Source organism: Callospermophilus lateralis, chromosome 3 (genome assembly GCF_048772815.1).
Source record: "Callospermophilus lateralis isolate mCalLat2 chromosome 3, mCalLat2.hap1, whole genome shotgun sequence".
NCBI lineage: Eukaryota > Metazoa > Chordata > Mammalia > Rodentia > Sciuridae > Callospermophilus > Callospermophilus lateralis.
The window spans coordinates 169,142,576-169,286,754 of record NC_135307.1 but is presented as its reverse complement, the minus strand read 5'-3'; the positions used below and the strand labels follow the sequence as shown (position 1 = coordinate 169,286,754).

The window sequence follows — 144,179 nt, the reverse complement described above, 5'->3', positions numbered from 1 at the left end:
GATTTGGGGAAGTGACTGGATCATGAAGGCTCTGACTTCATCAATGGATTAATCCATTGAGGGATTCATGGATGAATGGATTATTGGGAGATGGTGAACACAGTAGGTGGTGGAACCTGATTGGAAGTATTGGATACTTGGGGATTGTATCTTACTCCTGGGGGCTTCTTCTCCTTTTCCTCCTCCTCCTCTGCTTCTGCTTCTTATTCTCCTTCTCCTTCATTTTATTCTTCTCTCTTTCCATTTCTTGGCTGCCATGAACTTCCTCCTCCATGCTCTTCCACCATGATGTTGTTCTGCCTCACCTCAGATCCAAACCAATGCAGCTAGCCCACCATGGACTGAAACCTCTGAAATTATGAGCTGAAATAAATCTTTCTTCTTTTTTATTTTAACTTTTTGCTACTGGGGATTGAACCCAGGGAAATTTTACCATTGAGCTACTGTGAGGATGGCCTAAGGCCTGAGCCTAAGCAACTCCATTTTTAAAACTCCAGTTTGAAACCTGCAGCCTCACCAGGCATGCCTAACAGAGCCCTCCAGTGTGGCCCTCAGGCACAGACAAGTCACTTCTCCCCGCCCTGACAAACTCAGAGTGAAGTCTCTAAGGGAAAGGCTCCAGATAAGAGGAAAAGGTGAAAAGATCAGGTTGGAGACCAACAAGACCAGATGTTTTAACCCCAGGGTAAATGATGTAACTGAGAGACCCAGTGACAGCTGATAAGGATTGAAGGGGGGGGTCAAAAGCCCCAAACTTTGGTATAAATAATACAGCAAATGAACATTCAGCCAGCCAACAATGATGCCCTCACGCTGAGAGCCTGATGAGGACCTGGACTGATATCCCTACACTTTTCATCATTTACTGATCCTCTGCATTTTCCCACTGTTCTCAAACTCCATAACCATATCTTGACCCTGGTGAGAGCTATGACTTCTCCCTATGACCCTCTCCTCCACCGGCCATCAGCTCTACCCCAGGAGAAGCCTGCCTTGGTTCCTGATCTGATCACCACAGTCTGAGTGAGTGTGCATCTGCTGGACTAAAAGCCTAAGGCTTGAGACTTTTGATCTGACACTTGAACTTAGCCTGCAGAGGGAATGTCTGTCATGAGCCCGTCATGATTAAGTGTTTACAGAACTTAGAATTAATCTAGAATTGATTGCTGTGAATTGATTATGTCTATTGCAGTGCCAAGTATTAAGGAATGTCGTTTTCTTGATTAAGAACCTATAGAGTGAAATGGTATGGAGTGATTTGAGTGAATAAAGCATTGACAAAAGCAGAAGCATGTGACTCTTTCTCTCCCTTGACTGCATAAGTCGCACCTTTTGCCCATCACAACAACTACATCCCCATTTTTTTTTTTTTTTCATTTTGAGACAGAGTCTTCCTAAGTCGTTGAGGCTGGCCTCAAAATTGATCCTACCTCAATCTCATAAACATCTGGGACTACAGGCATGTGCCACCATGCTCAACAAATCGTCCCTTCTTTAAGTTGTTTTTGTCAGATATTTTGTCACAGTGATAAAAAGCTGACTAACACACAGCATCAGTAAATCAGACTTTTCTTGAGAGAAATCAGGGAAGAAAGTGCAAGGGGAGACATGTCTCCAATCTAAATGCTTCTTTATTTTTATTGCCCCCAGTAAGACTGATACAGGTGAAGTTTCCAGTTGCAGGAGAATGGATTCTGGGCATCTTGAACAAAGAATTGAGCAAGACACACAGAAGGAACATTTATTGATGGTGAAAGTTAAAGTGGAGCCTAGTGGGTCAAGCCAGAGAGTGGTTTGCGTCCTATGTCTGGGCAAGTCTTGTCTGAGCTGCGCCTTGGTCCCCTCTCTGCATGGACCCGATTGAATGAAGACCTTGCCCCATTTGTTCCCATTGGTTACTTTATTTTTACCTAATTAGAATACAGAACCTGTGGCAGGCGTTGCCATGGTGATAAGCCCTCAGGGGGTGCAGTTGTCATGGTAATGGGACCTATTGTAAACAGGGACATAATGACTCATCTGTCTTGTGCTCCAGCTGGCAGTTTTCCTTGTACCCTGTCTCTGCCATCTTGATGCCCCAAATGCCTACCTCAAGACAAGTAAAGATCTGGGAATAGAGTGTTAGAGTACTAGCGACAGATTTGGATAACACCTGGGTCCCCTGCCTCAGGATACCCAGGGCCTTCCCACCCGACAGATGTACTGTGCCAAGCAGAAGTGAAAACACTCTCTCTTCCTCCTTCCCTGTTCTGCTACAATCCCAGTGGCTTCTAAGGTTCCTGTGGTAAAAAACCTTTCCATGTTAAAACCACAGCATCCTGTGCATAGGACTCAGAACTTTGTCCACAGGGACTGGCACAAGACAGGCAAAGACAAGGAACAAATTTCTTTGCTACTAGGCCAAGTTTTGCTGGTAAATTTTTTCACCCTTTAGATGATCTATCTTCCTGGGGCTTATGGCAGCAAGACCCACCAAGGCTCCAGGCCCCTGACTCCTCTGCCACCCAGAGCTAGACATAACTCTAGCTAAAGCTGAGGCTCCCTCCTGGGCCCTCCCTTCCCACATGTGGCTACTCCCCAGTGCAATAGCCATGCAGAAAGAAACCCTATGAAAAGCCATGAGGATCCATAAAACCCCCAAAAGAGTAAGCTAGAGTCAGGGGCCTACCTTCTTAGGCTGCACCTGAGAAGATATGACCGCCTTCCGAGAAGAACAACATCAACATGGAAGAAATATTTTTTAAAAGCAAAGCAAGGATGTTTTGACAAAGGATGCCAGAAAAAGATGTGAAATACAGAAAATATCACATTCCCTGCGCTGCACCATACCCCAGAACAGCCCTGGGAAAGCAGAAGACTGTTCAAATCCTTTTATCCTTATAATAGGTTCACCAGCCATATGCTGATTTTAAAGTATTCTATTTCCCACTAGGAATGACTTACCAGCTAGCAACAGAAGCATTCCTGAAGCCCAAAGGGCCTCTCAGTGGTCATGCTATCCAGCTCTAATCTTGTACTGCCTAGGTGATCTAGCTGCATTTCTACCCCTCATCTCTGCAGAGCTGGATCTAGGATGGTTGTCAGAAGGACCTCCAGACAACCTCTAACTTCATTATAATCTCATCTGCATGCTAAATGGCACCCCCACACACCACCACCACCCTCCACCCCACCCCCACACACAGCACCCAGACTGTTGACAACTGCCATGACCACAACTGGAAAGAACCATAAGAGAAGTGAAAAGAGGTAGCATCTGAATTACCAGAAAATGAATATTATTCCCCTTTATTAACCTGTTATTCCCCACACCGCTCCCCCACCCCAATCCCCACCCCTTCTTTTTTTCCTTATGTAGTTCTAGGAATTGAATTCAGTGCTTTATACATGCTAGGCAAGTGCTGTTCCACTGAACTATATCCCTAGCCCTCCCCCTCATTTCTTTTACCCTATATATAAAACCTCTTGACCCCCCAAGAGTCAAGAAGTTGATTTGTGAGTCTATCTCCACGTCTAATTTTGGCCAAGAATAAAAATCTCCTGGGAATTGAATCCAGGGGTGTTCTACTATGAACCAAATCTCCTAGATCTTACTATTTTTTATTTTGAGGCAGTCTCTCAAAATTGTCAAGGTTGGAATCGAATTTGTAATCCTTCCTCCTCAGCCTCCAGAGAGCTGAGATTACAAGTGTGCACCTCTTCACCTGGAATTTGGCAGATTTTTTTTTTTATACTGGGGATTGAATCCAGGGGTGCTTTACTACTGAGCTCCATCCCCAGTCCTATTCATTTTTTATTTGGAGTCAGGGTCTCACTAAGTCACTGAGGCTATCCTCAAACTTGTAATTTCAGCCTCCCCAATCACTGGGATTGCAGGTATACATTACTGAATCTGGCACAAGGCAGATTTTTTTAAGTAGCCACAGATTCTTTGATACTCCTCCCATCGAGAGATGGGGGTCCATGTGTCCTCCCCTTGAATTTGGGTTGGTTTGTGACAATTTTGGTCAATAGCATACAGTTGAAATGATGCTCTGTGACTTTCAAGTCTGGGTGGGAAGTGGCAATGTTGCTTCCATCTTATTTACTGAAACACTCAGTAAATGTAAGAACTACATCTAAGCCAAGAATGCTATGCTATAAGGACACCAGAGCACACGGAGCACACAGAGCACACCCAAGCACCCCAGTGCCACTCCCACAGTGAATGAGCTTTCTGATGATTCCAACCCTTAGCTATCCAGGAATTACCAAACTTGGAGTCTTCACAACTGAGACCCCAGCTATCATGAGGCAGAAGCAAGTCCCTACTGTTCTACTCCTTGTCTGCACAATCCATGGGCACAATAAAATGGTGGTTCTTTTAAACCACTAAGTTCTGGGGTAGCTGCTAAGAATGGTATACAAGGCAGTCGACCCCTTTGGTTACCTAATTCATCATACAGAGAGAGAAAATTTTTTTGCATTTTGAGCCATTTCCAGGTGAGAAAATAACAGTCAGCCAGTAGATTCATGATTCTTTTGGGAAAAAGCTGGGTTTTGATGTCCTCCTAATAACCAAGCTTTATAGAGCCCCTTTTGCCAGGGGAAGCCATCCACTTGCCCAGTCTGATCTGTTCATCCAGAAGGTAAGTCCCTAAAAGTATTGTCAATCACCCAAGAAGACAATTTGGATGTCAAACAACCACCTGCACTGCTGCCAAATGCTCATTTCTTTTTTCTGCTATTATTATTATTTTTCTTTACTGGTGATTGAAGCCAGGGCCTTACATATGCTACACAGGCACTTTACCACTAAACTATATGCCCAGCACTTTATTTTTGTATTTTGCCCAAAGTGGCCTCGAACTTGCATCCTCCTGTCTTAGCTCCCCAATAGCTGGGATTACAGGCAGGAGCCACTGCTCCTTCTCCTAAGGCTCACTTCTAACTGGCCACAATCTTGTTTTCCCTGTTACTGAATTATCTCTATCCCAAGGCCATATTTCCAGCCCTCTCATTTCCCCTTCCCAGCAGACCTGTCCAGTGCCCACCTACCTTCACCTAAATATCAAGCAGACACACACACCCTTTCACATCAAAGCTACAATTCTCCTGGCGCCTTCCTTCCCTCACCACTCATTTCTTCCCACTTGAGTGATGGCTCCTGAGATAACAAATATTAATCCAAATCCTGTTTTAAGTGGGTGCCTTAATGTTCTTAAACCTCTTTTTTTCCCCTGTTGTTCTTAAACCTCTTAAACTTTTTGTAAGCCTCTTGCCCATAATGTGAGCCTAGATGTCCTGTTTTTCCCAGAACAGTCCTAGTTTATGCCCCTTTCCTGTTCAAAAGTGCCTTAATGTAAGCAAGTTTATATGGCCTGCCCAACTAACCCTGTCCTTTCACTTTAAGCCTGGCCCTCCTTCAAATGAGACAACCTACATCTCCTTTCCTCTTTTTTGTTTCTAATTTAAATTTAAATTTTCCTGTACTGGGTATTGAACCCAGGGTTCCTCTACCACAGAGCTTCATCCCCAGGACTTTTTATATTATATTGTAAGACAGGGTCTGGCTAAGCTGCCCAGGCTACCATTGGAACTTGCAAACCTACCTCAGTCTCCTGAGTAGCTGGGATTACAAACCTGCAGCTCAGCAATGGCATCTAATTTTTAGCAGGAATCTTGAGCAAGAACATATCTTTTACATCATATAAACTGCCTCAGGTCATGTGCAGACTTGTTAAATGTATTACATGTTTTTCCTCTCTGTCAATGTCATAATTCATATCATCCCCTTTGTATGTGAGGAGCAGAAAGTGAAATGGGGGGTGGGGGAAAGTAATGGCCAATGTCCTTTCCAGGTCTCAAATTTTAAGGATTTAAGTAAAACATATAAATTTGGGGCTCAATCCAGGCTAGCCAATTATCCTCTTTAGAAATTTCTGGTTACCCAAAATTCCAGAGATTGCTTTCTCATTCTGTATGTAAACCTTTCATATTCTCGAGTTTCCATTATATAACGGAGAGCTGGCCGAATCATTAAAGATATTTTTTTTTATAGTCAATGAGCAACGTCAGGAAGCGATGACACCGGGAGGCGTACCACCTGATGCAAGTGTTTAAGCGAATCTCAACACGTTTTATGTGGTGACTCATTCCCCGCCCTGCTCTGCAGTCCGGCACCCTTTAAGGTAAAGCCGGACGCCTGCCCAGAGCCAGGGAGCGTGCGCTGGGCGGCGAGGTAATTGGTCCCCGCACGGACCTCCGCCTGCGAGCGCCGCCGCCTCCCTTTCCCGCCCCCCCGCCCCGCCTGCGCCCTGCGCGTCGCCCGCTCCCTGCGCCAGTTGCTGACAGCCGCGGCGCTGCGAGCTTCTCTCCGAGCTTCCGAGGCAGGTAAACACCCAGCGCGGCCGGGGGCGGGATCCTAGAAACTCCGGCGGGGAAGCCGCGAAGGCCGAGAGTGAGGCCCTGGGCCTGGGAGTCCAGGCGCACAGCTGGGGGAGGTCCCCGGCGGACCCTGGCGGTGGGAAGGGGCTGGGGCGCCCGGAGCGCGCGTGGCGCGTCTGAGGCCTGCCCTGTGTTTGTCTCTTCGGATGAAGCTGCTTGGCTTGGCTTTTAGGTTTAGGAAAGCTCCCCCCTCCTTTTTTTCGGGATGGGAGAGGGGGCTGGCGGAGCCCCTGTGGAGGGACGTTGGTGCTACAGAGGTGTCTGCCTGATCGCTTCTCCTACCCCACCCGGCTGCGGGATGGGCGAGACGCGCGACCCTCGGGCCGCTGGGGAAGTAGGGGAGGGATAGAGATAATTCAGTAACAGGGAAAATGGGGAGGGCCGCAAACGTTGGGAGAGGCCAGGCCCCTGGGGGACGCGGAGCTCTTGACTCCTTGCCAGTTAGTCTCCTTCGGAGCCGGAGGGCAGACGCCAGGATGCCCCTTGGCCAGGACGGACTGCTCCCCGATGCCCAGAGGGTAGTGAGGAGACTGGGTACGCGGGCGCCTGCTCCCGGCCTCCCCCCGAGCCGTTGAGCGCCCCCCGGGAGTCCGCGGCACCCCCCATTTCTGGCCACAGAGACTGTACCGGGGGAGGCCGCAGCCCCGCCCCTTTGGCATCCTCCTGGGGACCCAGCCACGCGCACGGGGGCGGGGCTTCATATAGGCTCCGCCCTTCATTTGCAAAGCCGGCGTCGCCCGGGTTCCTGGGGTTGGGGGTCTGCAACCCGGCTTTGGGCTTTGGGGGCTGGGCTCTCCGTCCTACCCCCACAGCGGACCTTCAGCATCGTTTTTTACATTCTCTCCTGCTCTTCAGAAGGGACAGAACTGGGCCATCCGTGGGGCTGCAAGGGAGGAGCCCGTGGCCCGCGGATAACCAGCCTCTGCCACCTGAGAAGCAGACTCCTTCACGTTTCCTTTCGTTATGAAACAGTGTGGGGGGCGGGGGATTCATTTCTACTGTCTTTGATTTTTTTCCTCCATCTCTGTAGTAGATCAGCAAACATAATTTTTACCGCGTAATTCCATGGCCATCACATCCCATCCTCCTCATCGGAAAGTCAACTGCTTTCTATTTTTCGGTGTCATGCACAGTGAAATGCAATTTCATGGCTGCTTAATTTTCTTGTAGTTATAGTATCATGGCTTAATAAACAGTTCCCCAGGTGCTGAACGTTTGAGGTGTTCCTCTTTTCCTTATACAAAATTCCAGATAGACAGAATTACAAAACTCCAGAGAGATAGAATTAAAGATTTGTATAAATTTTAGTCATCTGAAAAATAGGAACAGAAAATTGAATAAATGTCAGACATTTAGAAAAATCAACTATTCTCCCAGATTTGAAAAAAAAAAAAAATGTCATCAAGGAAAAGGAATGATTTTATCTACACAAATACTGAGAAGCTCTCAAAAACCAGAATCAGAAAGGAAGCAGGGTAGCTAGAATGGAATTTGTATGTTATTTGTACCTGACACAAGCTTTCTATACTTGTGAAAAGAAAATATCAGGGTTATAATAGATAAATAGTGAAATGATGAGTCATTTACATAATAAAATGCAAATTGAAGCAAATTTAGGTTACCATTTTACATCTGTTAAAGAAAACAGTGACGGCAAGCCCTGTTGCTGGAAGGCTGCCTGAAACTTTTGACTATTCAGACATCCGGGCAAGTGGCAGGGCTTTCTGGTTAGAAATATGGCTTTGCAACCCACTTTGTGACTTTGGGCAGGTTACCTGATTTCCTGACCCTCCTTTGCCCATTCATAAAAAGGAGAAAATGATGTTCTTCCAGGCATAGTTACAAAGATTAACCATCTGCTGAAAACTGACCTTTGGTACCCATACTTTGTTCTATATCCTAGTCACACCCACTGGAGACAGTGTGAATCAATACAGACCTTTTATAAAACAATGTGAAGATGCATTAGTTGGAAGCTGTGACCCAGAAATTCCTGGGAATTTACCTGCAATGGAAGAAACAAACAAGGAAAAAAAAAAAACAAAACATGCAGGCACCTATTCCAAGCAGAATGATCTAAAATTAGAACCGGGAAGCAACTAAAATGTGTAACAGCAGGACAGCTAAGAAAAATGACACATTAACTGAAAGGAACATTATGTAACCATCAAAAATCTTGATTTGAAGCCAGTGATAGATGGGGCCAGGAGCTCATGCATGAATACATGGGTAAAAATATGAAAGGGAAAGCATAGAAAATGAAAGTGCCAAAAGAAATTATACATGATTCTAATTTTTTGTTGTTGTTGATATATTGCTTTCACTAGCTAATGTTATTGAACCCTGGGACAGGTTTTTGGTTTGTTTGTGTGGTCTTGGAGATTGAATCTAGGAGTAGCCTACCTCTGAGCTACATTCCCAGCACCTCCCTCCTTTTTTCAAATAATTTTATTTTGAAATAGGCTCTCAATGAGTTGCCCAGGTGGCCTTGACTTTGCAATCCTCCTGCCTCAGCCTCACAAATAACTGGGATTGCAAGTAAGAGCCACCGTAAGAGCCACCGCACCTGACTCAGTTTCAGATTCTAAAATGAAATGGACCCACAGTTTTCTGTGTGTTGGAAAAAGAGGGAGAGATCATTATCATGTTTGCTTCTTAGAATAAAACATTTTTAGCTGACCCTGTTTCCTTTCTCAAATGCTATTCATTTTTTTCTCACGATGATGTATTACTGGTTTAGTAATCTGTGTATTAGGTTTTTCTTTAAGAATCACTTCTTGGATTCATTTATCAATTCTAGTTTTTCATTGTTGTTTTTAAAGACTCCTGAATATACCTCAAACTGAACAATTTCAGCCAGGCCGAAGCATTCTGTCTTCATAGAGGCACCAGTCCAGTTTAGGTAAGTCACAACAGATTGTACCCTGTAAAATCTCTTTCGTCTTGTAATGGTTGAAAGTCACCAACTGTCACGGCAAATCCCAGTCTATAATCACAAGCCCTTGCTCTAGAGGCCATTTGGTAATGTTTATCTTACACCTCATTGCATTATTGTTTCACGTAAAGTCAGCTTGATTTGGTTGAGCAAGAACCACCATAGCTTTCTTTGGAATTATGCTGAATTGTGTAAGGGAACAAGTATTTTTAAAATAACATAATAAAAAGCACAACAATAAAATAAACATCTCTGCATCAAATTGGCACTAATAGGACTCTCAACCAACTGAGAAAGCCAAAGCCCAGGTTTTTCTCAACTATAGTTTTAACTTACGTAGTCCATTCTCCCTTTTCAGATCTTATTTCTAATTCCAAGGCAACTATATCAGCTGTGAACTGCTGCATATTAAACATTCAACACATGTCTGTATCTAACCTGGGGATGGCTACAGCATTACAAAATAACCCTAAGTGAAGAGTGTATGCAGCAATTCTTACAGTTGGAAGAGTTTTTGCCTCAGTTTGTTAATCCTGTTGTCCTACTATATTCTTCTTCCTGCAGCCATAGTACTGTATGATCACTTCAAGGGAGACATGCCCCTTTTAGGAAGAAAAGTATCATAACGTTAAGTGTTGCATGCCTGAGGACCTAACTGCAAGCCTGGCTAGGAATGCCAGTTTGCTAGGAAGCTTCCGGAATTCTGTTGCTGGAACTCTTGGGGTTGTGGCAATCTTGTTCCTTAAGTGATTTTAGTAATTTTTTTGGGGGGAGGGGTAATTCTTATTGAACCTGAGGTGCTTAACCATTGAGCCACATCCCTAGGCCCCCCCACCTCTTTCTGAGATGGGATCTAAAAAAAAAAAAAAAAATCTCTGCATCAAATTGGCACTAAGTTGCTTAGGGCCTCACTAATTTGCTGAGGCTGGCCTTGAACTTGGGATCCTCCTGCCTCAACCTCCCAAGTTGTTGAGATTATAGGCATGCACCACTGAATCTGGCTGTTCTTCAAGTAATTCTGATGATGGACGAGGTTGGGGGCCCTTTGTCCTACTTAATACAGAGCTGGATCTCAAGGTGCCAGTAAAAAAAAATAAAAATCCCTATCCTAATTATTTTTCCAAAATTTTGTATGGCTTGCGTCAAATTTAAGGATCAGTGACTTCAAAACCTTAAAAAATGTGACCTGTTATTTCTATTTAACTCAAGAAAGAACAGGAAATTTCCTCAAGAACAATGAGGGATGGGAATGCTGTTTATTCTCCCCACTTCCGGAGCCAATTAAACTTCAGGTTATTACGTGTTATTCTGATTTATCAGAAGTTTGACCGATGACACACTTCCTTAATGGTATTGAAGGCCATTAAGACCACTAAATTTTGATCTCAGCCCTATTATCTTGGGTTATTATGACCTTGAGACAAGTTCTTTCCAGCTCTGGCCAGTCCCCATCAATAAATGAGAATAAGCTGGGTGCAGTGGTGTATACATCTAATCCCAATGACTAGGAAGGCTGAGGTAGGAGGATCACAAGTTTGAGGCTAGCCTCAGCAATTTAGCAAGACCCTCAACAACTTAATGAGACTCTTGTCTCAAAGTAAAAAGTTAAAAAAGGCTGGGGGTATAGCTCAGTGGTAGAATGTCCCAGGGTTAAATCCCCAGTACCAAAACAAATTAATTAATTTTTAAAAATTAAAATAAGAATAGAATCAGTGAATAATTTATGAATCTTTTCATATCTTCTCTCTGGTTCCATAACCCTGCCATTCTGCTCTTATAACCAGTGCCACATGATCTCACTGTAGCTTTGCATTCCATTACCTGGCAAACCAAATGCATTCTGCATTTTCTTCTCATTCCAAATTTTATTTGGTCCTTTTTGTTTTATTCAGTGCTGGGGAACCCAGGGCTGCGCAGCTTTTCTTATATAAATCCTACTACTTATTTTGAAGTCAAATCATAGGTATTTTGAAATATTTATTGCCGTTATGAATGGAATGTTTTCCCCACTAAATCTTCCAAATAACTACAGGAGATTTAGGGACTCGCTGGTCTTTTCTATGTTGATTTCAAAAACTGCTATCTAATGAACTCACTCATTTATTCTAAGACCATTTAGATGATTTTCATGGATTTTCAAATAGAAAATCAAACCTATATGAACTTCCAAAACAATCTAAAATATTAACAGCGATAGGTTGCATTATTGTCTTGTTTGCCACATTAATGCAAATGCCTTCCCCCCGCCTATTTTTTAAGGAAAAAAAACAATTAGAACAGGAAATGAGCTTTGTGTTTGTGCTAGCCTGTCTTGATGGAAAGGTCCTAGCCTTCTGGTTCTATACGATTATGTGTGCGCATGCACTTGAGATGGAACCCAAAGCCTGCATGTGCTAGGGACATACTCTACCCCTGAGCTACATCTCCACCCCCCATACAAACTTTCTTTTTTTCTTTTTACAGTAGTGGGAACTGAACCTAGGGGTGTTTTACCACTGAGCCACATTTTTATTTATTTTGAGACAGGGTCTCATGAAGTTTCTGAGGTCCTCACTTATTTGCTGAGACTGACCTCAAACTTATGATCCTCCTGTCTCAGCCTCCGGAGTTGCTGGGATGACCGACATGTACCACCACATGGGGCTTCTATGCAAACTTTTAAAAAAATAGCTTGAACTTTTTTTAAAGTCAGGAATAGATATTGATTTAATTGAAAACTTTTTTTGACATCTGCAAAAAATTTGGGTTTCTTTTGTTTTTTCCTTCTTGAGCTGTTAAGATCTATTAAGATTTCCTGATTTTGAGACATTCTTTTATTCCTAAAATAATCCTTACTGTTCACAGTGTATTCTTCTTTTACTAAACTATTAAAATTAGTTTTATGGTCTTTTCCATGGATGTGAAAATATCCCTATTACTGGAGGGGAGGCTGTGTAGCTGAATGCCAGCCTTCATACTAAGGATTGAATCTTTTCTCTCTCTCTCTCCCTCTCTCCCTCTCTCTGCGCGCAGTAGTGGAGATTGAACCCAGGGCCTCAACATGGTACACAAGTGCTCTACTATTGAGCTACAGGTCTTTTCAAATTTTATTTAGAGACAGGGTCTCACTAAATTGTCCAGGTTGACCTCAAACATGTGACCCTCCTTTCTCAGCCTCCTGAAGGTTGTTGGGATTACAGTTTGGGCCACTTTGCCCAGCAAGAATTTTAATCTTGTCCCTTTATCCTATTGGTTATAAACCCTGTGTCTCAGGTAAATATGTCCAAATGTTTATCTCTCCTCCTTTCCAGATTCTTTAAACAATTGCCTAACTCTCTCTCACTTGATCCTCCCACTTGAATATCTTACAGATATGGCAAAGTTTATGTGTCTAAACTAATACTCACAGTTAGGTTTGCCCAGCTCTGGTGTTCCTCTGGTTTCTCCTATTTCAGAGATGGTATCACTACCATATCACAGGTTATGAAAGCCACAAGCCTGGGCAACTCTCATTCCTCTGTCTGCTCTATCAGCAGGTCTTATGGGTTCTTTCTGCAAAATGCATCTCATTTATTAATAGCTCATCAACTACATCCCAGGCATGCCACCATCTTCCTTCAGTAATTTTCTAACTGGTCTCTCCATTTCCTTTTTTGTCCTGCTAAACCTTCTTCTTTATACTACAGTAGGATGAGCTTTTTTGAAAACACAATTCTATGGTGTTATTCTCCTTCTAAGACCTTTACCCACTTTTCCAATTTCAGCAGTCTACTTTTCCTCTTATTTCATAAGACTAGATGCTCAATATCTTTTTTGGTCTTCGAACCCACTAAGCTCAATATCTCACTCATCATTGTGTCCTTGGCCCCTCGCATAATTCTACAATCTTAGAAGAAATTCAAAATATGTATAAAACTCATTGTATGTCTCCATTTTGTTACTATAATGAAATACCCTAGGCTAGGTGACTTATAAAGAAAATAGGTTTGTTAGTTTACAAATCTAGAGGTGGAAGGGTGTGCTCCCAGCATCAGTTTAGCTCTGGTGAAAGCCTCATAGTGGATGGCCCCCCCAATGGAAGGAACGTGTGTGAGAAGCAACTCACTCTCCAGAGAACTAATCCATACCCATAGGAGTTCCCCTAATCCTTTCTGGGGGCAGCATCTCCAGTGGCCTAAGGACCTCTCACTAGTCCCCACCTCTTAAAGGTTCTGTTACCTCCCAACATTGCCACAATGAGGATCAAGCCTCCAACACATGAACCCTTGGGGGACAAACCACATCCAGACCATGGCAGGAGTCAGTAAGTTTCCATACTATAAACATTATATTACTAGATAGATGGATAGTTCTGTTGATGTTTTGGGGTTTGTTGTTTTATTTTGTTTTGCCGTACTGGAGACTGAACCCAGATGCTCTTATCACTGAGCTACGTTCCCTGCCCTTTTTCTTTTATTATTTGAGACAAGTACTCACTAAGTTGCTGAGGTTGGCCTCACATTTACTATTCCCTGCCTCAGCATCCTGAGTCACTGGGATTATAGATGTGTACCACAGTGCCCAGTATAATATATGATTTTTGACCACTTTTTTCTCCATTTTTCTTTGCTTATTGGTCAATTCTAGTTTTATTTCCCCCCACCCCTTTTCCTTTTCCTTTTTGCAGTACTAGCCATTGGATCCAGGGCCTTGTACATGCTAGGCCAGTGCTTTTCTGTTAAGCTACATTCCCCAGCCCTTTTTATTTTATTTTTGAGACAGCCTCATTAAGTTGCTCAGGGAGGCCTCAAACTTGGGATCCTTCCACTTCAGCTTCTTAAATAACTGGGATTACAGGCATGTACCACTTCACCCATCTTCTATTTCTTAAAACAAATAGCATATACTAGTTATTACATAAATATATGTCAAATGGGTTAGTTCCGAAGTTGACTTTTGTAATTTATATTTTAATGGGAAGGCCATCCATCTCACACAGATTTTTACTTCGTAAAACAAACAGTATACAGTAATTTGTTGTCCTTTCAGAACCTCCTTTTTGTTTCCCCTTCTCATTTTCAATATAGAGCTGGCCATAGATTTAGCATCTGAACTGTGACACTTTGAACAATGGAAGAGGCAATATGTTTGTTTGGTTGGTTGGTTGTAGTACTGGGGATTAAACCCAGGGACACTCAACTGCTGAGCTCTCTTTGTTTTAAGACAGAGTCTCTCTAAGTTGCTGTGGGTCTTGCTAAGTTGCTGAGCCTGCCTCAGACCTTCCAGGGCCCTCTCTCACCACCTTTCTCCATTCTGAAAACCTCTGTGCCTGGTTTTTCTCCTCTGTGCCTTTGTCACTGTGGGTATCATTGCCTGGTCCTGTGTCTTCATGAGCTTACAGAGCCCTAACTCTTTCTGTGTACGTGTGTGCTACTGGGGATTTAACCCAGGGCCTCAGCATGCTAGTAAAGCACTCTACCACTGAGCTGCATCCCCACTGAGCTACATTTAACTCTTACAGCCTTAATAGGAAGCAAGGCCCAGCTCAGTGTGATTCCCCTGCAGCCTCCTCTTCCTGCCGCCTCCCATTTCCAGTCATACTATATCTCTAGCCAGCCAGTCTGCCACTGTGTCCAGCACATAAAACAAATGTTTGATTTATTGAATTGATGCTGTCAGCTGGCCATTGGAGAGAAGAATAGTTCGTGAATTTATAAATATGATCCTCTTTAGATAGCCATTGCCAATACTTTATAGTTTGCTGAGTCCTTACACTCCAATATAGAGCAGTTTTCATGGTCTTTCATTCGTTCAGCATCTATTATGAATCAGGCGCCAAGTCCAGGGACATTCTGTGAACAGAACCAAGCCGCTGCCCCGGAAGAGCCTCTGCTCCAGTGGAGAAGATGAACAATAGCGACAGTAAATAGTGTGCCCGGTAGCCTTGACAGCTCTGGAAGGAATCGAAACAGAGAAAGGAGATAGGATGGGGTGCTATTTCAGGCAGTTGATGTGAAGAGCAACACTAAGATATTTGAGCAGACTTGAGCACCTGAGTAGCAGTAGCAAGTGCAGAGGCACAGAGAAAGTGGTTTGCTGGTTGGTTTGAGGAGCAGCAGGAGGCTGTGGAGAGGAGGTCAGTGGAGCCAGGCCCTGTGACCCAACCGGCATGGTCAGGACTTTGCATTTTATCCTGAGTACAAAGGAGTGTCACTTGAGGGCAAGGGAATGGCACCATGTAACTGCAGTAGGGGCCAAGGGAGAAGCAAGGAGGTTAGATGGGAGGCTGGGAAGGACTCAGGCGAGAAGTGATGGAGGCTTCAGCCAAGACTGTCATGTTGGAACATGTGAGAAGCCAAGGTGCTTAGGATTCTTGTCAAGGTGGAGCTAATTAGATTTGCTGATAGAGTCGATGTATGCTGTAAAGAGAAAATTCAAGAATAACCCCAAGGTATAGTCTGGGTTTGGCTCACTGGGGTAAAGAAGGAAGGGGTTGACCTAAAAACGTTTCAGACTGTGAACTGTTAATTGAGGAGATGGTTCCCTGGGGTGTGTGAGCAACATGGAGGCCGAGAGCTGGACCCCATGAGATGATGAGTGGATCTGGGAAGGAGGCCTGCAGAGGGTGGGGTGGGAACAGGAATGGGGCTCCCCAAATCCAAATTAGTAAGATCTGAATACTTTAATTTGGCTTGTGATTTTCAAATATATTTTGATTTACTTATGACCACCAGCACTTCCAATTTTAATATGTTAGTAGAAACATAAGCATAAACAAATAAATGAGTTATATTTATTTTTCTTAATAATTCTCATGACTAGTATCCAGTTTAGTTGTAAATTCTGCAGGATATTAAAACAAACTTTATCTTTTTTTTTTTAAATTTGAAGATAATCTCAGCACTGTGAACAAGATGGTATATGCCATTTTAGATCTTGGGGCACACAGTGATATCTTGAAGATATGATTTGATCTGGGCTACAGTAGATCCTGTTTAATAATCATTCTACTTTGCCTTTTACCTTTGTTCTTGGAACTTAGCTCTCAGTAAATGAGATTTATAATTTGATGAAGAAACATTCTAAAATGGGTCATAAATTGTGATCCAGGATGTTTGGTTCACTGTTGATTTATATACTGTGCTTTTATAATATAAAGTATTTATTTCCTACCAAAAATTGGAAGAAAAGAAATCATTCATAAAACGTTAAATACTGACATAAAACTCAGTCACCAAGTGTGTGATTGCACTTCTGTGAACACTGCCCAAGTGTCAACAGCCCCACCTGTCTGTTTGTCTGTCTATAGAGAGAGCGATGAATTTACAAATGGGCTTGCAAAATCCTGGATGTTTCCTATTTCTAGTAAAATTGTACTTAGAATTCCTTTGAGGAAGTTATTCTTGGCATTTGTATGTTCAGGGGATATTAATTCTTTAACTTAACAAGTATCTATTGTGTCCTGCTCTGTGCCAGGCACTGCCCCAATCTCCAAGAACACAGCCACAAACAAGAGGCACTTGCTCCCTGCCTACATCCCTGCAGAGGAAATAAGACACTGGGCCTATGTTTTTCAGTTTTTTAATTCCTGCCACATCCACCTGAGGAGCTTCCTAACCAGACTCATAAACTTACACAGGCCTTAGGTTACTCCAAAGGGGATGCACCAGGGTCTTTTGATGTCCACACAGCAGCTGGGGGCTTATCTAAACCCTCAGCCCCTGCCAGTGACTGTTCAGATTCAAGGGAATAAGATCCATATCGGTGGGTAAATGATTCCCCTGGATATAGAAGGCCCATGCCCCATAGGAGCTGGTGCCCCTTATAACAGACCGATGGCACAGCTTCCAGTGTCCCTATGAGGATGTGCCTACTTCCTAGATTGACTGCTCTAAAGAAGCTCAGAGCCATGGTAAGCCCACCAGGAGTAAGTAGTTCCTCCCAGAACACATGCAGGTTACCAATTGGCAATCATTTTTATACTAAGGAACACTGCTGGCATTCTGCCTCTTTCAAGTTTCAGGAAACAGCTTGAAATTAACTTAAAGTCAAATTTGTCTTTAGAGAATGAGAATAAGTTGTGTTTCCCTTTGCTTACAATTGCTTTTATCCAGAGTGCTTCCCAGAAGCCCAGGGTGTGAGGAGTTTGTCGTTGCTGTGCCTTCATTCATAATGAGCAAACATTAGGTGGTTTCAGGGTAAATGTAGGTCACTCACGCCATGCCCTCTTCTTCATTTTGCAGATCAGTCATCATGGTGAACCCTGGCTGCTGGCTGCTGATTCTCTTCGTGGCCACATTGAGTGACATCGGCCTCTGCAAAAAACGGCCAAAGCCTGGAGGAGGGTGGAACACTGGGGGAAGCCGTTACCCTGGGCAAGGCAGCCCTGGAGGCAACCGCTACCCACCTCAGGGTGGTGGCTGGGGGCAGCCTCATGGTGGCGGAGGCTGGGGGCAACCCCATGGTGGCGGTGGCTGGGGACAACCCCACGGTGGTGGTTGGGGTCAAGGTGGCACCCATAATCAATGGGGCAAGCCCGTTAAGCCAAAAACCAGCATGAAGCATATGGCAGGTGCTGCTGCAGCCGGGGCAGTGGTAGGGGGCCTTGGTGGCTACATGCTGGGGAGTGCCATGAGCAGGCCCATGATGCACTTTGGCAGTGACTATGAGGACCGTTACTACCGTGAAAACATGAACCGTTACCCCAGCCAAGTGTACTACAAGCCGGTGGATCAGTATCCCAACCAGAACAGCTTTGTGCATGACTGCGTCAATATCACAATCAAGCAGCACACAGTCACCACCACCACCAAAGGGGATAACTTCACCGAGACCGATATTAAGATAATGGAGCGTGTGGTGGAGCAGATGTGCACCACCCAGTACAAGCAGGAGGCCCAGGCTTACTACCAAAGAGGATCCAGCATGGTCCTCTTCTCCTCCCCACCTGTGATCCTCCTCATCTCCTTCCTCATTTTCCTGATTGTGGGATGAGGAAGGACTTCCTATTTCCAAGTCGTCTTTATCTTGCTCCAGGGTCGGGAGGGGGTATCCACCTGCAGCCCTTTTAGTGGTGGTGTCTCATTTTTGCTTCTCTCTCTGTCCCCCATAGGCTATACCCTTGGCACTGATGGGCACCCAAAAATGTAGAGTAGACTTGGATGCTGTTTATTCAAGGGCCCTTTGATTGAGTCCTTCGTGGACCAAGGCTAATGCTGAGCCTGCAAGAGTATAACAGCAAATAATCACTGGTTAATCTAGGCTCATTTTTGGTCTATTGCAACAGATAAAGGCTAGAATAGATCTTAAAATGGTCCTCAAATACCTTTGCCTGAATACCTCTGGCTCTATTAGTAGCCAGAGCTCAAGGCATGAATGTCCCAGCTTAGCAATGATTTCACAGCAGTTTGGAAAACTTTTCTCATCTCTTTTAAGAAAACTTGATATTATTTCTGCCAAATTTGGAAGGGGGCCACATGATACTCATTCAAAAGAGAAAAAAAAAAAAACCAGAAATCTTCAACTCTTGGGCCACAGGCTCAGCCCTGGAGCATGTGCTGTGTTTTTGCAGAGAGCTGCGGTGACATTTTGCTTTTTGCAGTAGGGACTACACAGCAGTTGCTGAATCGGTAAATATTATTGTGACCCTATACCTCCTGCCAGAGGACATATTTGCCGGGGATGGACATAATTAACACAAGCAAAAGACTTCTGGGACTGAAAAATCCAGCCTTTGGGAATGGTGCCTTTGGAGACAAGCTCCCCTCTGGGATGTGTAGAGCATCCAAATGTGGCATTCCTTTCTTTAGTAAATAAATTGTAGATAACTAAGGCAGCAAGATTGCCTCCTAAATACTGAAGGTAATTCTTGGTTTCCTGGAAACTAGAGTGATGTTAACCATGTTTGGGTGATGCCAGGAGATGGGACTCCAAGGAAGTCTGCAAGGGCAGACCCATGATCCTCTTGGAGGATTGTGAAGTGAAAGAACGCAGTTAGCATACAAAGAAGAGCTCTGTTTCTTCATTTCTGTCCCATAATTGTTAAAACCCAGGATTAGGTTGAGTCTTCAGTTTCTGTAATTGGCTTTTGAATCAAAGAACAGGGAGACAATCTAAAAAATATCTTAGGTTGCAGATGTCAGAAATATCCATTCTAAGTGGAAAAGGAAATTCTGTAAATGTTATTTAGATAAGGTAAAGTTGTTCCCTAAATTGTTCAATATGGTCGCCCAGCAGATAAATATTACTATTCTACAATGTAATTGGCTTGCACTATATGGGTGTTTAATGTTAAATATATATATATAAAAAATATATATTGCATATGACAAACTTAGAAGTTTTGTTTAGAGCAATTAACATCAGAAATGTCTAACACATTAATGGTTTCCTGAGGTACTAAGTACTTAATACGTGGGAAAGCCTTTTTTGTGGCCCTTAGGCTTACAACGTGCACTGAATAGTTTTGTATATGAATCCAAAGTGGACACCACTAACTGGTCTTTGAAATATGCATGTACTTTATATTTTCTATATTTGTAACTTTGCATGTATTTGTTTTGTTGTATAAAAATTTATAAGTGTTTATTATCTGACTGAAATTAAACAAGAGCTAAGATGAGCACCACCCACAGAGTTTAAAGTTGTATTCATTGGTGCTGACCCTGTGCTGGTAGGATCACCTGGGGGTTGATCTGAGCCAGTGGCACTTTCAGCCTCGGGTGGTGGCTGATTACATGTACCTACTGTGATCCTGCCATCATCCTTACTTGCAATTAGGGACTAGTTTATTTCTGCTGCCTTCTCATTTTTTCCCCTGCAAGTATCTGAGTGCTCTCAGCCTTGGGTAAACTGTAAAAGTACTCTTGAGGAGGAACACAATTCACATGCTCCGGGAACATTTTTCTGTCATAGATTTCAAAATGGATTTTTGCAGTGCTGGGAATTGAACCCAGGGTTCAATTAAATATTATTAAATATTAATAAGCATGTTAGGCAAGCACTCTACTACTGAGCTACATGCACTCCCAGCCCCTAGAAATAGACTTTCTAGATAAAATGAAGCTTAACAAGCTCTGAATTACCCACTTTATGCCCCTAACTCAATTTCTAAAACATTCTCAGGTCCTCTGAGCCCCAGTGACAATCACTTCTCAGATTCCATATCTTTGGACCAAAAGGCCACTTCTCTTCTATCATAACCTCCCACCTCATTCTGAACATGTTCTTCCTTCCTAAGTTGGAGGCACCAGGATTGTGATGCTTTTGGTTATCTTCTGTAGAGGTTTCCTTTGGCAACTCTAATTCACCAACAGCAGGAAGTAATCCTAAAAATGAGTGATGAAAACCGCAGTATTGGTGCCTTAGCAAGTGCCTGTATTGTGCTGGGGAAGGAAGTTCCCCTGGTGGGTCTTTGAACTATGACTCCAGCATGGCTGGGGAAATCAAACTCAGGCATATGAAATTAAAGGATTTATGATGCTCAGGTCCCAGGAAAGGTAAGCACAGCATGCCTTATAGCAGTCAAATAGGAGGAGCAACTCCATCAAGCAGGTGGGAGCCAGAGACAGAAGCCACAGGCAAGTGCCTTTACTAGGGTTCAGGGTGCAGGACACAAACAGAAGGGAGATTGTATGGGTGTGTTTGTGTGTCACTAGGTCAGAGCCAGAGGACTTTTAAGAAGGGCAACTTTGGCAGAGAGAGCTTTACCACACTGGTACATCTGGTGCCTGGGCCAGGAACACAGCATGCCTGTTTGTAGGGATGTTGACAACAGAAAAATATGAGGTTTTAAAAATATATAATACAATGCCAATATCCTTCAGTGATCAGAGGATCAACTTTGTATTAAAGATGGAAAGAAGAAAGTCAACACCTGAAGACCCTGTCATTCCCAAAACTACTAAATCAAAGAAAACAGGAAACCTCAAAAGCACTACTCACAAATGGACCACCGCAAAGCTAATCCTTAACAAAAATTGTCAGAACTATTTTCTATCATTTTTGCTATTTTCCTTCAAAAAAAATTTTTTTAAATAAATTCATTATCTGACAATACTAATTTCTCAAAACTAGCCCATGGAGAAGAGTGAAATCATCCAGAGCTTAGGTATTTATTTCTCAGGCCCTCAGGTTTTCTTCCTGTCATCTCTGACTCCTGAGAGAGTTTCAAATGGAAAGTTTATTTTACAAAGTAAACAAGAATTTTTAAATAAACTAAACTGAGTCTATCCCCAGAGAGGGTTCCGCCAAATGCCGCCTTTGTTTTCCCACATCCCTGTCTAGGGATGAGACCAAAGAGGTGTCCTCTGCCTTTGGAGGGAAATTCAGTGAGAGCCTTAATCCAGAACCCAAGCATCTCCAGATCCAGGGCCTGACCTTGCCCACTGATCTGAGCATGCAGTGATTCGTTTCCACTCCACAAAGCTCACTTCCTGTCTGACTCCTAGAACTTTTCTGCTAGAACTCAGCTCATCCTGCATTATCGTCATTCTTTGTCCGCCTCCTGTGAGTCCTGCCCCTGTTCTTGGAAGACACACCTGCTCCAGATGCTTGGGCAGAACCTACCTGAAAGGGAAGCAAGGAACCGGAAATGGGCGAGTGAGAAATGAAAGACGGAGACCACCACACAGAGATACACCCGAGAGTTTATTTGTCAGAGGTGACAAATAAAGGCACATCTCTCCATAGATAAAGGGAGGCAATACAGGCTTGGGTTCTTTGACTTTTATGGGGGAGGTCCTAATGTAGGCAGTGAAGTGTGGGGTTGGTATGAAGGAGTGGTGAGCCTTTCTCAGAAACACCCTTTGCACAGGAAAGTGAAACTTTTCTTAAAATGGCAGCTATTAAGATGGCCGTCCAGATGTTAGCAAGGACCTTACATTACCCTCCCTTCTTGCCCTGGAGCAGGACTCCTTGAACCCAAACATGCAATTGAAACTGCAGGTAGGTTCCCTACTCACAGGTCTGGTCTGGAACCCAATATTCTGCAATTCTAGCAAGCTCCTTAATGATGTTGTGCTGGACCCATGGACTGCCATGCAACAAGACTCTGGGGTTCCCATCCTGGAAGCTGCATCAGAGGGTTGGGCCCCACCTCCAGAGCTTCTGATTCCCAAGTACTGGGCTGGGGCCTGATGATCTGCAGTTCTAACAAATCCCCAGGTGACGCTGATGCTACTGATATGAATCTTACACATGAAAAATCCACTGCGCAACTGGAAGTTGTAATAGAAATAGAAGACTGCCCCAAGCCCTGAAATATTCAAAAAGCTTGACAGAAACCAAACACCTGACCCAGAAACAAGAAGCTAGAAATTTCCCTGGAAGAAGAAGAGAACTGGGAGCTTATTGGGTGAGTGACAACAGGGTTATGAAGACGTGGTTAGTTAACTCCTGCTGTCTGAAAAGCACAAGTTCATCTGAATCCTAAGGCCCACCCCTCCTGAGCGATTGGGACAATATCCAGCCCACCAATGAGCGCTTCTCATGCCTAGTTGGGCCCATGATCACCTGAGGATGTTGTTAAATGCAGGTTCTGAAATGTCAGGTCTGAGGTGACTCTGAAGTTCTGTGAATTCCCAGGTGATGGGACGATGGGGGGTTTTGAGGACTGCTGAGAGCCATAGCCGAGTCCGAATGATGCATGGCATTTTTGCCAGAACGAAGTGGTTGAGAGGTGACACCAGCAAGCCATTGAGATGATAATGGTTATGTTAAGCTGTGTATATTAGACCCCTGCTGTCCGCCTGGGCCTGCTACTTTGGAGTTCTCGTGGGAATTCCCGGAGAGTTCCCATTGGTTGGGGAAGAGCTGGAGGCGGGATTTCCAGTTGGTGTGTGGTGTGTCTGGAGAGAAGGCCGCTTGGGTGGCGTTCGGGAGAGTTCCCGGGGAGCGTGTGTCGAGTGTGCTGGTGGAGTTCAGAAATAAAGTTTGTTCCTGCTTCAGTGGCTCATGATTTGTGCCCAGCCAGACTGCAGCAGAGGACTACACCCTAAAAAGGACCCAGAGGCCCAGGTCATCCTGGAGAGCCTGACTAGTCCTAGACAGTTATTTCGGGGGAGCACTGAGGGCTCAGGGCCTGGCAGGGGAGCCTTCACCTTCTCTTGTTTCTAAGGACTTCTTCCCCTGCACAATTCCCCCTGACTGCTCAGCAGTAGAATGAGCCCCCCACAGGCTGTCAGACCTTGTAGCTTTGCTCAGAGCTAAGACAGTCAGCTGACTGCCTGAGGGATTCTCTCTGAGGAAGATTCAGCCCCTTGCTGCGATATCTTCATCCTCCCCGAGACTCTCAATTTCTTTGAACCTTCAACAGACTTGCTTGTTGGCCCACGATTTCCAAGATAAGAGGACTAGGAAAGTGGCATTTGCACCTATGTGGCTTCTTTAAGATGAATCCCACCTTGCAGGGCTCAGGGTGGCATACGTGAGATAGATACAGCCATTTTCTGTCCAGACATAGATGCAGAATTATGCTGAGAATTTCTCAGAGGCACTTCCTTTCAAAACCCAAGACCTATGAAAAAAGGTCCCTGCTTCTTGTCCCATGAGTATGTGGCTGATTCTTAGGGTTGCTGCTCCCTGTCTGAGTTCTGATAGCCAAATGGGGCCAGAAGTTAGGCCTCAGAGGCCTGATAGTGCTGCTATCGCTGCTCTACACAGTCTTGGGTCAGACCACGCCCTTTGCCTGAGACACTGGCTTCTCCACATGGTCCTCAGACCCAGGACAGGAGACCCAACCTTCACTGCTTTAAAGGTCCCGCCCCAGGCTTCTGCTCAGAGCCCACTGCCCTGTTCCTAAACCTCATTCCAGGCATCCAGGATGTTGGAATTCAGTGATATTTTACAAATATCTCCAAGTCCTGAAAATATGGTTTGGATATGAGGCAACCCCAAAAGTTCCTGTATTAATGCAGAAATGTTTGGAGATGAAATTGTTCAGTTGTTAGAGCTATCACCTAACCAGCCCATCCTACTTTGAATGAATCAACTCGGTGGTCACTATAGGCAGATGGAGGTAGGTCACTGGGGGAGTAACCTGGAAGGGTACATCCCCCCTGCAGCCCCTTTCCTGCCTTCTGCTTCCTTACCAAGTGGTAAGCAGCAAACATCTGCACATCGTTCTGCCATGATATTCTGCCTCACCTTGGATCCAGAGCAATGAACTGGGCCAACTCGGGACTAAGCCTCTGAAACTGGGAGCCAAAATAAACTTAGCCTCTAAGTTGTTCTTGTCCAGTGCTTTAGTCACAGTGATGCAAAGCTGACTACACAACCACTGACACTTGCTTCTAAGATCTAACCCTCAGGAGCACCGATGACACATCAATTCAATTTTAGAAAGTATGTAAATCACCGTTCTTTGTGTGTGTGTGTGTGTGTGTGTGGTACTGGGGATTTAACTCAGGGTAACTCTATAACTAAGCTACATTCCCAGCCCCGGTTTGCTTTGTTATTGTTTGTTTGTTTTTGAGACAGGGTCTCACTAAATTGCCCAGACTGGCCTCAAACTTGCAATCATCCTGCCTCAGTCTCCTGAGTTGCTGGCATTACAGGTGCCATCATGTAGGCAGGTGGGGTGTGGCCAGAGGAAGGTGGGTCACTGGGGGTATGCCCTGGAAGGGTGCATCATGTCTGGCTAGAAAATCACAATTTAAATTTTAAAAAAATGTATACAGTGCTTTCATGCAATAGAATGCTTCACAGAGACTAAAAATAATGCTTTTAAAAAAAATGTTCATCACATGAGGAAGCGTGTATAATAGAATTTTAAAAGAAAATCAGAGTGTGAATCTATAAGAGCAGTATATGTACATTTTGTTTTATTTTGTTTATTATTTATTTATTTTTCAGTACTGGGGATTGAATCCAAGAATACCCTACCACTGAGCTACCCACCCCAGCCCTTTTCATTTTTTATTTTGAAACAGGATCTTGCTACATTGCCAGGGCTAACCTTGAACTGCAATCCTTCTGCCTCGGTCTCCTGAGTTGCTTCTGCACCCAATTTAAAGTTATGTTTTATAAAACAAAGAAATAAAAAAATACAAATATCCAGAAGAACAAATGCAAGAAATATATAGGCATTCATGTTAACAGTGGTTACAGCTGGGTGGTAAACAACAAGTGATTTTAGTTTATTTCCTTCTGCATTATTTTTATATATTTCAAAAAATTCACAGTTTGATGGCCAATTTTATGTGTCAACTTGCCTGGGTCAAGTGGTGCCCAGATTACTCTGAGTGTGCCTGTGAGGATGTTTCTGGACAAAATTAGCATTTGACTCAGTAGACTGAGTGGAAAGATTGTCCTCACCAATGTGGGTGGACAACATTCAGTCCATCAGGAGCCTGAACAGAACAAGGTGGAGGAAGGAAGAATTCACCCCCATTTTTTTTTTAATTTTTTTGTCCTGTCTGCCTGTGTTGGCTGGAACCTCGGTCTCCTCCTGCCCCTGGACCAAGATTTATACCATCATCATTATTGGTTCTCAGGCCTTTGGACTCAAACTGGAATTATACCCCCAGGTCCCCTGATTCTCCAGCTTAAAGACAGAAGGTTGCGGGACTTCTCAGCTTTCATGAACTTCCATGAGCCAATACCTCATTAAAAAAAAAAAAAAAAAAAAAAATTCCCTTCTACACATACACACACACACACACACACACACACACACACTCTTCTGGTTCAGTTTCTCTGGAGAACTTTGACTAACACATCTGGTGAACAAATACTGCTTTTATAATGAGAAAAAGATCAGTAACTATTATTTTTAATTCCTCTCATGGTATGCACCCTCCTGGCCAGAATGCCAGGCACTTAGCATATTTGGTCTTATCAGATCTCCATAACGATCTCCAATTTAAGAATCTGACATCCAAAGTCTTCATTCTGTCATTTGCCCAAGGGCATACAGTTATTAGGCTCCCCTAAAATACACCATGGAAATTCTTGGTCAGTGCTCTGGGTGATACTTAAGAGTTGGACATGGAGGCCGTTTTCTCTCTGTCTTCACATGGTCTTCCCTCTGTGTTAATCTCCCCTTCCTAAACGAACTTCAGTCTTATTGGATTACAGCCCATCCATATGACCTCGTTTTAATTTGATCACCCCTTAAAAGGTCCTATCTCCAAGGACAGTCACATTCAGAAGTACTGGGTAGTTAGGACTTCAACATGTGAATTTGTGGGGACATAATTCAGCCTAGGAACCCTCTTTTTAGAAATGTCCTAATAGTATATCTGTGTCATTTCCGGTCCAGTTCTAAGGCATTCCCAGGACCTTGAGGGCCTCAAGGAGATCCCACATCCATATGCTCTGTCACCTTTTATAACAAAGATGCCATTGTCTGAGTCACTCTACGCCCATGCACAGATGGGTTGCTGGCTGACACTGACTCTGGCACCTCCAAGAATGCCTACCTCCTAGTTCCCATTGCAGAGCAAGTAGAAATGCTTCAGTTCTAGAAATGGATCCTGAGGAATCCAGCCTCCATGCCCCCATATCTGGCATCATGTGAAGTGTTTCATGATCCACCAAATTGATTTAATTTGGCTCACATCCATGAAGATCCAACACACAAAGCCAGATAATGCTCCTCCTACACACAAATACATTGCAAACACACCTGGCATATAACTATGCCAATTATGAGCTAATTAAATAAAGCAGTGAGTGTCCACTATCATTCAGTGGATGCCACAGAAGGGTGGCCAGCTCCTCTGCCTTCACATTGCTGGGCACATCCAGCACCTTGTTCATCATAGCTCTCCACATGGGGAATGTGTCCACTCAGGTTTCTTCATGGCCAGAACTCACCTTCCCAAGGCCCTCCCTGCTGTGTGCCAGCTGGCTTGGCCATTGTCCAAACTCAACAGACCAAGAGAACCATAATCTCTTTTTCTAGCTAAAGACTATTTCTCTCCTTTTCTTCCAGCTCTTTGAGAAGACCTGTTCTCACCAACCAATCTGAAGGCCCCTTTCTGGACACCACCTTCCAAGAAGTGATTGACCTGCAGTGGGGTTGCTGTTCTTGTGGCACCATGCAGACAGTGAGTTTAGTGTAGACCAGACCAGACCAGCCTCCAATTAGCCCCACCACATGGCAGGGCTGATGTTTTTTCTGGACCTTTGATGAATAAAGAAAAGAACAAATGACTACATGAACAGACTAGCCCAGATTCCCCAGAGAAAGTCTGAATGAGTCCATTCTCAGCAGGAGAATTTTAAGATTAAGATTTTTCACTGACCACCTAAGGAAGAGGCCCACTGTAGCTCTGCTACACATGTGATTTCAAACAGCCTGAGCTACCACAGTTCCCAGTAACTGCCAGGATGTGAACCAGGACAAATGAACCAGGACAAGCTGTTAGGCTCTGTCTGGGCAAGTTGTGGGAAATGCCTGTCAAAATCTACCATCTTGATATTGAACTTGAGTTGGAAGAGGCGAGTCTGGTCTCAAAATGGAGGTAAAACTGCTGCCTGGTGGCCCCCCAGCCTTACTCCAGGGGGAGGTGGGGGGGGGCATGATTCAAAGGATCCAAAGCAATTGAGGAAGATGTTAATTGGTGGTCTGAGCTTTGAAACTATGGATGATAGTTTAAGAGAACGTTTTGAGAAATGGGGCACACACAGATTGTGTGGTAATGACAGACCCCCAAACAAGATGTTCCAGGGGCTTTGGCTTTGTGACTTACTCTTTGTTGAAGAGGTGGATGCAGCAATGTGTGCTTGGCCACACAAGGTTGTCGGGTGTGTAGTGGAACCAAAGAGAGCTGTTTCTAGAGCGGATTCCATACAGCCTGGTGCCCATCTAACAGTGAAGAAAATTTTGTTGGTGGTATTAAAGAAGATACAGAAGAATATAATTTGAGAGATTACTTTGAAAAGTATGGAAGACATGGTAGAGTGGGAAAAAGAGAGAATTTGCTTTTGTAACTTTCAACTGTATCATGATCATTGTTGATCAGAAATACCACAGTATTAAAGGGCATAATTGTGAAGTGAAAGAGGTCCTTTCTCTACAAGAGATATGGTCTGCTGGATCACAAAGAGGTCGTGGAGGTGGGTCTGGCAACTTCATGGGTCGTGGAGGAAACTTTGGAGGTGGTGGAGGTAACATAGGCTGTGGTGGAAACTTTGGTGGAAGAGGGGCTATGGTGGTGGAGGTGGAGGCAGCAGAGGTAGTTATGGTGGAGGAGGTGATGATGGATATAATGGATTTGGAGGTGATGGTGGAAACTATGGCGATGGTCCTGGTTATAGTAGTAGAGGAGGCTATGGTGGTGGTGAACCAGAATATGGAAGCCAAGGTGGTGGATATGGTGGTTGAGGAGGATATGATGGTTACAATGAAGGAGAAAATTTTGGTGGGAACTACAATGATTTTGGAAATTACAGCAGACAACAGCAATCAAATTATGGACCCATGAAGAGAGGCAGTTTTGGTGGAAGAAGCTCTGGCAGCCCAGATGGTGGTGGTTATGGATCTGGTGGTGGAAGTGGTGGATATGGTAGCAGAAGGTTTTAAAAACAGCAGAAAAGGACTACAGTTCTTAGCAGGAGAGAGATTTGCGGAGTTTTCAGGAAAGCTGCAGGTTACTTTGAGACAGTTGTCCCAAATGCATTAGAGGAACTGTAAAAATCTACCACAGAAGGAACGATGATCCATAGTCAGAAAAGTTACTGCAGCTTAAACAGGAAACCCTTCTTGTTCAGGGCTGTCATAGCCACAGTTTGCAAAAAGTGCAGCTATTGATTAATGCAATGTAGTGTCTGTTACATTCCTGAGGTCTTTTATCTGTTGTAGCTTTTTCTTTCTCTTTTCATTACATCAGGTGTATTGATTGCCCTGTAAATTGTGGTAGTGGTACCAGGAATAAAAAAATTAAGGAATTTTTAACTTTTCAATATTTGTGTAGTTCAGTTTTTCTACATTTTAGAACAGAAATTCTAACAAAATGCAGTTTGAAGGAATTTCCTTCTGAGTTAACAGCAAAGAAGATCATTGTTAATTACTATTTTGTATGAATTTTGCTAAAGTTAATTGTAAAGAAACATCTGCTGACTTGCAGTTTAAGGGGAATCTATTCTCCCCATTTCCAAACCATAATATGAATGAGCGCTGACATGTGGAGAGAATAGATATTTGTATGTTTGAAATGTGTGTTTTAGATAAATAGGATTGGGTATTCAAATCAGCGCATTTGTGAATTTGATAGCACTAAGATTACCTTCAAATGAAAAATCTCAAAATTCCTCTTTGGTTTTTGTGCATTTTCTTTCACAATGTGATCTTGATTTCAGTGTGTTAGATTTGCTGAGTCCGAGCTGTGTTTAGAACATCTCCGTTCTACATGTACCTTGGTCACATTCAAAATGCTGCCATAGATTTTGGGTGTAAATGATGTCTGCTGCCCTCTATTTAAATTCTGATAAAGGGTAGTGGATGTTTTCTCCCTCCCAGCTTAAAAATCATTGCTAACTTTTTAAAGATACAGGTCCACTAATCCTGCTACATTGGAGCAAATTAGTGAGTATCTGCTTTTGTTTTGTTTTCTTTTAAAAGCACATGAGGCTCACACATCTTGACTTGTTTTCTTGGTTTAATTCCCCCCCTCCCCAGATAAAGCTTTCATAGCAAGAGAATAAAAATCATACTACTGAACCTTTAACTGGCTGGCATGCTTTTCTGATTTTGCCCTATACATTTTGCTGAAAAAAACAAGGATAGTTTAGGTATAATTGTCTAAAATAACTTAATGCAGCAGAAATGTAGCATAATTGCTTAGTACAAGCTTCTCACTTCCCAAAGGCCTGAATTCCAAATTTAGATAGCCTGGGTTCTTTCTTAAATTCCCAAAGAACACATTGTCATTCTTTATGTATATTTCAACCAAAATTGTGTTGGTGTGAGTTATCGATTTGTTTGGAAGACCATGATTGGGAAGAGTTATAAATAACAAGGTCATATGTACAAAAACCAATGTTTACTGTTTTGCTTCAGCTAGTGCTTAAAATTTCATTCAAGCCCTAAATATGTGCCCTGCTGTTATTCTTTCTTTGGTAGTTGAACATTGAATTCAAGATTTTTACTTGGTTTTAAAAGTCCTAAGCAAAACAAGCAATAAAAAAGGGAAATGGGGTGGGGGGGGCTTGCTTTTGACACAACCACCCTAAAGAGTATATGAACAACAAAAAAATACAAATAAAAAATGTTAAAAGAGTATATGGACAAAGTAAATATTTCATTAGGCACCTGCCAGATTTTCATAGTAATATAAAGTAGAAGAACAATACTGTCCTCCAGGGTGAAGAGCAGCCTTTGTTATAAACCCACATAGACCATACAATATTATTCAACGATAAAAAAGAATAAAGTGCTGTTACACGCTACAACGTGGACGGACCTGGAAAACCAGAGGCCAAGTGAAAGAAGCCAATCATAAAAGACCATATATTTTATGATCCATTTAGATGAAATATCCAGAATCGGCAAATCTGGAGAGACAGAAAGTAGATGAGTGGTTACCAGGGGTTGGAGAGAGGTGAGGAATGGGGAGTGACTGGGGATGGGTAAGGGGGCTTCTTTCTGTTGTGACACCGATGTGCTGGAATTAGATAGTGGAAACTCACGAGCAAGTTTGTGAATTATACATTTTGAACGGTGAAGCTCATGTTATATGAATCATGCTATCTCAAGAGAAGCTGCTATTTTTTTCTAAAGCATAGAATTACCTACCTAGGAATAAAGGTAATGAGAGGGTAGAGAAGCTTTAGGCATTTACTTGAGGTTAATCTGTTATGAGAACATTGCTGCCCACTTGTTTTTCTCACAGGTTTTTCAGAAATCAGTGTGTTCAGAAGCACTTACAGCAGGGGCTCTATCATATTCATAAACACTTGGACCAGAAGATTTTTCTGGCCCCTGGGTCAAAGGCTATGCCAGTGAAAGCCGGACCATGGAATATGATATTTTGGACCTTGAAGAAGGTAAGAGAAGTGTTTAATCATAGAGTGCCTAAGTTTAAATTCTACTTGCCCTGCTGTGATCTGTCACGCTTCAAAGACCTGCTGGCATCAAGAGTGGAAAAGGGCCGATTCTGGTGGAAATGCAGTCCTCTTTATTCAGTGTTAAACACTAAAATTTTGTTGGGTGTGGTGGCGCACGCCTGTAATCCCAGCAGCTCAGCAGGCTGAAGCAGGAGGATCAGGAGTTCAAAGCCAGCCTCAGCAATTTAGCCAGGCCCTAAGAAACTCAGTAAGACCCTATCTCTAGATAAAATACAAAAAAAAGGCTGGGGATGTGGCTCAGTGGTTGAGTACCCCTGAGTTCATTCCAAGAAAAAAAAGAAAGAAAGAAAGGGAGAGGGAGAGGGAGAGGGAGAGGAAGTGGGAGAGGGAGAGGGAGAGGGAGGACTGGGGCTGGGCATAGTGGTGCATGCCTATAATCCCAGCAAGGTAAGAGGTTGAGGCAGGAGGATTGCAAGTCCAAGACCAGTCTCAGAAATTTAGTGAAGCCCTAAGCAATTTAGTGAGACCCTGTCTCACATAATATATATATATATATATATATATATATATATATATATATATATATATATATATATATATATATAATAAAATATAAAAAGGGCAGGGTGTGCTGGGATTGTGGCTCAGTGGTAGAGCGTTGGCCTAGCATATGTGAGGCCCTGGGTTCGAACCTCAGCACCACATAAAAACAAACAAATAAATAAAGGTATTTAAATAAAAGTCTTTTTTAAAAAAGGGCAGGGTATGTGGCTCCATGGTGAAGGGCCCCTGGGTTAAATCTATGGTATCAAAAATAGGTAGATAGGGCTGGGGCTGTAGCTCAGTGGTAGAGCACTTGCCTCGAATGTGTGAGGCACTGGGTTCAATCCTCAGCACCACATAAAAATAAATAAAATAAAAACATTATGTACAACTACACCTGAAAAATAAATATTTTAAAAATAGATAGATAGATGCTAAAAATTTCCTCAGGAAACAGCTCTGGATTCAGAATGAATGATGCATTCCTACATGCTCTGGGGCCTGGGAAATGACTTCATGTACCAGTTTTTGTGGCCAGTCTTGTGACTGCCTTTTCCACTACATGATAGATTACTCCTCCCATAAACTATTTCACCACCTTTCTTTCACCTACCAGAAAACCTCACCTTTTTCCCAACTTCTCCTTTTGCCCAGCTGTTCCTCCTCTACCTCACGGGGAAGTTATGCAGATGAGTCAGGACGTGCCCTTCTCTTGTGGTGAGACTGGGTGGGGTGAATGCCAGCTATGGTGACACAGAGGCCCTCACCTGGGCCTCAGCTCCTTGTCTGCCCACAGTGCATTCCTGTCCCACTCACCTGCACCTGCTTACCCTCTTCCGAGACCTCACTAGAACTTTTAAGAAGGGGACATGCTGTCTGAGTCAGGTCGGTGATGCTTTGGCCTTGCCTGCGTTGGCCTCTATTTCTACCTGATCTTCCTCCCCTCCGTGTCCTCTCACACCTGCATGTCATTTCCACCTGGGGTCAGGAAAGCAGAGAAGATTGTAGGGAGCGTTGGTACATGTTTGGTTGGAAAATATAAAATATTTCCAGGTGGCAGGTAAAGTGAAAGAGACAGTCAATCTTTCAAACCAAGGACAATGCAGTGCCAGTGCGTGTGGCTGTGAAGGTCCAGCTGGATCATCCTGCTTCTCTCCCAGAGCCGCCCTCCTCATTCACACTCACATGAATCCTTTCCTTAGAGGACCTAACCATCTGTTTTGTGCTGCTATCACAGAATGCCAGAGACTGTGTAATTTATAATGAACAGAAAGTTATTGGCTCACAGTTCTGGAAGCTGTGAAGTCCAAGATCAAGGTCACTGCACCTAGTGAGGGCCATCTTTTTTTTGGAGAGGGGGTACTGGGGATTTAACTCAGGAACCCTTGACCACTGAGCCACATCCCCAGCCCTATTTTGTATTTTATTTAGAGTCAGGGTCTCACTGAGTTGCTTAGCACCTCACTTTTTGCTGAGGCTGGCTTTGAACTCACCATCCTCCTGTCTCAGCCTCTTGAGCTGCTGGGATTACAGGCGAGCACCACCGCGCCTGGTATAAGTGAGGGCCTTCTCGCTGTCTCATCACAGGACAGAAGCCTGAGAGCAAGAGGATGCAAGAGGAAGCCAAACTTGCCCTTGTATAAGAGCACCGATCCCAATAATAAGGGTGAAGCCCTCATGGATGAATAGCTTCTTAAGGGTCCTACCTCTTAATGCTGTTAAAATGGCGATTAAATTTAACAAGAGTTTTGGAGGGGACAAGTATTCAAACCATACCGGTCCTCTAGAGACACCCTTAAAGTGTTCCCATTCCATTTTTCTTGCTGTCCCCTCCACCTGGAAAGTCTGGAATGTCTTCTCTCCCCTCTGTCTCAAGCTGGCAAACTCCTGTGTGCACATCAAGACCCAACTGAACCGTGTAGCCTTACCAACACTTTGTCAATCAGGTGGAGACTACAGATCTTGCTGAAGATAATGTTTTTAAACACATAAAATAAAATATACACAGGTTACAAAAGAAACCATTTAAACTAAAGTAGTTATCAAAATGTTGTAATACTCCTTAAATTTAAAAGCTCAAAAAACCTCACTAAGATCTACTGGTGGCCCCAATAACTATCATAATTTTATGGTGATAAATGCAAAGGCTATTTAGAGATCTTCTACACTATGGATTACGATGGCCAACTCATCCTGGTTTGTCCATTACTTTCCCATTTTAGTACTGAAAATCCTTGTCCTGAGAACTCCTTTAGCCCCTAGCAAACTGGAAAAATTTGACACTTGACCTGTAATGTGGCATGAAAAATCTGTGATTCTAAGTGGCATTATAGTCACAAATGGCTTGTGACTGTGCATTCTTTTTTGTGGCATTGGGCATCGAACCCAGTGTCTCAGGCCTCATGCATGATAGGCAAGTGCTTCTATCCCTGAGCTAAATGCCCAGAACTGCTGCTGATGTGATTGTGTTTTTCTGATCCACATTCATGTATTTTCCAAATTCTATCATGGACAACTGGCTTCCAGGTTAGGAACCCCTGCAACCACTATCCCCTAACCTGTAAACTTTGCACTTAGATCTATGATAATTTTTTACTGTTGTCATTGTGTAAACAACATAACATAACTTCTCCATCAATTGCCTTTCTTATAAGGTCGTGGGGAGAATTTTTTAAAATCTGTACAGGAGGGGCTGGGGATGTGGCTCAAGTGGTAGCGCGCTCGCCTGGCATGCGTGTGGCCCGGGGTTCGATTCTCAGCACCACGTACAAACAAAGATGTGTCCGCCGATAACTAAAAAAAATAAATAAATATTAAAAAATTTCTCTCTCTCCCCTCTCTCACTCTCTCTTTAAAAAAAAAAAAAAAAATCTGTACAGGAGACCTGGCTTGTGGCTGGTCATTGTGACTCAAACAGTTCTCTTACAGTGGAATGGATATTGGCTGAACAACTTTGGAAAAGTGTCGGGCAGTTTCCACTAAAGATGAACAAATATCTCTCCTATGATCCAGTATTTTCATTCCTGAGTATTTGCCCAAGAGAAATGATAGCTTATATTCACCAAGAAACATGCACAAGAATTTTCATAGCAACTGTGTTCACAATAGCCCCAAACGGGGAACAATTCCAACATCTTCTATTCAAGAGGTGAATAAATAAGTAAATCCTGGTCTATTTGCACAGCCATATACGACACCCAAATGAGAATTTTAAAATTGCATCCTAGACAACAATACTGGTGAATCTCATGAACAAATGTTAACAAAAGAAGCCAGCCAGCCACAAATGGATACATTCACATGACTTCATTTGTGTAAAATACAAAAGACAAGTGAGATGGCCTGGATGGTAGAAGTCAAGACAATGATTATCACTGAGCTTATAAGGGTTGTGAATAATCTCCTGGTTAAATAAAAGTCTTGAGTTTATGAAAATATACTGAATTTTGTACTCATGGGGTGTTCATGTTCTGATGTGGAAATCTGCAATTCCAAGTGCCTTTTTTTTTTTCCATGCTCAGGATCAAACCCAGGCCTCAGGCATGCTAGGCAAACACTCTAATACTGAGCTACATCCCTGGCCCCAATAGGAGTATATAAAATTTTGGATCCCCAGTTCCCATCTCTTGTCAGATTCAGCCACTGCAACAACCACTAGCAAAAAGGAACTTCTTCCTGCACTTCCTGGCTCTGCAGCTGGGGCTGTAATTTCTCCCACTAAATGCAACCCATCTGGATGGTGCTTTGATTCCCCCCCACCAACACTATCCCAGACCCAACCTAGCACAAACCTCTTTGTTCTTTGCCAGTTGCTGTCAGAGCCATCGCTTTATTAGTCTTTGTGGCTTAATTAACCTGCGAACACAGGTCCCTGTATTCAAAGCAGTTTTTAGATCTTACCTTACTTAGTTTATTTACAATAAACTTTCAGGGGAAGGATGTGGAAATCTGCAACTCCAAGTGCCAAGCAGCATTTGATCAGCTTTCACCCACACCAGCAGAGACAATGGCAGGGGAAGCAGGCATGATACCCCATGCACAGGGGTGAAAATCAATTCTCAGTGTGAACTTAGGCCTCCCTCAGAGATGCCCAGGAAGTGCATTATTTATCGTCTAAGGCAGAGGGTGCCTTCCATGAGACCGGGAGGGCCAAAGCTGTCCCCTAATAGAGATAATTGATGTCACGCCAGACAGAGCATGGCAGGACAGGAATTAGCACTGGGTCTCTGGCTCCTGTCTGCTCCCTTCACAAGAACCTGAAGGATTCCCCTGAGGATAAAAATCACCCTGGGTAATGAAGATGTCACTGCTCTGAGATAAGAGCTGTCCCCACTCACTGTTCCAGGTGACCTCATCCTGGGGGCTGCCTTTTGTTTTTGGACATTTTCCTGCTTGTTTAGAGAGAGAAGACAAGCTGCAGATCCATCTATCAGGTTAATCATGTTCTTGCAAACGTCAAATAGAATGAGAAAAGGCCGTGGGGAGGCTAAAAGAGGAATTTTTAAATGGTGGCAGCTGGCGTTCTTGAGGTGGGAGCCCACCCTCTCCTGGGCCACTCCATTCTGGACACCCGACAGACCGCTCCGTAAAACCAGAGCCTTCTCTTCTCTAAGCCAATGTCCTCCTTCACAAGCACAGGGTGATGTCTGCCTTCCGCCCTCCCTCTGAAGCCACCACAAGGCCCTCACCTCCCTCCCTCACTCACCTCCTGTTCCACCCCTCCCTGCCTCACAGCCAACCAGGGCAGGGCAGAGGGCGCAGAGGAAATGGCTCTTGGGTGCCCACAGCCTTTGTTTCTCCAGGCTGTGGTCACCCTGTGGGTTCATATCTTGCCTCTAGCTAGACAACTTTATGTCATGAAATATCAACTATCTCCGTGACAGACCTTCGCTGTGTGGCCTGCGAGATTCTCTCTATCTATCTATCTATCTATCTATCTCTCAACTGTGAAACTGTCACATTTATCCCTTTAGATTTCCTCTTGCTGCTTCTCTAAATCCCAACCTGCTGTGGTTTGGAGTGTTGGGCCTGATCCCTGGCACGCAGCCTGCCTTGGTAGCTCTGAGCTATGTGCAGATTGGACAATATTGTCCTCATCCCTGTCACTGCTAAAGAGGAGACAAAGGGAATCTAGATGCATTTAGATGCTAGGTACTGATGAAACACATTCCTTCCATTTCTGTGAGCTCAGCAAAGCACATGAGCAGCAACGGGATTCCTCAGATGACTACTGCAATAGGTTATGTGCCCAGTGCAATGGGAACCCATGTGGAAGTGTGTGACCATGTTTATGAAGAGAAGAGTGGACAACCTATAGAGGGAGGTGACACTTAAGTTCTGCACAAAGCAATAATTAAAACTCCAAAAACATAAAAGCTGAAGGTAGACATATTCTATGACCCAGCAAGTCCATTATCAAAAGTACATGTTGAAGAGAAATATGACCACCCAGAGGAATGGGCAAGAATGTTTCCAGCAACACTATTCCCAAGAGCCCAAACTGGAAAAACCCCAAATGCCCATCAGGGGGAATGAATGATAAACTCAGGAACATTCTCACAACGGAATGAACCGCATAGAAGGTGAGTGGATCTTGAAAATGTAAACCTGAGCAAAAAACAGACACAAAAGATTATGTTCTATATTAATCTATTTATGTAAAGTAAAAAAAAAAATCAATCTGTTGTGTTGGAATCAGAACTATAGTCAGTATAGGGAAGGGGCTAGTGACCTGAAGGAGCCAGGAGCAGGCTTGGAGAATGCTATAGTGCTCAGTTACCGCATTTTACCACTGAGTCACATCTCCATCCCTTTTTTGCTTTTTATTTTAACATAGGGTCTCAGTAAGAGACTGAGGCTGGCCTCGAACTTGCAATCCTCCTGCCTCAGCCTCCCAAGTCGCTGGGATTACAGGCATGAGCAGGTTCAGTTTATTAATCTGAGTGCAGGATGCACAGATGTATTCAGTTTGTAAAAATGTATAATGCTGTGCATTTAGAATGCATGCACATTTCTGTGTAAATATTGTCCTAACACCTCAAAGGAAAAAAAAATGAGTATATCTATCTTCTTAGTTTGATTGAAGAGCTATAACAAAACACCACAAGCTGGATGGCTTATAAACAACACAGGCTTATTTCTCATAGTTCTAGAGGCTGGGAAGTTCAAAGATCAAGATGCTAGCAGACTCCATATCTGGTGAGGGCCTTCTCCTGGCTCACAGATGACTGTCTTTTGCTTGTCTCGCATGACAGAAAGGACAAGGGAGCTCTCTCAGACTCCTTTTGTGAAGACACTAATTCTTATCTCACAATCATGATCACCTTCTTCTTTTTAGGGAGTAGGGGTACTGGGGATCGAACCCAGGGCCCTTTACCACTGAGCTACATCCCCAGCCCTTTTTTATTCTTTATTTTAAGGCAAGGTCTTGCTTAGTTGCTGAAGCTGGCCTCGAACTTGCAATCCTTCTGTCTCCATATCCTGAGTCACTGGGATTACTGGTGTGCACAGCCAGGCCTGGCCCAAATGCCCACCTAATACAACCACCCTGAGGGCTAGGATTTCCACATATGAATTATAGGGGGACACAAACATTCAGACCATAGCAGCAGTTTAGACCACTATACGTCTAATAATCTATTAGACCTTTCTGTTATTTCTCTATCATTAGACTATGAGCTCCTATGGCAACAGAACAAGTTCAATAAGTGATTTTCCCACAAGGAAACCTGCTTGGGTACATTGATTCGACATGGGAGGTGGCGTCCTAACACTTTATTTGTGTGTAAGTGCTTTCAAAGCCAGAAAATACAATCACTCTGGCTCTGGCCTCTCCATTCATATGAAGAAGCCAGTGTCCCCATGTGAATTCCTGGCTGTTCATTTTCACAGACAGGGTAGCCAGGTGGTACTGGAGCAGCTTGGCATTCTCTGCATATGTATCGGTTTTCTTGCCTCCTCGGCACTCCCAGAGCTCCTCCCTTCTTCTTGAGCATTCTCTCAATCTTCCACACTCCTCTTTGCCTCTGAGAACAGCCTTTGTTTACGAACAAGAGGAATCTGCAGCCTCATCAGCTCCAAACCAAACTCCCACCATTCTCTGGGCAAAGCCCTGCTCAGAAAAGCAATAGAAAGTGAGGGTGAGAAGGCTGGAGATAATGGTGTCTAGTGGGACCAGCAGGGTGCACAGGACACCAAGTTCAGAATGAAGCCATGGGCCTGCTGGGGCTGCACTGCCTGCTTGGTGCCTGGCTGAGTGACTTGGGTCTATCCGGACCTGTAACCTTGAAATGCAAAGGAGCTAGACTAGATGATTCTGGGTCCTTTCCAGCTCTGAACACATCAAGCAAGTCCTAATCATGATGCTAAGCATGTACATATTGAACAAAATTGCCAGGTATGGTTGCACACACCTGTAATTCCAGCAACTCAGGAGCTGAGGCAGGAGGATCACAAATTGGAGGCCTGTCTGAGCAATTTAGCAAAACTCTGTCTGAAAATAAAATAAATAAATAAAAAGAAAAAGGACTGGGGGTGTGTCTCAATGGTGAAGCACCACTGAGTTCAATCTCAAGTACCAAAAATAATAATAATAATAATTTTACTGGCACCGGTTTCTGGGGGATGAACTATTAGATTTCTTTTTCCCTCTCCTCTGCATTTTGCAAATAAGGAAGGAAGAGATGGATTACACTACCAATGAGTTTGTGTTTTATGTGTTCACAAACACAAAAAGCACATGACTCTAAAACAAAATAAAAACATCTCTTTAAGGGGAGAGATTGAAATAATTTTTAAAACTAAAAGCAGACAAGAAAGAAAGGTCCAGATGGAGGCCCCAAATCCATCTGGAGCTCAGAAGCTCTGCAGGGCAGCATTAGCTCAGAGGTTTCCCACCTCTAGGCTGCAGTCCTTGTAAACTCCTCTGGCGCCATCTGCTGACCATCCCAGAAAAAACATTTTACTTTGGTTTGCAGCAGAGCTTTGAAGGCAATGAGTCAATGGGGTCCGTTCAGGATCAAGATTGCATTATATTTGCAGGCAAATGTTACCAAAATTCACTTTTGATTTTGCCTTGCAGAAATGATCAGAACAGGGACATCTGAGCAAGTTCTTTCTGTATAACACCCTGAGATAGTCATTAAAATAACTGAGTCTCATGCCACATAAAGCCCAAGAAAGGTTCCAGCTCCCCTCCCCACTGTACCCAGCATCAAGCACTCCAGGGAACTCACTCTTGGTCCTCACCATCTGGGTACAGGGTTGGTTTCCATCTGGCTCTAGCTCTACCTCCTGGGTTCCCACAGATGGGTAATTTGTTGGCCTTTGGGCTCAATTCAAGGATTCCCACATGGCCCCAAGCAACCCAAAGTGTGGAAGTCCTCCTTTGTCCCTCCACCCATTCATCAGTCTTGCTTTCCCAGCTACCCTTTGAAAATGAAGCTCCCTTTCCACACTTGTGGAACCTTCTATCTGAGCTGACCACAGGCACTGCTTGGAAGAGACCCCTCTGCTGTCAGAGGCTGGTCTGGTCTGTAGGGGAAGGACAGAAGACATGCCCCCTAGGCTGTAGATATTTATGGAAAGCTTTAGGAATGCTCTACTACTAAGTTACATCCCCAGTCCTTTTTATTTTTTATCCTGAGACAGTTTCACTAAGTGGCCCAGACAGGGCTTGAACTTGCGACCCTCCTGCCTCAGCCTTCCTGGGATCCACCTAGTTGAAAAAGCAAATTCCAGCTCTAAAGGGATCTCCCAGGTCTCGCTGAGCACCAAGATCTTCCCGTGTTTCCTATCAGTCCAGGGTAATGAGAAGGTCCACCCTTCTCAGGATGAAGGAGTGGCCCAGCAGCCCCTGATTGGTCCTACCAGGGAGGGAAGGGCTGCCATATTTGGAGGGCAGCAGAGAGGCCACCCCCCTCCCCACAGCTTCTATATAGCTGGGCGGGCCTGGCTGCTGGCGGGTGAGCTGGAGGACTGCATAGCTCCAGCCTGTGGCTCCAGAAGCACACTCAGAGCAGACATCCAAGGTACGTGGGGAGGCATTTCTGGGATCAGGGTTGCTCATTCTAATCCCATCTCTAACCCAGACTAAAATCTTGTAGTGACCTCTTTACTCCCTAATCCCAAGATGGGTCCCCAGGGTCAGGGGACACCTGTTCATTCATCACTGGCCTTGCATTTCTGTGCTTCGATGTTATAATAAAATGCTACTTTAGGGTTGGCTGGCTGAGATTTTTTTTTTTCTGCCTTTAAACCCTTGCCTATAAAAACAAAGTTTTGTTGTTGTTGTTTGGAGAACTCTTATTATATTATTTTTCTTATTTAAGATTTTTCCTACCAAGAGGTAGAAGCTGATGATGATGTGATTGTGGCACCCCTATTTAGGAGCCTAATTAAGGCTTCTTCACACTGGGGATCTCTTTGGAGAAAGCCAGTCTGAGTTCACTGCAGTTAGTGACAGAAAGGAATGAATGACTGGGTGAGCTCACAGGCTGCATTTTTCCTTTTACTTTTTCTTTTCTTTCTTTTTTTTTTTTTCTTTTTTTTTAACAGAACCAGTGTCACACCAGAGTTGAAGTTTTAACAGAGGAGAATGGATCCCTTTAGGGTACTTCGGGAGTGGTAGAGGGTATGACAGGCGCTATGCAAGCTTCCTCTACCCGCTCCAGCTCTGATTCTCTGTGGACTCACAGTAGTTAGAAGACAGCTCCCGCACGTCTCCTATAGAAACTCCTATAGGAACCCTCCCCTGTCCCTGGGTCACACGGCAAAGGTCCCGGTGCCAGAATGCCCAGCCAGCTGGACTTGGGAGGTGGCTTTTTACAATAACTTGTAGTTTCAGAAGCCACATTGACAAGCTACCAGGACTAGATCTGGAGTAGGGGAATATTCTGACCTCAGCAGCCCCATGGATGTCCTGTGGCCACCTTGACCCAGAATCCCTGTGCTGTTCCCCCCGGCCCTCCTAACCTCACCTTCAACTCATTTCCCTTGAAATTCCTCAAGAGCCAAGTTCTTCAGCTTACATCCTGCCCAAGAGCATAAAACGTGAGCAACACCTCCCTCTTGAAGGGCAGTGGGGCACAGCTGGTGGCATGGGGAGTTAGCACCAGATGGAGCTAAGTTCACATCTGCCACCTCTTACTGTGCAGCTTTGGGCCAATTCCTTTACTTCTCTGAATCCCAGGACAATTTTTTTCTCTTGGTAGTGGGAATTGAACCCAAACACTCATGGATGCTAGACAAGTGCTCTCCTACTGAGCTACATCCTCAGCCCTTTAAATTTTTTTTTTCTTTTTTAATTTAGAGACAGCGTCTCACTAAGTTACCCAGGTTTGATTTGAATTTGTGAGCCTCCTGCTTTAGCTTCCCTAGTAGCTGGGATTATAGACATGCACCACTACAACTAGCTACTCATACTTTTATAAAATAAGAATAATAATGTAGCCATCCCATGTAAGGATTACCTTAGGCAATATCACAGAAGGGCTTAACAGTAGTGCAATAAAGCTAGAAGGATGATCAGGGGCACATTGTCCCCTGGGGTGAGATTGACAAAGATACGTCTAGTACATTTTCATCTCTTGACTTAGGGAGCGGCTGAGATGCCTTAACTATGTTTCTACCCTTCTCCTCCTCCTCCTCCTCCTCCTCCCCCTCCTCCTCTCATTACATAAAGCCTTTTAATATCAGCAACCCGAGATGTTCTTAGAATGGAGGCAGAATGTGCCTGAGACAGTGCAGTTTAGAGCAATGAAGAATAAAGAAGGAAGATCAAAATTATAGTCTATGACCAGAAGCATTTGATTCCAACTATCTATCTATTTATTTATTTATTTATTTATTTATTTATTTATTTATTGCAGGGCACAATACCTTTATTTCATTTATTTATCTGTAGTGCTGAGGATGGAACCCAGGGCCTCACATGCTAGGCAAGCACTCTACCACTGAGCCACAAACCCAGCCCTGATTCCAACTCTTTTACCTGCCAGGGAGCTCTTGATTCAAAAGTCTTGGAGATAACCAAAGAAACCCTATATGCCTTGCATCATAGCTCATTTATTTTCCCATGCATATTCAAAGGCTTTATAATTGCCAGTTGCAGCTTCTTATCTGCCTGAGAAAGTCAAGATCAACTCTATCCCTGAGCCGATAGAATTCCTAGCAAAAGCAAAAAAACTTGATATCTGAGTGGACTCTGTGCAGCCCAAGCATGGGAATATCATTGTGCTTCTGGGGAAATGTAAATGGTCCAAGGATGCCATTCATTTGCTTAAATCTGCTACTCCAGGCCTGGTGGCATATGCCTGTAATCCCAGCTACTCGGGAGGCCGAAGGAGGAGGGTCACAAATTTGAGGCCAGCCTAGGCAATTTAGACCCTGTCTTAAATTTAAAAAAAAAGAAAAGAAAAGAAAAGAAAAGAAAAGAAAGAAAGGAAAGAAGGAAGGAAGAAAGAAAGAAAGAAAGGGCTGAGAGGGTGTAACTTAGTGATAGGATCCCCTGGGTGCTATGCCAAAAAAAAAAAAAAAAAAAAGTCTGCTGCACTTGGAAGAGTGGAGGGAAGGCTGGGAAGCCCAATGGGGAGAGTTAACTGCTCTTGGCCATTTCTCCTGCAGATTCTGACACAATGAAGAAGCACCTGGGCACATGGGGGTTGGCTATTGTCTGTGTCCTGCTCTTCAACCATCTCTCCGCCATCAAGGCGAGGGGCATCAAGCACAGAATCAAGTGGAACCGGAAGTCTGTGCCCAGCACCGTCCAGATCACAGAAGCCCAGGTAGCCCAGAACCCCCCGGGAGCCTTCATCAAGCAAGGCCGAAAGCTCCACATCGACTTCGGAGCTGAGGGCAACAAGTACTACGAGGCCAACTACTGGCAGTTCCCCGACGGGATCTACTACGACGGCTGCTCCGAAGCCAACGTGACCAAGGAGGTGTTCATCGCCAAGTGCATCAATGCTACCCAGGCAGCAAACCAGGCCGAGTTTTCCCGGGAGAAACAGGACAATAAGCTTCACCAGCGGGTCCTGTGGCGGCTGATCAAAGAGCTCTGCTCAGTCAAGCACTGCGACTTCTGGTTGGAAGGGGGAGCCGGATTCCATCTTTCCGTGGACCAGCCAGTGATGCTCTGCCTGCTGGTCTTCGTTTGGCTCATCGTGAAATAATCCTGGAAGGAGACTGGTGGCCATAGAGGTGAGCCGGTGAGCAGACTATGGAGACAGGTACCCCCGTCCTCCCCCACCCCACACCCTCATGTGTCTTGAAGGTACCAAAGAGAAGTGATTCATCAGCGCTTCAAATATCACTCCTAAGTGTTCACCTGTATTTGTATGGGATAAGCATGTGTCTGTGTGTCCATTTCCCTAGTGCTCTGTGGCGGCTGGGGGGCGTGTTTGGCTCATTATACATTCTCAGCTCCCAGTGGAGGGTCTGGTACACCACCTTAGGCAACTGATGAATCAATCCAAGAATTCATCAGGAACTGTGCTCAGTACTTCACCATACCTCCCACAACTCTTTAAAGAGTTAGATGTTGTTCCTCTTTTACAGATGAGGAGACCAAAGCTCAGAGAAGTGAAGCTCACCCAGAGTCACACAGCTGGAAAGTGGCAGAGTCAGGAATCAACCACAGCCTGTCTAATCTCAGGTTTTCTGTGTTGCCCAATCCCACAGCTGTCTCATGATCGCTTTGTGGGTTTGCAAAGCCTAAATCCAACCTTGATTCTCGAATGAAACTGTGAAAGCTCCACTTTTAGAAATAAATGGGAAAACCTGAGCCTGCCACTGTAAACTGTGATACATGGAAGTTTAGTTGAATCCTCCTATGGAAACTAAAATATAATAAAGGAATTAAACTAAAATAGAAATAAAAGTAAACAGAGGCCTACAAATCAGAAAATATTTCCTACCCAATTCCCAGGATAAGTTTTATAGTAGGGTATGTATAACAGTTGTATAGTGTCTATACACAAAAAGAGTAAGATTCTTTTTCACAAAAAGGGTAAGTGATTGCTGTTCCCATCCCTGCAATAGTCTGTGCATTTACAAAAGAAAATGTTTAAATGACACATTTGCTTCTAATGTTTCCCCTAATCTTAGGTGCATGTTCTTATGTAAACTCATATGAGCATCTTTAAATACATTTCCTTTATTGGAGAGCGAAATTGACCAAAGTATGCTGTAACAAATGTGCCACAATGAGACCCACCATTCTGTATAATTAATATGCACCAATAAAAATTTTAGTTAAAAAAATACCTATAGTCAGGTTCCCTGATACACACCTATAATCCCAGCAACACTGAAAGCTGAGTCAAGAAGATGGCAAGTTCAAGGCTAGCCTGGGCAATTTAGGGAGACCCTGGCTCAAAATAAAAAATAAAAAGGGCTGGGGATGTGATGTGGCTCAGTGGTAGAGCACCTCTGGGTTCAATATCCAGTAACTCCCCCCCACAAAAAAAACCTTTCATATATGTAAATATGTCTACACACACACACACACACACACACACTTATATAATGCTTTCTACAATCTCTATTATTCTTTTTAACACTTTAGAAGGGCCATAATCTCTGTAAAGTATAATCACTATAAAATATCATTATTTGCCAAAAAAGGCTTTTTTAAAAACTATTTCTTTAGGGAGCCCCAATGAAGAACTCATATCCACCCTAAGCAAGAGTTGATGCACCTCCTTACTAGCTTAAAAAAATATGAATATCTTTTAAATAAAAAATGAACCTAATGTTCCAAGATGCTCCCACAGGCCCTCAGGGGACTCTCAGAGAACTCCAGGAGTTGTTGAGCCATAACTGGAGATAACAGCTACTGAATATTATCAGTTCTCTTTTAAAGAACATCTGTCAGGGGAGGAACGTGAATCACCAGACAATTTATCTTGGATTTTTCAGCACATGAGTGTTGAGATCGGTACTTCTTGTGCTGAGTCCCCATTGTTATCCGTTCTTCTAAGGATACATTTGGGAGGTTTTTACATGAAATATGGGAGACAGACTTGCAGGGCAGGGAAGATCAGAGAAGCAAAGCAGCGTCCTACCCGTTCTTTCAATCAGGACAGCCCTCTACTCAAGTAATGCAGAGGAGCCAACCCGGGGTGCGGTTCCTGCTGCTGCTGGCCCCACTCACTTACACCCATGGCCCTAATAATTCTAGACCCAGAAAGCAAGAAAAAAGCACAGAATACACAGAGGTTAATTCTTGCATTCCAATTTTTTTAATACTAAAAGTGGCAATAAAGAAAGAAAAAGTAGAGGGATGTTGTTGACCTTTGAACTCCCGGGTCCATCTTTAATTACAAGGGCACACACAGCCACTTAAGCAAATCACTCCATTTCTGATGGGAAAACGCTTGGGCTGTGAAGGAGTCTGTTCCCTGTGATCGTTGTCTTTTCTCATTTCATTAATGATCCCACAAATCAGATATAAGTGGTGCATGAAATGCCTTGGGACACAGTGATTTGAATGTGAAATTTGCTTATGGAGTTTTTTAATGGGAACCCTATGTACTTGAACGTCTTTGGACTTCCTGGGCCTGGCTTTTCAATTTGGCTGAGGGTTATCAGGAGCCTCTGTGTGCATAAGACATTGTAGGCTTCTAAGTTATCCTCAGTTATTTTCCAACATGAATAATGTCACCAGCTATTGTTTTCTGGGTTCTTCCAGGTGTTGACTTTTTTAAAATATAAGCTTATCATAAAAGTGGGATTCAAATTACAACAGAAATCCAAAACAACAACAACAAAAAAAATGACTCAACTCCAACATCTAATTAAGCCAGTGTTTTTCTGTCCCTTGTAATCTCCTACTCTAACCATTTGCATATAGAAATGTACACATTTGTGATACTGATATCCAGATGAACTTCCACCTTCTAAATTTTTACTTAACTTCACTCAATGCTTCTTTTTTTTTCAACATTCCTATGGTTTTTGTTTTCTCATTTCACCATCCCCAACCCCTCCTTATACTCTGGGGTGTAGCCTCCACCCCTTTTCTGTGCTCAGATATATAAGCAAGGATTTGTTTTTATCTCATGCCTTTCAAAAATACTATAACTGTACATATAGTTTTCATTTGTCTGCAATTTCCCTTCCTATCTTAACATGGCCTCCTGATACTCTCTGGGTCAACAACTAACTGTTAGCAGGTTTAACCTGTCCTTTTAGATTGCTGTATAATCTTCTACACAACCGTGTACTGTGACTGATTAAGTCATTTCTTTGTTGGTGAAGCTTCAGATTGTTTCCTGGTTTTCTGCCACTGTAAACAATAAATGTCCTAATAAATACAACCTGGCCGTCTGGTGCTTTTATTTCTGCAGGATTGATTTACAGAATTTCTTGAACAAAGCCTGTGTGTAATTTGGACTTTACCAGACATGACCGCAATGTTTCCGTGTATTTGGAGAACTCTCATTACCACCAGCAGCATATGGCATTAACTTGGAAGGGTTTCTACGTCATTTAAGTATAAGAAGCCACCTTTTCCACAGATATTGCTTGTGAATCTTGTTTTTAAAGGACACACCTAAAGCTTCCTAAGTTACTCTGATCCTAGTGGTCATTGGAAATATCCTAAAACTGTTAACATTCCTCATTCTAAAAGTGGTTCTGGGTGCAAAACATCTGAAGAGAAGCCTGCACATCAGACAGCATGTTGGCTTTCTGCTAAGAGGAGGGTGGGTCTCTACATCTCCATATTTCCCAAAAACCAAGGGGCCTAGGGGAAGGTTGGTCCCTGGCCTTTTGGCAAATTTATAGTAAAATTGCACATGCAAGTGTCTGCAGTTCAGTGAGAATGACTTCTAGATCAAAGGCTCAAAGAAATGGGCATCAAGCCCACTATCAAGATAGCCCACATTCTCTTGGGAGGTTGGGTAGATGATCAGATCTCCCCAGACCCGCTCATGCGCCACTTGGCCTAGGCTGTGCCTGACGACATTGAGAAACTCCACCCTCTGGGCCTACGTGGTGAGTCCTGGGTAGTGGCCATACGTTTGTCTTGAGCTGCCCACATCCCGACCTTGAGCTGTCTAATAGCCAATAACTGGCTTAGGGGAGTGGCCCATTGAGCCAGGACCCCAGGCCTTACTTCCTACCTGTGATGTGGTTATATCTCAATCTCACTCTCAGCCCCCCACAATGCTTCTCCTCACTCCTTCTTCACGGCTGGACAGGGACGCCCTAAGGTGCCCACCTGTTCCTGTATGGTAAATTTTTCAGTCCACTACTGAAACAATGACAATAGGACCCACATGGTTGCAGACAGGCAACACGGTGGCAGGCCTCACCCTCCAGGAGAGTGATCTTGTAGATTTGCACATGTGGCATCACGATGAGTTGCAGTGTCTGATGCTCCGACACCACTGCATTGAAGAGCAGCCCTGTGGCCAGGTCAGACACCCACCAGAGGTTTGCCCTCCTGACTCAAGGCCATGAGTCACAGGCAAGCACAGGGCTCATTTGGCAGGAAACCCATTTCAGCTGGGCACCCAGATTCCCTGGTGGAAAGCAAAGGAGCCAAGTGCCATGCTTCTGGGAATGTGTGACCATGGGAAATGGGAGCTAATCAGCTGCTCCCTGCACAATGTGAATAAATGTGTCTTTGAGACACCTCTATTTCAGGGCCATGCAAGGCCCGTCCTGAGATAACAAGACTCAGCTGTTTCCAATGGTGAAGGGGAGTCTTTGCCTGGGCTAGGGACACTAGGGGGTCTCCCCAGGGAGGACTGAGATCCTGCCCACTAGATACTAGAGCCCTAAGATCTCCTTCTCACAATGAGCCCCAGAACACAGGTAGAGGATGGAAGGGTGATTTGCTGGCGTTGTGTGAGAAGTCTCCTGCTGAAATAAACCCCACACGCTGACCTTCTGCCTAAAGGGACTTTCCCAGTCAGCACCAAGCTAACCCCCACCCCCTGCAACTGCTCATCCTCTGATTCTTAAGAGTCATTGCCTCTCCCAGGTTGCCTTTCCTGCACCCTCGTCTGAACTTCAGAACCTCCATCCACCCTCCCACCCCAGCCCATCCTTGGGATTTCCACATCTAATTTTAATGCTAACCCTTCTGTGGAAAAGCATTGCCCTCCTTAAACAATGCAGATTGTTTTAACTCTAGCAGGCTTGACCATGAACTGTGGAAGGAAATTGGCAGGAGGCCAGAGAGGAATTAGAGGAAGCTAGAAACAAGCAGGTCAGTCAGTCGGGGCCAGAGGAACTAACACAGCTGGCCTCACTGGATGGAGGGAGACGGGTGGGGCTGGGGGTAGGCTGGTGAGGGCAGGGGAAAGGCCATCCATGAATGCCCAGGGGAGAATTCAATGCTCAGGCCCATCTGAAGTGATGGAGCATCCAGCAGGGAAGGGCATTATGCCCTCAGGGGCTCAGTTCAGCACCAAGGAGAGGGGTTTCAAGGACAAAGCTGAGGAGAGGGTCCAAGTAGGGTCTGTAGCCCTGATAGATGCATCAGTTGTGTTGAGCTAGAATTTCTGGCCTTAATCTCTAATTAAGGTTCGAATCTTTTTAACTGACTGTTTTAACTCAGAGCTACTTAGCAATCAAGAACAAAATGGGGCTGGGGTTGTAGCTTGGTGGTAGAGGGCTTGTCAGGTGGGCATGAGGCCCTGGGTTCAACCCCCAGCACTGGAAAAAAAAAATGGAGGAGTTTATGGCATCTCTTAAATGTCATTCATCCCTCCCTGTGCTTAAGCCAAGTCACACCATCACCTCTGTTCTCCTGGGTACAGGGGGAATACAGAGGAGCAGTAGCTAAGGGTGGGTGGGTTTTCCTAGGTGTTTGGCCCCCTTCGAATAACTGAAGGCTAGTGGCCCCACCCACCCAACATTAACAGACTTTTCTAGAGTCATTGGCAGAAGAGCAGAATCAAAGAAGTTCCTCCTGGAATTTTGAACTTGGTGTGTTGTGAAATCCTGTGCCCTCTCAGCTGGAAGGATGCTGACCTGTGCAAACAGATGTTTCCAGAAATTCAATTGTTGGAGTCTCACCAGGGAAGCTCCAACCTCCCTTGTATATCTGCTGGGCTTCATATCACATCTCAAGGCCATTAGCCCTCCTCTGCCTTGGCAGATGGTTTTTACTTAGAATTATAGGGTTGGGGTTTTGTTTTTGTTTTTTTTTTTTTTTTTAATGTTCAGCATTTCAGCAATGTCCTTGATTGCCTCAGCAAAGGCATTCCTGGGTTCATCCATGCCTTCAATCCACAAACATTTATTGAGTTCCTACTATGTGCCCATCTACTCTGCTGGAGTTCTAATGGTGACAGAGGCACTGTCCTTATTTTCAGGGTGGCACCAGTTTTATGGTGTATCAGATGGTTTTTTTACAATGATTCTGTCTCTTTCCCATCTCTCCACCAAGATACCCCCATCCATTCTTTCAGTCTCGCCCTGTCTGGAAACTTTTCTTGCTAATGCCCGGGTCTAGCACAGCAGAGACACCACAAGGAACGGATCACGGCCACTGCCTTCAAGATGCTCACACCAGAGGGGGAAATGAATGATGATCATGTGGCATGGGAAAGTGCTGTGCTAGATCTGGGCAGAAGCAAGAAAGATTTCTAGACAGGGCAAGTCTGAAAAGACAGATGGGGTGCCCAGGTAGAGAAATGAGAAGGAAAGAGTATCACTATAAGAGAGAGAAAGGCAGGCAGGAAGGAAGGAAGGAAGGAAGGAAGGAAGGAAGGAAGGAAGGGCCCCTGGTGCATTCTGGGAGCTGAAAGTCATTCAGTGCAGCAGAGATAGGGGTGTGTATGGAGGAGAGCGATGCCTAGGTTGAGATTGGAGGAGAGCAGCGAGTTCAACAAAGAGCCCTTCCAATGCTCGCCAGTGTCCTCCAGGGCAACAGGACTCAAATATATATAGAGAGAGAATTGTAATGCATACAGCAGAATGAATTACAATTCTTATTACATATATAGAGCACAACTTTTCACATCTCTGGTTGTATACATAGGATATTCACACCAATTTGTGTCTTCATACATGTACTTTGGATAATAATAATCATCACATTCAACCATCATTAATTACCCCATGCCCTCTCCCTTCCTCTCCCACCCCTCTGCCCTATCTAGAGTTCGTCTATTCCTCCCATGCTCCCTCTCCCTACCCCACTATGAGTCAGCCTCCTTATATCAGAGAAAACATTTGGCCTTTGGTTTTTTGGGATTGGCTAACTTCACTTAGCATTATCTTCTCCAACTCCATCCATTTACCTGCAAATACCATGATTTTATTCTCTTTTATTGCTGAGTAATTAGTTCCTGTCTAATGTCACTCAGTGCTATTGCACAGGAGAGTCACTTATTTTAGGCTATTCATTTCAGTAGCTTTGTAGACACCTATCCCTGGAATACATAATCAAAATATCAAGGGTGATGGCTTATGTTTTCTAATTGAACACTACTGAATTTTTAAGGGGGAAATGTGTGCTTTAATGAGAGTCACAAAAATCTTAGGATGCTTTGCCTTTGAGTGTCCACAGTCCACAGTGATGGGGACACATCAGACACTTGAAGGGCACTGAAGGGCTACTATGGAGCTTGAAGGGGCCACCTAGCTAGCCATTAGCTGAGACATTACAGATGAGAATTGGGAAGGGTACAGAAAAAAGTGAGAGAATGGGACAGTGGGGACAGAGACTCCTATAAGAAGGAACAACATTTCAGGGGCTTAAAGGGACAGAAAAGGTGACGAGTTCTACAGGCCCTGCACAGCCTGGTACAAGCCCTATATAGACTGTGAGAGGGGGCGGAGTGGAGAGAAGTAAATAGGGAGATCCTCAGAGAACAGAACACGACAAACCCTACAAAGAGGAACAAAATAAACACAGCTAAGTGCCAGGCCACTGGCCAGCCTCTAAGGAACAAAGCGTGACCAAGCCTCTCCGATGTGACGTCACCTGAGTCAAGCCTGGGGAATACAGTGATGGAGACCACAGGCAAGGACCTGTCTCCAGCATCCCAATAGCTGAGCAGACTTGATGAACCAGAGCCTTTAAAATTAATTCTCATGTAAAGGGATCTGGATATTAAAACACGAGGTTTCCACCCAGTCTAAAAGTCAAGGGAAGACCTGTCTTGTGGAAATGACGATTGTGTTGAGACCTAAAGATCAAATGAGAGTGAGGCACATTAAAAACCCATTCTTAGCTCTCTTACTTACTTTGAAAAGTTGTTTGGCATTTTCAACCATTAAACCTGTTTTCCTCCTAAAAAAAAGGAGGAGCCACAACCCCAGCCCCCTCTCCCCAGATCTAATTCCCTTCTCCAATAAAAGGAAGCAGGGCTCCTTGGAGAAATTCCTGATTCTGTGATGGAGGCAGAAGTAGACAAGATGAGCCTGGAGCATGTTATGAGACCAGAAAATAAGGAAGTGCTTAAAAACTAAACAGATTTATATTAACGGAACTCTGTCGAAGAGCTACAGCAGCCAACTGAAATGAAGCAGTACTGCATTATAACCCAAAGTAGAAGATAAATATCCATGAGTCAATACCAATATAAATGAATGATTGAATAAATTAACAAATCTTCCAGGCACAGGAGATCCAGGTGATATATGCAGATACTCTGCCCTCAAGTGGGAGGAAACTAAGCCCCAACTCTTGAGGTGTGGAGCAAGCCCGGTGACTTTCTTCCAAGCAGCGCAACATGAAACAAAGGGCAAGAATAACTGTACCGTGGAGAAATCTGACAAATACCACCTCAGCCAGGTGCTCAAGGTCAACATCAACAGTGATAAATCACGTTGATAGTATGTACTTCGGATATGATGTCAGAAAAATCATATTTTACCTCTGTGGTTTTCCTCCTTAAAAAAAAAGTTATGGGTTATAATTCCCAGCCTCATCATCAGGGAAAATATCAGACAAACCCAAAGGACATTCTCCAAAATATCTGACCAGTGCTTGTTAAAAGTGTCAAGTTCACCAAAAACAAGGAACTATCAGCGCCAAGAGGAGCCTAAGGAGACATGACAGAGAGATAATATGTTGATATTGATTCATTAATTGTAACAAGTGTAACGTAGTAATGTAAGATGTTGATTAAAAAGGGACGTTGGGTGAGGGTGTATGGGAACTCTCTGTGCTATCTTCTTCACTTTTCTATAAATCTAAAATTGTTTTAAACAACAAAAAAAAGTATTTCAAAAATGCAAGCAACAGAAGATAAGAAAATGTTTGCAGCATTTAACAGACAACAAATTACAAAACATAGAAAGAACTTCCATAATCGGCTGGCGATTTAGTTCAGTGGTAAAGAATGTGCTTAGCATGCATGAGGGGTTCAATCCCCAGCACCACAAAAAAAAAAAAAAGAAAGAAAGAAAGAAAAAAAAATGAGAGAATTTTCAAAAGGAAAAGAAAAAAGAACTTTCATAATCAATGAGGAAATTACAAAAAATAAAAATAAACTTACAAAACACATGAAAACCTATACATGGAACAAACATAAGTGACAAATAAATATTAAAAAATTCTTGGGGTTGTGGCTCAGTGGTACAGCGCTTGCCTAGCATGCGTGAGGCACTGGGTTCAATCCCTGGCACCACATAAAAATAAAATAAAGGTATTACATCCATTAAAAAAATGCTTATCTGGGCTGGGGATGTGGCTCAAGTGGTAGTGCGCTCGACTGGCCCGGGTTCGATCCTCAGCACCACATACAAACAAAGATGTTGTGTCCACCGAAAACTAAAAAATAAATATTAAAAAATTCAAAAAAATTTTAAAAAATGCTTATCTCACTGATAATCAGAGAAATACATATTACATTAAAATGTTAAGAAGATTGCTTGTCCCTCCCCCCTCATTAGTTTAAAGGTCAGGTTATATCCAATTTTATCAAGGATGTGAGGAACAATGAAAAATGTACGCATATAATAATATGCAATTAAGTATAAGTTAACAGGGTTGGGGTTGTGTCTCAGTGGTAGAGCACTTGCCTCACATGTGTGAGGCACCTCATATACATAAATGAATAAAATAAAGGTCCATCAACAACAACAACAAAAATATTTAAAAAATAAAAAAGTGTAAGTTAACCAGAGTAAATTTTTAAGAAAAAGAAAGGCATAATCCCTTTGCCATAGTGTAAAGGAAAATATGATATAAAAGTGATAGGAGATCAGTCCTGGTGGCTCATGCCTATCACCCCAGCCACTGGAAAGGCCAAGGTCAGGGGATCACAAGTTTTAGGACAGCCTGGGCAATTTATGGAAACCCTGTCTCAAAATAATTTTTTTCTGAAAAGGGCTAGGGATGCAGCTCAGTGGTGGAGTGCTTGCCTGGCCTGTGTGAGGGCCTGGTTTCAAACCCCAATACAAAAAAAATAAATAAATAAAAGGAAAAAAAACACAGGAGACCAGATGCAGTGGTGTGCACCTGTAGTCCCAGCTCCTCAGAAGGTTGATGTGGGAGGATCCCTTGAACCCAGGAGTTCAAGGCCAGCCCAGACAACATAGGGAAATTCCATCTCAAGATAAAAACAAAACTCTAGCTATAGATACATAGCCAATAAGCACCTGGGCAGGTGCTCAATCTCATTCATCATCAGTGAAATACAAATTAAAGCTACAGTGAGATGTCACTCTATACCAGAATGGCCAAAGGTTGATGAGGAAGCAGAGAGACTTGAACACTCACACACAGAAGTGAGAATTCATGGCTACCAAAAGACATGGACAAAAATGTTCATAGCTGCTTTATTCACACTGGCTGCAAACTAGGAGCAACCCAAATGTCCACAGATAGAAGAGTAGTTCAACGGTGGAACAGCCATACAATGGCACACCATAGAGCCACCAAAGAGAAATGATCATTGCCACACTCAACATGAGCTAATTTCACAGTGTTATTGTTAGGAAAAAAAAAAGTCAAGCAAAAGAATAATGTAGAGTTCCATTTTCTATGAAGTTTCAGGATACATACAACTAATCTGAGATGACAGAAATTAGAACAGTGATTTCTAATCACTGTTAGATTGTCAGGGTGGGGCTCATGGTATTGCCTGAGGGGAGGCTTCAGAGAGGCTGACGGGAGATGAAATGTTCTGGATGGTGGTTATTCAGGTTTAGACATGTGAAAGTCCATCACCCTGCATGCTGGAGATATGTGCATGCTAGAGTTTAGATCTGGAATGTTTCCCAAAGCCTTGCTGTGCTCAAGGGTTGGTTTTCAGCTTAGTGCTATAAGAAGATAGTAGAAACCTTTAAGAAGTGGAGCCTTGTGAGAGGTCTCCTGGTCACTGTGGGAATGCCTTCAAAGGGAATTATGGGATGTGATCTCTTGCTCTCTTTTTCACATTCCAGCCATGAGCTATAGCTCCCTCTGCCACATGCACCTGCCATGATATGCTGCAATGTCACAGTCCCAAAAGCAACAGGACCAACTGATCATGAACTCAAACTTCCAAAACTGGAAGCCAAAGCAAACTTTTTGTCTCTTTAAGTTGACAATATCAGGTATCTTGTTATAGTCAAGTAACGTTAACACGGTGCCCTTTACTATCTATCAGTTCCACATCTTAAAAAAACGCAGTTAAAAATGGGATAATCATTGCAAAATGAGAGTCACTCTGAGTGGTGTGAAGATCAGATTTCAGAAGGCAGCATTAATACAGACGAAAGATGAACAAAATGTGGTCTTAATAGAGTGGGATGTTATTCAACCATAAAAAGGAATGAAAATAGGTGAATCTTGACAATGTTAAGCTAAATGAAAGAAACCAGATATAAAAGGCCAGATACAGAAAAGCAGAGGCAAGAAAGGAGCTTCAGGAATCCCAGGATGATGCAATAAGCAGGGCACACTCCACATGAGCTAATTTCACAGTGTTATTGCTCACTCCTGTGAGCAGGCTCCACTTTGAGACCTGTGGCCTCTGCAGCCGTCAGAAAGGCCCTCTGCTTGGTTTAACACTCTGTCACCTTAGAATTCTTCACAGTTGTTTAACAAGGGCCTACACCTTCATTTTGCACAGCGCCTCTCAAGTAAAGGGACTGGTCCTGTCTGTCAGGAAGACTTCGGCCCTCAGGGGCTGAGGCTGGCGTCAAACTCAGAAGGAGACCAGAAATTCTGATGCAATGGGAAGACGGTGGCATGGAGTCATTCTCAAACACACAACCCCATCTTGGAACCTCCCTGCCTCTTCTGTCACGGTGCTATAAAAGAGATTCCTACAACAAGGGGCGGAGGACCCACTTGATCAGCCCCAAGTTCCTCTAACTGCAGATTCTATGCAGACACAAGTATGGAGTGACCAGGGCTGAGGTATTGATGGATTCCTTCTAGTGAGTTTAATAATAGTAACCAAAGTTTGAGGAGGCTGCAGAAGGGAGAAGGCCTTAGCAGATGCCAGGTGGTTCCTCTGAGATTAGTGTCACCCTGTTGAATGATGCTCTTGATACTGCTAAGGACACAGGTCCCATTGAGAAGGAGCAGCCCTCAGAAGGCTGGTCTTACAGACACCTGGGCAGCCCTTCTTCACAAGGGCACGCTCAGGCCCTGGGGCACCTGGCTACAGCCTTATCCGCTGGAAGCTTAAGGAGCAGACACGTGAAAAACGGCTAATTTTTGCTCTAGGTTTTAGTTAAGTTACAACATCTCTCTTGGAGCTGCTCAAATCTTATGCACCTGACTCTCTTAGGGACTCTGTGACAATATTAATAAGAAATCTAATATGAAAAATGAAGTCATACCAATTAAAATACTTAAGAACTATGGATGCTGATTGTTACTTTCAAAGTTGCAAAAAAACAACAGCTGACATTATTGAGTGCTTAGTATGTCCCAATAAGGAGTCAATGGCTTTTGCTATGTTAACGAGGAGCATCCTTAACCTCCTCGACAACCTATTAGGTGGACCCTACTAAAATTATCCGCATTCACAGGGCACCATGGCACACGTCTATAAGCTCAGCAACTCAGAAGGATCACAAGTTCAAAGCCAGCCTCAACAGCTTAGTAATCCTAAGTAACTTAGTGAGACCCTGTCTCAAAATAAAAAATAAAAATGTTTGGGGATATGGCTCAGTTTGGTAAAGCACCTTTATATTCAATCTCCAACACACACACACACACACACACAAAAAAAAATGAAACAAAATAATCCTCATTGTACAAAAGGAGAGAGACTATGACTTGGTGAGATGATCATGACTGGTAGTAAACAGGGGGGCCGGATAGTCAGTCTGACTTCAAAAAACCACACTCTCTTTTTTCTTTCTCTTTCTTTTTCTTTCTTTCTTTTTTTTTTTTTTTTTTTTTTTTTTTTAATACCAGGGATTGAACCCAGGGACGCTTACTCACTGAGCTACCTCCCCAACCCTTTTTTATATTTTATTAAGAGACAGGGTCTCACTGAGTTGCTAAGTGCCTCACTAAGTTGCTGAGGCTGGCTTTGAACTCGTGATCCTCCTGCCTCAGCAGACTACAGGCACTCAGGCATGCATAACGGTGCCCAGCAAAAGCTACTTTTGTTGCCTCTTTTTAATGAAAGTTAGAATGTTAGAATCTCGCTGGAGTCTTCTACTGAAAGTCATGGCCCTTGTGTAGGGGTGGGGAGGAGCAGGGAAGTCCACCTGCTTCTGCATTCCCCCTCCCTCTGCCCCAAAATGAGATCCCAAGATTCCATGAGTGATAGGTAACAGGCAGATGGCGGGGGGGGGGGGGGGGGGGGGGGGGGGGGGGGGAGTCATGAAGTTAATGGAATAATTCTGTAAACTGGGTACACTGTGCTGACCCCCACGTGTTTTCTGACCCCCTAAATCTTGTATGGGAAGAGACAAACCCCAGGGAGCCTGAAGGGCACTTGTCCACATTGCTCTGCAGCTAGGAGAGAGCTTGGCCCTACCCGATCCCCTCACCCTCACAGGGAACACCTGTGCTCAGCTTTCCAAGGCAATGAAGGGAAACAGGAGTGTGGCTTAATCTGGCCAACATTTGGATAGAGTTTCCTTTATACGTTGACGAGATCCTATTGTATTTTATTTTGAGAGGGAACAAATCTTATTTTGAGACTCTTTTATGTGAATCACCATCTTGTTTCTTTAAAACTTTGAAACAGTGGTCTACACGAGCAGAGAATATCTTACAGCAGCCCAGCCCACTCCATTGTTGGGGTATAATAGTGATTGTAAAGCAGAACATGGGGGTCTCCTCTTAAAATTCTCAGTATGTGTACACTTTCTGGTTCCTAAGTCCAATGGCTAATATTTTTAGACAATATGGTAATCTAACATTTTGATCACCAACTTTTCTTTTAAAGTAGCCCTTTTCTCACTGTCTACGGATTTCCCTGGGTTTGACATATTAAATATTCTCTAAGATGATACACATACTTGTTTTGAAAGCTGATTCTCATGAATTAAAGGAGCTGAGTTCCTTTGTGTTTGTCCCATTTACTAAAGTATCAGGCATAAAATGAACTAAAATTTAGAGCAGCAGCTGCATGTAAATGTTCCTGAGTTTGTATTGTTAATATAATTGCTGATCTACTCATGATTTGTGTAATATTGCATGTAGAAATTGAGTTATCAATTGTCAAAAAATGATATACTACCAACAGTGTTATACAATTTTAAGGCAATTTCTATTAAAATCCCAATGACATTCTTCATAGAAATAGAAAAAGCAATCATGAAATTTATTTGGAAAAATAAGAGGCCCAGAATAGCTAAAGCAATCCTTAGTAAGAAAAGTGAAGCAGGTAGCATCACAATACCAGACATTAAACTACACTACAGAGCAATAGTAACAAAAATGACATGGTATTGGCACTAAAATAGACTTGTAGACCAATGATACAGAATAGAGGATACAGAGACAAACCCACATAAATACAGTTATCTCATACTAGACAAAGGTGCCAAAAACATTCACTGGAGGAAAGATAGCGTATTCAACAAATGGTGCTGGCAAAATTGGAAATTCCTATGTGGCAAAATGAAATAAACCTCTCTCTCTCACCCTGAACAAAAATCAACTCAAAGTGGACCAAAGATTAGGCACTAGAACAGAGACCTTGAGCCTATTAGAAGCAAAAATAGGCCCAAATCTTTACCACGTCGGCCTAGGATCTGACTTCCTTACCAAGATTCCTAAAGTGCAAGAAGTAAAATCAAGAATCAATAAATGGGATGGATTCAAATTAAAAAGCTTCTTCTCAGCAAAGGAAACAATGAATAATGTAAGGAGAGAACCTACGGATTGGGAGAAAAATCTTTACCACATACACCTCCAATAAAGCATTAATCTCTAGGATATATAAAGAACTAAAACGTAACACCAAAAAAAACAAATAACCCAATCAATAAATGGGCTAAGGAACAAGGCAGACACTTCACAGAAGAAGAAATACAATTGATCAACAAATATATGAAAAAGTATTCAACATCTCTAGCAATTAGAGAAATGCAAATCAAAACTACTCTAAGATTTCATTTCACTCCTGTCAGAATGGCAATTATCAAGAATACAGGCAACAATAAATGTTGGTGAGGATGTGGGGAGAAAGGCACACTCATACATTAATGGTGGGACTGCAAATCAGTGCAACCACTCTGGAAAGCAGTATGGAGATTCCTCAGAAAACTTGGAATGGAACCACCATTTGACCCAGCTATCCCACTCCTTGATTTATAACCAAAGGACTTAAAATCAGCATATAGTGATTCAGCCACATCAACGCTTATAGCAGCTCAATTCACAATAGCTTGACTGTGGAACCAATGTAGGTGTCCCTCAATAGATGAATGGATAAAGAAAATATGGTATATATACTCAATGGAATATTATTCAGCTTTAAAGAAGAGTAAAATTATGGCATTTGTCAGTAAATGGTTGGAGTTGGAGAATATCGTGCTAAACGAAATAAGCCAATCTCACAAAACCAAAGGCCCAGTGTTTTCTCTAACATGCTAATTCACAATAAGGTGAGTGGGGAGCACTAGGGAAGAATAGTGTTACCTTAGATTAGGTAGAGGGAAGTGATGGGAGGGGAAGGGAGGGATGTGGGGATAGGAAAGATAGTAGAATGAAACAGACATTATTACTGTATGTATATATGTGACTGCATGACCAATATGATTCTGCAACATGTACCCTTAGAAAAATGAGAAATTATATCCCATCTAAGTATGATATATTAAAGTGAATAAATGCATCCTACTGTCATGTATAACTAATTAAAAGAAATTTAAAAATTTTTAATTGAAGAAAAATGAATTTTAAATGATAATAAAATCCATTTAGCAGGTTTAAAAAAAAAAAAAAGCAATTCTCTGGCAGCCCTGCCTGGCTTAAGTCAATAGGATGTGTTACATTACTCAGCAAACAACCTGTTATCTGTGGGAGAAATGCAGGCCCAAAATGCTGATGAGAAGAATATAAGTTACCCTTAAGGGGGGGACTTTTGTGCCTCTTATACAGACCAGGTTTCAGAACTCAGGGAGATAAGGATAATTCCACCTAATCATAAACTCTGTAAGAACAGGTTCCAATTAGAACCAGTCAGCATGGGCCAAAGTGACCCAGAGTCTCCTTGGATCTTTACCAAATGCAGTGGGAACTTAAAAGTCTGATGTCATCCTGCTGTTAGTCAAAAATCAATAGGTGACCCTGTGTGGGACTCTCTGGAAACTTCCTTGAGACACCTAATAAAACTGGAGGGCAGGAAGGGCACACTCTCCACCTCCTGAGAGGACCCACTCTCTTCCTTGAGAGGATCCCCTTCCCCTTTTCCTATCCTTCCTGATAAACACATGCCTGCTCATCTGAGCTAGCTACATGACTGAAATCCTTCTGGCTTAATCACAAGAACCAGTGAGGGAGGACCAGCATGGCTACTTCTAGCCACAGAAGAGCTGTTCCTGGTCCCAGAGCCCTACTACAAGGTGCAGAGATTCTGGTTCTGCAATACTGTTTTCTGCTTATGGGTCACCTGACTGGTCTCACTACCTGCTCAGTCCCATGTTCGTCTCCATTCATCCCTCTGGGAGGAGAACACTAGGCACCTTCTCTTATTTAGATCCTGAGGGTTCCCATGAGACCTCACTAAGCCAAGCAGAATGAACTGGGCCATCTACTGAGAAAGGCTTACTGCTGCTCCAAACTAGGCACTTTCTTTGGGCCCCCTCAGACTGACTGGTGGACCGCTCAGACCCCCTCCCACCCTCCATAGGCTGTCCTGTTGCAACTACAAATTCCTTTGTTCTTTGTTGAGTCTTGAAGGAAATTCCCATGAGGCTCCACGTGTTCTGTTCACCCCCAAATAACCCTCCTCTGTCTTTTATAAATACAATTAAAAACACAGAGTTCTAATAGTATTTATCCAAAGTTGGGTTCACCCAGAACGAGATCTGGAGCCAAAAAAAATTTGATGGGGGTGCTTTATGCGGGAGCCCTCGGGAGGGATGAGGTGGGCAGTAGGTTAAGGAGCACTTTGCTACCATGGGGACCTCTGAGAGACCACGAAATATACCTCAGAATTTACCCTCCCAGGAGCAAGGGAGCCAGAGCCCTCATCTACCAGCAAGCCCCACTGGAGAGGCAAGGTTGGCTCTGGAATGTTCACCTGGGTCCAAGGACACCAGAGGAAGAAGCCAGGCAGAGAGAGGCAGGGACCTCTGCAGTGGCCTCCAGGAAGGGCAAATGAGTGGGAGACCTTAGTAAGACTTCTAGAGACACATGGAAAAGCCAGACCTGGCTGGTTTTGAGCTCTGTCCTCTCAGTTTGAGGAATAAGAACCAAGAATCCAAACACACTGAGAAGTTCAAGTTCACAGACGGCCCTCCCCCTTTTCAGCCACAGAGTCCCTCTCTCCTGCTTCCTTGATGTGAGGGTGCCTCGCTCCCCAACTCACCAATTTCAACAGGCACCTCTCCTTGAGGACCAAACAACGCCAGCCACCGCAGCAGGTGACAATGAAGACCGTCTGGAGGAAACAGACTCACAGGCTCTCTGGGGCTCCATTGTTTTCTGTGAGTTTTAGAGTGTTGAAAGGCCTGGTGTGAGCAGCTGAAGGACACTCTGGCTCCGGGTTTTGTCATTGCTTCCTGCTGGTGGGAAGAATGGGAGCTGGCAGGAAAGGAAACCTACAGAACAAAGAGACCGAGGAAGATCCGAGGTCCCCTGGGAAGAAGTCACAGCTGGCCCAGGAGCTCATTGTCTAAGAGGTGGCGGGGACTGGGTGAGAACAGACCATTCATGGCCTGGGAATACGCCTCAGGGCGACAAGAGACCCCTGTGCCCTTGGCCACCAAGCCAGAGAGTAGCCCCAGCATTTGACCTTCTGGATCACAAAAGGAACTCAAAGCTGTTGGTTCAGAAGACTGGACTTTTTCTTTATGCATTTAAAACTCCTGTTTAAAAAAACGTTAAGAATGTCCAGGTACCCAAATGTGGAGGTTCCTGGAGTGTGCCATTCTCAGAAAGGGCACGGAAGCTGTGTGTCCCCTCCCCCATACCTCCCTGTGCAGCTTTTCATGTCCCTAACTCCCAGTGCCTCGGAATCAGACTATCTTTGGAATCACAGTTTCCCAAAGGGTAAGTTAACATGGCCTTCCAACCTCACTAAAAGGATGCAGCTCACTTTTCTCCATAACCATCATTGTTAACTGTTGAATCAGGGGTTCCCTGACTCAATCTGACTGGCATCCTTTTAGAAAAAGAAAATTCTGTGCTTCTCCCCATGGAGCATGACCCTGAGGTCCTCACCAACCCAAACGGCAATTACATAAATCAAAACAGATAAACAGGATAAAGGTGGCACCTTCATTAGGCATCAAGGCTCAAAACCAATGGTCTCCAAAACTTTTCACATTGGACACTCATCCAGTGAGCATTCCTCATTTTATGAATCATATACATGTATTTCTAAGTATTATTAATTTGCATTTGTTATCATCTTAATCAGTAATTTTAAGTCTTAAGATTTTTATGGGGATTTTAGTTTAAGTAAATAATAATGGTTAATAATAATAATAACAACAATAATAATTGCTGCCAGTTGTACAGTCCATCAAAGAACTTTTCTAAATGTTTTTAAGGCATTTAATTAATCCCCATGAGATGGGTACTAACAATATACCCATTAAACAGAAGAAGAAATGGAGGTGGGTGGAAGGTCTCACAATAGGGGAATGGGGATTCAAACCTGAGAAGACTGACACTGAAAACAGCACAACACACCAGGAATGTGCCCCAAACTGTGTTCCAAACCACTGAGTCCAGGGGAGGCATCTCTCCAAGGAGCGAATATGTCACATACTCATCTCTACCTTATGCAATATGATATGAGGCCAACTCACAAACCAAGTAAAGACACCAAGGTCAAAATGTCACTCTTGTTCAGATTTTTAAATTTCAATTTTATCAACACAGAATTCATTTTCTCTTTTCCCACTCGGTTCTGGCGGTCACCGCTTGGAGGAAGCAAGGGAGTAGGAGTTGCGCTATGTCTGAACCACTGGGGGGCGCCCTAACACCACCCATGTCGACGGGCTAGGGACCAGTCTCCCAGCTGTGCCCACAACCTGACCCACTAGAAGGATGCAGTTCGTGTCCTCTTTAACCATCTCCTATCCAGGTTGAAAGATGGGCCTGTCTTTCTTAACTCCAAATCTTTCTCGGGGCCATCTCTGAAATGAGGTAGCTTGATACCTGGGTTAGATAATGACCATGAAACTCTCCTGAGTTAGCATTAAAAAAAAAAAAAAAAAAAACTCTCCTTGATGTCTTTTGGGGGAACAAACATCTGCCAGGAAAGTCTACCTGAACGAAAATTGATTTTGAAAAGTGACCACAGTCACACAACTCAAGCTCACACACTCATGCATTATCCAAAAGTCTTAAGACGTTTGGCTCTTGCATATTATCGCAAATGAGTCTCCAAGATGGCAAAACCAAGAGGGAGGCAGAGGAAAGAGTTCTGACAGATAAACTCTTCCCCACAGAGGCAGAGGGACTGAGTGTGTTACTCTGCCCAGGGGTACCTCCAACTTGAATTTTGTTCCACCAAGGGATGGTGGTGCTTAACCCCATAGATCCTTGAGGGACTCTACAGCGCTCCAAGTCAGAGGTTACACCCAAGTGGAAATTCTCCTTCAGGGCAACCAAGAAGGGAGTCTTGAACATGTGGAATACAGCAGTGAACAAAGTAGAGAAATCCCTATTTTCTGGAAGCTTCCATTGGAAAGAATGATACCACAGCAAACTAACAAGACAGTGTCCTCTGGAGCCAAGGGAGGTCAAGGATTCAAGGCAATGTGGAAAGGGGCTAAGAAAAGGCTCCATCTTGCCTGGGCGTTACCACACAGATGTATACATTTGTCATACTCGTCACACTCTGCTAAGGGGATGTTGGGACTGTGTGAGTCTTGGAAAGTGAGAATGAAATACAATGAACCGGCCATGACAAAATTTGGTGTCTCCTCCTGACAAGATGCTGCAGGAAGAGAAAACCATGCCTTCAAAGGGCCCATGTTTGAGAATCTGATGAGTGTGTGGGAACAGGTGTGAGCAAGGAAACAGGAGGGCAGGTGTGCAAGACGAGGCTAAGGGGTAGCCAGGGGCTGGTGATTAGGGTCTCAAAGACTGTGCAGGAGTTCTAAGTCCAACGGGGGTGTGATTGGAAACCACTGGGGTGCCAAATGAAAGAATGATAAAGCTCCCCAGTCTAACCAGCCCTGGGGCCACCTCCAGGCAGTCTAAGGAAAGGAGAGAAAGAAAAAAATCAAGTGGAGTAACCACCTGGGGTCCAGGGATAGACATAGCCTAGATGGATCCAGGAGGCTCCAGTAGCCATGGTAGAAAACTCAACAGGGGATAGTTAGGGGCCAGATAATTCAGGAATGATTATGCTCACCAGAGGGAACCCCAAGGTCTGGGGTGTCCAACATGCTCCCCTGAATGAGCTCCTCCTTCTGAAAAGTAATTCAGAAGGAAAACAACAAGGCTGAGCACCGTTAGCAGGCCTGTGCTCTGCAAAGACCCCTCCAGGGGTCCACAGGACAGGCCGAAGGACAGTGCCCTTCAGATCCAGGGAACTGGCAGGATGTTGCACCACACAGTGCAAGTTAAAGAAAAGGGGTTCAGTAATGGGGCGTGTGGCTGGAAACTCAGTGATGTGTTTGCGAAATGCCTTCACTCATTATGTCTATCTGGCAGGTATCTGTGGGCTCTGAGAAGGATGAAGGAAACCAATTCAAAGACAACCCCCAACTCCCAATGGCTGAACCCATCAGAACAGGAAAAGTCAAGCTGAACATTCCATTTGGGGCTTTCGCGGAATAGAGATGACATCATCCAAGGTGAGGCACGTTGGTGCCAATCACTCAGGTGGGGAGTGAGAAAATAGAGGGGCCATCTTAGGATATCAGTCAGGCTTACCCAGTGCAGAGGACGGCCTTCTAAGCCACTAACTCGTTCCTCCTCTGGGACACGCTTTCTTCCTCCGAGGTGAAAGCATCCTTTCTCCTCTCTGTGTCTGGGATCTTGTTTCTCGTGTCAAATGAATGATGGGAAAGGAATCAGAGTTTCCCCAGTTCGTTAACTGCTTTGGGAATTACCCAGAGGTGCATGGTGGCGTCAAGACTCAGAGTTGGCTTAGAAGAAGGGAATGATCACCTGGAGATGGAGGTATCAGGAGCCCAGGGTCTGCAGTCAGCCGTGAGCAATGTTCCAATCTGCCAAAGTATTTTCTTGTCTATTCAATAGGATCTTTCAATTGATTGAGGGCTTTCCTTTTTGTCTAACCTCTTTTTTTTTTTTTTTTTTTTTCAAACTAGTTGGGGTTTTCCAGAGTGTAGCAGGCTGGGAAAATGTCCCCCAGAGATATCAGTTCCCAGTCTCTAGAACCTGTGAGTTTAATACAGAAAAAGGGGTTCTGGAAATATAATTGTGTTGATCTTGGGCAGGGGGCGGTAGGGTCAGTTACTCTCCTGGATTTTTTAGGTGAGCCCTAAATAAATTTTTTGAGTATCACCTGGGGTAGAGGACAGTGGTATTTCTCTTTTAGGACATCCAAGAAATTGTGAGATGAAGAAACACCAAAAGTGTTTACAAAAGTGTGGCATAGCTGGGGTGGTAACACATGCCTGTAATCTCAGTGGCTCAGGAGGTTGAGGCAGGAGTTCAAAGTCAGCCTAAGCAAAAGATGCTAAGCAACTCAGTGAGACCCTGTCTCCAAATAAAATACAAAATAGGGCTGGGGATATGGCTCAGTGGTTAAGTGCTCCTGAGTTCAATGCCTTGTACCTCCCCCCCCAAAAAAGTGTCATAGTTTAAATATTTTGATTTTTTAAATTGCCATTTTAACATATGAATAGAGCCCACACAGCAGACACTATCCAACTCTACTTGCCACATCTGTGCACAGACCCCTGACCTCTGACAGCCAGCGCCCTCTCCCTTGAGCTACGGGATTGACTTGGCCCCTGGAGCCTGCTCTTGCTTTTGTACACTACAAAGAAGGTGTGCCAGGAAATCCAAGCCACCCCCCAACCCCAGAGCAGCCCTCAACTAATGCCTGATGGAAGCTGGTGTCTACATATCCCAGCTCCCTCACCTCTTGGCAGAAGGAGTATTAGGTGTCTTCTACTGACGACCCTGTATTCCCTCTCCTTCCTCATTGCACTCTCAGTGTTTTCCAGAATCAAGTCCCAAATAAACTATTGGCCCTCAAATCCTAGTCTCAAGAGTCCACTTCTGGAGGAGTCCAAACTAAGATAGTCTTGCCTCTTATTTAGTAATAACATCAAAAGCATACATTTCCAGGCCCTTCATGAAGATTGTTTTGTATTGAGGATTTATTCTAAGGGTCCTTTACCACTGAGCTACTTTCCCAGACCTTTTGATTTTTTTTTTTTTTTAATTTTGAGACAGGGTCTTGCTAAGTTGCTGAGGGTCTCACTAAATTGCTGAGACTGGCCTTGATCTTGCAATCCTCCTACCTCAGCCTCCCGAGTCACTGGCATTACAGGCATGCACACGGCGCCGGGCTCCCTTCTTGAATTTGAACCTGAGTCAAATGGCCCTCCTGGCCCAGAAGCGGGCAGGAGGCAAGGCATTAGCAATGGACAGGATAAAAGAGGCAAGTTGCCTGGGGCAGTGTCAGGAAAGCTGGCCCATGCCAAAGTATGGATTCATTGGCTTCTGGAATTCACAGCTGTGCATATGAGAGTGACCACTTGGGGCAGCCTAGTGGGAGATACCTGCAGGACCTTGAGGAAGAGGCACTCCCCTACTGAGAGAGGAAAGTTCTGCTGCCTCACATCTTCCAGGACCCTGGGGGCATCCAGGGTGAACCACTGAGGGGGAAGGATGGAACCCTATTGGACCAGGGCCTGACCCTCACCCATGTGGCAGGTATGACAATTAAAGCAATAAAATGAATTAGAATTTTATTCTCAAGTTCCACAGTCAATGCCTGGCCCTAGGATCAAGTTCTAAACCACTCTTGTGACCAAAGAAACTCTTGACAAATCTTGTTAAGGTTAGCAGCTGCCCTCAGATTGTGTGGGGAAAAGCATGGATTTTCTTCTGGAGTCTTCTAAGCGTAGGGACTTCTAAATTCTTGAACTATAAAGCATAAGGATCTGTGTATGGCCTGGAGAAGCCAATTCAACTCAAGTTAGATTGAACTAGCTTAAGATGACAGCAGAGTGACTATCTACCAGGCTGTTCAGGTGACCCGCTTTTCTGTCTGGCATAACATTTAGGGTCTTTGTTTGGTTCACTGTTTTTTTGCGATACTGGGGGTTGCACCCCGGGGTGCTCTACCAGTGAGTCTTATCCCCAGTTCTTTTCATTTTTTTATTTTTGAGACAAGGTCTTTCTGACTTGCCCGGGCTGGCCTTGAACATTTTTTTTAATGAGGCGCCGAGGATTGAACTCACAGCTTTATATATTCGGAACAAGCACTCTTCCAACTGAGCGATATCCCCAGCTCCTGGCTTCAACTTTCTAGCCTCCTAGCTTAGTGAGGACTGTATACAGGTACTTCCACACCTGGCTTGACAGGGTGTTTTAAAACTCAGAGATTCAGGACTAAGGATGAAGCTCAGTGGTGGAGCACTTCCAAGCATGAGTGAGGCCCTGGATTGCATCCCCCGCACTGGAAAAAAAAAAAAAAAAAATCAGTGATTCTGGGGGAAAAAAAATCTGGATTTCTTGAGCTTTTCTGAAAAATTAGAACTTCCCATATCTCAGAGGCTTGCATTCCCAGAAGGCAGCAATGGCCTGAGAAGTCAGAATTTGCAATCCTGCTAAAAACAGGGAGTAAACCCAAAAGAAGAAGACAGGTGTTCAGGAAAGAGGAAATAGATAGAGATGGCGATGAAGAAGGGGAGGAAAGTGAAGGGAGGGCCTAGCACCAGGCCCAGAAGGCAACCCACAGGAGACAGGCCTCCAGGAGGGCAAGTTGACACAACACTGGATCGAACACGAGGGGTCTAGAGATTTTGTTCAAGTATGAGACTGAATTCATGAAAAATACCTTTTTAAAAACCGAAGCAAGCAAAAACATAATGTTTAAAGGAAACAGAAAGCTATGCCGAGAAAGGGAGAATCAGCACAGTATAAGACATACTTTAGTTTTACAGAGTTTTTGTATAGTCAAATGATGTGAAAGGTGGACAGCGGTCTAAACCAAAAATCATGACTGGCAAGAGACACAAGAAGTAGGGAAGGGAGTGGAGAAGATGAGACCCCACCCAGATCAGCAAATCAGAAAGAACTGCATCCATATGTTCCTTATAGATAAGGCAGCAAATAAGAAAGAATTGAGAAGAGTTCAAAGCTGCAGGGAGAAATAGGAACTGGGTACAGGAGGAGAAGGACAGCACCGTTTTGTGGTTGTTGTTGTTGTTTTAGAGACAACAGAATCTGTTAATATATTTGAAATGGAAAAGGTCAACAGCAAAGAGCACATACTCTCTTCGTATTAGAAGCTTGGTTCTTAGCTGGTAGCCTAAATCCTCAGTGGGTTCATCAACATTTGGTTGAGGATGGGGGCATAAAAAGATCCTAACTCTGTTACAGCCTGAGAACTAAGCTCCTGAGAGGTCTGAGCAGAAATTCAGATTTCTACTTTGTAGTAGAGCAGGGCTGGGTTTGGACCCAGCTCAATCTGAATCCTGGCTCCACCCCCTTGTTGGCTGCGTGATCTTACACAATGTCTTAACTGCTCTCATCCTGAGCCTCTCGATTAGGAAAATGGAGGCTAGAGTGAGATCAAGGAGGCAGAGGGTCCTGTGCATCCATGCTTCAAAGACAAGCAGGGTTCAGATCCCCCTTCTGATCCCCCATTTAGTGGTGGTATGACCTTGGGCAAGCCACTAAATCAATTACTAAGTCTCAATTTCCTCATCAGTTAAATGGGACTGATCATAGTACCTCCCTACTTTGACTTTCTTAAGCCACGTTCATGTCAATCAGTCAAGAAATAAATTCTAAAACTTTCAATCCTTCACCACCCATCCCCCATCTTGCTCTTAAGATAATCTTTAGCACTTATATCCTGCGGATCTTTTTCTGTATCTTTATAGATATACTATTATCCCATGTGTATCTTTTTACCAACTAGCTATTTTCATGCATTGTTATATCTTTCTTTTTCTTTCTTTCTTTCTTGGTACCAGGGATTGAACCCATGGGTGCCTTACCACTGAGCTCTTTTTATTTTTTATTTTGAGACAGGGTCTTGCTAAGTTGTTGAGACTGGCCTTCAACTTGCAATCCTCCTACCTCAACCTCCAGAGTCACTGGGATTGCAGGCATGCACCACCACACCTGGCTCTCATTATGTCTTAACATTGACTTTTAGTTAGCAGAACTAATTTTGTGTTAGGTCTGTAGAATTTTAATATTCTTTCTCTACTAATTCTAAATAAAGACATTATTACCCGCTGTGAGACCATTCTTTATTACCCAAGACTTGAATCTCACTTATGTTGTTCATTGAAACCCAAATATTATCTTTTTAGTATGTCCCCCAAGAAACAGTATTATGGTTCTGGAATACTCTGGGTGGGAATGCATTTTTTGGAGCATCTTCCTTGGGAGAATAACACAGTTAAATTCATTATCACTTGGTAGGATTCAGTTACAATATCCTGCATGAATTCTTGTGGTTGGCTTGTTCTTAAAATGGCGACTCCTGGATTTTTCTTCCCTTTATTTCTTCAACATGCTAAATGTCACGCTGGCCCAAAGAGCAACATCATGACTATAAGGATAGCTTAAAATTAGTCTCATAAAGCCTATAATCAGCATTATTTTCATCCCAATTCAGCTTGAATTTCAGTGACTAAGTGGGAAAAAAACACGGTTTATAGCCCTTGGACGGATTTTTGGATTCCAGTTCAAAAGGCGAATGGATTTACATATATGTAAGCATTACTTCATCTTGTTTTGTAATAAGCCCTCAAGGGATGGCATGCATGTGGGGCTGAGGGGAGGGAGTGCCGGGTGAGGCCCTGTGGTCTTCATCAGGAGAAACTGCCATCACTCTGGGACTATGTTAATACTGCCTTCTCTTTGTTCAGGGATTAGGGTTTAAAATCAGGTTTATTAGGATTTAGGGCCCTTAGGATCAGAGTCAAAGTCACATTTAAGTCTGAGAAAGCCTCCAGGTGTCTCTGTAATTGTCCTCATGTCATGGGGATTATTGGAGTGAAGACATATGATCATTAAGAGGTGTGGGTGATACAGCATTAGGGTTCTGGGTTATCTCGAATGTCCTTTACAAAGTTTGGAGTTCAGGGTCATTAGTTATGGCCATTAGGCTTTAAAGTTGTCTGTATCGGGGAAGTGGGTCCAACCATAGATACATCTGCTGTCATTTGGAATTCAGGATCTTCTGGTTCTGTATCAACAGGTCCCTCAGACAGAGTTAAAGTCAAGGTATATAAATACACAGAGCCCTGTTCTTTGGGATGTAGATGTGAGGTAATCAGCATTAGGACGGGTCTGTGACAAGGTGTTTGCTCCATTGCACGTGACAGCTTAGAACTGTCCAGTTCTTAAAGTCAAGGTCACTGGAGTTGTTAGTATTACTCTCCTTGAGACTGGGAAACTCAGGTTTGTTAGACTTAGGCTTCTTTGAAACTGTTCAAGGTCTTTTGGGGTTTAGGATAATTCTGGATTGATTCGATTTAAGTTAGTTTGGGCATTATATGTGCATTTAGAAGCCCTTGGAACTATTAGGGTTCTTTGAACTGTTGGGCTTTGCAGTCCTATAAAGTAAATTTGAATTTTCAAGGGCAAAAAAGTATAAGATTTTTTAGTGTCTACTGGGATCCTTAGGGTTATTTGGAGTCTTTGGGGCTTAGTTTAAAGTCATGTGGGAGTAATTTGGGGCTTACAGTTTTTAGCATCATTTAAGAAACCTGAGGATGTTTAGAATTGTTTAAGATTTAGTATTATTTAAGTTTTTTGAGGAAGACTTAGAATTTAGGGCAGTTTTACTTTTTTGGGATACTTGGAGTTCACTGGAAATCATATAACTTCTAGCTGCATTGTTCAAAGTGTGGTCTATGGGCCCAGCACCATGGACATCCCCTCAGAGTTTGCAAGAAAGACAGATCCTAAAGTCCCACACCAGCTCTGCTGAATCAAAATCAACGTTTTAACAAGATCACTCCAAAGTGTTAGGAGCTGGGTTCTAGGATAATGTTATGGTTTAGATCTTAAATGTCTCCTGAGAGCTCATGTGTGGAAGGCTGGGTTGCCAGCCTCTTTCACTCCCTTTCTGCAGCAAGGAGGGCAGCCTTGTTCCACCACATGCTCCCCACCACCATGTTCTGCCCTCACCACAGGCCCAAAGCCGCAAGCCAAGTGTGTGGGAAGCCATTCTCGCACGTGATTGGGCACCTCCCTGTTGGGTGTGAGGCATTCTGGCCAAACTGTGTCGGAGCTATCCCCACCCTCTCCAGGTGCGAGAGCCTGTCCGTGTGGGGGTGTGACTGACCACTGACCCTGAGACCAATCACTGACCCTGACCTTGGAATGCTGCCCCCCTCGACTTTCATTGGATGGCATTTTCCCCTGAATTTCTTGTTCCCCAACAAAGGGCCACTCCCTGGCGTGCTCTCTCTCTCTCCTGCTAGCCCTGAGTAAGCCTTGCTGCCCCACCAGGTGGTTTGAGTTGAGAGCCAGAGGGGAGAGCCGTCTCGGACCTGGTCATAGAGAAAGGTAACTGAGTCTGTGTGTTTATTTTGATCTCACTAGTTAACTTCTATGCCACGAACCTCTTTAATGAAACCAGCATGCTGGTCGCCTGGTGGATAAGTGACCTTGGAGTGAAACCTGAAATAATGAGCTAAAGTAAATTTTTCCTCCTTTTAAGCTGTTAGTCTCAGGTGTTTTGTCACAGCAATGGAGAGCTGACTAACCCAGATGGTTTTAGGAGCACTTTCGATATTTGCAGGGAAGAGGACTTTAAGAGTGTTAGACACATTAGCCATAGGGTCATTTAAATGGCTGGGCTCTATAGAATCCTTAGAATTAGGGTCACTTTCTGCCTCAGAACATTGTATGGGGTTCAAAAATATTGAAGGTCTTTTAGAGACATTTAAGGTTCAAGGTTTGTTTTTGTTTTTTGTTTTTTTATGTGGTTTTTTTGTTTTGTTTTGTTTTGTTTTGTTTTTGATCGCTTAGACTTTAAGAGTGGTTTACCTTTGGTGCCATTTAAAGTCATGGAAGACTATTTCACCTTTACGGTTGCTTTGAGTGATCATTTGGGGTAGTTTAGGTTTGGGCTGCGACCTGTGCAAATGAGACAAACTGGGTTTAAAAGGGCTGGCTGCAACATTAAGCTAAGAAAGCTGCAAAAAGTCATACAACACAGAGAGTAGTTTTTAAACCAAGGGAGGGACGGCTCTGCGACCTTAAGGGTCATCTTCCATGCTGGAAAGACAGCTTGAGCCCCCGTTTGTTTTATTTTGTAGGGGGGACATCAGAGGCAAGGATAAGATTTCAAGGGTGGAGTCTTGCTTCATAATGTCTTGTGGTTGGCAGTTGATTGACACCTTGACAAGTCACACCCATCTCAGGTGCTGTGCGGGACCTTAGGCAGAGGTAGAGGGGGAGACACACCTGCATCAAATGATCAAACCCTGACAGGGAGTTGGCAGTGCCAGGCTTATCCCCTCATTTGGCGACTTTGCACAACAGTCCAAACACACAGCCCATGGATGGCTCGTGACACATAGGATCACAAAGGATTTAGGACCATTTATGGTGATTACTGACCCATTACTTTGGGAATTAATCTGGTTCATTTTAGGGGGTGTTAAATCGGTAGGGAATCTGGTTCAGGCCTTTCAGGTTGTTAGCATTGGTGTAGTCGGCATTTGAAGGTCTTTCTGTTTAGGATACATCTGGGTACTCACTTGCTCATTACACACATATTATCAGGGTACCTGCCAAGAGCTGGGTACTGCTTGAGGTGTTGAGAATACCCTCCTGGAGTTTAGATGCATAAATTGTCGTATATGTTCAGAGAGTGAAAAGTACTTTGGAGACAGTGGACGCAGAGGGTAATTGGCAGCTGACTGAGGTGCTCAGGGAAACTCAGTAGGAAGCAGGAGTTGAGCTGAATCAAAAAAGAGCCAAGCATGTAATGAACTGGGGGAGGAATGTTCCAGAAAGAGAGAGTGACAATTGTAAATCCCAGAAATGGGGGGCTTAGCATGTAAGAAGGACAGCAAGACCAGGGTAACCAAAGCACAGCACTGTCCAGGAGGGCGGAGGTAATGGGGCCCCAGGAGGAGGGGGGGCTTAGCCAGGCGAGGTGGAGGTAGGCTGGATGAGGACTTGGGAATTTTTAAGAGAGGTTTAAAGTCATTTAGAGTCAATAAATATCATTTATGTTCTTTATTTTTCTAATTGGCTCATTCAAGGTTTAAGGACTTCTGGTTGTTAGAAGCCATTAAAGATCATTTAGAATGTTTTATGGCCATTTAGAATCTCCTTCTAATTATATAGGATTTTTTGAAATTCATTTAGTATCACTTAGGGTTATTTTTGTGTTAAGTTTAGGTTTTAAACTTTTTAGGATCAGCCAGGGTCATATGCCATTTGGTGTCTCTTAGACCTTTTTGATTTATCTTTTTTTTTTTTTTTTTTTTTTTGGTACCAGCAATTTAACCCAGGGTGCTTAACCACTGAACCACATCCCCAGCCCTTTTTTATATTTTATTTAGAGACAGGGTCTCACCGAGTTGTATAATGCCTCACTAAGTTGCTGAGGCTGTCTTTTGAACTCAAAAACCTTCTGCCTCAGCCTCCTGAGCTGCTGGGATTATAAGTATGTGTCATTGTGGGTGGCTTATTTATGTATTTTTGAGATGGGGTCTCATTGGGCTGCCAAGCTGGCCTCAAACTCCTGGGCTCAAATGATCCTCCTACCTCAGCCTCCTGAATAGCTAGGACTACAGGGGCCACCATGCCCAGCTAGACTCCTATAACTTGACGTCATTAAGGCTATTTAAGGCCTTTTTCAATTGTTATGGTCTTTTAGTGTTTTGTTTGCTTGTTTGTTTTTGTTTTAAATTTTTGCTGCTAAGCATTATTCAGAATTTTTCAGTATCCTTTAGGATCATTTAGGGTTGATGAATAGCATTAGGTACTTCTGTTGTTTATAATGTTTAGGTATTTTACATGTGATCATGTTTCATCGTTTGGATTTGGAATCTTTTAGGATTGTTTGGTGAAGAGCTTCTCAAACTCAGGACACACAGGGATGGGAAAACGGTAAGTGGCAGCAGGTGCAGCATTAAAAATCATGTTGTCAGAACCGGGCTGGGATTGTGACTCAGCGGTAGAGCACTTGCCTTGCAGGTGCAAGGCCCTGGGTTTGATCCTCAGCACCACATAAAAAATAAATAAATAAAATAAAGGCATTGTATCCAACTACAACTAAAAAATAAATAAAAATCATGTTGTCAGAACCACACCCCAGAAGTTAAATAAGATTCTCTTGGTATGAAACAGACATCAATGTTTTTCAAACCTCCCCAGGGCTTGGCACAGTAGCTCATGCCAGTTATCCCAGTGACTCAGGAGGCTGAGACAGGAGGATCTCAAGTTTGGGGCCAGCCTCAGCAAATTAGTGAAGCCCTAAGTAACTTAGTAAGACCCTGGCTCAAAATAAAAAATTTAAAAAACTGGGGATGTACTCAGTGGTAAAGCACCCCTGAGTTCAAGCTCTTGTACCAAAATAATAATTTTTTTAACTCCCAGGTGATGGCATTGTGAGCCTTTGACTCATTTAGAACCTCATGACCTACGTGGACTGAAAGTTCTCAGCATCCCCGGAGAACTTGAGTAGAGATGCAAATTCCCAGCCCACTACTATCTGCTGAATCAAAAACTCTGGTAGGAGGCCCAGCGTTTTAACAAGTCCCCTGGTGATCTTTAGGATTCTTGAAGTTCTGGGGGTGGGGGAATTCTAAGGGCATTTTGAGATTGCTCAGAGTCAGTTATCTTAGGGTTGTTTATTGTTGACTTAGTGTGCACATCCTGGAAGGACCCGAATAGATGCCCGAGTGAATTACTTTAAAATTCTTTATTTGATAATGACCTGAGTCAGCCCAGAAATAATCTTCACTGCCACGGTCCCCAGTCTCTTGCCAAGTGTCCCAGCTCCTCCCTCAACCTCAGATGCACTGGGTGGGACAGGGAGCAGGACTCTCCTGTGTGTCCAGGTGGGGCGAGGCACACGTTTATCCAGAATACACCCTGCAGAGAGCTTGATTAGCCAACAGGCATTGCATTTGGTACCAGTTCTTAGTGGAGGGAGTATCAAAATGTGACAACTGAAAGTAGAGTAGTCTGGTGGCACATTCTGGTTGACCTCAGGTTTCTGAAATTTACCATATATATTTTTTTCTCCCTTTGAAAGCTTTTACTTGTCTAATTTCTGAAAGGAGCATTGAGAATACAATTTGAAAGTGTCTGGGGTGACTGAGCCTACATCAAGGAAATTCTCCAGTTTCTTGCATGGAGGGTCAACCCTTCAGGGCCCTGGACGCTGAACATAGCAGGGTGGCTGGCTTTCTCAAAGGCCCAAGCACTACTGATGTGATCCTTTCGTCTTGTTTTGTATATGTGTGTGTATCACATATGGGTGTAGGTACATTATATATATATATATACACATACATACATACACACACACGTATAAACCCATGTGTATGTATTACACACACACACACACACACACGTGATTTTGATGTATCACTGAGACTGCATCTCACAGGGATTCTGGGGCTGGGGTGTAGCTCAGTGGCAGAGTGCTTGCCTAGCATGCATGAGTCCTATTTTTTTCTGTATCCTCAATATTTTTGGACTTAACAGGAAATTTAAATTTAAAATCCAATGTAACAGAAGAATGAAGAAAATTTAATCCCACCACTTACGAGGTTTAAGTATTCCCATAGGCTTTTCTTCCAAATAGGTCATCGTCCATATTAAACATCAGTTCTTTCATTTATTTAACATAATGTTATTTTCCATGTTTCTACACAAGCATTATGATTATACTTGTAAAGGCTGAATAATATTTATGGGTATAGTTTTTACTTTACTTGGATCGTTGTTTTAAAAGAAATAAGAAGGCATGAGAAAACCTACTCGGCTTTTTATTGGAATAACTCCAACCTATACACAAGTTTGGGGAGAGCTGTTAAATTTCTGATCCATCGATGTAGTGTATCTTTCCATTTTTAAATTTTATTTTCTAATTTTTTATTGGATGAGAGAACTAGACATACATGATATTTCTGTAGTTTTTCATTGTTCGGGCAACCTTGCAAAATTCAGTGGGTATTTCTAATCATTCTTCTCTAGATTATTCTGAGCATTTTCAATTTCATTTTTACTTCCTGTTTCTTTTAATGGGTCATAAATATTGTAGTTGGCTCTTTTTGCTTAGCTAACTCAAGAGCTTTGGGCCAAATTACTTGAATTGTTTTTTGTGGTAATTTGTATTATTGCCAAATTTCGTTTAAAGGAACTTTAACCAAAACTACATTTCTCATATCTCTCAAATATGCCCTTACCTTGAGGAACTTTCCTTGACATTATTTTGGATTCAAGGCTTTGGATAGCCCCAGACATTCAACATTCAGTATGTGTGGGGGTTCTCATTAGCAATTTATTCCCAAAATTATATCCAGACATAATCACTCTCCCTTGGCAAGACCTGCCCACGCTGTCGGCACCAGCTACCTCCTGAAGCCCGGCTTCTCCCAGTGGAGGATTTTGCTGTACTAAACCTGGGTGCTGCTCACCCGAGATGGTTCCACAAGTGGAGGTGGATGGCACCAGGGGCAGCTTAGAGGGCCTTAGTGACGAGCAGCGGATGTTCAGACTCATAAATTATTGAATAATATTTTGGATTTTAACCCCTTCTCAGACATATGGTTTGCAAACATGTTCTCCCATTCTGTAAGCTGACTTTTCATTTTGCCAGTTGTTTCCTTTGCTGTGTAGAAGCTTTTTAATTCGATGTAGTTCTATTTGTTTTATTTTTGCTTTTGCTGTCGTGTTTTGGTGTTATAATTGAAAACTCAGGCCAGACGAGGTGTCACATGCCTATAATGCCAGCAGCTCGGGAGGCTGAGGCAGGAAGATCTCAAGTTCAAAGCCAACCTCAGCAACTTAATGAGGCCCTAAGCAACTTTGCAAGACCCTGTCTCTAAATAGAAAATTAAAAACGTAAAGGGGGCTGGGAATGTGGCTTGATGATTAAGCACCCTGGGTTCAATCCTCAGTGCAAAGAAAAAAAAATTATATATATATAAAATACGAATCAGTGCGAAGGATCTAATGTACAGTATGGTTACTTTAACTATAATATTGTATTGTTTATTTGAAATTTGCTAAGAGTAGCTCTTGTGTCCTCACACACATATACAAAGTGGTGACTGTGTGGAGATGGATATGTTAATTAACATGATTGTAGTAATCATTTCACAATATATATGCATATCAAAGTCATCAGGCTGTACACCTTGAATATATACAAATTTACTTTTATTTGTCAATTATACCTCAATAAAGCTGGAAAATTTTTTTTTTTTCAATTCTGGGAATGGAACCCACTGCCTCATACACGTGCTGGGCAAGGATTTTACTACTGTGCTACATTTCTGGCCCAACATATTTTCAAATTAAAAAATAAAAGCCAAAGCCATGAGTTTTTATGACTATGTGTCCAATTTTAAAACTACACACACACACACATACACACATACACACACATACACACACGTTCTAATTCAAGAACTTTTAAATCAGAGTTAACAAGACATACAAAATATATGTTGCATTCTATCAAAGCATATGTTGAGGTTTCAGTTCTATCCTAAAGTTTAAACAGCATTTCAAGGAAACTAATGACTATTTCTTTAAAACTTCTCATTAAAATTGTAAGCTGCTCTTTGGCCAGTGGGTAGAAGGAACGTATTTACCATCCACATAGGCATTTCATAGTAAGAGGGGGTGCTGTTTATAATTACACTGGAACAACAGGCATAAAGTGGAACAGTTCCAAGCAAACCAGGACCTATGGTTCCTACCAAGGGGCCCATGGTTTAAAACTTCTGAAGCTAATTTACATACTTATAGGGTATATGCTGTTACCTACAGCAGGATTATTTTTCGATTCAAGTTTTGAAAAACAAAAACCAAAACCAAATGCTGAGTATTGACAGCACAAGTTTATTCAGTGACCAAAGAATGGAGAAGTAGGAGTTCTGCTTGCAGATCAATATTTCAACTCCAAGAAGCTGAGGAGTAGCCATGGCACACACCTGTAATCTCAGCGGCTCAGGAGCCTGAGGCAGGAGGATCCTGAGTTCAAAGCCAGCCTCTGCAAAAGCAAATTGCTAAGCAACTCAGTGAGACCCTGTCTCTAAATTGCATTAAACAAAATAGGGCTGGATACTCCCCCCACCAAAAAAAAACAGTTGAGGAGTTAGAGATATAGGATAGGGATAATGAGAAAGATAAAGATAGGCTATTAAAGAGGAGGCACATTCATGTTCTTTTTGAGAATTTGGGTGCCTCCTCTTTTCACTCCTTTGGTAGTCTGGTGTTTCCAGTCATGGCAACAGGTTGGTGTCTTTAGCTTTGAAGCAGGAGGAGACTGGGTGAGTCCAGATCAAGTTAATCCTAGATTATTATTTTGGAAAAAATATTTCTCAGATGTTCCTCATGTCCATATGCAGAGCTGAGCAGCATCTGACTCAAAGGTTAAGGCAGCAAAGAAGACAGATACAACAGAAAACAGAGATGCCAAGCCTCTTCCTCCTGTTCCACTCACCCATTGGTCATCCATCTGCAGGCCCAAGTGGAGGGTCAGTGTTTTCAGCAAAATTGGCCTTTAGGTCCCTGAGGATAACCCAGGCAATTGTTATCATTTTAACCCACACATCAAAGGCGCTATCTATAACAAAGCTAGGGGGAGACTCACAATGTATTGCCCAGCTGTGTGACCTCCAAAGTTAGTGATTTTGAAGTCCATTAAGAGCAAGTGAAACTAAAGAGTCTCTTGAGGTTTTCCCTTAGTATCAATACTCGTAATTTATTCCTTATATAAAGTTAACTTATATACTTATGTGTTAAACTTACATACCTAAATACTAAACATGAAATGCAAGATATACTTTCTATTTTGCATGGTTCTAAAATGAAACTATCAATGTCAATTTTATCCAGATTCAATTTTTAATAGTGTTTGCTTGTATTTAAACTTTCCAGTAACCTATTCAATTGTGTTTAAAACTTCACAGTAGCTGGGCACAGTGACACATGCCTGTAATCCCAGTGGCTCAGGAGGCTGAAGCAGGAGGATCGCACGTTTAAAAACCAGCTTCAGCAACTTAGTGAGGCCCTGTCTCTAAATAAAATATAAAAAGGGAATGTGACTCAGTGGTTAAGCGCCTCTGGGTTTCAATCCCAAGTATAAAAAAAAAAAAAAAAAAAATCTTGTCTTGATTTTATTTTTTTTAAAGAGAGGAGAGAGAGAGAGAGAGAGAGAGAGAGAGAGAGAGAGGGAATTTTTTTAGTATTTATTTTTTAGTTTTCGGCGGACACAACATCTTTGTTTATATGTGGTGCTGAGGATCGAACCAAGGCCGCACGCATGCCAGGCGAGCGCGCTACCGCTTGAGCCACATCCCCAGCCCTTATCTTGATTTTTACTTAGAGGCCAAATTATGATGGTCATTATTTATGCTACATGGCCAGGTTTCCTAGGAAGACAACTGTTGAGTCGTGAGGGATTGGATCCAGGACCCTCTGTAGATATCAAATCCCATGGAGGCTCAAGCCCCTTAAGTAAAATAGCATAGTATTTGCATGTAACATACATACATCCTCCTGTAGACTTTAAATCATCCCTTAGAATATCTAATACAATGTAAATGATATGTAAATAGTTATTATACTATAATATTTAGGGGAAAATGACAAGAAAAAAATGTGTGTACATGTCCAGTACAGATATAGCCATCACAGATCTAACTACATGATACGTGAACAATGCTTTAGACAAATGATTCTCTAACGAGTGCTGGGGACAGACTGAGGATCTGTGAATGGCAGTAGCTACAGAACACGCGTCCACACACCTCTGCATTCATGTGGATTCAGTATAGTGCTGGTTGCATACAAATGCAAGTTTTGCTTTTAAGAAACTTCTGGAATTTTTTAAAATTACTTTTTGATTCACAGTTGGTTTAGCAAGGGAAGAAACTGCAGATATAGATGTCTGTCTGTACATATGTAGTCACACACACACACACACACACACACACACACACACCTCTATGTAGATGGAGAAAGAAATTTGTTTTAAGGACTTGGTTCATGTGACTCATGTTGCAGTTAAGTCCAAAAGTAGGCCAGAAGTAGAACTCCTTCTACTGCAGGGATCCTCAGTCTTTTATCTCAAGATCTTTCACTGATTGCATGAGGCCCACCCACACTCTACAGGGCAATCTACTCAAAGTCTGATTTAAATGTTAATCTCATCTTTAAAAAATAATCTCACAGTAACATCTAGTTTACTGTTTGAGCAAATATCTGGGTACTATAGCCTGACCAAGTTGACACAAAAAATTAACTTGGGCTGCAATCTGAAAGCCTTACCCTTGGAGACCACTAGAGGGCTGTCTTCAACAGAGGCACACCCAAGTCTCCACCTCTAGGCAGGGTGGCATGGCTGCTTTAGGTGAAAAAAAAAATTAAGTCTTAGAAAAAGGGTTCACAGAGTTGGTCCTAACAAGCCAGCAGTGAGTCTGAGTGAAATCGGCCTCACCATGCGGCAGTCCCTAGCTCCTTCTTCCATGACTGCTGGTTCCCCAGGGGCTCTAACTCGAGCCTCATAAGGATATATTCATTTCACTTTGTATTTGGAACATGCTATGATTTAAACATATCCTCCAAATTTATGTGCTGGAAACTTGGTCCCCAAGGCAGCAGTATTGAGAGATAGAACCTTTGGAAGGTGAGTGGGTCATTAGAGCCCTGTACTCATGAATGGATTGATCCATTCATGGGTTAATGGCTTATTGAGGGAGTGGCTTTGTTAACAAGAGTTCTCAGACTGGGAATATAGCACAGAGGCACAGCACGTGCTCAGCAGGCACAAGGCCCTGGGTTCAACTTCAGCACCAGAAATAAAAAACCTCTCAAACTGAGCTCTCTGGCCCACTTGCCTTGTCCCACAATGGGATGCCCCCTGCCATGCAATGATGCAACAAGAAGATCCTCACCAGATGCTGAGCAGATGCTGGCTCCATGTTCTTAGACTTCCTGTTCTCCAAAATTATGAGCTAAACAAACCCTCTATTCTTTATAAGTTACATCATCCAAGGTATTTTGTTATAGCAACAGAAAATGGACTAAGAACATTACAGCCAGATCTGGGCCTGTTCAAATCATAAACTCTGGGGGAAGAAAATGAACTTACCTCTCAGGGGGTCTTCCCACTCCTGTCTCTGACCTTACCACTACTCTCTCCCAGCACAGAACTCTCCTTCCAATAGATAATCACAGAACCACCCACAGACAGATTTCTCTTTGAAAAGTGCTTTATTTCAATAAGAGCTAAATCAGGTGCATTAAAACATATTAAAAGGTTACAAAAAAATGTTCGGCTCCCTACTGAGGCCTTGTCAAATTATGTTAAGATGCCTAAATGCATCCATTTATCAGTTCAGAATCAAACGTTGAACCAGGCCAGGTACCATGACTAGAAGGCAAGTTAGGAAAAGAATACTTCACAAAACTCAAACAGGAGGAGGAACCCTTAAGAAACACTAGTAACTACACATCAGAAACCATCTGCCTGGAAACAGGTCTGTGATCTGCCGGGATCTCTGTGCTTAGTTAAAAGGTGGGGACAGGCAGAGGGGCACTTTAACAACCTGTGACAGAGTAAACACTTCCCGGTTAGGTCTGAAAGAAGGGGTGCCCCATTCCTTTCTACGTTTACATTTAGGAGATCGTATCTTATCTGACTTGAGCAAGGCTTTGTGTGAAACAATTTAAGTAGACACTCAAAAATGCAGGCATGCTGTTGTAGAAGAGAGACTCCAGGCAATCTCTCTCTCTCACTCCCAATGTCATGGTTTGGACACTTGAGACACTGCAAGTCCCTGGTCCACACAGAAACTTCTATCTTAAGAGACATTATCTCGGATATCAAGTTCTCCGTGTTATAGAGCTTTGAAATCAATTGTGGCTTTAGGCTGGTTTCTGACATTTTAAAAAAGAGCTTTTCAGCTAGGTGCAGTGGTGCACACCTGTAAAGCCAACAGCTCAGGAGGCTGAGGCAGGAGGATTGAGAGTTCAAAGCCAGCCTCAGCAAAAGCAAGGTGCTAAGCAACTCAGGGAGACGTTGTATCTAAATAAAATATCAAAAGGGGCTAGGGATATGGCTCAATGGCCGAGTGCCCCTGAGTTCAATCCCTGGTACAAAAAATAAGAAAGCTTTTTCTTTTCTTAAGAGTTTCTTGACTTTTTTTGGTTGCATTAGTCTCCTGACACTGCAATAGTCTCCCAACTCCATAGGAAGCAATTCTCACCAAGTTGTTTTTGCACAGAGAACAGATTTTGGAGGGTTATCATTTGCCATGGATATGCTGATAAAATGTCTTTATGTGGAGGTTTTGAGAAGAGCATTGCTTTACTCTTGGTAGGGAGGAGGATGCAAATATTTCCCCCTCTGAAGCACCTGACACTTCTGAACCAGCTTGTCTCCAAGGAAACAGTGACCTCCAGCCTCCACACTTGTCTCAGGAATGGGTGGCTAATCTCCTGAGACCCTCTTACCTTAACCTCAATTCAGAGTTGAAATCCATCCAGCCCAAAGACCAGGGCGCACACGCCTCCCTGACTCGCACAGGCCTGTCATTTGTGCTTTTCAGCCCCTTCCCAAATAATACCCATCCATTTAATTTTCCCACTAATGTGATCACCAAGAATGTGACCTTGTGCTTAATTCCACCAGCCCAGTCAGACAGATTCAGGTTTTTTTCTTCACTTGATCACCTTGTAACATAAGCCTCTGCCCAAAAGAAAAAAAAAAAAAAGCCAGATGCAGCTAAACTGCTTTTCACAAGTTGGGGGGGAAAAAAAACCCTATACATTGGCCTTTTGTTCTTCACACAATTTCAGGTTCATTGCACACAATTACATAAAACCCACACAAATAGGTTGAGGAGTTCAAAGCAGCAAGGCCATGTGATACCAGTGAGAAAATCCGGTCCACACTGTGCTGAGGCTGCTATTTCAAAGGTTTCCACAATTCTGTTTTTGTTTGGGTTCTTTTTTGTTTGTTTGTTTTGGGTGCTGGCTGAACCCAGGGACTCATTCATGCTAAGTATGCGCCCTAGGTTGAGCTACACTCCCCGTCAAGTTTCCAAAATTCTTGATCAGGTTAAGTGAGAAATGATCTCTAAAGGATGAGCCAGAATAGAAAAGTGTGTTAGTGGAAGTGGATGATGTAGGATGTACTTTTCCCCCACTTCTATTCCAAAACCCCATCTTTAAAACGCTTGGTATCACGTTCTGGGCAAGTGTCCTGTCAAATTAGCATTTTGCAACATTTCCATATTTAACACAATCATCATCGTGGTGCTAGTACAAATTACAAAGAACTTTTATGAACCAGAAATAGCTGTCCAGTAAGAATTAGTGGTTAGTAATTAGCTGTGTGGAAATTCTCCCCCACCCCCCAGCTCCCAAAGGAGAATTACTGGGGGCAACGAAAGGCTTTGAACATTCGTGATAAAAAATAACTGGGAGAGAAATTCTCCAAATCCCTTTCTCAAATGCAAACCTCTCTGTTTGCATTCACAAAACTGCTCTTTTGAATCTGTAACAAAGGAAACTTCTCCCCACTGCCGCACACAACCCCTCCCTGTCCCCCCCCCAATTCTGTGCACTTTGCAGAAATGTATGATTGAGCCTAAGCCCCTCTGGGTTTCTACCACATGCCCCAGGGGTCTGGTGGTGCTGGCCCTGCAGAGGAAGTAAGCTTGCGAAGAGATTCCCCCCACCACCTGCAAAGCGCCTCTGGCAGCCTGCCATCTTTTTAGAAGTCCATAGTGAGACTACAGATGTGAGCCTTCTAAATAGGCCACAGAGAAGGCCTGGAGTGCAGATGGGGGATGGGAGGGTGCCTAGGGCAACAACAGCTCTGCCACAGAGGTCCACCTTCCGACCAGCCGCGGCTCTCCTTCCCCAAACCTGTCCTTGGAGAGGAGGTAGAAAAGAGATGGGCGCGCCCCTTCCCTCGTGAGCCGAGGTGCCTCAGTTAGAAGTTCCAGATCTTGCTTGCTTGATCTCCATAGCCCAACACCTGGCTCCAAACATCTGTCTCTCCCTCCAGATAAACAGTATCAGCCACACAGGTGCCCAGCTGCCTGGCAGTCTTCCTCGTTGGGGGTCACAGGGGACACCCTGCCCCTGCTCTTTCCCCCCAGGGAGGTTGGCTCTAAAGATCCGCACAGTGGCTGCTGAGAAGCTGAAAAAGAAGCTCTGTCCTCCCTGGGCACCCTCACCAGGCAGCTTCCCCGAGACCACGTTCAGTGGGCAGCAGGACATGTCCTCACTCTGGGGTTCCATCTCCACATCCAAGGTGAGGGAACTTGCAAGAATCGAGGTTGGGAAGAGTAAGGTCTTGACCACAAACACACACAGCCCAGCTCCAAGTGCAGGAAGACTCGTTGATGTGAAGATGGGTGGGGCACAAAGGCACCTGTCATTTCGGCAGGTGACCTCTACCCTTGTCTTGAGACTTAAGGATGGAGCTTGGAAACTCCCTGGCCACCATCTCCAAACAAGCCCTGGGCATACCCAATAGGCAGTGCCATGTGCCCGCCAGACAGACCACTGATTCAAGAGACTTTCCTTCAGCACAAGGAAGCATTGGAGAGATGAGTTGGCAGCTTGGAAGGCAGAGACACACAGGTGGCCACGGAGGTGGCACAGAGGAAGAATCCATTCTTTCCAGGCATCCATACAGCATCACACATTCATCTTTGTTATTTAAAACAATCAAAATTTCCAGTGTAAAAACTCATGAACACTCATTGCATCTACCCCATGTGAAGGTTTATCTTTTTCTTTCCATCAGACTTGCCCCAAAGGCATGAAGCTGTTGTTTTATTAATTTCCAAGGATCTCATCCACAGATCCTTCTAGGCAAACAAGGAGAATCTCTACTAACATATAAGCCCCTCAAATGGTGAGCTTGAGGGACTCTTCCCCTGTCAGAGACAGGCAGATATGTGTGGCTTCCCCCTGGCACCGGAGGGGAGAAATCACTTCTTTAGCTGAAAGCCCTTGGGACAGGGACTCCCCTGGCTTTCCTGCCCATCAACAGCTCATCTGCCAGCCTCCTGGCACTTGTGCTGGTGGCTTGGAATTTAATTGCATGTGAAAATATCAGGGAGGCCCATGGACATGTATCCTGTGTATGCATGTGAGCACGCACACACACTTTGGGCCCTCCTTAGAACAAAAGTCTTGTAAGTGAGAGAGAAGAGAGCAGGGATCCAGGGATGGGGACTTGTCCTGCTCCAGGGAGCAAATAATGGCTGCTCAGGCGCTGCAAAGGTCTGCATTGCAACGTTTCCATGGAAGGAAAGAGCCCAGCTTCCTGTGGACCATCTCAGGTCAACGGCATCCCCTGGGGTGTCTGGATCCCCTTGTTCTCATGGTTCAGATCGTTGCTGGGGTCTCGGCTATCTCCTCCAGCCTTTGCCGAATCATCAGCCGGAGCACGGTGTACCTAGGAGCAAGAAACAGCCTGTGGTAAGGGCCGGCCAGCAACACCACCCTCTGGTGATCTTCTCCACCCCACCCAGGTGACACTGTAGGCCTGTCCCTGTGCCTCCATCTTTGGCCCACTGTTGAGCCACTTCATTGCTAGGTTCATTTCCACATCAGAATGAGAAGAAATCAAGAGGTCAAACCCAAGTTAGATTATGTTACTATGATTAGAACGTGTGGCTAAAGAAGGAGGGAAAGTTTTGAATAACCACTAAAAAAAATAAAAAATTAAAAATTAAAAAATTAAAAAAAAAGAAGGAGGGAAAGGTGAAAACAATAATAATAATAAGCGGTCCATTAACTGAGTGCTTAGGATCCCCTAGGCACCATGCCTAGCACTTCAGATGCACGGTAGCTCGTTAGCCCTCATCTAGGGTGGAACATGACACTGCCAATATTTAAGCCTTTTGTGGGGAGGGGCAACCAAAACAGCAACTTCCTACATTCAACCTGCCCCCTGTACCTGCATTTTATAGACGAGGCCATAGCAACTAGTACATAGGGATGTCCACGGCTTGTGGGTGAGTCCAGTTTCCCCATGACGCCCCTGAACGATGGCACTGCAGATACCAGACTGGGCATTATGGTGCTGGGCGAAATGGGACACACTCCTCATGTTGGGGGTTTTGCCCAACACTGCTATTTTTAAAGTCTAGGGCGGAGTAAGTGTTCAGCCAAATGTACATGCTGTCATCAGTCACAGCAAATATAGCTTTGGCTTTATTTTCTGGTAGCAAAAAAAAAATCAATCAATTGTTCCACCGTAGCTATGAAGTGCAGTCGATTCTGTGACTAACCATGGCAAAGAAATCAGAAAATCCTTCCCAGAAAGAAGCTTTCCTGGTTTTTTTTTTTTTCAGCCAAATGAAACTTCCAGATGAGAAATGTTAGAAAGGGAGGAAGGGCAGAAAGAAAGGATTTTAGAGGTTGGGGGCTCGGACCACTTGCACTGCTAAGGTAACAGTCCAGGGGTTTCCAGAACCTCGGGTCTCAGCCAGCACTGCTTGTCCTCCCTCCTTCAGGTATGGAGGCAAACACTTGTCCCCGGGGACTGCATCGTGCCCCAAGGTTACCCCAGACCCTGCCATGTGTTTGTAAATAGTCCCTTCACCAAATGCTCCTCAAGGACCCTTGTCTGAGTGGGCATCCACTTGCTGCCGGGGGCCTGATCACACACTTGAGATAGCAGGAAGCTGTGGTCTGGGTAAGGTTGAGTGTGTCTCCCAAGTGTTCCTGTGTTGGAAGTTTGATCCTTACTGTGGTGACCTTGGGAGGTGGTGGCACCTTTAACAGGTAGAGCCTAATGAAATGCGCTAAAGTTACTAGGGACACTGCCCTCTGAAGGGATTGATGGAGTTCTTAAAGGATGCCAGTTAGTTCTTGAAAGAGCTAGTTGTTACAAAGAGCAAGCTTGGCTCCTGAATCCCTGTCTGGCTTTCTGTCTTGTCATGTGATCCCTTCTGCACATGTTCCCACCACTGTCATGCCATCTACCGTGAGACCCTCACCAGAGTCAAGCAGAAGCAGTGCAATGCTCTTGGACCTCAAAACTCGGAGCTAAACAAAACTCTTTTCTTTACAAATTAGCAAGTCTTGGATATTTTGTTATAGTAATATGACATGGACTCATAGTAATACACAGGATAAAGTGACCCCACAGAGATTTAGAAACATATATCTTCTTTTTGAAGTTCTTCCATAAAAGGAGGGGAAAGACATTTTGATGCCCTTAAGTATATTGAGGCTTCTAAGTGTATCGGTGCACATTTAAGTTTCATGTTCCCCTCTGAGATTTGGATTTGTCAACAGGTAGCCCCCCAAAGAAGGCCCATGAGCCCCGGTCTCAGGAAGCAACCTGGCACAGTCTCTGTATGGCACCTGGATAGAGGTCCCTGTCATTGAGGGTTCCTCCATAAAGAGATCCAACCAGTACCCTCGTGACCACACTCACTTGCGCATTAGCTTCTTTACTTCACGATCTTCTTCCTCTTGGAGCTTCTGAATGAAGCTTTTAAGGACAGGCATCTCGAACTTTATGTACTGGGCCACCTGAGAAGGAAGAAGCAACATGGGGTGTATGCCCTCCTGGCATGCATTACTCTCCTTCAGGGTAGAACCTGGAGAAATCTATTTGCCCACTAATCCAGGATTTCCTGAAAGCCAAGATGCAAGCCTTCTTCTAAGACTGATTCAGAGTCACAAGGAAGATTGCTTCATTCACATGACACCGTCTCATTTTTCGTCTCTGTCTCTAGCCCATGATTTTGGTGATGTCCAATTTCTCTCGATGCAGTGATTACAGTGATATATTGAAGGAACTGAACTCAGAATAATTAATAAATCTCTTTGCTCTCCCCTTAAGAGAATCTGAGGACTCATCATGGTTCAGAATAATGATTTGTTTCTCAAGCCTCAAGTAGGTATTCAAATGTGCACTTGGTTCAGAGAGGCTGGGAGAGGCTTGCCAGGATGTTGAAGTTAAGAAATGTCTTCCCCTCCCCATCAGACTCTCTGCCTACTATGTCAACTTTCCCCCATGGGAGAAGTTTATTTCTCCATCCAATTCATGTTGAGCTTGGTTTTGTGACTTCCTTTGGCCAATGGTATATGTACAAACAGGATATATGCCAAATCTGAGTGTAGGTTTCAAATACACCTATATGGTTTGGTCTGGTTTCTCATGCTCCAGCCATCACTCATAAGACCTCTTTAGATCGGGTCTCTGAATGAAACAGAATGAAGACGTGAACTCAGCCTACAACCTAAAAGCAAAGCCATTGACACCAGTCAGCAAAATCATGAGCAAAATAAGTGAATGTTTGCTGTCATAAGCTACTAAGATTTGGGGATATTTGTTATTATAGCAAAACCTGACTCATACATATGGTAAAAACATTTCTTAACTTCTTTTACCTTAATACATAAGGTAAAAATACTTCTTGAAGTTCTTAAGAGGGTGTTTATAAAACCTCTCAAACCTCTTCCAATATCCTAGAAAGACTCATGAAATTTGTTTCTTCTATGGAAATCACTTTCTGCCAGAGGATTCCTCCAACAGTTCCCAAAGATTATACCTTCAGCTGGATTCATGAAAACCAGGTATCGGTGGGGTCCCCAACTGTATACCAGAAGGAATTTCATGTTCCACCCCAACAAAATCCCCATCCTCTGAAGATAGACCACCCAACCAGGAGGGAACTCACATCATAGGTGACTTCCTCCACCTGGTCCTTCTCCATCAGGAACACTTTGGAGACTTGCTCACATGGGCCCTGGAGGATTCGGGCAATCAGGGGGTAATCAGTGGTCTTCAGCTTCTGCTTCTCTGGAACCACACACAACCAGGAACATCCTTGAATTCAGCTTGTAATACCTTTCTCACCATAAGTAGTGGTCAACACAGGGGTCCAAATGGACCAGGCACTTTAGAAGATGTGGTCATACAAGTTAAGTGATTGATTTGTAAATGAACTATTCAGCAGGTGTTGTTAAAAACAACATTCTCCCCTCAAATAAGGCTCCCCTGCCTCAAACCCTTTAGAAGAAGCCACTTTGAAGAACTGGCTTTATGTGTCTCTCCAGAAAGTCCAGTTCCTTCTCTAATAGGCAGTTAGGTTTAAGGGTTTGTTTACTGCCCAAATATGGTATTCTAATTCAGTGGACTCATCCAACAAGCCCACCAACCCTGGAGGCCAACATTTGGAAGTTTCCAAAACCTAAACAACAACCAAATGAGCCAGAGGTATTTTTTTTTTTTTAACTTGCTATTTTGAGTTAATTAAAAGTTTTAAAGTACACTGTGTTCTTCAGACTCACCACCACTGGTGTGGACCACGTACAAAGCAAACTCCTCCGCTGAATTCTCTATCTGAATCAGGGGCAAAAGAGACTTGTTGAAAGCATGTATTTAAATATCCCAGCTTTGAGACATCCCATCTTCCGCAACACTAAAATGCCAGATTTAGGCTCTTTTGAGGGGAGGCTATTTATTCACAACTCTTAAAAGGAGATGGGGGTAGGCATATAACTTTATCAATAACAAATAATGCAGGGCTAGGGGTGGGGGTAGCTCAGTGATAGAGCAAATGCCTACCATACATGAAGCTCTGATTTCTATCCCCAGAATTTCAATTTCTAAAAAAAAGATAATATAGGTTTTTTTACCTAAATGTTTTTAGGTAAAAACATTTACCTAAAATGTTTAAGTATTTCAGATTTTGGAGTATTTGCATAAATTTGATCTTCAAAACCCTGAAATCCAAAATGCTCCGAAGTCAGAAACTTTTTGAGCATCATGTCAGTGTTCCAAAAGTATCTAACTTTGGAGAAAGATTTCAGACTAGTGATGCTCAAGCAGTCATAGGTAACATTTATTGTAAAATGAAGTTCCACACACTACATTTATTTTCATTCAGCTCGTGCTCCTGACAACTTCAAAACACGTTACCCTCATCCTCCTTTTATGGGTGAGGAAGCAGAAACCAAGGAGATGAAATCCCCATCCAACTCAGCCAGCTAGCAGGTGGTGGACAGGAATTCAAACCAGGATCCTGCGTTGTAGGCTACACTGGCTTCCATTAAAAACAAGTATACTAGGGCTGGAGCTGGAGTTCAGTGGCAGAGAGCTTGCCTAGCACGTGAGCGTCACTGGGTTTGATCCTTAGCACCAAAAAAAAAAAAAAAAAAAGCAAATAAAAAGGCATGCTAAGGCAGGCTGTCCACCTACAACTGTAGAAATTTTTTTTAAAAAAGAAAAAGTATACTAGCTGAGCAAAGTGGCATTCACCTGTAGTCCCAGCTACTTGAGAAGCTGAGGCAGAGGATCTTAAATCTAGAAGTTTGAGGCCAGCCTGGGCAACACAGCAAGCCACCATTTGTTATGGTTTAGATATTAGGTGTTCCGGAAAAGCTCAAGAGTGAGACAATGCAACAAAGCTCAGGGTGAAAAGATTGGGTTAGAAGAGGTTTAACCTAATCAGTGCACTAATCCCCTGAGAGGGATTAACTTGGTGGTAACTGTAGGTGGTAGGGTGTGGCTGGAGGAGGTGGGTCCCTGGAGGCACATATTGTGTCCTAGTTGAATAGAAGCCCTGCCCTTCCTCTCTTCCTCTGCTTCCAGGTGCCCGTCCTAAGCTGCTTTCCTCCGCCACACTCTTCCGCCAGGATGCTCTGCCTCACCTGGGGCCCCAGAGAGTGGAGTTGGCTGTCTATGGACTGAGACCTCTGAAGTCATGAGCACAAAATAAACTTTTCCTCCTCTAAAACTGTTCTTGTCAAGTTTTTGGTCACAGAGAGAAAAAGTTGACTAAAACACTACTTAAAAATAATTCAAAAAATAAAAATAAGAATACTTGGTCTCCAAGAGAATTATAAAGGGAATACAGAAAACAGAGTGACAGTACCTTAAAAGCCCATATGCACTATTATTTGCATGTCTGTTTAAGTCTCCTTTTAAAAAGCAGAGTCTTCACCTGTGTTCTATGCACTAAGCCCGAAACCAGAGGTCAGGCCCCGGGGTTGTTCCATGGCAGCCCATAAAAGTACATGAGGATGGATGCTTTTCAAACTCCAAATGGGCTGTGGAGGGCCCTGCAGGCCTGTTAAAGAGGCTCCCTGGCCTCACCATCAGCGTTTCTGACTCAAAGTTCTAAGATGGGATCTGAGAATCTGCTTTTCTAACAAGCTTCTGGGTGAGGCTAATGCTGTGGGCCTTGCCTTGATTAGCAAGGGTCTAAAAATTCAAATCCTCTGCCCAGCACCCCACAAGCCACACTCTTCCAAAGCTTCCCCCACCACCCCTCCAGGGCCCCAAGGTACACAACCAGCAAAGGGAACTTGCCTTAAACTTGTTGAGCAGCAGCTTCAGGACCTGTGGGGTGGTCATGGTGCTGTTGATGCGGACGTTAGTGACGGAGCCATAGGCAGGTGTGAACACCGAGGTCTGTCAATAGAGGGGTCCAGCTCAGGGTGGGAGCAGGGGCAAAGACAGCATAAAAACCCAGGTAGGGACTAGCTTCGGTGACAATGGTCCTCAAAAGGTGCCCCCTGAGAACCCCCGGGCCAGCAGGGTGAGCATCGGACTTTGATGCAGATAAGCAGCCCCCAAGGTTTGACTAACTCAGTATGGGCTCCCCTGTGGGAGGCTCAGGGCTGACTCCCCAAAGGGCATGGTTGGGGAGGGGAAATTGGACTCTCTCCAAAGAAAACACAAAGACCCTTTTGCTGGAACCACCATGAGGAGGCCTCTGGCCACTCTCCAGTCGTGCCCGTGCTATAAGAAGGCAGGATTTGAACCAAACAGGAAAGAAGGGGGTCAGCTGCCTGTGGAGAAGGTGCCGATCTGGGGCTCACAGCTTTGCTTCAGAAAGCCGTTAGCTCAGGGGAAAATCAGACCATGCACCTGCTGCGGGGCTCGGATGCAGAAAGAGGGCAACAGACACAGGTACCTCGGTGGGGGCAGTTCATGAGGAGTGTTTAGGAAGCCTTCAAGGCTACAGCAGGTGCTACTTTGTATAGCCCTGCTGAATGTACCCATAACCCTAGTGGAGACCCCCTGACCTGAAGCCCCTTATCCCTCATGGAGCCAGCAGATCCTACAGCCCAAAGACTGAACAGCAAACACGACTTCCTAGGTGTCCCACCAGGGACGGCATAGCTATAGCCCGAGGTGGCAGATGCCCAAGAAGGGATGTTGCCCTCTGAGACTGTCCCCTTCACCTTCCCCCATCCATTCTACCTTGTGATTGTAGAAATGGCCATTGATGGAGAAGCGGTGGCGTCTGATTCGCCGCTGGTCACTGGGGGTTCTCACATTGCCACGACGACGTACCCCAACATCACTGCGAGTGCGCATCAACTGTGGGGTGTCCTCCTGCACAGGCTTCAGGCCCCTGGAGTCTGAAAGAAAAGGAGAAACAAGCTCTGGTTGAGTGTGGTGGCACACACCTATAATCCCAGGGAGTCAGGAGGCTGAGGGAGTCAGACCACAAGTTCAAGACCAGCCTTGGCAACTTAGCAAGGCCCTGAGCAATTTAATAAGACCTTGTCTCAAATTTTTAAACAAGAGCTGGGGATGTAGTTCAGTGGTAGAGCATCTCTGGGTTCAATCCCCAGTCCCGGAAGGAAGGAAGGAAGGAAGGAAGGAAGGAAGGAAGGAAGGAAGGAAGGAATGGATGGAGGGTAGGAGGGAGGGAGGGATGGACAGGAAGGTGGGGCTCTGTTTGCCTGGACCTGGGATGCAGCAACTTGTACATGGTCCCTTTCTAGCCAACACTACAGCACTCCTTCCCTCCCCCAAAATATATTTTACAAAATTTATATACTTCAATATATTTTTGTAAAATGTATTTTATAAAAACTATTTCCCACTGGAAGAGAAGCATAATACATGATTTACTAAGAAGTACTACAGTGACAAAGTTCAGAGTAGAGACCTCAGAATCAGACTCCCCAGGTTCAAATCCCAGCTCCTCCACTGACATCTGTCATTAGTCTTTCTGTGCCTCTGTTTTCTCGTCTCTACCATGGGACTAACACTAGCACCCATCTTAGGAGATTAGGTCTAAATGAATGAATAGACAGCACTTAGAGCAGTGCCTGGCACAGAACAAGCATGTGAGGGCCTGCAAGATATTGCAAACTAATTCTGGCACATGTTACAAAACGGATGAGCCTTGAGGACATTATGCTGAGTGAAAATAGCCAGTTGCAAAAAGACAAGTGATGCATGATTTCCCTCCTAGGAGGTACCCAGAATAGTCAAAACCATAGGGGCACAATATGGAATGGTGGTTCCCAGTGGCTAGGGTGGGCAGGGAAATGGAGAGTTATTATTTAATGAGTACAGAATTTCAAGGGTTTTAATTTTATTTTTTTTTTGTGGTGCAGGGGATCAAACCCAGGGCCTCATGCATGCTAGGTAAGAACTCTACCACTGAGCTATACTCCCAAGAGTTTCAGTTTTATAAAAAAAAAAAAAAAAGAGTTCTGGGTTTTAGAGACAGACCTTAACGATCTAAGGATGATTTTTTTTTTTTTTAATTTTCTATTTGTTCTTTTTGGTTATACATGAAAGTTGAGTGTATTTTGACATATCATACATCCAAGGAGTATAACTTCCCATTCTTGTGGTTGTACGTGATGTGGTGTTATACTGGTCGTGTATTCATACATGAACATAGGAAAGTTATGTCCATTTCATTCGACTGTCTAATCCCATTCCCATCCCCTTTCCTTCCCCCACTGCCCCCTGTCCAACTGGGTGAAATTCTACTCCCCTGCCCTGCTGACTCACACATACCACCTATTGTGAGTCACATCCACGTATCAAGAGAACTTTCAGCCTTTGGGTTTTGGGGATTGACTTATTTCACTCAGCATGATAGTTTCCAGTTTCATCCATTTACTAGCAAATGTCATAATTTCATTCTTTTTTATGCCTGAGTTATATTCCTTTGTGTGTATATACCACATTTTCTTTATCCATTCATCTGTTGAAGGGCACCTAGTTTGGTTCTATAGCTTAGCTCTTATGAATTGAGCTGCTATAAACATTGATGTGGCTATGTCACTATTGTGTGCAGATTTTTAGTCTTCTGGATATATGCCGAGGAATTGGATAACTAGGTCAAATGGTGGTTTCATTCCAAGTTTTCTGAGGAATCTCCATACTACTTTCCAGAATGCTTGCACCAATTTGCAGTCCTACCAGCAATTTTTGAGTGTACCTTTTTCCCCACACAAGGACAATGGTTTTAAGGGAAGAAGAGTCCTGGAAATGCTTAGTAGTGATGGCTGCATAATTATAAATGTATTTAACACCACTGGACAGTACACTTCAAAATGTTAAGAATGAAAAGATAATATGTATTTTATCACAATAAAAAATGTTAATAAGACACAAATATGTGGGGGTCCCCTGACATATTTCTACCTATGTATGCCTATAAATATTAAAAATTGACAATAATAAAAATGTAGGTTAAACTCATTTTATTAAAATAATTTAATTCATGTTTTATGATTTGCAAACTGACATCTGTCAAAACTGCAAACACATATTGTCTGAGACCCAGTAATCCCACTTCAAGGAATTCTATAGACATGCTTACAGATGAGTAAAATGGTCCATGTATAAGGTTACTGTCAGCAATCTGGTTTTCATAGCAAAGACTGACAATGACTTAAATGTCTCATTAATAGGAGTGACTAAAAAAATTATCATTTTTTTATGGAATTCTGCAGAGCTGTGAAGAACAGAGACGTTCTTTATGAATCTATGTGGAACAATCCTAAGTTAAATGAAAAAATATATATATATATATATATAGATAGATAGGTAGATAAAACCAGCAATGTGTAAAATGCTACCACTTGTATAAAAAAAGAGAAGATAAGAAATGACATGCAGCCAGGCATGGTGGTGCCCACCTGTAATCCTAGAGGCCCAGGAGGCCAAGGCAGGAGGATCCAGAGTTCAAAGCCAGCCTCAGCAAAAGCGAGACACTAAACAATTCAGTGAGACCCTGTCTCTAAGTAAAATACAAAATAGGGCTGGGGATGTGGCTCAGTGGTCGAGTGCCCCTGAGCTCAATCCCTAGTAGGGATTGATCTGTCAGTGTGTTTTTGCTTGTATATGCATAAACTACCTGGGGAAGGATGTACTCAGGTTGTTTTTAGGGAGGATGCTCAGTGATGGAGGTGGGAGATTCATTTTTTTTTTCTCCTTTTAGCACTTTTTGAATCTAGAACTATAAAAATTTCATATATCTACAAATAAATCACAGTTTATAACAATTATCACCCAGTTGGCCCCTAACTGGATGTTCCTCCCCTGGCACGTGTACCTGTGGGGCTTGGCATCTGTTCGCTCTCAGGAGACGCATCCACCTCTGAGATCTGAATGTTAGGCATGGTGAGGGGCTTCATAATGGTGCTGGGGGCAGAAAACAAACAAAAGGGAGACTGGGTTAACCCGGGTCCAGAGATCCCCCCATCCCACCCACCCCAGTGAATGCTTTGCTTGTGCCGGGCTGGGTACCAGCTCACACCAGCTGATGAAGGAGGCAGGTGGGCTGCCCTGAGCATCCCAGCAGGCTGGCCCAGCCTGCAGGCTGAGCACTGAGTTGGGAGGGGGAAGTTTAGGAACAAGAAGATGCTCTCTTCCAACATCTGCAGCAACACAAACACCTAATTCATCCGGCCCAGGAAGGAAAACTCCGAAGAACAAAACCCATGTGTTGCCTGCGCCGAGTTCCTAAGCACATGTGGGTTCCATGACTGATTTTTTGAAACCCTAATAATGGCCATTTGTTTCTGGGGCAGGATTCCAGCTCAGATTCGCTTCTGGTTTGTTGTTTAGTTTTGTTTTCCGGTGCTGGGGATCCAACCCAGGGGCTCACTCATGGCAGGCAAGCTCTCCACCACTGAGCCACATTCCCAGCCCCACCTTCCCTTCTGTTGGAGGAAACACTCAGAAACCGCTTCTGGCTTCTCAAAGGAGTAGAAAGTAACAGGTTGGCTGCTACACGGGTCAGGGCAGCTTTGGTAGGGGCACCAATGACAGCATTCTCTGGGTTGCAGGGATGGAGTCCACAGTCAAGCTAGAGAGAGAGAGTCGCAGCAGGCAGTCTGAGCTGAGACCCGGGGTTTGCCGTGATAACTGGCAATTAATTCCTCAAAGCCAGAAAGGACAATGGAAGCAGTTCAGAGAAACACACCCCAAATCAACAGAGGATTTGGCCAGGAAGGAGAATCATATTTAACCAATTAAGGCCATCCCACTGTGAAAAGACTGTGAGCTCCCTGACCCAGTAAAGACAGGCCTTATGTTCCAAAGATGATAGTTCTAAGGGTATACAATTCATATTAAAAATCTGAAAGAATTTTCTATAATAATACAGCCTTCTGAGCCCCAGAATGGATCTACACAGCCAGAGCCTCTCGGGGAATAATGAACACTTGGCATCTGGAGTAGCCAGCCACTCCTTGCTTCCTGATCCAAAGCCCTCTTTCTGGCTGAAGCAGAAACTGGCCTCAGCATCCTCCTTAACCCCGTAGTCCAGGTATTCACTTCACTATAGCTGGCCACCCGCCTGGTTACTCTCCATGTGTTTGTACGTTTGGGGCCAACCAAGACCAGCCTAATGCCCCAGGGAAGGGAGAGGAAACCAATACGCAGATTGAAGGACCCCTCAACGGCAGCCCCAGTCAAAGGCCCCACGGACAAATGGAATTTTTGTAATCATCTCATGTAGGGAACGGAATGTAACAGCGTGGGGGTCAGTGTCGGGCAGTGGACAGGGTTTGACTCCTGGGAAATAAAATACAGTGTAAGCACTGAAGGCAAAGCCGTGTGAAACCAGCAAAGTTAAATGAAACCAAAGAACCCTGACCAGACATCCCAATGGGATGGGTAAGAACTTTCCTCCTTAGATTCTCTTGGAAAGAAACCAGATCACCTCCAGAGTTGGCCATATCGTAGGTATCTCTGAATTGCAAAGATAGACTTTGGCCGTGGAGTTCAACAAAACGTTCCCTGTGGCCAACAGAGAGGGCTTGGCTCTCATTTAAACTAGAAAAAAAAACATCACTGTGGTTTTGGCTCCAGGCCGGCAAAACTCCACCCAGGCTGTAGCCTGCAGACCGCCAGCATCAGCAAGTTTCAGGAGGGAAGGAGGCTAGTCACTTGATCCTGAAAACCAAAGTCCCAGAAAGACAGTAAAAAGGGCGCGGCTTCGTAGATGCATTTGGTTACTCATTCGGCCACATGAGGAGCAGAGTTGGGGAGGAACAGGCACGATCTGCACACCCCTTCCCATGGGGACCAGGGGAAGGGGACCACAACCCTGTTCCAGGTGTGCAGCAGACTCCCCGGCTGACCTCCCTTGGCTGGTTCACACAGAGGCTGACATTCCTTTTCTTTTTCCAGGTTCCCCGCAAGACTCAGAGAGCTTCAGTCTGAGAGTTCAAGTCCCGAATGTCCCTGGAGTGAGGACCATTCTATGAGGACGCCAACCCATTGGCATCCTGTTAGAAATCTGCTGGATGAGCTGGCCACTAGCAACACACCCTGAGACTCCAGAATTTTCCACCAGGGAGGACATGCTGGCATGTCCCCTTCTGTGACTCAGCACCTCCCCTCCTCACCCTGACCTCACTCGGTGATTGTGGAAAGAGAACGGAGGCCCTGTTACACCAACCCAACCCAACCCTGTTCTCCTCAACACAAGCCCAACGCTGGCGGCAGTGGAGGTAGTGGGAACAGGACTGCCTGGAGCATGGCTGACGAGGCACACACCACCCAGACACCCCAGTCACCTCCCAGCCCCATAGCGCCTCACTCACCCTTGTGCCCCCAAGTTGCAGCCCGAGTGCCAGGAGGAAGACGACGGAGGCGGGCGGATGCGTTCATTGTCATCCTGCATCTGCAGGCGGATGGGCCGGCGTAGCCCCCAGGAGATATTCAGCAGCCCCTCCACAATGAACTCATCTTCTTCCTGCCCGCAAAGCAATCAGTCTGGTGAGCCCAGAAAAGCCCCCCAAAAGCCAACATGGCACTGGGGGACAAAGACAGCATCCTTCATGTGTCCTATCTGGGTGCCCCAGATGGTATTCATAGGATGTGAATGGTGTTCACACGTCCCAACTCCAAGACACACTCTGCCCTAAAGCTCCCTGACACCCTGAGGCTGACCTTACAGGACAGCACAAAAATTGCTGTGAAGGAGCAGGGTGGGGGTGAGGGTAGCTCAGTGGCAGAGAGCCTGCCTAGCATGCATGAGGCCCTGGGCTCCACCCCAGCTCTGAAAAAAAAAAAAAAAAAAAACACATTGCTGTGAAATTCTAAAAAATGTGTGCAAATTAAAAAGAACATTTTTTGTTGTTGTTGTTAGTATAATAATAACTTAAGAAACCAGAATACATCTTTTAAAATAAGTGAGACTAGCCGGGCATGGTGTCACATGCCTATAATCTCAGTAGCTCAGGAGGTTGAGGCAAGAGGATCACAAGTTCAAGGCCAGGCTCAGCAATTTGGTGAGGCCCTAGGCAATTTAGCAGAGATCTTGTCTCAAAATAAAAAATAATAAGTGGCAGGGGATGTAGCTCAATGGTTGGGCACCCCTAAGTTCAATCCCTGATTCCAAAAAGTATAATAAAATGAGACCTGGCCTTACTAATAGAAGCAAGAACTGGGTTCTTGAATTAGCTACTTATCCCTCCCCTACTTTAGAAAGTGACATGTCCTTAACTACAACATATGTCTAGCAATCCAACCCTCTGGATGAAGGATATTTAAAGCAGAACTTCCCCAAGTTTATTCTACAGAACACCAGCTCCTTTAGCAGATGAACTGTTGCCTTAAAAGGATGTCAAGGGATCATGAGTTAGGAGAGGCTGTGTTAAGCAAATTTCTTAACAGAACTTCTTGGCACTTTGTAATAAGCTAATGTGCTTAATATTATAGGGCCTTGCTAAATTGCTGAGGCTGGCTTTGAACTCATGATCCTCCTGCCTCAGCCTCATAGCTGCTGTGAGTACAGGATATACCACCACACCTGGCAAATGTGAAATTTCTAAGGACATCAGTATGTTCCATCTTGAAAAAGTAGATCATTTATGACCATGAAAAACTTTAATCATGTAGTACTTTGAGAATTTATTCTTTTTTTTTTTTTTAATTCAAGGGCATTTTACCACTGAGCTATATCCCCATCCCTTTTTATTCTTTATTTGATACAAGGTCTCACTAAGTTGCTTAAGTCCTCACTAAGTTGCTGAGGCTGGCCTTGAACTTGCAATCCTCCTACCTCAGCCTCCCAAGCCTCTAGGATTTTAGATGTGCACCACGACACCCAGCTATCTTTGAAGATTTATTCTGTAGGATATATCCTAGGAAAGCTGATAAAGGATCAAAATCTTGCTCAAGGCCTAGCTACTAATTAATAGCAGCTTTGACAATGCCAAAAAGGGTCAGTTTTTTTTTTTTTTTCTCTAGTCTCAGAAAAAACCTTCTGAACCCATGTTTTTTGGGTAAGTCTCATGGGTGTCTGACCTAGGTTATGGCCACAACTTCAGGACAAACCCCCATGGGTGAAAATGGCACCTGCCAAGTGAGCAACTAACCGAAGTCAAAGAGTCATGGTAGAGACTGGGGGGAATCAGGAAAGGAGTGGAACAACTTCAGAGCATTTGGGGATCTTGGGGAAAAGGGCTTCATGGCTGGGCACAGTGACACATGCCTGTAAGTCCAACAACCTGGGAGACTGAGGGAGGAGGATCACAAGTTTGAGGCCAGCCTTAACAACTTAGTGAGGCCCTAGGAAACCTAGTGAGACCATCTCAAAATCAAAAATAAAAGGGGTTGGGGATGTAGCTCAGTGGTTCAGGATCCCTGGATTCAATCCCTGGTTCAAAAAAAAAAAAAAGAGAGAGAGAGAGAGAGAAGGCTTTATGTAAGTACAGTTGATTTATAAGGACTTCCAACTGGGCAGGGCTGGTATCATGACATTGAACTACTACAGGACAGAACTTAACCCTCAATAGGACTTTGCCTAAGTGGAGTGGCTTGAGGGACACAGGAAAAGGCCACGCTTCCCATATCCTACCCCCAACAGCCTGCCCGAGCGGCTGAAATTCCACCATCTGCTATCTGTTTCTATGGATTAAATCGCCATGGCTTGATAACCTGGAAACATGTTTGAGAGGGTATTACACACTGCTTCTTATCAGTCAAGAACGCTCGAGTATAAATTACTCCCCCAGCCGTCCTTATAACTCAACATCTATCTGATAGCAGGCTTTACAGAAACAGATACAGGATGGGTAAGCTTAGCTCCAGGGAGGGGGCTGGGAAAAGTCAGAGGGAAAGCAAAGGGCATCCTGAGAAGGGCTGAGAAGATGGCCACAGGTGGAGTGGGGAGAGTGGGAGTCACCACCCAGATCTTATGTGATCTGCCCTGTCGCTGTAGCAATTGGACTTGGGCCCTGAAGTGTAAACATAGAGGACAGGTAAGGTTCTGGGGAACCACCCAGCAAGGGGATGCCTGCTTGGGAGCCATGTGAGAGGGTCACTTCATGAAAACCTCCCTCTGGAGATACCCCCCCCTCTGAGGCTGTGCTACCCTGTCACACTCCCATAGGGATGTCTCCAGAGCAGAAAAGCTGAACCATTCTGGATCAAAACTGGGCCTGGGGCCTCCTTCCAAACAAGCCCAAGGACTCTTGCCAATATTGTAAGTGAGAGGCCACTCACTGGGGCAGGGGGGCGGGGACCCCTGGAGACCTCAGGCCCCTCAGATCCAGATCAAGTGGAGGCAAATACTGGGCCAGCCCACCCGGGCAGGAGCCTGCCAGGGCTTGCCCTTACCTCTCTGTGTCGCAGCTGCAAGTTCTGGCCTTCGTAGTACAGGTTGTAGGTCTTCAGATGCAGGAGAAGTTCATTTCTTAGGGGGAAAGTGACAACATTTTCAGCTGAAGCCTCTTATAATACAATCATTCTCATCTCTAACCTGGCCTCAGTTACCCCTTCAGTGTATGTTCACATGAACACACACACACACACACACACACACAGAGTTTCCACGACCTTATGGCCACCTTCCCCCAGCATCAAGGTCAAGACTTGACCGAATGTTAAGAAGCAACTCTAGAACCCCAAGACAGTCCTGCCACTGGACTACCAAGGCTGGATCTTCTGTCGACACTCTCCCAAACCCAAGCCAAATGAACGGGCAGGTATGTCACAGATTCATGGAGACACCTTTCCAGAAGGCCTCAGGCCCTCCAAAGCCCACAGATGGGATTTCCCCTGCCTCTCCACTGCTTCCCTCCCTGGTGCATGCTGTGAGTGAGGACAGGAGAGTTCTCCACAGGCATTTGCAAAACTCAGAAAAACTCTGAGGCTTTTCAGAAGGTGAACAGGGACAGGTCTGGGACAGACCAACTCAGACGTGATTGACATGACCTCATTGTGGGTTTGAAAACTCACAAACGCCCACAAACAAGAGAGTGGATGAGCAAAGGAAGTCCCTGTCACACGGTGCATCGTTACACAGTCACAAAGATATGAACGAACAACACAACATGAACGAATCTCATTGGGAAAGAAGACAGACTTGAAAAGAGAACATAATGTGCGATTCCATGGGCCAGGCACAATGGCATGTGCCTGGAATCCCAGCCTCAGTTCAAAATACAAGAAATAAAAAGGGCTGGGAATGTATCTCAGAGATCAAGCATCCCTGGGTTCAATCCCCCCATACCAATAAATAAATAAATAAAGCTTGAAATGGGTTTTAGGTTTCAGAATAGAGGGTCACTTGTGGAACGGTGAGAGGAAGTGGACAGGCTTCTAAACCCTGGCAACATCCTATTTTCTTTCTTTTTTTTTTTTTTTTTTTTTTTTTTGTGTGTGTGTGTGTGTGTGAGAGAGAGAGAGAGAGAGAGAGAGAGAGAGAGAGACTATGTGTGTGTATGTGTTGCTGAGGATTCAACCCAGGGCCTCATGCACACTAAGCGAGTGCTCTACCATGGATCTACATCTTAGCCCTTTTTTATTTTTGTATTTTAAGACAAGGTCTCACTAAATTGCTGAGACCAGCCTTGAATTGGCAATCCTCCTGACTCAGCCACCCAAGCTACTGGGATTACAGGCGGGCACCACCACACCCAGCCATGTTCTATTTTTGATATGATTTTATCTAAAAGTGCTTGTTGTTGTACCCCATGAGGGATTGGGAAGGCAGGAGGTTGAGGAAGCCATTTGCTGTGTGTTTCTGCCTGTTCTCAGGCAAGAGGTGACAGAATCCAGTCCTTCTAAACCCAATCATCCAATGGAGAGATTTTTGGACCACAGCACAAGTTAAAACTCACTGGAAATTCCAAAAAAATTTTCTGACATATTAAACCTAGGTAAGGGAATAATTCTAATTCTAAGCAAGCTGAAATGAATGGTTAAAAAAAAAAAAAAAGTGGGTGCTGGAGTTGCAGTTCAGCGGTAGAGCGCTTGCCTTGTACACATGAGGCACTGCGTTCGATTCCCAGCAACACATATAGATAAGCAAATAAAATAAAGGACCATCAACAACTAAAAATAAATAAATAAATATTTTTTAAAAAGTGATTCCAAATAACTTAAGACAAAACATCTGGTACTTTTGAACACATAGATCTGAAACCCAGTCAGGAAAAGTCCCTGGAGAAATCCTTCAATAAAGAGATAAGAATGTTCTGGATCTCACACAACAGGCATCTGTGTATGGCCAAGTGTGTCTAAAGCAATTCAGTCTCAGATAAACTCAAGTTGGCTTATTTAAGACGGAGAACATTCAGTATGTAAAATTTCCAGGCTGGGCCAAAAAAAAATATATCCTCAAATTTGTAGTGGGAAAAAGTCAGTTTTGGCTTAACCCCTGTCATATTAGAAAGAAAGAGATTAGGAAGGGAGGAAAAGGAAGAGAGAAAGAAAAGAAAAATCTGAGTGCAAGACACCTATATTACATAGAAAACAAGGAACCTGCCCCTTCTACTCAGAGGGTGTGCTAATTTTAGCCAGAAACAGAGCAACGCAGGAACATAGAACCCAAGCCAGGACTCCCTCAGGCAATATCACAGACAGAACAGTGAGTAGTTTCTTAGTGTGTTGGGGCTGCTATAACAAAATACTAGAAACGGGGTGGCTTATAAACAATAGGAGTTTATGTCTCACAGTTCTGGAGGGCAGAAAGTCCCAGATCAAGGTGCCAGCAGATTCAGAGTCTGGCGAGGGCCTGCCCCTCAGAGATAGTACCTTCTTCCTGTGTCCTCACAAGGTAGAAGGGCAAACAAGCTCTCTCAGGCCTTTTCTCTAAGGGCACTAATTCCATTCATGAGATCTCCACTGTCAGGATCCTAGTCACTTTCGGAAGGTCTCCCCTCTTCATACCATCGACTTAGGTTAGGATTCAACATATGAATTTGAGGCAAACACAAACATCTAGGTCACAGCAAGCAGACACCATCCTCCTCCTCCTCCTGGAAGCCTTCCAAGATACCAAAAGGTGCTGTGTCTGGCTCCCCCTTTACTTCCCTCCCAGGCTAGGCTTTGGGGGATTTTTTTTTTTTTTTTTTTTTCAATCTAAAGCTGCAGACTTGCTGCTGTCCTCACAAGTCCAAGTCCAGCCGCTTGGCTCCCTTTCACACACCAGAGCCCTGGGCCTCTGATGCACAGAGGAAGCCTCTCTGCCTGTGGCTTCTATCCACCCACAATGTCCCCACACAGTACTGGCCCCTGGGCAAGGAGCACAGCAGAAATTCTTACTTGGAAATGTATTTATCTTGTCCACAGGGGACGAGGGACGTTTGGTGGTTGTAGTCCATTCTTCCTTTCTCTTTTCATCCGAGGGGAAGGCCTGTGATGGAAAGGAGAAGACCGAGGTTGAAGCTGGCTTTTGTCCTTGGGAAATTCAGCAGAACCTAGGCAGCAGCTGGCAAGGGGAGGAAGACACCGAATGAGACCATCCCCAGATCCACAGCCTGGGTGCCCACAGCTGACCCAGGACCGCTGAGAGGCCATTCTGCTGGCAGTGGCTACTGAGAGGAAACACCCTCAGGAAAGATGACAACTTTGGGATACTCCAAGAACAAATGCCCCAGCCACAAAGAATGCTGACACCCAGGCTGGTCCCAAGGGTGACCATCAAGCCTTGTCCCTGATGGGACCTTCATAACACAGGGCAGAGACCCATCAGACAGGAACAGCCCAGATTCCCCTGAGGTATACAGAGTGCTGTATTTGGATCTTAGATGTCCCCCAAGTGCCATGTGTTGAAAGCTTGGTCACCAACCTATGGCGCTATGGGGAGGTGATGTAACCTGTAGGAGGTGAGACCTCATGGAAGGAAGTGAGGTCATTGGGAGGTGCCATTAAAGGGACATTGGGAGCATAACCCCTCCATCTCTCACTCTCTGCTTCCCCATGGGCTCTCTGCCATGATGTGCTGCCTCATCACAAGTCCAAGTCCAGCCGTTTGGCTCCCCTTCACCACCAGAGCCCTGGCCCTCTGATGCACAGAGGAAGCCTCTCTGTCAGTGGCTTCTATCCACCCACAATGTCCCCACATAGTTCTGTCCATAGGGCAAGCAACGCAGCAAAAATTCTTACTTGGAAATGTATTTATCTTTGTATTTACTTTATATTATCTTTGTATTTACCACAGGCCCAAAGTGAAGGGGTCAAGCAAGCCTGGACTGAAACCACCAACCAAAATAAACGGTTCCTCCTTTTAAGCTGCTTATCTCAGTTATTTTGTGATGGTGACGGAAAACTGACAAACACACTGAGAATGGAGAAACCACCTAAAAATGCCCAAATAGAGCTGGACACAAACAACTACAGCATATGATCTGTGATTGCTATTAAAATGTGGGCAATTTCATTACCTGGGAAAAGAGCAATACATTATGAAAACATGGGTTATAGGGCTATGCATCTTATTTGTAGATATAAAATCTGCATAAATAGCTAAGGTTGGTGGCACATGCCTATAATCCCAGCAACTCAGAAGGCTAAGGCAGGAGGACCTCAAGATCAAGGCCAGCCTCAGCAACTAAGGGAGGCCCGAAGCAACTTAGAAAGACTGACTCAAAATGAAAAATTAAAAGGGCTGGAGGTATAGCTCAGTGGTTAAGTGCCCCTGGGTTCAATTTCCAGTACCAAAAAGAAATTAAAGAAGAGAAAAAGCTAGAAATATACACATTGATATGTATGAACACATACATTTAAATATGTATAAAACATACATTTAAATATGTAGGTATTCATCAAGTGTTCTTGGCACGATTAACATCCAGAGCTAGACCATTCTTGTTCGTGGGGGCTGTCCTGAGTTTTTGGAGGATGTTTAGCAGCATCCCTGGCCTCTAATCACTAGATCACCCCAGTCATAACAATCAAAAATGTCTCCAGACAAAATCACTCCAATTGAGAACCAGTGGCATTTATATGGATGCATAGAAACAATTGAAAGGCTGGCTTTATCTGGGTACTAGTAATTTTTTTCAAACATTTTATTAAGTGAATTTTCAGGGTTGATGTGGTGGCACACACCTGTCATCCCAGCAACTCGGGAGCCTGAGACAGGAGGATCGCAAATTTGAGGCCAAGCCTCAGCAAACTTAGTGAGATCCTGACTCAAAAAAGTAAAAGGGCTGAGGATGTAACTCAGTAATATACCAGGGATCAATTCTCAGTACCAAAAAAATAAAAATTAAAAATAAATAAAGAAGAAAGAAAGAGAAAGAATTTGCAAACATAAATATGAAGAAACAGGGCTGGGGTTGTGGCTCAGTGGTAGAGCACTTGCTTAGCATGTGTGAGGCACTGGGTTAGATTCTCAGCACCACATAAAAATAAATGAATAAGATAAAGGACCATCAACATCTAATATATATATAATTTTTTGTTTGTTTGTTTTGTTTAAAGATGAAGAAACATTACCATGAAAGCCAAGACTATTGTATCCTTAATCTTTTACTAAACTTACTCTATCACACATCTATTCATCTGTACATCCCTTAATTCAGTTACAAGTCCATGTTATTTTTCATTCACTTCAAAGTACATTACTGACATCAATCACTTTCCCTTAAATACTTCAGCATGCATTTCATTAAACTGAGCTCAACACTTGTTTATGGAAACAGATGGAACCCGCCCTGCTGACACCTTGATTTTAGCCCCATGAGAACCATGACAGACCTCTGACCCACACCACTGTTAAGATAATAAATCTGTGTTGTTTTAAACCTCTGAGTTTTGGTAATTTGTTATGGCAACTATGGGAATGAATGCAAAGGAATGAGAGTCCAGGGAGGGAACAGAGGGCTGAGTTCCACTCAGAAAACTCCAAGTCCACCTGTGTACCCAAAAGCCATACCCTAGAGACACAACTGCTCTCTCTAAATTTTAAATATATAAAAACTTTTCCAGAAAGGTAATCCCAGCAACTCAGAAGCCTGAGGCAGGAGGATCACAAGTAAGGCCAGCCTCAGCAACTTAGCAAGCCTTAAGCAATTCAGCAAGACCCAGTCTCGTAATAAAAAAATAAATAAAAGGGGCTGGGAGTGTAGCTCAGTGGTTAAGTGCCCCTAGGTTCAATCCCCAGTACTATTCCACCCCCACCCCCCAATCAATTTTTTTCCAGGAAAATAATTCCAGGAAAAAATAATCTGATCATAAAACCCAGAGTGAATATGTACTGCATAAAAAGGGAGAAAGGAAAGTGAGAAAGTTTTTCCTTTTTTTCATTTTAAGTGACAATTACCCATAACTAGTACATATCCAAAAGGTACCCTTTATATGCATGTGTCAGTTTTCATTTTCAACACACATTCACTGTGTGCCTAGCCATGCCAAACATTGTGCTTCTGGAGGGCTCCACAGCGTTCAACAGCAAATGGGCCCTATCCTGCCCTTGGGGTGCACAGTCTAGTAGGAGGGAGACAAAGGGAGCAGCCCCTTCTACCAAAGGAAGGCAGGGCTATGGTAGCTCACCAAAGGACACCTAATATGAGTTTGGGTGGGGAGCTGGGAGCTTTCTGAAGGAAGTGACCTCCAAACGAAGAAGTCTTTGATGAGATGGCACCGGCAAAAAGGAGGGTGGATGTGCCCAAGCAGGAGGATCAGGCACCCCTGAGTCATGCAGGATGGGGTGGTGTGTGCAGGCACACGGTCAGGTGAGGTCACCAGGGAGAGAGTGAAAAGGGCTAAGGCAGGGCTCTGAGATACCTAGTCGGGCAGTGTGGATCAAGGAATAAGAGTCCCTTGGTGGGGTGGGAACAAAAGATAGCGTATTCTGGAAGCCCAGAAAACAGGGTACCTTGAGATAGAGGCCGTGGTGAGCAGGGCCAGGAGCTGGTGAGGGGAGCCCAGGGAAGGGAAACTGGAGCCCGATTTGAAGCACACGAAGGTCTTGAGGAACCTCAGCCGGAGCCAATTGTACAGCCTGGCTAGAGTGGGAATCAGATGGGCGGTGCCTAGTGCCCTTCTCCCCATGCACCCCGGAGTCTGTCTTCATCCATGCCTCTATTCCTGCAGCTGTCTTTCAAGACTCACATCATTTGGACTCACAATCTCCATCTCTTATTCTCCTCAGAATTCTACAGCCTATCTTCTAATTCGTGGGTTGATTTTTCTGCAGACCTCTCTTTGTTCACTGCCTCCAATATAACCTATAATTTAGTCATTCTGTTCTGCATCCGAAAGCAATCTGCCCTGCTCTTAAGACGACTCCCTTTTGATTCCAGGTCCTCTTAAATCTACTGAGAATACCAATGAGAGAATTTTAAGTCTTCTCTATGGTTATTAAATCTATTTGGTACTAGAGGGGAAAAAAAACAGGCGGATCAATGAAACCATATAACATACAGAATTAGACCCAAGACCCAAATTTATCTGAGAACATAGAATGTGAGCAGAATTTCTAAATAATAGGGGGAAAAAATAGATTAACTGCAACAACAAAAAAAGTCACTAGAGAATTTGCTGACTCCGGAAAGAGGGAGATAGGGAAGCTAAAGCCCTGTCTTACTCCATCCACCAAAAGAAATCACAGATGAGTAAAAAGTTTAAGCATTAAGCAATAAAATGCAGCTGTCTCCTCCAGCTGCCCAAGATGCTAAAAGGAAAGAAGGCCGAAGGGAAGAAGGTGACCCCGGCCCCTGCTGTCATCAAGATAGGAAGCCAAGAAGGTGGCGAACCCTGTTTAAGAAAAGGCCTGAGAACTTCAGCATTGGACAGGACACCCAGCCCCAAAGGGACCCTACCCACTTTGTAAGATGGCCCCACTGCAACCAGATGCAGCAGCAAAGGGCTGTACTCTGTAAGCGGCCAAAAGTGCCTCCTGCAGCTAATGAATTCACCCAGGCCTTGGCCGGCCAGTTACCCAGCTGCTTATGCCCCGAGGAGAGACCAGAGACTAAGCAGCAGAAGCTGTTGGCATGGGTAGAGAGAAAAGCTGCTGGCAAAGCGGATGTCCCCACTAAGAGACCAGCCATCCTTGGAGCAGGGGTCAATGCTGTCACCACCTTAGTGGAGAACAAGGGGGCTCAGCTGGTGGTGGTTGCACGTGATGCGGATCCCACCCAGCTGCTATCTTCCTGCCTGCTGTGTGTGGCAAGATGGGAGCCCCCTACTGCACCGTCCAGGGGAAGGCCAGACTGGGACATCGGACTCACAGGAAGACATGCACCACTGTTGCCTTCACACAGATTAACTTGGAAGACAAGGTCGCTCTGGAAAAGCTGGTGAAAGCTATCAGAACCAACTACAAGGACAGATGGGATGAGATCTGACGTCACGGGAGAGGCAACATCCTGGGTCCAGAATCTGTGGCTCGCATTGCCAAGTTGGAAAAGGCAAAGGCTAAAGAACTGGACACTAAGCTGGGATAAATGTACACTGTTGTGTTTTCTGTACGTAATAATAAAAATCATCCTTCATCCAGAAAAATAAAGTGCTGATGCTGGTCCTGGCAGCACACACCTATAATCCCAGTGATTCAGGAGGCTAAGGCAGGAGGATTCTGAGTTAGAGGCCGGCCTCAGCAACTTAGTGATACCCTTAACCTTTTAGCGAGAGCTTGTCTCAAAATTGAAAAAAAAAGAAAGAAAGAAAAAGAAAAGAAAAGAAAAGGCCTGGGGATGTAGCTCAGTGGTAAAGTGCCCCTGAATTTTAATCCTAGTACCTATAAATAAATAAAATGCTGAGGGAAATGTAGTATAAACTTCAAGTGGGAAAAACCTTTATATTCAAAACTCAAAATATAGAAGATAAAATTTTTTTAAAAAGATGCTAACTCATACTAATTAAAACAAATTTTAAAAAGAACAATATTAAAAGATATTCAATATGAACTAAAAAATAAAAAGATGCTAACTCGTGGGGCTGGGGTTGTGGCTCAGTGGCAGAGCACTTGCCTAGCATGTGTGAGGCATTGGGTTTGATTCTCAGCACCACATGTAAATAAATAAAATAAAGGTCCACTGACAACCAAAAAAACATATTTTTTTAAATGATACTGGGCTAGGGCTATAGCTCAGTTGGCAGAGTGCTTGCCTTGCATGCTCAAGGCCCTCAGTTCAATCCCCAACACCATTAAAAAAAAAAAAAAAAAGATGCTAACTTATAAAAATGTTAACTTTTTTCTGGAAAACAAAATTTAACCCTATACTACAAAGGCAAACGTCAAATTGGGGAAAATATTTACAATACATGAAACAAATGGCTAATGTCTTTAATACATAAAGGGCTTTAATAAAACAATAAGAAAAAGGTCCTATAGTCATTTTGAAGAGAAAAAGGGGGCGGGATGGCCCAAGGGACATAATTCACAGAAAAATAAATTCAAAATAATAATAAACCTATGAAAAGACCTCATGATCATGACCCTCATGACCTTTTTACTTACCAGATTGGTTCAAATCAAGTAGTCTGATGATCCCAAATATACAAACTCACCCAGACCCAGTCATTTTCTACCTGTTGGGTGATCTTATCAAGGCCATCACAATAACTACAACGTATAGGCTCACGTTGCCCCTCATGTTTCTAATCTGACTTCTCCCCATCTTTTTTCTACATCTCAGGAAAGGAGCACTAGGAAAATGGTCCCATAGTCTACCATATTGTCAAACTGAAATTCCAGGTAAGTGATTCTAGGACACCACCCCTCCTTTGTCTGCCTTGGGAACATCTACATCTCTCTTCACAAACTTTCAAACCATAACCCCAAATCCCTGACTACCCCAGCCAGCTGCAAAAACCAAGCTCAAGTTATGCATGCACGCTTTAGGGCAAACACAGCCGTTAACAAAGGGCCGGAAATTTAGAGTTAGGTCTCAAACAGAGTATTGTTCCTCACATAAGGAAGAGTCAGAGGAAGACGTTTATGGGGTTGGAATGTGGATTCAATTGGAGACTTCCTCCAAGGGTTCCTGCCAACATCTGTGGCCTTGGAGAGAGGGATTCGCACAGCCAGCTGATTGCAAATCTTCAGTCTCCCCAGTTATCATCTAGACCCTCTGGAGTCCTCCTATGCTCTAAAATGCCCTGTAAGAATCATTTATGAGCATCACTTCCAACAATGCCTTGGGAATGCAGACTGACAGTCACCAGGTCTTTTAGAAGGGAAAGGGAAAGGAGAAATGGGGGTCTTCCCACATCAGCAGCATTGACACCTCAGAGCTTATCACACAGTGAAAGGAGAGAGGAAGAAATAAATAAAATGCTGAAGGAAGTGTAGTATAAACTTCAAGTGGGAAAACCTTTATATTCAAAACTCAAAATACAGAAGATATAATTTTTTTTTAAAAAAGATGCTAACTCGTGGGAGGGGATTGTGGCTCAGTGGCAGAGCATTTGCCTATCATGGTGAGACACTGGGTCTGATTCTCAGCACCACATGTAAATAAATAAAATAAAGGTCCATAATAAAATAAAAAGGGCGGGCATAGCTCAGCGGCAGAGTGCTTTCCTAGCGGGCACCAGGCTCTGGGTTCAAGCCCCAATAGCACCAATGGGGAGAAAAAAAAGAATCAATACTTCTTTTTTAGAAAAATCACTTTAGAAAATAAAATACCTATATTCTACTAATTACAAAGCACATCTGCAAAAACTTTAGATGTGACTATTGCTGGACTTGCCCACTTGGCAGTGAGCCTCTTAGTCGCGTTGGGCTTCTTTTGGGACCACCGACCAGTCAGTCTTCCCTTCTAGCACTAGCTTCCTGCTTTGGCGGAATACTCTGGATTCTCCTCAGCTCCATTAGCCACCGGGGTGAGGCCATCTAGCTGGCTGATGGGATCTAGCTCACCCCATGTGGAGACCCATCATGATTGCCTCAAGGGCATGACCTCCCCAAAGACCCCTGAGAATGTCCTTACAAAGGAAAGGTCCCTTGGTCATTAGTGTGACACACTGAAGGTGGAACCTGCTTCCCAGGCCCTGTAGGTGTTCTCATGTCCCTCCTTCAGACTCCAGCAAGCTCACATGTTCCCTAGACCCTGATTCAAACTTACCTCCCACTCTGAACTGTCACCATTGTCCCCAGTGTCCGCATTGTGTGGGGACAGGTGCTCAGCCCTCTTACTGCGCCTTCTTACAGCTCCATTCAGAAATCCTGCCTGGTGTTTCCCCTCCTGGGCCTGACCCTTCCTTCCTCTGGGCCCACAGCTCCCAGCCTGTGCCTCTCTCCTGCCAAGACTCAAGGAAACGGATGGAGTCAGTAGCAGCCCAGGGAAGGGAACCTGCGGCTTTGCTCAGGGATCCCCAGGAGCAGGAGGAGGACCCATCTTCAGAGGAACTTGTAAGGGAGCGAGGGAAGCCGGGCAGGACTGGCAATGAGGAGGGGATGCATGGGTCTGGGGGGAGGCCAGACTCAGCCTGCTCCCAAGGGAGCTCTGGGGTGCAAAGAGGGCGGGGTTGTCGAGCTAGAGGCAGGGGGGACAGGCCTTATGTGCCAGTCAGGCACTGACGAGAGCCAGTCATGGATGGGGGGGTGACTCTCCAGCATTTTCCTGCAAGAGACTAGCAAGAGCTAGTCTCAGGATAAAGGGGACAGTGAAGGCCTGTCAGGAGCCAGTGCTCACCACACGCTGTAGATAAAGGGAACCTGGGTGGGGACCTCAGCGTCCAGAGCACCCTGAGTTTGGTACGGAAGCGCAGCCTGGCTCTGCCAAGCTGGGAAGAAGCAGCTTCCAGGGCCAGCTCTGTGCCAGTCAAGGCCCTGTCACTGGCACTCTAAAGAGGTTCCCCTCTTCCTCGTCACAGACCTCACTTACAGGTGTTTCCAGCCTCCCAGAAAAATAAATGAGGGGCTGTCCAAGGCCCGGAAATCCACAGGCTCAGCTTCCTCTGAGGACAGCAGATGCCATATCCTTGAGAAGCCCTAGAAGGTAGGAACAGCATCCAGAGCGCTCTCCAAAGACAAAATCTGTTCTTAGCCCTTGGTTCCTCCAAATGCCGGTGCCCTCACTCCTCAGTCAGGGAGCCCAGAGGCTAGCTCCCTCCCTGGGTTTCTGTCCCAGCTGTGAGAGTAAGCGCCTCTCCTCTTACATGTTGCCTGGAAAGTCCCAGGAAAAAAAGCGGGGGGCAAATGCAGAACAGAAAGTCACAACCTCTGGAAAGTCCAGAGTGAGATGGATGAAGAATCCCCTTTGATGGCTGTTTTTGTTTCCCAAACTGTTCTCCTGGTTGTATGGCAGGAGCCAGGCCCCACCCCACCTGCACCTCAGCTCCCGGTGGAGCCTGGGGAGGGCATTAGGGCAGAAGTCAATTTACAGAAAAAACACCTGCAAGGAGGGAGAGACAGACTCCAGGAGGAGAGGGCTTCCCGTGGGCAGTTCCCAGGGTGGCAGACCCTCCAGCTACCACCTGATCAGTGAGACAGAATATCCTTTGAAGAAAGGAAGGAATGGGAATTCCTAAAAGCAACCTGAACTGGGTATTTAGCACCTCCTTCCTGTTATTAAGAATTCCAAGGAGACACTGCACAGTATCCCAAAGGCGGCGTATGCACGCACAGAGCTGGTGCAAAAGGCCTTCTTGCAAACCAGGGCACCGTGTCACAGAAGCCAGGAAGTCAGCCCTGGGCTCTAGGCCTGATGTACAGGAAATGCTCACTGGAGATCTGCAGCTTCCCCTTTTGGGGCCTGTCCCCACCTCTTCTCTGAGCCCTGCCCCTGCCTCTGAGGACAATCTGGATCTCCTGGGTTGCACAACAGAGTTATCTGACACAGTGCTTCATACTGTGGTGTTAAAGATTATTTGGTTTGGTCTCCCAGGAAATCTGCTTTGTACCCAAGCAGTGACAGAGGAGATAACGTGGGGCCCCCTGTACTGTCCTCATAGCAGGGCAGGAAGAAGTGCCAATGGCAAACAGGAAACCCGGCCCCATTGCGCTACATGAGGAAGGAGACTTGAGTTGTGGGCTGGGTTCCTGCCAAGATCTGGAGATGACAAGAGATTCTACACAGAGGTTCACCAACTTGAGCCTGCCGGGGGGCTGGGCAAAATTCGGGTTGACACTGAAGGAAACGAGGTGCCCCTTTTCCACCTGCATGCCTCAGTCAACAGAAGGCCCACTTCCTGGCCGGGCTGCATCCTCCCTGGAATCTGCTCATCCCCAGACCCTTCCCCAAACAAACTCCAACACCTCCTTCCCCACCACGTCTCCAGATCTCCAGGGACCCACTGACAGTCCACCACGTGGCTTTCCCAGCCACCCTGCTCAGGAAGGGATCCAGCACCAAACACTTGCATGGAGGGACACCGAAGTCAAGTGTCCTGGGAGAATGTACTCCACTTTCAAAGATTTACTTTTGACTTCCTCCTCCAACCCCCAAATTTTAAGCATTACGGAAGTTACTTTACCCTGCTCAGGAGGAACAGAATGAAGGAAGCCAGGGGGAAAGGACTCAGTCTAAGAGCTCTAGCAGGGGGTCCTCAATATCAGTTTTCCCACAAATGGGAACCAGAACAACTAGGGAACCTTTTGGGCTATGATAAGACAACAAATGTGAATAAGTAGACAGCTACCATGCAGAGCTTACTCCAGGCTCTCTATTTATCTGCTTCAATTCATTTAATCCCCACAACAACCCCATGAAGAGTTCAGGGTGTAGCTTGGTGGTAAAGGACTTATCTAACACACGTGAGTCTCTAGGTTTGATCCCCAACACCACCAAACAATAAAAGAAGTTTTATTATCCCCATTTTGCAGGTAAATCTATCAAGGCACCAAGAAGCTACATAACTTACCCAAAGATACAGCTGGCAAGGAGCAGAGCTGAGGTCCAAACCCAAGATGGCACCACGGCAAAGGAGAACCCCTACATACTACAGCTCCCCTTGGAGTGAAGGGAAGGAGATTTCACCAAATGAACTGAGCCAGCTGCAGTCTGGAGGGTCTGCCTCAGTGGGTGTCAGAATCTGGAGGCCTTGCTAAAACCCAGATGCCTGCCACCCTCAACCTGCAGTTTCTAACTCAGTAACTCAGTGACTCTGGGTGGAGTCGGGAGATGATGCATTTCTTTCTTTCTTTCTATCTTTTTTGCGTTGCTGGCGATCAAATCCAGAGCCTCATGCGTGCCAGGCAAGTGCTCTACCGCTGAGCCACATCCCCAAGATACTGCGTTTCTAACAAGCTCCTGGCTGTGCTAATGCTCCTAGGAAAGCCTTGTGCTCTATCTCAGTCCATCCAGGAACCCCACAGGGAGGGCTTTATTTTCACTGCTCTACAGATGAGGAAACAGAAGGTCCCAGAGGTTAGGCAATTTGTTCAGGTGACACAGCTGGCCTGAAGCCTGTGCTCCTTCTCTGGTATCTGCTGAGAGCTGGATCTGAGGGACTCCCACCCAGGCACAGGGGAGGCAGCAGCAGGCTGGGAGTCCTGGGGAATAGAGGGAGGGAGGGACTGACCCTGCAGACAGGCTAGAGGAAAGGCAGACCCTGACCCTCCCTGCAGGCCTAGCGTATGCAGATCCCTGTCCAGGAGCCTGGGCACTGGCATTCGCAGAGCGACTGACCATAGCACCCTGTCTAGAGATGAACTACTTCCCCACAAATCTTTTTCCACCCCACCCTCACCCCTAGAAAAAGCTTCAGCTATTGGCCAATACCAAACACAGGCCCTTCCTGACACGCATCTCAGCCTGGGCCACCAGGGAGATGAGGAACTGAAACGCAGCAAGCAGCAAGGCTGGACTCCCCAAGCAGGTGGCTCTGCAAAGTCCCTTCTCCTTCCACACCAACTGGGGCCCCTCCTGGGCTTTCTGGCTCAGACCCTCCCTCGCACACAGGCCTGAGCTCCCCAACCCACAGGGCCCGTGGACGACCTGAGGAAGCAGGGCTGGAACCCCTGCTCCCAACGCCTGCTTCCGGCCCCACACCAACAGGCAGGCGCTGGCCAGGTGAATGACCAGGAAAGCAGCCCCAGGGACCCAGACGACGGCCTCCCAGGCAGGATGAGCAGCCTCCTGTTTATAGGGAAGTCCCGCCAGTTTCCACAGCTTTTAACCTTTTGGATGGATGTTTAGAAGAAAACTCAAGGGCCCTTCACCTCTCATCAGAAAACCGGGAACCAAAAAAAGGCCTAAAGGAAGTAAAACTTTTAGACAGAAAAAGTGGTACATGTGAGTGGACGTGAATGTACAGGTTTGGGTGTGTAAGCACGGTGTGCGTGGCATGTTTGGGAGTGTGTGGGGTGGGGTGTGGTGTTGGTGGGGTATGTGTACATGTGTATGTGTGTGGGGACAGGGGGTGGGTGTGCGTGTGGTATGAATGTGTGCGGGTGTGGCACGTGTCCATGCTTCTGGGTGTTCACGAGTGAGGGTATGTATATGTGACATGTGAGAAATGTCAGGAAAAGCAAAGTCCCCTCACACTGTAGTCAACACAGAAGTCTTCTGACACCAAGTGCCCAAGTGCATGGGGATTTCTCCCACTAGCAATCAATTCTGCTGTAGACACCAGCTCAGCATCCTCTAACCCACATCAGGAAAGACTACCTTCCTGGAGAGAGTGTCAGATCCCATGGCTTGAGGCCTCAGTCCCCTAGATCACCTCCCACATCTCAGATGCCAGTCACTAGTCCTAGGCAACTTTATCTGTGTTTTGAATCCACCAACTACAAATTAGGGTTCCAACAACCCCCTTCTCAGTTTTGATTAATTAGCTAATGCGGTTCACAGGACTCAAGCGAACATGTTCACATGTTTATTGTAAAAGATGTTGCAGAGGATAGGAATGAAGGATGCACAGAGCAAGGTCTGGGTGAAGAGTTGCAGAGCTTCTGTGACCTCTCCAGGTGTGCTACCCTGTAGGAACCTCCACATGCTTGCTTATCTGGGAGCTCTCTGAACCCAAGCCTGTTGGGTATTTATGCATGAACAACTGTGTCGATATGTGATTAGACGAAAAAAAAAAAAATAGGTATTATCTAATGCCAATAGACAGGGAGGGGAAACCCAGGAAGGCCTGCATTCTTCTTGGCCTCTCCATGTAGCATTCCCCACTCCAGGTTATGAGGCAAGACCCCTCTGGAACAAGGAGGGTCTTATGGCTTACTATAGGACAAAGTAGGTCAGAGAACTTAGACTCTGACTCAGAGAAACCAGAGACTTAAACCCTACCACTTTTATCTGCAAATAAGAAACATTCTGACCTGCAATTCTCAAAACCAAGGGATATTTGATTGGACAGTTTTAATATCTAACCTGGATAAAGGCAAATTAAGCTTCCTTCTAGCCCAATAATGAGGGATATAAATGGAGTCACATCCTACAGGGAGGCCATCCTGTAGGCAGGACATGAGTCTGTGTCCTTGAGCTCCCACACACCTGCCTGTTCATGGGTTGGTCTCTCAGTTCTGCAGACCTGCTGGCTGATCCGGGCAGGTAAGGAAGGGCTGGCTCCAGTTCCCTGTTTCCTCTGAGCACAGGTTTCTGTGATGGCCACACGTCCTGTTTACTGGGTCATCTCCAAGTCACAGGCCAATCTGAGACTCACCTCTGACCTCACATCCCTTTCCTGAAGGGAACCCCAGCACTTCTTCCTTTTATGGTGCCACAGGCTGAGACTCTGAGCTTCGTGTGCAGAGATCTTGGGGTTTCCTTTACTTGCTACCTGGAGACAGGGCCGGAAACCTGGCGGGGTTGCCCCTTACCCCCACCCCCGGAGACAGGCAGGTCCCTTGGATGTGAGAAGCAGTAAGGAGGGAAGAGAGGGGTGGCTCTGACATACTCTGGGCCCTCCCAAGGTGCAGCCATTGTGGGGGCATCTTATCTACCCTCCTCTAACCTCGTTAACACACCAACAGCGTGTGGGGGGAAATTCACTCTCACACATCAGATCTGGAAGCCATCCTAGGGCCAGGAGGGATGGGTCATCTGGGGGTTTCCAGAACATTTCCAGGAGGTTGAGGGGAAGTCTTTCACAACATCATATTCAGGCCCTCCTCTGCCTGCCCTGTGAAAAGCTAACAAAGCCTACAGGAAAATCAGCCTCCTAAAAAACAGAACTTCAACATGGCCCTCAAAGGCTGTTTTTCTAGAATCTTCTTTATACTTCCCTGTCTGAAATTCCAAAGACAGTTGTCCACTGGACAGATGAAAAAGCACAGCCAGGTAAAGAAACATCCTGAGAGCCCTCTCAGACCCACACACTCCTCTGGACACACTGGAGGCCTGGCAGGCCCACAGGGAGCTCACTTAAGGAACTCAAAGCCCTTGTCACAGAACAAGGCATACTGGAGAAAAGCCACTTGACCCATGTCGTGACCCCTGAATAGAGCCATGAGACCTAGCTTCCCAGTCCTGGGTCCCACAGCTGCTTGTCCTGCTGCAACTAGATGTAACCTGAAATACAGACAGAGCTCACCAGCTACTACCCCACTGCACTAAAGTCCACACACAGCAGAATAATCCCACCCCAGATGTCCATGTGATCAAAAAGATCCTACACGGAGATTTAGGAAAAGGGCACAATTATCTGAAACTATTGCTCATATCTCCAGAGTACTTGGGGCCTCCTGGACCCCAGCAGCTAAAGTCCTCCCTACACCATGGACAGAACTTTCAACAGCCATTCTGGTGGCTGCCATGATGGGTATGTGGCACATCCAGGTCACTCACAGGGTTTGGACACACAGAAGATGCTTGAAATAGAAAACTTGAGACTCCTTCAATCTTTAAGAAAGCTGGTCTCAACAAGTCCACTTTGATGCAGAAGCGCTGCGGCATCAAAGGAAGAAAGGACCAGCAGGGCCCCGTGGCCCTGGCTGAAATCGAACCATCTGAGGCCAAATATGACAACTCACGCTCTCTCCCTCACGCCACCTACTTCAGAGTTTGTATCCATTTCTATTACACAAGTAAAATAAATTCATTTTATTTTATTTTAAAAATATAAACAAACAAGAGCTGGGGTTGTGGCTCAGTAGTAGAGTGCTTGCTTAGCATGTGTGACGCACTCAGTTCAATTTTGAGCACCATATATAAATAAGTGAATAAAATTCAAAAAAAAAAATCAGAAAGATTAATATCCATGGAAGAAAAAATATTGTGTGATTCTACTTATTTGGAGTGCCTACGATAGGCTAATTCATAAAGATAATAAGTAGAACAGAGGTTACCAGAAATTGGGGAGAAGATGGAGTAAAGGTACAGAGAGCTTCTGCTTGAGATAATGGGAAAGTTCTAGAAATGGATAGTGGGGATGGTCACGCAAGATTATGAATGTACTTAATGCCACTGAATTGTATATTTAATAGGAAAAAAGGGTAAATTTTATGATATATACATACATATGCATATTTCCACAATAATGGTAACATCTGAGAAAAAAAGATGGAAATAAAAATCTCCCCAAATTCGCCAGGCATGGTGGCGCGTGACTATAATCCCAGCGGCCTGGGAGGTTGAGGCAAGAGGATCGAAAGTTCAAAGCCAGCCTCAGCAATTTAGCAAGGAACTTAGCAACTCAGCGAGACCCTATCTCTAAAATAAATAAATAAATAAATAAAGGGCTGGAGATGTGGCCCAGTGGTTAAGCACCCCTGAGTTCAATCCCCAGTTAAAAAAAAAAAATCTCCCCAGAGTCCAACACCAAAAGATAATCACTGCTAACACTCTGCCATGGATCCTTGTAGACATACATGTAAACAGATTATTTATTGTACCAAAATAAAACAAGACTAGGCGTGGTGGCACATGTCTGTAATCCCAGCACTAGGAAGCCCGAGGCAGGATGATTCGATTTTTTTTTTTCTGGCACTGGGGATTGAACCCAGGGTTGCTTTACCACTGAGCCATATCCCCAGTCTTTTTTATTTTTTATTTTGAAATAGTTTCCCTAAGTAGCTTACAGTCTCAGTAAGTTGCTAAAGCTGACCTTGAATTTATGATCCTCCTGTTTCCACCTCCTGAGTAGTTGAGATTACAGGCATGCACCAAACCCAGGATGATCCTTTGAGTTCAGGGGTTCAAGATCAGCCTGAGCAACATAATGAGACCCTCATCTTAAAACACTACAAAACACCAAAAATAGTGCAATGTTTGGTGACCTGCTTCTTGGAAATATGTCTTATTTTCCCACATTTATACATACATAACTATATGCTTTATTTTTGAAACTACACTGGTTTCCCAACATATTCATATACCACAAACTCCATTTTTTACTGCTATTATCATCGCTGTTGTTATTATCATTATTATAAATATGCTACAAGGGCTGGAATTGTGGCTCAGTGGCAGAGCGCTTGCTTCACATGTGTGAGACACTGGATTCAATCCTCAGTACCACATAAAAGTAAATAAATTTTTTTAAAAAAGTATTGTGTCCACCTACAACTAAAAAAAAAAACAATTAAAATAATAAATAAATGTTGCAAGGGACATCCCCACACTGTTGTCCAATTATATACTTCGGATAAGAATTCCTGCTGGTGGAATTGCTGAGTCAGGGATTCCCTTGAGAGGGTATTCAACAGAGCATTAAGAGAAGAACCATATTAGAGATGTTGAATTCTGTCTTATAAAAGTTTCTCTCTCCCCATGAACTTTTCTTGGATTTCATGAAATTGTACAATGCTTCAGAAAGTTAGGGGCTGTCCTTTCCAAAGGAAACCAGTTCCTTCCTAACCCCCCTCCTCAGCCTTCTCTGGAGACATATATTTCCCATGCCATAAAATAAAAGTGGTGTACAAAGAAGGCATAATTACACAGAATTACACAGTTAATAACTACTGAATTACTTGTTCGACAGGAAAAAAAAATCTAAAATTGCCCGGTACTGGGTTCCCAATCAATGGTAGACACCACAAGCATGAACAAATGAAATTTTTTTGAGTTGGGCTCAGTGGCCCACACTTGTAATCCCAGCAACTTGGGAGGCTGAGGTAGGAGGATTGCAAGGTGAAGACCAGCTTCGGCAACTTAGATTTTATCTCAAAATAAAAAAGAAAATGGGCTAGGGACACAGCACAGGGGTAGAATGCCTCTGGATTCAATCCCCTGTATAGGAAGAAAAAAAAAAAAAAGAAAGAAAGAAAAGAATTTTTGTTGTTGAAATATTGTTCTTATGGACAGAAGGACAATCCAATGAGTTTTCTAAAGAGATAAAGGGCTAGAAAGGAATCGTCTATCGTTTTCCTTGGAGATGGAAAACTAAGGCCCAGAAAGACTCAGGATCAATATCTCCATAATCACTAAATGAACCCCAGAACTGGCTCACACAGTGGTTCAACTAGTTCAGAGCAGGGCTTAATTATAGTCCAAATATCAGCTATTGAGTACAACTCTTTCATTTTGTTTTTTTCCTGCAGTACTAGCATGAAACCCAGGGACCTCACGCGTGCTAGGCAGGAGTTTTACCCCTGAGCTATATCCCCAGCCCTTTTTATTTTATTTTGAGAGAGTGTCTTCCTAAATTGCCCAAGCTGACCCTGAACTTGTGATCCTCCTGCCTCAGTCTCCTGAATGGCTCTTCTAAGCATGTACCACCACACCCAGACAACTAGTACAATTCTTTTTTTTTTTTTTCCTTGAGGTACCAAGGATTGAACTCAGAGGCACTTAATTACTGAGCCAAATCCCCAGCCCCCCCCCTTTAAAAAAAAAAAAAACTTTAAAAAAAATTTTAGTTGTAGATGGACACAATACCTTTATTTTATTTATTTATGTGGTGCTGAAGATCGAACCCAGTGCCTCACACATGCAAGGCAAGCACTCTACCACTGAGCCACAACCCCAGTCCCCCAGCCATTTTTTTTTTTTTTTTTTTTTGTATTTTATTTGGAGACAGGGTCTCACTGATTTGCTTAGGGCCCCGCTAAGTTGCTGAGGCTGGCTTTGATCTCCCAATCCTCCTGCCATTGGGATTACAGGTGTGCACCACCATGCCCTGCTAAATCTTATTCTCCTGTTTTCTGTGTTTAAAATTGGAAATCAGATCACTGGGAAGGTCACACTATGTTGGTAGCTTGAAATCAGCCATGATGGTTTGTTCTTTTTCTTTTTCTTTTTGTACTAGGGATTGAAACTAGAGGCATTTTATCACTGAGCTACATCCCCAGACCTCTTTTATTTTTTATTTTTGGACCAGATCTCACTAGGTTGGTTAGGGTCTTGATAAATTGCTGAGACTAGCCTCCAATTTGCAATCCTCCTGCCTCAGCCTCACAAATCATTGGGATTACAGGCATGTACCACCACAGCCAGTTCATGGTGGGAATATTTACACCATAGAAATTGGCAAACAGAACAAAGCAGCCTTCCTCTACCTGACCCTTTTGAGAGCCAGGTGTTAAATAAACATTTACTGTTACAATCTAGCTATGAAAACACTGAGCAGGTGACCTCAGTTTGCTATCTTCAAAGCATTATAACTTTCCATGTTGTACCATGCTATACGCTCTCAAATCCATTATCGCCCATTTCTTATTAATCAATGAACCAGCAAATATTTTCCTGAATGCTTGCTCTGTGCCATCCCTGCCTAATCACATATGATTTTTATAATATAACTGTGAGGGGCTGGGGATGTGGCTCAAGTGGTAGCGCGCTCGCCTGGCATGCGTGCGGCCCTGGTTCGATTCTCAGCACCACGTACAAAGATGTGTCCGCCGATAACTAAAAAATAAATATTAAAAAAGTTCTCTCTCTCTCTCTCTCTCTCTCTCTCTCTCTCTCTCTCTCTCCTTTCTCTTTTAAAAAAAATAATATAACTGTGATACAGTTACTATAATTTCCATCTTACAATGGAGGAAACTGAGACTTATAAATGAGTTTTTAATTACAGACTATTGCCCATCTTAGGTTGGTTTCCCCAGAAGTAGAAACTGATACAAAGATTCAAGTGCAAGTGCAAAGTGGGTAGAGAAGTGAGCCAGGAAGGGGAAGATAGCCAATGAAGGGAACAAGTTACCACTAAGAGCAATTCAGTCCTTCTAGGAAACTTTAGAGATAGCACAGACCATGTCCCAAAGTAATCCCAGGAGGTGAGGGAGCTGGAGTGTTTATACACCTTCTCCCCTCAGTCATTGGTTGAGGCCTAGGGAACGTAAGCAGGACACTGACAGTGTATATTACATTACCCCAGATCTTGCAGCCAGAAAATGTTAGAATGCAAGTCAAGTTCCAAATTCAATTTTCATTCTCACTTATAGAAATGAGCAGTTACCAAACACAACTGAGTGCCGGCTCCGTGTAAAACACCACGTTGATGAAATGAACCTACTTAACCAAATTATTTTGGGTTGCTATATCCAAAGAAAACACAAGACATCTTTTTATCAATTTTCATCAACAGAAGAGGGGGGGAAAAAGGTGCCTGTAAGTCACTGCCTTCTCACAGGAATTAGCCAAATGCCCTTCCAGTTCTCCTTCTTCTGTGAGAGATTTCCCTCTGATTCAGCCACAGAAGCCTTGGGCAGAAGTTCCAGAGCCTCAAACTATCATCCCAAATGACTGATTACAGGCCTCAGAGTCTGCCATCCCAGGATGATGGAAAATGACCCACTGGCGGCTCAGCCAGTTGAGTCTAAGGATGTCCTTGTTTATTACGCCTCCTGCCCCATCCACTAACCCCCACTGTCCCAAGGCCACATCCTCCATGGGAACCCACAAGCAGGTCAAATAAATGAAACCAACAATCACAGGTCTGTGGGAGTTTACCCCATCTTAAGGACTTTAAAAAAAAAAATTCTTCTGGAAGGAAGGGAGGTGTTTAAACAGACAGAGTCTCACTGGCATAAATAAATGGACAATATTGTAAAAAAGTGATAGGAGGCTTAGGAGGTGGTAGGAGGAACTGCTACTCTAGCTTTATAAACTCAGCTGAAGCAGCTCTTTGCATCCATGACTTGAAGACAGAGACTGGACATCTTGTTCCATTTCAAGCACACTGCTGAGATCTGCCCAGTTTTTCACTGGGGGAAGAGAAGGAGGTTGGGTCAAGCCCTGGAATTGTTCTTTGTATCCTCAGTCTACCTCCCAGCCTCTCTTTAGGGACTCTCTCCGGGTAACCTGGCCCTGCCTCCACATCCCCAACCTCCAGACATTTCCTGCCAAGTATCCCAACAAAGCCTGAGAGCCATAATCTGGCCCAAGTTCTTTTGTACTTTGATGACAGGTCCCTTTCTGGCAAGCCTCACAGTCCAGCTCTTTGAGGCGCAGAGGTGCCAAGACGCTCGGCTCTAGGCACCTCTCCAGCCAACTTTCTCAGCCATTCCTAAGCAGCTCACACACAGAACTGCAGACAAGAAGCCTGTCTCTGTGACACCAGGAAATAGATCAAGAAATAAAAGCTAAACCAGTAGGACATGTACCAGATGGCCCAGGGCATCTGAGAATGAGGAAGAGAGGTAAGAGATGGAAAATAATCATCTACCATACCCCACGCTGGCTGCAGTGTCATACAAACTGGGAAAAAAGACCTGAACCTCCTAAGAGAAGCCACCCAGAGACGCAGAGAGATGGACTGTAGAGCCCCAGGAGCAGAGGAAGCCTCAGGAAGGTAGGAATGATGCTGGCTGGACAGACACACTCACAGGGACAGCACATGCTCTAGCTCACCTGGCCAGCTGCACAGAGTGCACCCCTACCTTCTCTGGGAAGGAAGCTTCAATGGGGGACTTCAGATCCTCTGACCTCCTCTCAGCCTGGATCCTTGAAATTGCTCCTCATCATTCTAATGGGATTTCAACAGCTTAGAGAGTACTGAAGTGCTTGGGATAGGTCTAGGCTATACCCCAAGTTTTATCCTGTGTCTCCCCAATACACCACTTTGTTGTCCCATTTGTTAAAAAAAAGAAGTGGTCCTGCCTTCCAGGCTCCCCAGCACAGGAGATCCCAAACCATACCAGTCCACACCCCCAGGTACCCAGGCAGGCTACATGCTCTGCCTCCATCTTCTCCCAGGGCAAAAACTACCCCTTTGTCCAAAACCCCACCTCTGCAAGTTCAGACACCATTCCATGCCCTCTTCCAGAGGGAGATTCCAGATGTCAGCCTGCCCTGTCCAAAGGAGAAAATAGAGCCCACACATTCATGGCCCTAAGGCCAAGGAGGCTCTCTGATCCCAAACAGGCACCACTTAAGAGGACAAGACCTCAGTTCCCAGGATACAAGTTAAAAAAACAAAAACAAACAACAACAGCAAAAACTGTTCTTAAACCCAATATATGTTTGCCTTGAGAGGTCTCTTTAACCCTCAGACAACCTGCAGATAAAGTACCCAGTAAGTAAATGTGGGTTGAAAAGTAAGATGGGTCAACCTCAGATCCCCATCCACAGGCTCCTGAAAGAAGAACTTGGACTCCCACCTATTTAAATAGAATTGTGGTTACCAATTCTTTCCTCCAATTGTGTCAGAACTAACTGGCAGGAATAAAATTTGCTCAGAGACAAATCGCTATTTGTGGTTCCATTCCTTCACACATTCATTCATCACATGGAAGGTACTTACTATAACCCTGGCTGGCTGCAGACTAGGACTCTGCTCTCCCGAGGAATGCGTTCTAGGCCCCTGGGTTCCAGACACCTGAGAATAAAGTGTATGCAGCCCTAAGAAGCCTGGCTCTCAGCTTCTTAGTTATGGAGGTACAGAGGTGCTAATGGACAGTGCAGAGGCCACACATCATCCAGAAAAACAGAACTTTTGGTCTCCCTTTCAGGCCACCTCCACTCTCCGCTGTCCCCAGGGCTCTCTGGCTTAGAGCTGAGTGCACTATGAAATGCAGAAGTTGCCTAGGCCGCCCAAAGCACCTGCTCAGAAAGGACTCAAAGCTGGGTCCCCAGTGACCCAGGCGGCCGGGAGACCGCAAAGAGGAAGTACACCGAGGACCACAGGCCTCTGAGCTCCCAGCAGCAGTTCGGAAGGCAGAGAGAGCCATGTGCGCGCCTAGTCCCTGCGCTGGGAACCGGGATTAGCCTTTGGGGAACTTGTCCAGCTTCCAGGAAGGAACGGGAGGATTGGGGTAGGACACTCCCCAGGGCTGCTGGGCCTGCCCAGCTCTGCACCTGCTACCCGGCTCAACTTCACCAGGGAGTCCCAGAGACCCTGAGTCTGGGTTGGGGGCACTTTCCTGCCACCACCATTGGCGCGGAGAGAAGGATGGACCCCCACCCCCCAAGGGTTAAAGGGGAGGAACTCAGAGCCACAACTTTCTTGGGGCGGAAGGCGGGTGGGCTGGGGCTGGGCGCCTACCAAGCCCTCGGGGCAGTTCGCACGCCTGGGCTCCCCCCGTGGCTGGGGGAGAAGGAAGGAGACCCGGGGGCAGGAGAAGACTGAGGGGCTGACCGGGACGGGACAGGGGACACGGAAGAAAAACTTTGGGCGAGGTGGGGCGACGCAGGAAGGGGACCGCCCGGTGCCCCACACCTTGCGCCCAGCATCGGGCGCCGGTGCCTAGCTCCCAGCGCCCGGGCCAGGTGCCTTGCCTGCGTCCCGGGCCAGCTGCATCCCGCGCGCGCCTCTGGGACCGAGGAGTTGCAAAGTGGGGGCGCCGCTGCCGGGGGCGGGGATGCTCCAGCCGCGCCTCTGCCAGCGACCGGCGGCCCAGCTCAGTCGGGCCGGGCGGCGGCGGAGGTGGCAGCGCTATGGGGGGTCGGCCGCCCCGCCCTCCTTGCTCCCCTCCGCGCCTCCGCGCCCTCCTTCCCGTCCCTCTGCCTTTATCAGCCCTACCGGGTCTGACCGTCCTCTCTCCTCCTCTTTCTCTCGCTCTCCATCACTCCCCCACCCTCTTCGCTCGCCTTTCTTCCTTCCCTCCTCTCCCGCCCTCCCTTCCCCTCTCTCCCCTCCAGAGGGCGGAGCTTCTCCCCTCCCTCTTAGACAATGCTGTGACTGCTCGTCCCCTTCCCCGCCCGCCAAGTCGGGGCTCGGGCTGCCAGGGCTTCTTCCGGGCTGGGGGAGGTGAGAAGGGGGTAAGGGTGCGGGGGTGGGAAGATGAGCTAGCTACTCTCACCCCATCGCCGCTGCCGTCTCCAAGTGGGATGGAGACTTGGCTCCGGCTCCTCGGCTCGCCTGGCGCGGTGACAGCCACTCCCCGGGAGTAGTCACACTGCTCTACCGAGCCCACCTAGAGCGACCGGATTCTCCACGCAGGAGATGTGCCGTTTCAGTTGGTTTGGTTTTTATCAACATCATCCCAGCTTATTCCCCCAAAGGGTTGGAGTTGGGCAGAGGCTAAACACGCCCTGTCGACTTGGCGGGCTGGCAGACGTGACAGCAATGTGAAGGAGGACAAGTTTCTTTGTCCCTCTTTCACCTCCCCCTCTTCTCCATCCCTGGACCTCCGGGCACTTCCAGTGTCCAGGAGGTCTCAAACACCCCAGCTACGGGTTCTCTACCCTCCTTTCAGATTTCTCCCCCCACCCCCACCCCGCATACATACCTCCGCCCTGCAGAAAGGTCCCAGCCAAAGGGGAAGGGAGCATAACGATTAATGGTGGCCAGTTCCCCAATTTACAGCCCCATCAGCTCATCCTGCTTGGAAGCCAAACATTCCTTATTGAATTCATTGTTTGGATCTTGGAATGTGTCTCCCTTAGAAACAATGTTATAAATGGTGATCTGCTTCCCAGGCCAGCCACAAAAGTCTGTTGAACCCAAAATGCAGTTGCAGGGCCTTACTGAGAACTGTCAGCTACCCTGAACAAGAAGGCCACTGGTTAGCTTTTTCTATTGAAAATAAATAAATAAATATGCTTTTTTTCCTCCTTGAGCTAGAAAACATAAACCTTTCCCATTAATGTTCCCTCTTTGAAGCCACTATTCTGTTAAGCTTCTTTCTTTTGCAGGTAACAGGAGGACCCTCAGGGAATGTATTCTGAGGACATGGGAGTTTCTCAGGTCAGAAACTGTTGGGAGAGCTCAGTAAGAGGAGATGCAGAGCTGGAAGGCTTCCAGTAACCCAGGATAAACCTTCTCCAAGGGGTTCTTTCTTCTCTTCTAGAGTGATCTTTTCTGCTTTGCAGACACATGACCAGAAGTCATGACTTCTATAACTAGGGCTTGGTGCAGGGCTGCTCAAGAAAGCAGCCACATGCTGCTAGAATCCCTTAGTCTCCCCGGAAAGTAGCTCACAGGCTTACCTTGAATCAGGTGACCATCCTATGACCCATCCCCTGAGCCACGTGTAGGCTCCCTTGTCCCATGTCCCATCAAGAACACTGACCCTAGAGTTTGTTTAAAACCAAACCTATTTCTCTCTAATTATATTCTCCATCATGGTAAATACATTGATTGATTGATTGATTGATTGAAGACACTATTCATCAGTTTCCCTTAGAAGCCACAAGAGAAAAAGGAAAAGTCTGTCTTCCTAAAAGAAAAGATAGGGACAATACATCTGGGATAAAGATATTTTGAAAATATTGCATTAATATTGCATTAAAGTCCACCCTTGAGGGCTGGGGATGTGGCTTACTTACCTAGCATGTGTGATGCTCTGGGTTCCTTTCCCAGTACTAGAAAAAAAACAACCATGTTTTCTTATAGGTTTCCACCCTCAAGAGCTGGACAGGAAGGCTCATGGTATAGGGAAGCAGCAGGTGAGCCTTCCAGAAGGAGTTCTTCAATAAAAATAAAGACAAATGCTGGGAGTGAAGCTCCATGATAGAGCATTTACCTAACATGCATGAAGTTCTGGGTTTGATCTCCAAAGACGCAAAAAAAAAAAAAAAAAAACACAACAATGAAAAACACACTAGAGCCACAGATGTGATTTTAAACTTTATTTATTTATTTGTAGTAGAGATTGAACTCAGGGGCACTTAACCACTGAGCAACATCCCCAGCTCTATTTTGTATTTCATTTAGAGAGAAGGTCTCACTGAGTTGTTTGGGCATCGCTAAATTGCTGAGGCTGACTTTGAACTCTCAATCCTGCTCCTGGGCTGCTGGGATGCCACTGCATTCAGCTTGATTTTAAACTTTCTAGTAATCCCATTTAAAATGGTAAAAAAGAAACAGGTGAAATTAATTTTAACAATATTTTTTATTTAACCCAGTATATCCAAAGTATTGTCATTTCAACATGTAATCTATGTACAGGAATTATTCATGAGATATTTTACATTCTATTTTCATACTTGAGCAGAAATTAAGTATATATTTATACTTCTCCACACCTCAATTCAGATTTAAATTTTCATTAAAAATATTCAAATTGCAGTTATATAAAACTAGTTGTAGATTCATATAACCAAGTTGTTCTAAACATACTTAAATGGTTCCCAGCAATTGAATTGAGTATCAGTGTATAAATTCTAATTTTAGATATGAATAAATAAGCTTAGAAGTCAGTTCCCAGGGGCACTGGACATATTCTAAGTACTCAATAGCCACATGTGACAAGTGGCTTCCATAGGGACAGCACAGGCCCAGAGAGTAAGAATTGACCCATCTACAAAAGAAGATCTAGTCAGTCATAGAGAAATAAGGAAGTCTAAGCAAATCTGTTCCTGGGACCCCAGTAAAGCTTTGAAAGAGAGTTGAAGTGGCCCCAAACTGGACCCATAGAAGGGAACTCCTGAGAAGACTGAAGGGGTTCTGAGTTACAAAGGACTGTTTTGTGCTCCGCAGGGATACTGAGAGGCTCCAGTAGTCATGCTTTGGGGATCGCCCTGTGAGAAACACTTAAGGGACTAACATGCCACCATTCAGCTTCTCTGTTTCAAGGGCTTGGTAGGTCAACAAGAATACCCAGAAAGGGGTAGAATGATTGCCCAAATGGTCACAATTACTCCCCTCCCTGCCTGTATATTCTTTGCAATGAGACTTTGCAGTTCCTCCAGTTTCTCCACCTGGAATCTGGGTTGACACTGTGACCTGTCAATAGAATATAGCAGATACTGTATTGTGCCTTCCCAAAGCCTGGGCATCAAGCAAGAAGCCCTATAGTCTTCTACTCTCTCTATTGGAACTTGGTCTCTACCATGTTCACAAACCTTGGGCTAGCCCAGTAGAAAATGGGAGACCACACAGTCCAGGGCCAAGTCAGCTGAGTTGTTCCAGCCAAAACCCTAGCTGAGAGAGTTCAACCAAAATCAGTAATTCCCTCTCCAGCTGCCTGGATTTGATGGTGTCCCCGCAAAGTTCATTCTTTGGAAGCTTAATTCCTCCATGTGGCAGTGCTGTGTGGAGGTGGTCAGGCCATGGGACTGAGCCCTCATGAATGGCTTCAGGCCTTTCTCTGATGACTTAGTTCTTTCTCTCAAAGGACCTAATTAGTTACCTTGAGAGTGGCTTGTTATAAAACAAGTTTATCCCTTGTGTTCTGTCTCTTTGTCTCTTTTGAATGCACCTGCGTGCCCTACCATTCTTTATCACAAGTTGAAACAGCACATGGTCCTCATCAGATGTGGCCAATCAATCTCAGACCTTGCAGCATCCAGAATCCAAAGGCAAAAGAAACCTTTTCAACACCCCCCCCTTTTTTTAAATACAAATTACCTAGTCTCAGGTATTGTTATAGCAAACAGAAAATGGAGTAAGACACTAACCCAGAACTGACCACAGACGGCTGAAAGAGCCCACCTGGGTTCAGTCCAAATACCCAATAAAAGCACAGCTAAACAGGTTGCCATTGTAAGCTACTAGAATTTGGGGCGGCTTGTTTTACAGCAATTGCTAACTGATAAAGAACTTAACAGGTCCTGTGGTCATGGCTGATGTGACTGGGGTACTAGTGGACACAAGCCTGGAGGCCCTGGATTTGTTCATAAGCTTGTGAGATACCTCTGGGAACTCCCCTGTCCTGCCTGCCTGTGTCCCTGAACCATCCAAAGCAGCAGAGAGGTGTTTTCTAATGGCTTAAGTGTGAATGAGCTGGTGACATTTAGATTTATAGCTGTTAATATGATTCCACTTATTTTCTCAAGCTGGAGAGACCCAGGGAAATTTGAGTAACAAAGATTTTGTCAGTAACCTCTACAAGTTTTTCTTTCATGGGAAAGAACTATCTTAATTAAAAGTCTCCACTTTATCTACCATGAAGAAATTTCCATGGTATCTAAAATATTTATATGGGACAGTGTCTGGATCTATCCTTGGAGATGGCAAGGGTAGCTTAAGCTTTTATAAAGCCCCAGACAGAAAACTTACCAGATTTTCCCTCCTGCAGTTAAAACACAAACAAAGGGTGATAAGAAGGAAAAAGGAAAGCAAAGAATCCAAAGCACGTGATCTAGACTTACTCCTTGCCACCAAATATGTCTCTTTTCACAAAAAGTATTTGCTAGTGAGCCTCAAGGCCAAACTCTCTCTCTCTCTCTCTCTCTCTCTCTCTCTCTCTCTCTCTCTCAGAAGCCATCCTGCTAAACAAATTGCTTATGAATAGTCTGGTAACTGAACTGTTTCAAATTAGATGGAATACTTCATAGAATTTTCCTAGGAATCTATTCAAGTTTCCTTTACCCCAGGGTTACATTCCACCAAAGATCCTTTCCCATTTTTGGAAAGAAATATCAGTTTCTTGGTGTGAATCCATACATACCATCATAGTAAATATTGAGTGTCCACTTAAAAAGTGGACACTCAATATTTGAGCCCCAAACAGTATTAGGTAGCATCTTGTCCAGAAATATATTTGGTGGGTTCAAAGATTGGAACTTAAGAAAAATCAAGTCACCATAGCATTTGGTTGCAAGAAACAGAGGCCATTTGAATGAGCTTAAGTAAAGAAAGATTCGTTTTAAAGAACTAAGGTTCTCTGGCAGGGCCCACAGGAAGGAAGTGAGCCAGGTCCAAGATGGGTCGTGACTGCAGCCTGGAGAGTCTTCTCTCCCCTTCTCTTTCCTTGTCCCCTGCGATTCTTGTATTACCTTCTCTTTCCTGCTCCAAGTTATGACCAGATGGTGGCCTTCCTCGACATACACCACAATGTCTACATTGCTGAAGCAACTGTCATCAACTCACTTGACCTCTGGTGCCATCAGCAGTAGCCAGGAAGGAAGTGGGGACCAGGATGTGGTGTGGGTCCAGGTTCTCAGAAGGTGAGGGGCAGACAGCTCATATGGCCTGTTCATCTCTCCCTTGTTGGTGCTTATACCCAGGTTTGTGGCCAGGCTTGAGGGCTCCTCTCCACCTGCCTCTGTCCTTGAGCATCCCTAAGTTATCCTAAATGGGTGGGGGGGGGATCTCTGATTCACATCTTTTTTGTGGGGGTGGAGATACCAGGGATTAAACTCAGGGGCATTCAACTACTGAGCCCTTTTTTGTATTTTATTTAGAGACAGGGTCTCACTGAGTCGCCTAGAGTCTCAGTAAGTTGCTGAAGCTGGCTTTAAACTCGTGATCCTCCTGCCTCAGCCTCCCAAGCCTCTGGGACTACAGGCGGGCTGATCCATGCCTTTTCTTTCTCCACATATTTTCCCAAGTATTTTCCTTCTCCTGGCATGTTGTTACCTCCTCTCCCTGCTGACAAAGCTAAGGGTGGTCTTTCCTCAGCCATGGTAACTGCCCTCTGCTCTTCAGCCTTTCAATTTAAACATATGATCTAAGTTAAAAAAAAAAAATCATCAAACATACTACCCAATTCATCCCCTGAATGCCTTAGTTCGACTAGAACTGTTCCCAAAGCCCTCATTTTGGAGCTGTTCCTCATGCCGACTCATCCTCCAAAACTTGGCCCAAGTGCCACCTCTTCTGGGGACAAGGCCCATTTGGGACCTGGCCCCCTCCCTGACCAGCCTTTCCTCACTCACCCCCCGCCCCAACCACCATTTCCTCAACCTTCTCACCATCTCCAAATGCAGCCACAGTGAGCATTTCCTCCAATCAACCAGCCAAGAACCAGGATGGCGACTTATTTACCAGTTCATCTCCTTCTCACGGGCTGTCCGGAAAAGTGTGAACACATTTGGGAAACCAGCAAAATCAATTTAGCCGTTGTGATGGGTACTCACAGTGTGGCAGAGGAGAGTATAACATAGGTTATACAGGATATGTATAACTGCCATTCAAATCTCATCACAGTACAAGCATTAACTCATTAATCCTCATCCACCTAAGAGGTGGCGTGATTATTATTCTCACTTTAGACATAAGGAAACTGAAGCACAGAGTAGTTAGGTAACTTGCCCATGATCACAGCCAGAAGGGACCAGAGCTGGGATGTGAATCCCTGAATCCATCTCTAGTCTCTCTCCCAACTTCTGTGCTTTCTGCTCCCCGCCCTGTGCAGCCAGGTCCAGTGGAGGTATGATACCCAGACTGCTAGCCTCAACCAACACCTGAAACCATTCAGGGAACCTGGGGCTGGAGGATGGCATAAATCCTAGGGTGAGGGGGAGAGAGTCAGGGTTATTGCTTCCTTGCAATTTCCCCAGGGTTGGGCATAGGAAACAGCAGAACCTCACCACAGAGCCCCTGGGGTGACAGTTCAATGTCCACCAAGCTGTGAGGCCAGCACAAGTTGGCCTTAGTGTACGACCCTCACTCCCATTTCTTCCCCTCTACTCACCCTCTTTTTTTCTTTGATTATGATGTGGAAGGCTCCGTCATTCACCAGTTCATTCAACAAACATGTAACGGGCATCTGCCATGACAGAACTGTTTCTGCACTCAGAAGGCAGAGCCCTGTCAAATCATTATAGTTGATGAGAGAAGTAAATATGTATTACCCTAGTGAAATAATATATTGAGGTGTTCACAGATCTACACACACACACACACACACACACACACACTTCTGACTTGTTGAGCTTTCCCCTGAGCCAGAGAGACTTCTTGCCAACACTCAAGAAAGGCTTTCTCTTCACTGGATAAAAATGATTTTCTCTTGAATTCAATAACATAATGAAAGCAAAAAAATAAATAAATGAAAAAGTTAAGTACACAAGAAAAGATAAATACACAAGAAAAATAATACAATGGAAACAAAGAACAACTATAAACTGCCAGGGCTTAGGAAAAAAAGTAAGACAGAAAAATAAACCATCACTGAAGTGAAAAGACCCAATAAAGGAGAAAACACTGAAGAAAATTTAGAGAGGGCCATGGGAGGTCCTTCGGAAAAAATGAACATAGCAACATGGAGAATAACAAGAATTCTAAAAGACGGAAGATGAAATAATAAGTGTGGGAAATCTAACACGTATAATTGACATTCACATGTATAAATCAAGAAAAATTTCCTTAACCAAACAATTTGATTTTTTAAAAGAGCATACTATATTGAGAAATGGATATGTCTGTTTTTCTTTTTTATTTTTTTACCAGAATGTTCCATGAGGTATGCTGTATTTGTCAGCTTGCCATCACTGTAACAAAATATCTGAGATAATCAACTCATAAGGAGAAAAAATTTATTTTATCTCATGGTTTCACAGGTTTCAGACCATGGTCACTTGGTCCTGTTTCTTTTGGGTCTTATCAAAGGTCATAGTGGGGAGGCTACAGTGGAGCAAGCTGTTTACCTTACCACAGCCAAGAAATGAAAGAGAGAAAAGGAAGGGACTGGGATCCCACTGTCCCCTTTAAGGTCATGCCACCAATGATCCAAATTCCTCCCACCAGATTCCAATTCTTAAAATTTCTATCACCTTTCAATAGTGCCACGCTGGGGACTAAGTCTTTAACACAGAGACCTCTGGGGAGCATTCTAGATCCAAACTAGAGCATCCGAGGACAGAGATTTTTATCCTTTTACATTAATGCCATGCTCTTCATGCTTAAATCATGCCTGGTACTTGGGAGGCCCCAATAAGCATTTGACAAAATAATAACTAAAGGAACAAGCCAACTGACACCAATATATCCTCTCAATGTTACCATATTTCAAACATAAATATTCTTTGGTTACTCAGAAGAAAAGTCAAATTATCCATTTAGAAAGAAAGAAAGAAAGAAAGAAAGAAAGAAAGAAAGAAAGAAAGAAAGAAAAAGCCTAACTAGAAATTTCAGCCCAGTAATGCCCAAAGCTAGAGTATAAAAAGTTAGTCTTGTCCTTTTTAATGCTACCATGGTGTTCTAAAGAAAGAAAATAGGATCCCGGAACATTATATCAACTCAAACCCTAAGCCAACCATAAATCATGCAATTAAAAAAAAAAAAAAAACACCTCAGTTATATTGAAGAAAATATTAAAAAACCAAGTTTGGTAAACAAATAAAGAAAGAAATAGGTAAAAGCACCCATAGGGAGCACTGAATACATTTAGTTTGAGATTTAATTTAAAATAACTATTGCAATTATGATTACAAAATGAAACATAAATGTTATAAATCATTATGGTGTAGAAGCTAAAAAAGAAATGAAAGTAAGAATTTGTTAAGTGTCCTGATCTCCTCATGTTTTAATGGAAGGGAATGAGAAGATTTGTTTAAAGTAGGTGGCCCAACTAGTAGAGAAATAAACGAATTCAAGGTTATACAAGCATCCAGTAGTTAGAGGGAGGCACCCGCATCTTTGGTGGTCTTGGGGCTCAAGCAGCGCTGATGTCATTTCATGTGTTGGGCCAAAGATGAAGAGCAAACTGCAAAGTGCTCAACTGTCTTGGACAAAGAAGATTTGTCTCCTACAAAGAGAGTGTCCCTGTGGAGAAATAAAATACTGGAACTAATAATAGCAATAAGAACCAAAACAGAGGGAAGAATAGAAGGGGGAGGAAATGGAAGCAAAATGATTTGGTCCTTGATTGTAGTGGACCTTCAATTCCTTATGCCCAAAGGAATGGAGGATTAAATAAAGAGTATAAAAAGATGAGGACTCTTTTGTACTATTTGGCTTGTTTCTATATATATATATATATATATATATAAAATAATTAAAATGAAAAGAAGAACAGCCGGGCATGGTGGTGCATGCCTGTAACAGCAGCTCCGGAGGCTGAGGCAGGAGGATCACATGTTCAAAGCCAGCCTCAGCAATGGCAAGGTGCTAAGCAACTCAGTGAGACCCTGTCTCTAAAGAAAATACAAAATAGGGCTGGGGATGTGGCTCAGTGGGTGAGTGCCCCTGAGTTCAATCCCTGTTTAGTCCCCCCTGCAAAAAAAAAAAAAAAAAAAGAGTCTATGGGGTAGGGAGGGAAGAGAAAATGTGGGAAGAAGCAAGCCGGGAGGGAAGCCAGTCAGCTGGGTGCTGATGGGATCCTGAAGAGGTGTCTAGCATGCTGCCTTCTCTATAGGTTAATCCAGAAGGGTGGGAACCAACAATGAGACCCTCTAATTTCAGGCTGGGGTGGGATCTGAAAGTAGAAAAGTATACCCACTTCCCATCAGTCTCCTGAAGCAACATGGTATCCATGGCATGTGGCCACTTAGGGCGTCCTCAGCAGTGATGGACCAGACCCAGAGAGTTTCTGGAGGATGCAGGGAGCTGTGGGAAAGAAGCCAATGTTTCCCCCACCCCAGAGAAGGCCATGGAAGCCAGAAGAGAGGAAGCTGGGGGTTCCAAGTACATCTCAAGTTGGGATAAGAGGACCCACAAAAAGATCATGTTTAAGCCATGCTAGAGATGACATGAGGCTCAGACATCTTGGGGGAGCCAGGGTGGAAGATGCTGTACCCAGAACAAGCATGCCACCTGCCCAGGACTAGATTTCCCCACTCACCCCCCAAATTGCCAAGATGTTACATAAGCCCACTGCCCCCACCAAAATGGAGATGAGACTCGGAGGGTGGGGCGAGCAGAATTCACTGAGTTTTCACTGAAATGACTGAGTTTACCAGAAATTGACCCTCCATGCTTTTTGTTACTAATTGAACAGAAATTCAAAATAGAGGCTAAGTTTTTTTTTGTTTTTTTTTTTTAACTAAAAAGTTTTTTCTCAGCAAAAGAAACAATCTGTGAGGTGAATAGAGAGCCTACGTCTTGGGAACAAATCTTTACCCCTCACACATCAGATACAGCACTAATCTGCAGGGTATTTTAAAGAGCTCAAAAAGCTAAACACCAAAAAAAAACAAAAAAACCAAGTAACCCAATCAATAAATGGGCCAAGGAACTCAACAGACACTTCTCAGAAGAGGATATACAATCATTCAACAAGTATACGAAAAAATGTTCATCATCGCTAGTGAATAGAGAAATGCAAATCAAAATTACACTAAGATTTCATCTCACTCCAGTTCAGAATGGCAGCTATTAAGAATACAAACAACAATAAGTGTTGTCGAGGATGTGGGGAAAAAGGTACACTCATATACTGCTGGTGTGACTGCAAATTGGTGTGGCCAATATGGAAAGCAGTATGGAGAGTTCTTGGAAAATTGGGAATGGAACCACTATTTGACCCAGCTATCCTTCTCCTCAGTCTACATCCAAAGGACTTAAAAACAGCATACTATAGGGACACAGCCACATCAATGTTTATAGCAGCACAATTCACAATAGCTAAACTGTGGAACCAACCTAGATTACCTTCAATAGATGAATGAATTAAAAAAAATGCGGCATATATACATAATGGGATATTACTCAGCAATAAAAGAGAATAAAATCATGGCATTTGCAGGTAAATGGATGGTGTTAGAGAAGATAATGTTAAGTGAAGTTAGCCAATCCCAAAAAACCAAATGCCAAATGTTTTCTCTGATATAAGGAGGCTGATTCATAATAGGGTAGGGAGGGGAGCATGGGAGGAATAGAAGAACTTTAGATAGGACTGAGGGGTGGGAGGGGAAGGGAGGGGGCATGGGGTTAGAAATAATGGTGGAATGTGATGGACATTATTATCCAAAGCACATGCATGAAGACACGAATTGGTGTAAACATACTTTGTATACAACCAGAGATATGAAAAATTGTGCTCTATATGTGTAATAAGAATTATAATGCATTCTGCTATCATATATAAATAAAAAATTAATTAAAAAATAAATATATCTTGAGTACAATGTGAATTAAAAATCTTTTCATTAAAAAAAAATTCCATATGGTCATATATCAATGTATTTGACCTGAAATTTCAAGTGAGAATAAGAGATAAATGTTTTAGATCTTTCCTAATCAGAGTGTGGTCCAGAGGCCAGCATCATCATCATCACCTAGAAGTTGGTGATAAATTCAGAACCAGGCCTCAGGCTGTGTTAAATTGTAATAAGATGACCAGGTGCTGCATGCAAGTAGGTGGAGACCTCGACTGTAATACAGTGGCAGGTGTTACCTGGCAGCACCTAGGAAGATATATATTAGGGGTCTAAGGGGTGACCTTGAGAAGGAGGTGACATCTGGCTTAGGTCTTAAGGGTTAGCAGGAGTTCCTGAGATGGGGCAGGACAATGCAGGCAGAGGTAGTAGCAAGTTCAAAGCCATGAAAAGCCTGGCTCAGTCAGACAGTGGTGTGTGGTCCATTGTGACTGGAACAAAAGGTGGGAAATGAGAGGTGTTTTATGTTCCCCTTATGCAGCCAAGAAACAAAACTCCAGATGAGTGGAGTTCCCGGTTTCCTGTGGCGCTTCAGGGACACAGTGCACCTTCCCCTGTGTGTGAACGTGGTTCAAACTGCAGAGCTGGCTGGGGAGCAAAGCCACCTCCTGTCACAGGGAGATGCAGACCCTTCTGAGAGGAGCCAGCTGGGGAAGTTTCTTGGAGGACACATGTGCTTCCTGGGCCAAGAACCTCAGCAAGGAGCCAAGGAAGGAGAGGGGGGGTTGGTGCAGCCAGCGAGACAGCCCGTGAGCGCCTCTTCCAGTCTGTCCTGAGATGCTGACCCTCTGCCCAGAGCTGGCCACACCTCTGCAATTGCAAAGCCAACTTCCTAAGTTGCATTGCTTTGAGACCTGGCCAGCCTCTCCTCCCTGTCCCTGGCCCACCAACCCTCCACTCTGCACAGAGATGAACACACGTACCCTACCTAATCACTTTGCTATGGGGACTTCCCCACGCCTTCCTGCTGTGCCCTGATTGAGAACAGGCCCCAGCCACCCAGCCCTTCCAACAAGCTTAACCTCTTCTTCTCCAACCCCAGCCACCAGGGAGGAGTGGGAAGGAGGGTCTTAAGCAGTTAAGTGACCCAATGAGAATGTAATTGCCAACGCTCAGTCAAAGGGCTCTTGCTCTGTGGGAAGAAGTTAGTGTCCAGGTAAGCAGGGAGGGTGTGAAGAGATGGGCACTGGAGCGGGAGGAGGAGAGAGGGGCCGGGTCTGGTCTTGTGGGCTGTGGTAAGGAGCTTGGGGTTTCATTCATATTGCAATGGGCTGCCCTTGCATAACGGACTTGCTATAGAGCTGAGACCTCACGCCCTTGTGGGAGAAGCTGGTGAGGTAACATCTATAAGAAGACCATTGGGAGCTCAGAAGAAAGTCACAGGGGAAGCAATGAAGAAATCTACGGAAGGCTGTTGCTTGTGTGTGCGGTGGTAAGCCTGAGTCAGCAAGGGAGGCCTGGGAAGAAAAGGCGGACACAAAGTGAGGGAAAGCAAAGATGGATGGAAACTCAGGGAGGGACACCAAAACCTGTGAGGACACACTGGAACACGTGTCTTTCCCACAGCTGGGAGTGACTTGCAGGAGATGCTAATGCACTAAGACTCACAGCTGCACGTGGAGGCAATCCAGGGTGAGAAAGAGCAGCAGTTGGCCTAACTGGCCTCACGCTAAAGAAGCCAGGCAGTAGCAGCTTGGGGATAGGGACAGATGCAGCTGTGGTTGGTGGCACCTGGATCCTGCACTTATCTTCCAAATGCTGCTGCTGCTTTATGTCTTTTTTTCAGAATGTGCACAAGTTTCTCTTGTGAACAACTTTGACTTGGACCTGCAGAGGGAAGAGAATTCCAGGAAATGTGATTCCAGCTTAAGCTGATTGATACAGAAGAAGCGACCCCAGAGTCCAAGCAGAGACCTGGGGGGAGCCTAAGTTGAGAGCTCTAATTCTGGTTTTAATATTACAAAGGCACTCAGATCAATGACTTTGTACTAGTTTCTGAATGCTGTTTTGAGAAACTGCATTTATAGGAGTGTGATGGCATACAATGACTTTGCTCTTAATTTTTTTTTTTTTTTGCATCCCATCTTTTACTCTATAAGTGCATCTACCTTCTGCTTTTCATGTTGAAGTCTGTACACTTAAGCCTTCTAATAACTGTGTTAGTAAATAACTAGGGCCAGAGATGGAGCTCAGTGGTAGAGTGCTTTCCTAGCATGCATGAGGCTCTGGAATTGATTCTCAGCACCACACACACAAAGTGCTTTAATTGATCTTAAAAAAAATTGCAATGGAATGCCATAGATGTATTTGAGGTAGTAAAGGATTATGATTACAATATGTAAACTGGTTGAGGAGTTATTATGGAAGTTGAGGAACAAAATTGTGGTTTACTTGGAATCTAGAGTTCTATCAGTCAGGGGTTGCCATGATACTACTTTTTAAAAAACACCCTAAAGCTCAGTGTTTAAAATGATGTACATTGGTGGGGAGTAGTTGGGATAGTTTCGCTTCCTGCTGCAGTTCTGCTCTACCCGTCTCGCATAATCTCCAAATCAGTGGCTATCTGGGGACTGTTCTTCCCATGGTGATGTCTGAGGTGCAAAAGAGCAAGCCCTACCCAAGCACATTTCGTGTCTTTGTGACATCCCATTGGCTGAAGTAAGTCACATGTCCAAGCTCAAAGTCAAGGTTTATAGAAGTATACCCTACCTGCAGAGGGAGGGATTGCAAAGTCACATGGCAAAGAGTGTGGATTCAGGGTGGGTCAAAAATTGAGAAAAGGGATGCAATCTATTATAAAAGGTAGCAGAGGTAGCCTTCTGTCACTATAACAAATTCCCGAGATATGTTAACTTAAAGGAGAAAAGGTTTGTTTACTTTGGCTCACAGTTTCAGAGATTTTAGTCCATGGCCAGCTAGTCTATCTTTGGGGGGCCTGTGGTTATGCAGAGCATCATGGTGGAAACACATGGTTGGACAAAGCTGCTCATCTCATGAAAGGAAGTGAAAGAGAAGAGGAGGGGCTAGGATCTTAATATCACCTTCAAGGACACTCCCCCAATGACCTAACTTCCTTCCATTAGGCCCCACCTTCTAAAGGTTCCATCACCTCCTGATAGCACCCTTGACTGGGGACCAAGACATTCAGTGACGTCTTGGGACGTAGGAGAAATTCTAGATCCAAAATATAGCACAGTGGATGTGCAGAGAGGAGGACAGACTCAGGAGGCGGTTGCAAGGCAAAACTCCCAGGCTTTAGTGATAGACCAGACATGTAAGATGGCAGACAGAGAGGAATTGCAAGTGGCAGCCAGGTTTTCAGTGAGGGTGTTGTGGCTGGAAGAGAAGGATCTCTGGTGAAGAGGGGAGGTGATGTCTTCAGTTGGAGAGGATCCATGGTCCCTTCAGGTAAGCAGGTGGCTTTAGGGCTGGAAACTCAGACATGAGGTCTGGGTAAAGTTTAGAATTTCTAGTCACCAGCTTGTCAGTGCCCTCCAGAGGGCTTTGTGAGTAGCAGTAACCCACGATATCACAGGAGATCTGTCCTCCTTTCCCCAACCCACACCTCGACATGGACCCCTATAGACAAAAGACCCACGTGACTAAGTTCAAGGGGCACCACACTGCCACACGAAAGAACAGTTCTCACTCAAATTTGGAGAGCTCAGAGGAGGACATAACTCTACATGTGACTGGAGAGAAAATTTGTGTTGTCTTGAGAAAATTATCTGTAAAAGCTTCAGAGTAATGTGCAACCTCCCAGGGCCTCTACCCCTAAGAGGGAACACCTGTGAAAATTGGTGATAACTGTGATGGGTGTCATAGTTTGGGGTCTCTCAAATGCAGACAGCGAGGCACAGATTAAAGTGCAAGTTGGTAAGGTAGATAGTGGATGTGGAGCAGGAAGGGGCAGTAAATGACCCAACACGCACATATGGAGCAGGTTACCACCATGGGCAACTGGGCTCCATTCAGCAATCCCACTTCTGGGGATGGATTTTATCTTTTGTTTAAACTTATGGGCAACAATGATTTTTTTTTTGTGGCTCTATGTGATGATCAAAAAAACTGGGAATAAAATATTCCTGAACTCTGAATAAACTACGGTAAATCCACAGAAAGAAATATTATAAAACCAGCATGAAAAAAAATTAAGAGTGATGTCAGCTAAATTATTTCCACAAGTTATCACTGAGTGTTCCATTCAAGGTGCAGAAAAGTATGTATATATTTTCACTTTATGGTTTAGATATGCCCCCCAAAAGCTCATGTATAAGACCATAATCAGTGGATTAATTAATCTACCAATGTAAATTAACTGGGTAGTGTAGATGTGACTAGATATGTCACTGGGGGTGTACCTTTGGGATCTATATTTTGTCCCTGGTGAGCAGAGCTCTGCTTCCTGTCATGTCCTGAACTATTTCCTGCTGCCATGGCCTTCCACCATGATGTTCTGCCTCACCTCGGGCCCAGAGCTATGGAGTCAGCTGTCCCTGGACTGAACCTCCGAAACCATGAGCCAAAATGAAGTTTTCCTCCTCTACATTGTTCTTGTCAGGTCATTTGGTCACAGCGACATACACACACACACAGTGTGTGTGTGTGTGTACAAGTAGAATAGCTAGATGTTTACATGGTTATATGAACACAGAGAAATATATGAATGATACAGAGAAGGTCGCTGACATGTATTACTACAGCAATCAGAAGTTGGGCAGGAGAGGGAAATGGCAGAAGTAAGTAAACAGAGAAGATGAATAAAAGGCTGAACTGAAAAGAAATCGGTAGGCATAGGGTCTTATTCATAAGACTGCATCTCCACGCACAAAATGTTAGAGAATGCAGGATAGGTCTCTCTCTTCCCTTTTGTAGGAATGCCCAAGCTGCATTCCTAAAGGGAAAAAGCCAAGTTACACAATGCATATGCTACAGTTCTATTTCAGGAAAACAAACAGGCAAGCCTGGCCCTTGTATATGTGCCTTATGATGGTGTCAGGTGTGTTAAACAAGGAGAACACAGTGAAAGGACACACCTGGTGGAAGTAATGGGTTACTCTAAGGGAGGGGGGTTTGGGCGCAGAAGAATAGTAGTTTTCACATCTTTTTTTTTTTTTTTTTCAGAGAGAGAGAGAAATTTTTAATATTTATTTTTTAGTTTTCGGTGGACACAACATCTTTATTTTATTTTTGTGTGGTGCTGTGGATTGAACCCAGCACCCCGCACGTGCCAGGCAAGTGCGCTACCGCTTGAGCCACATCCCCAGCCCAAGTTTTCACATCTTTATATTGATTCCAGTGGTTCATGGCTCCTAGCTGGGCCAGTTTGTGCAGCTAAAGCACACACACCATGACAGTGGCTCCATAAAGCTATTGATGTATGCCTGTGAGACGTGGAAAGGAACTGAGGAGGAATGGAATCGAATTTATTGAGGATCTATATTTTAACCTCTCTACTCCTTTCTACAACTATTATTTCCATTTTACAGAGAAGAAAACAGAAGACCAAAGTTCAAGTTGCATGCTCCAAGGAGCACGGATGGTCAATTGTGAGGTTGAACGCTATGAACTGCTAGTCTAATTTCAAATTACTTTGTGTCTACAAAATCCCTGATGGTCAAGGACACAGCTGTATTGATTACAGCAGACACTCAAGTAACAAAGGTTTAAATAATTGTTCTCTCTTGTGCCAAAGTTGGGCTGAAGTCATCAGAAGAAACCCTGGGATTTCGGAATCCTTTTGTATTTTTCTGCCTTGCCAGGTGCTGTCCTTGTCTGAATGGACCATGTTGGTTGACCACCATTCTACTTTTCAGCAGTGGGGACAAAGGCAAAGATGGGGATAAACAAGATACTATTTAAGAACCCAACTCAGAAGTTGCCTCTCAGCTTTGACTATGCCTCATTGGCTAGAGCCCAGTCACATGTCACACTGAGCCACCAGAAAGGCTGGGAAATGTAGTCTTGAGTACTTCTCAAATTCTACAACTGCAAAGAGTGGGA

The 144,179-nt window shown here is 44.4% G+C and overlaps 3 protein-coding genes and 2 pseudogenes across 4 annotated transcripts; 4 read left to right on the top strand and 1 right to left on the bottom strand.

Moving 5' to 3' along the window:
- Positions 1-6,177: 6,177 nt before the first annotated feature.
- Positions 6,178-19,946, top strand: Prnp (prion protein (Kanno blood group)). 2 transcript variants are annotated; one of them, XM_076848976.2, is made up of 3 exons: positions 6,178-6,368; positions 9,249-9,328; positions 17,563-19,946. In XM_076848976.2, exon 3 carries the CDS (start codon positions 17,573-17,575, stop codon positions 18,311-18,313), a length of 741 nt encoding a protein of 246 aa, XP_076705091.1. In that variant the 5' UTR covers positions 6,178-6,368; positions 9,249-9,328; positions 17,563-17,572; the 3' UTR covers positions 18,314-19,946. The 2 variants fall into 2 exon arrangements, with proteins under 2 accessions (XP_076705091.1, XP_076705090.1); XM_076848975.2 differs by having other exon boundaries at positions 6,178-6,372.
- A 7,722-nt stretch (positions 19,947-27,668) lies between these two features.
- Positions 27,669-28,847, top strand: LOC143394859 (uncharacterized; annotated as a pseudogene).
- A 14,659-nt stretch (positions 28,848-43,506) lies between these two features.
- Positions 43,507-44,043, top strand: Prnd (prion like protein doppel). Its single transcript, XM_076848973.2, has one exon. It carries the CDS (start codon positions 43,507-43,509, stop codon positions 44,041-44,043), a length of 537 nt encoding a protein of 178 aa, XP_076705088.2.
- Positions 44,044-84,662: 40,619 nt separating this feature from the next.
- Positions 84,663-127,059, bottom strand: Rassf2 (Ras association domain family member 2). The gene is made up of 12 exons (XM_076851571.2): positions 126,991-127,059; positions 125,773-125,847; positions 104,569-104,659; positions 101,638-101,713; positions 98,616-98,767; positions 96,116-96,204; positions 93,007-93,167; positions 92,110-92,211; positions 90,087-90,138; positions 89,474-89,595; positions 88,222-88,319; positions 84,663-86,229 (listed from the first exon to the last, which is right to left on the bottom strand). Exons 3-12 carry the CDS (start codon positions 104,625-104,627, stop codon positions 86,160-86,162), a joined length of 981 nt encoding a protein of 326 aa, XP_076707686.1. The 5' UTR covers positions 104,628-104,659; positions 125,773-125,847; positions 126,991-127,059; the 3' UTR covers positions 84,663-86,159.
- LOC143394347 (large ribosomal subunit protein eL8 pseudogene) lies at positions 108,917-109,700 on the top strand (annotated as a pseudogene).
- Positions 127,060-144,179: the final 17,120 nt, after the last annotated feature.

Excerpts from the sequence above, each read along its gene's own strand:
- Prnp (XM_076848976.2), top strand. The coding sequence starts at position 17,573 with ATGGTGAACCCTGGCTGCTGGCTGCTGATTCTCTTCGTGGCCACATTG.
- Prnd (XM_076848973.2), top strand. The coding sequence starts at position 43,507 with ATGAAGAAGCACCTGGGCACATGGGGGTTGGCTATTGTCTGTGTCCTG.
- Rassf2 (XM_076851571.2), bottom strand. The coding sequence starts at position 104,627 with ATGGACTACAACCACCAAACGTCCCTCGTCCCCTGTGGACAAGATAAA. Across the intron at positions 92,212-93,006 it reads GCCATTTCTACAATCACAAG|ACCTCGGTGTTCACACCTGC; the intron begins GTAGAATGGATG and ends CTCTATTGACAG. Across the intron at positions 86,230-88,221 it reads GTAAAGAAGCTAATGCGCAA|GTACACCGTGCTCCGGCTGA; the intron begins GTGAGTGTGGTC and ends TCTTGCTCCTAG.